A 132,178-nucleotide genomic window follows, 5' to 3' on the forward strand; every position below is an offset into this window, starting at 1 on the left:
CCTTCCCACTCTTCAGACCTCCTGGTGATCTTTTCAGTGATGAAGAAAAAGAAGAAGAAAGAGATTAAGAATGAGGAGAGAAACATAATTATCTTTTCTGCAAAGCAAAGGGGGTAGAGTTGGGGAACTGATGAACTGACTTCAGCTCCAGTTGACATTTTCAGGGACCGGCAAGAACAGTCAACAACAAAAGACAATACAAAATCTCAACACACTAGAAATGGTGCCAGGAGTGGGTGATACACTTTTAGGGCTTAGAAAATCATACTATGATACTTTTTGAACATGATTATTTAATTTATTTTTACTTTTCATTCTTCTGTTTGTTTTTTTTGTTTTTTTTTTTTTTTGAGACGGAGTCTTGCTCTTTCGCCCGGGCTGGAGTGCAGTGGCTGGATCTCAGCTCACTGCAAGCTCCGCCTCCCGGGTTTTACGCCATTCTCCTGCCTCAGCCTCCGGAGTAGCTGGGACTACAGGCGCCCGCCACCTCGCCCGGCTAGTTTTTTGTATTTTTAGTAGAGACGGGGTTTCACCCTGTTAGCCAGGATGGTCTCGATCTCCTGACCTCGTGATCCGCCCGTCTCGGCCTCCCAAAGTGCTGGGATTACAGGCTTGAGCCACCGCGCCCGGCCTCTTCTGTTTTTTTAGAGACAAGGTCTCTCTGTGTCACCCAGGCTGGAGTACAACGGGCAATCATAGCTCACTGCAGCCTCCAATTCCTGGGCTCAAGTGATCCTCCAACCTCAGCCTCCTAAGTAGCTAGCACTACAGGCATGCGCCACCATGTCCGGCTAATATATATATATATATATATATATATATATATTTTTTTTTTTTTTGTAGAGGCAGAGTCTGCCTAAGTTATCCAAGCTAGTCTTAAACTTCTGGCCTCAAGCAAATACAAATACCATAAACTGGGCAGTTTAAACAACAGAAACAAATTATCTTGTAATTTTGGAGGCTAGAAGTTTGAGGTGAAGGTGTCGGCAGGGTTGGTCCCCTCTGAGTCCTCTCTCCTTGGTGCGTAACTGGTCTTTTTCTCCCTGTGTCCTGGTATGGCCATCTTCTGGGTTTGCCTGTGTCCTAATCTCTTCTTAAAAGGACAACAGTCATGTTGAATCTGGGCCCACCCATATAACCTCAGTTTTAACTTAAGTATCTCTGTAAAGACCCTATCTCCAAATACAGCCATATTGTAAACTGCTATCTGTTTAAACCATATTGACTCAGATGAGCTATTCTTGCCTTGAAAGCATTGCTAATGTTCACAGAAGAATATGCCAAAAGATTTCATGTCTCTAGAAATATATTAGGCAACAATATAAATTTGAAAAGGCGGCTCTGAGTCGAAAGGTACAGAATTGCAGGTATCTGCCTCAAATTCACACATTAAGACCAGACCTAAACCTGAGCAGCATACCCTTGCCAGAAACGGGAGAGCCGATGAACAAACACTGGGCGGGATCTGCAGAAGTCTCTCGGGCCACTGGGCCTCGTTTCTCACTTGTTTCTCTCTAATTGAATTCCTGAAACTTGGTTTGCTCCTCCTTCAAATTGAGATTTGATAATTAAATTTAGGCCTTCCCAATTTCATATCTTCAAAGTCAGGCCTCCCTAAAGACCTTTTAGTTAAAAATTGTACTCTTGGGCCGAGCACGGTGGCTCACGCCTGTAATCCCAGCACTTTGGGCGGCCGAGGCCGGCGGATTACAAGGTCAAGAGATTGAGACCATCCTGGCTAAAGTGGTGAAACCCCGTCTCTACTAAAAATACAAAAATCAGCCGGGCGTGGTGGTGGGCCCCTGTAGTCCCAGCTACTCAGGAGGCTGAGGCAGGAGAATCACTTGAACCCGGGAGGCAGAGGTTGCAGTGAGCCGAGATCATGCCACTGCACTCTAACCTGGCAACGGAGTGAGACTCCGTCAAAAAACAAAACCAAACAAAAAAAACCCTCCTTCCAGGCCGGGCGCGGTGGCTCAAGCCTGTAATCCCAGCATTTGGGAGGCCGAGACGGGCGGATCACGAGGTCAGGAGATCGAGACCATACTGGCTAACACGGTGAAACCCCGTCTCTACTAAAAAAAAATACAAAAAACTAGCCGGGTGAGGTGGCGGCGTCTGTAGTCCCAGCTACTCGGGAGGCTGAGGCAGGAGAATGGTGTAAACCCGGGAGGCGGAGCTTGCAGTGAGCTGAGATCCGGCCACCGCGCTCCAGCCCGGGCGACAGAGCGAGACTCCGTCTCAAAACAAAAACAAAAAAACCCTCCTTCCTCTTCCCACTTCAGATAGCCTGTGGCACATAATAAACCTGGGTTCTTTTTTTTTTTTTTTTTTTTTTTTTGAGGCAGAGTCTCGCTCTGTCGCCCGGACTGGAGTGCAGTGGCCAGATCTCAGCTCACTGCAAGCTCCGCCTCCCGGGTTCACGCCATTCTCCTGCCTCAGCCTCCCGAGTAGCTGGGACTACAGGCGCCGGCCACCTCGCCCGGCTAGTTTTTGTATTTTTAGTAGAGACGGGGTTTCACCGTGTTAGCCGGGATGGTCTCGATCTCCTGACCTCGTGATCCGCCCGTCTCGGCCTCCCAAAGTGCTGGGATTACAGGCTTGAGCCACCGCGCCCGGCCTAAACCTGGGTTCTTACCCACCTGGACCCATACTTTGGTACAAAGTTGTTTCTCTCATACCCAAAAGATCCTCACTGTTTCCCCAAGAAGGGCGTCTCATCATTATCAAGGAACAGTAATTTTCACGATGAGAATGTTGGAAGGTGTGTTACAATAAGCCAACTTTTGGTGATGATGTTGTCTGAATCAGAAAAGAATCAACTGAGGAGGGCAAAACCAGTGCTTCTCCCACTGAGCTTTCTATTTCACAAATGTGCCATTACCTCCAGCTTGTTTCCACTGAAAAGACATTTTACAAAGGAACATTTAGTTCACTGCCACAAACAATACTGCATAAAAGTGGTGCATAATGCTGTCATGGGCACTCTTTTCCTTCCTCCATCCCCCGATATGGACCCATTTATTCTTTCTATAACTGACAGGAATTTCTCTCAAAGCTCCAAAAAGTGATGCCTGGAAATTAAATTATAATATGCATTTTCTATCATTCTACTCCAGGCATATCAAAATTTGTCGTTCATACAAATAAGCTAGAATATTGTAGAATGTTTTGCTGAAAATATCAACAATTTACAATAAAGCCTTCACATTTAATCTGTACAATAATCATTTTGAGGCCGGGCGCGGTGGCTCAAGCCTATAATCCCAGCACTTTGGGAGGCCGAGACGGGCGGATCACGAGGTCAGGAGATCAAGACCACCCTGGCTAACACGGTGAAACCCCGTCTCTACTAAAAAAAATACAGAAAACTAGCCGGGCGAGGTGGCGGGCGCCTGTAGTCCCAGCTACTCGGGAGGCTGAGGCAGGAGAATGGCGTAAACCGGGAGGCGGAGCTTGCAGTGAGCTGAGATCCGGCCACTGCACTCCAGCCTGGGCGACAGAGCGAAAAACTCCGTCTCAACAAAAAAAAAAAAAAAAAAAAAAAAAAAAAAAAAAAAATCATTTTGACTATTAATGAAACTGAAAAAAGAAGCTGAAGAAAAAAATGTGGTTAAAAAAGGAGCTTATATCAATAGACTACCTCTTTTTAGGAATATAAATCTGACAATTTTACTTGAAAATGTTAACAACAGATGGGTAAAACGTTTTGTTTTATAAGCAACTAAATATTTTATTTTTAAAAGTTCTTCTATTTTACGATACAGAATGGAGATTTTATTTATTTTATTTTATTATTTATTTTTTTGGAGACAGTCAATTGAGTCTCCTGCCTCAGCCTCCTGAGTAGCTGGGACTACAGGCACGCACCACTATGCTTGGCTAATTTTTTTTTTTTTTGAGACGGAGTCTTGCTCTGTCGCCTAGGCTGGAGTGCAGTGGCGCGATTTCCACTCACTGAAGCTCCGCCTCCCAGGTTCACACCATTCTCCTGCCTCAGCCTCCCATGTAGCTGGGACTACAGGTGCCCGCCACCGCGCCTGGCTAATTTTTGTATTTTTAGTAGAGACAGGGTTTCACCGTGTTAGTCAGGATGGTCTCGATCTCCTGACCTCGTGATCCACCTGTCTCGGCCTCCCAAAGTGCTAGGATTACAGGCGTGAGCCACCTCGCCCGGCTTTTTTTTTTTTTTAATAAAGTCAGGGGGTTACGCCATGTTGGCCAGGCTGGTCAAAAAATTCCTGATCTCAAGTGATAAACCTGCCTCAGCCTTTCAAAGTGCTGGGATTACAGGTGTGAACCACTGTACTTGGCCAGGAGATTTTATTGAAACATTGTGGTATGCAGAATTATGGCCCCCAAATATGTACATATTCTAATCTCCAGAATTTGTGAATATGCTATGAGACTTGGAAGGAGGAATTAAAGTTGCAGGTGGCATTAAAGTTGCTAATCAGATTACCTTAAAATAAGGAGATTATCCTGGATTATCGGGGCAGGCCCGAGGTAACTATAGGGGGTCCTTAAATAGAGAGGAGAGCAGGGCAGAGGCACCAGAGCCAGAGGACTGGCATCAGGGGAGATTGGGCCAACCACTGCCAGTTTCAAAGACGGAGGGAGGGCCCCCAGCCAAGGAATGTGAGCATGCTCTAAAGGCAGGAAAAGGCAAGAAACAGATTCTCCAGCAGAGCTTCCAGAAGGGAATGTAGCCCAGCCCACACCTTAATTTTAGCACAGTGAGACCAGTGTGGAATGTCTGACCTCCACAACTGCAAGTTAATAAATCTGAGGCCAGGTACAGTGGCTCACTCCTGTAATCCCACTGCTTTAGGAGGCAAAGGCAGAAGGAGCACTTGAGACCAGGAGTTTCAGACCAGCCTGAACAACATAGCGATACTCTGTCTCTACTTAGTTAAATAGTTGATTTGTGTTGCTTTAAGCTACTAGGTTTGTAGCAATTTGTTACAGCCGCATTAAGGAACTCCTACACACAAATTAAACTGTTGCAAACTCATAATTTTTGGAAAACCTCATCTGACCTTCTCCAAGAAGTCTTCTCTGAACCGTAATTTTGTGATAAGATCTTCACGCCTGCCCTCCCACAGCATACTGTGCGTTTATCTGTTACAGAATGTGTTAGACTGCACAATGATTTTTCATTTATTTTTCTGTAATCTCTGCTACACCAACGGTATACCATAAAGGTAGGGACAATGTCTTTAATTTCCACCTGAAGTGCTCCTCCCAAAACATTTATCCACAGCTGGGTGTGGTGGCTCACACCTGTAATCCCAGCACTTTGGGAGGCCAAGGCAGGTGGATCATGAGGTCAGGAGTTTGAGACCAGCTTGACCAACATGGTGAAATTCTATCTCTACTAAAAATACAAAAATTAGTTGGGCGTGGTGGCACATACCTGTAATCCCAGCTACTCTGGAGGCTAAGGCAGGAAAATCGCTTGAACCCAGGAGGCGGAGGTTGCAGTGAACCGAAATCAAGCCACTGCACTCTGGCCTGGGCAACAGAGAAGGCTGTATCTTGGAAAAGAAAAAGAAAAAAAGAAACACACACGCACACACACACACACACACACACTTATCCAAAACTTAGCAGCAGCAAACTATGTAGCTTACCCTGGGAGCTTAATATTTTCTCAAACAAAGAGTAACTCAAATTATGAACCTACCTGCACTCTTACCCATGAAACCAATGATAAAAGTATTTTAAAGCATCACAACTATTATGGAATGGCTTGTCTTATAAATAAAGCAATCCATGACCATGAAACAGATAACAGGGCAAAACACAGAGCGTTAAATACAATTGTTCTGTGTTGTAACCGAGTGGACTGGCACGTCCTTCCCCAAGCTGTCAAGTCATTTACAGTGAAAACAGTGGCACCTGCAGTTACTGTTAAAAAGTCTAGGCCGGGAGCGGTGGCTCAAGCCTGTAATCCCAGCACTTTGGGAGGCCAAGACGGGCGGATCACGAGGTCAGGAGATTGAGACCATCCTGGCTAACACGGTGAAACCCCGTCTCTACTAAAAGTACAAAAAAAAAAAAAAAATAACTAGCTGGGCAAGGTGGCGGCGCCTGTAGTCCCAGCTACTCGGGAGGCTGAGGCAGGAGAATGGCGTGAACCCGGGAGGCGGAACTTGCAGTGAGCTGAGATCTGGCCGCTGCACTCCAGCCTGGGTGACAGAGCGAAACTCCGTCTCAAAAAAAAAAAAGTCTAAACCTACTAAACAATAGGAATTTGCCCAATGGCTAGCCTTAGAAAATAAACAGTTGGAGAAAATATATTTTGTCTTTGGAAGTTCCCAACATTTGTTTTTCTCTCTCCATTTAATCATTTCCACTGGTGATGATGCACTTTTCTGATGTCCTCAGATACTTGCCAGCTCTTTCCTTCCAATAATTTCCCTTAGAACATTATTCACTCTTAGTGTGAATTTAAGTAAGTGGGTCTTTGCATTTTGAGCACTTTGATCAATTTGGAACACAAGATATTACCTCCTGTTAAAGTATTTTCAGTGTTAGCAAACACATGTTGAGGATGCCATGTGATTAACACATGTTTAGAATGACACACGTTTAGAATGACACACATGTTTAGAATGACACACATGTTTAGAATGACACACATGTTAAGGATAAAACACACATTAAGGATAGCATGTGATTAATCAGTTTTAAGGATGACAAACATATTAAGGCAGGCAGAGGTTTTTTTCTCTGCTTAAACTCCTTCCTAAGCATTGCACTGTGAGTTAGGTTCCAATCTAACAACTTATTCTGAAGTCATTTTTGTTTTGCTTTGTTTTTTTGAGACGGAGTCTCCCTCTGTGGCTCAGGCTGGAGTGCAGTGGCATGATCTCGGCTCACTGCAACCTCTGGGGCTCAAGTGATTCTCCTGCCTCAGCCTCCTGAGTAGCTGGGAATACAGGTGCCCACCACCACGCCCTGCTAATTTTTGTATTTTTTTTTAGTAGAGATGAGATTTCACCATGTAGGCCAGGATGGTTGACTTCCTGACCTCAGGTGATCCGCCCTTCTTGGTCTCTCAAAGTGCTGGGATTATAGGCATGAGCCATTGCGCTTGGCCTATTCTGAGGTCATTTTAAACTTCATGACTTTTTCTATTACAGAAAGCAGAAATAAAGTTCACATCATGTATATTAAAATCATGGGTAAGAAAAGTAAAACTTGCAAACCCTTAGAAGAAATAGAAGATAGTGTCACTATGGCCCTAAGGTAGGTGGGGTGAATTGAAACAGCAGTTTTATTTCCTCCCATATGCGTTACAGCATTGATTGAATCTGTTCTCCAGTCATCTGCCTCAGTCATACCTCACACCTCTCCATACGAGTGTCTCCTCTACATGGGAGCGTGTTTGCCACTGGCTTTTCCTACTCTTCCTTTTGACCTCTTTGCCTCTCTCGGTGCCAATACCACACTGTTGTATATAAGATAGCTTTGTAAGACTTTCTTTTTTTTTTTTTTTTTTTTGAGACAGAGTCTCGCTCTGTCGCCCAGGCTGGAGTGCTGTGGCCGGATCTCAGCTCACTGCAAGCTCCGCCTCCCGGGTTTAGGCCATTCTCCTGCCTCAGCCTCCCGAGTAGCTGGGACTACAGGCGCCCGCCACCTCACCCGGCTAATTTTTTGTATTTTTAGTAGAGACGGGGTTTCACCATGTTAGCCAGGATGGTCTCGATCTCCTGACCTCGTGATCCACCCGTCTCGGCCTCCCAAAGTGCTGGGATTACAGGCTTGAGCCACCGCGCCTGGCTGTAAGACTTTCTAAGTCTTTAAAAACAGGTCCTTAGTAAGAAGGCTTGCCTTAATAGCTGGGAGAAGAAGTCCTCTACCTGGATCTTCTTCAAAATTGACTTGCCTGTTCCTGAAGCTTTTCTCCTTCATATGTATTTTAGACTCACTTCATGCTTCTGCTCTTCTGGGCTCTTTACTGGAATCATATTGCATTTTTAGTGAGGACTGACCACTTTATCATATTAAAGTTTCTCATTTATGAACAGAGTACGTTTTGCCATTTGTTTAGATTTTTGTAAATGTCCTTCATTAAAGTGCTTTTGCTAGATTCACAATTAGAAACTCCCGTGGATTCTTCCCATTCACAAGGGAGTTGACTTTTTCCCACTTAAGTGAGAGCTGCAGCTTGCATGTAGAATGGAATTGCTGCTGCCTCTTTTGCTTACCAATTTGTAGTATGTATATGATATACGAAGAATGATATATATGACTGTTTTAGTATCTGCAAAGCATTTAATTATATAAATATGTTACATTTTATTTAAGAAAACTCTTCTTGATAGTTTTTTATGTTCTATATTTGTTTGTAGTAAAAAAAAAATGCTGCAGGGAACATTTTTATTTTTATACCATTGGGCCCTTGTGAGAATATAACTGTGGGAGAAATTTCATGAAGTGAAATTTCTGGTAAAACAAAGTGCATGCATTTAAAATTTATAGAGATAATGCTGAAGTGCTTTAAAAAAAAAAGGCAAGAAAAATATAGTGCTACACCATACCCAGAGGATGAAAATACATAATTACCATCACTTCACAAACCTCACTCGTCTTTGTTTTATGGAACAGTTTTATCCAATAGATATTAATAATAAATATCCCATCATTACTGTGACTTTTCTTTTTTTTTTTTTTTTTTTTTTGAGACGGAGTCTGGCTCTGTCGCCTGGGCTGGAGTACAGTGGCCGGATCTCAGCTCACTGCAAGCTCCGCCTCCCAGGTTCACGCCATTCTCCTGCCTCCGCCTCCCAAGTAGCTGGGACTACAGGCGCCCGCCTCGTCGCCCGGCTAGTTTTTTGTCTTCTTTAGTAGAGACGGGGTTTCAGCGTATTAGCCAGGATGGTCTCGATCTCCTGACCTTGTGATCCGCCCGTCTCGGCCTCCCAAAGTGCTGGGATTACAGGCTTGAGCCACCGCGCCCGGCCCGACTTTTCTTTAGTTATAAGTAACCCTGGCTTTTTTCCTTACATGTGTATATACATTTGTAAAGTTTTAAAAAATTATTAATGGTCTGAGCCAAGAGAAATTTAACACTCTAGGCTTTCTATAACAACTTAAAACATGCAAAGTTAAACTTAGGGAAAGAGCTGATCTCCCTCAAAGGTGGAAATCAGGGAAGATACCTAGAAGCAAAGATTAAATCACGATCAGCCTAATTTGAATTTCTTAATGGGTCATTTTAAACAGAAAACACATTGAAAGTTGAAGTCAATGCTGTGGTCACTGTCACAAGTAAGACCTGAGACAACAAAATTATGGAATTTTAGGGTTGAAGGTAAACTTGAAGAAAATCTAGCCTTGTCTTTTTTTTTTTTTTTCCAGATGGAGTCTTGCTCTGTCTCCCAGGCTGGACTACAGTGGCATGATCTTGGCTCACTGCAAGCTCCGCCTCCTGGGTTCACGCCATTCTCCCGCCTCAGCCTCCCTAGTAGCTGGGATTACAGGCGCCCGCCACCACACCCAGCTAATTTTTTGTATTTTTAGTAGAGACGGAGTTTTACCTTTTTATCCAGGATGGTCTCGATCTCCTGACCTCGTGATCTGCCCGTCTTGGCCTCCCTAAGTGCCGGGATTACAGGCATGAGCCACCGCACCCAGCCTAGCCTCGGCTTTTTTGAAAGGTGAGTCTATCTTTGTAAGTTCAACAGAAAGATGAAACGTTTTATTCAAACTCATAAGTAGCAAAGTTCAGTGGCTAGCAAATAGGTAACACTATGGTCATTTGTTGAGTGAACAAGAATGAAGAAACGAATGAATGAATGAATGAATGGTACCAGGATTGGCGCCGGGGTTTTTCAGAAAGTAGGAGGCTCTTCCTCCTTACACTTTGCCGTTCAGAGTCAGTGTGCTGACATTCCATACCTTTCTATAATCATACATGTAGAGGCACTGAGCTAATCCCTTATTTTTAATTTCCAACAATCATCACTTTTAATTTATGATGAATTCAGAAATAAAGGTTTTCCAAAAGCATGTATTATGTTCATGACATGCAGCCTTGGAAAACACCATATTTGGTTAAACCACTGCATATTTTTCTTTCTGAGGTAAAAGTACTTTGACATCTCTGTATTTGTTTGCTAAGGCCATGGTAACAAAGTACTGCGAACTGGGTAGATTAGAAAAAAAGAAATTTATTATGTGGCCGTTGTGGAAGTTGGAAGTCCAGGATCAAGATATCGCAGGGTTGCTTTCTTCTGAGCTTGAAGGTGGAGTCTGTTTCATGCCTCATCCTGAGGTTATGGTTATTGGCAGGCGACCCTTAGCATTCCTCGGCTTGTAAAGGTTTCACCCCCAATATTTGCCTTTATCTTCACATGGCATTTTCCCTGTGTGTGTATATCTGTCTCTGCATCCAAATTTTCCCTTTTTATAAGGACATGAGCCATCCTGGAGTGAGGCCCACCCAGTGATGTCATTTTAGCTTAATTATATCTGTAAACACCATCTCCAAATAAAGTCACACTCAGCGGTATTGGGGGTTAGGACACCAACATATCTGTTTGGGTAGATACAATTAAACCTTTAACACTCAATATTCACTTGATTGCCCTTCTAAGTTTCAGTCACAATCTATTCTGATTTTTTTTTTCCTCTACTCTCCTCTCAAACATAAATTGTGTGTTCAGTGAAAGTCTAATCAGAGACTCAAAATAATTTCTAATTTCACTAAAAGAATGAATTTCACTATAACATAGGATATATTTTTGTAACATAGCAAATTGCATAGACAATTTTGGATATTTAATTTCTGTGCTGGAGTTATTTGTGTTAATATAAACTGAGACTACCTGTAGGTATTAAAATTAGGTTTCATGCTACTTAAAATAATTATTTGTGAATGTTTGGGCGTTTGTTTATCTAGGTTATCCATCAGTGACATTTGGATGCTATGGGAACCCACTCTCAAGTGGTAATTACTAGACTTATACAGCATCTATTTTCAAATAAATAAAAACACTATAACCTGCCAGTGTTTCCTTTTCCTGGCCACTCACAATAGGGTTAATGATACCAAACTATCTCCCCCAAGATCAGAGGTATAATGATGACTTATTAATAGGTATGACTCGTGAAACTAAAATAATATCTTGGGAACCCAAATCAGTGAGCCAAAGGGAAAAGTCAAGCTGGGAACTGTCAGACCTGCCTTGCATTTTATTCCTAAGTAAGACAGCTATAAGGATTTTTAAAAGCTACATACCTTTCTCACAATTTGTCCACAAGGAAATTCCTTGTGGACCAAGGACAGGCAGATCTCAAAGCCATCCCCCTGAGGCTCACGGGTGAGACAAACACATATCTGATCATTTCCTCTGCTCTACTGTTTCACTGAGCCAGACTAAGGCATCAGTGACTGTTCCTCTACTCTCCTCTCAAACATAAATTGTGTGTTCAGTGAAAGTCTAATCAGAGACTCAAAATAATGCAACCATTTGCTTCTTATCTACCTACGACCTGGAAGCCCTACTTGGAGTTGCCCTGCCATTTTGGACCCAACCAATCCATATTTTACATATATTGGTGGATGTCCCATATCTCCCTAAAATGTGTAAAAGCAAGTTGTGGCCGGGCGCGGTGGCACATGCCTGTAATCCTAACACTTTGGGAGGCGGAGGTGGGCGAATCACGAGGTCAGGAGTTCGAGACCAGCCTGACCAACATGGTGAAACCCCGTCTCTACTAAAAATAAAAAATACAAAAATACCAAAAAAAATTTTAAAAAAGATTAGTTGGGCGTAGTGGCGGGCGCCTGTAATCCCAGTTACCCGGGAGGCTGAGGCAGGAGACTCGCTTGAACCTAGGAGGCTGAGGTTGCACTGAGCCAAGATTGCACCACTGCAATCCAGCCAGGGCGACAGAGTGAGACGCCGTCCCCCCCCAAAAAAAAATTGTGCCACGACCATGTTGGCCTCATGTCATCGGGACCCCCTGGGTCATGGGCACGCTCTTAACCTTGGCAAAATTAACTTTCTGAATTGATTGAGACCTGACTTGGATATTTTGTGTGTGCACACCCAAATTCTCCCTAGAAGACAGGTGATGAGGCAGAGTGTGTTTGTGTCTGTTACTCCTATTGTTGCCTGTGTTCTGGTTCCTTTGGGCTCTTCAATAAGGAGGTACGTGTTTACCTGCAGCCCAGAACTGACTGCCCTGTGGAGAGTTTGGGGTAGACACGTTGTGACTTTTTCTCACAGTATTACCTTCCACATTGCTTCCAAAGCTTTAGCTTGTTCCAGCCAACTGCAGCCATCTACCTACCATTTATTTTTATTTTCATTTTTTTCAGAGCCCATTAGGAGACAGAGGGAGTTTTAAGTCTGTATTTGTGATACAAGGGAAAAAAGAGGGAGAAGGTGAAGGGAGGAAGAAGAGAGGCTCTGAGAAACCGGAAGGTCAGACTTGGTGCGGACTTCCTCCAAGGCCTACCCCACCCTCTCCAAGCATGGCTAATCCCAGGGCCCCTTCTGGCCCACAGTGCAGGGCCACCCACTCGTACGCGGGCCTCCTTCAGCCTCTCTGGGGTTCCCAGAAGGGCCCTTGGGCACTTGGGCCATGTCAGGGGGCTCAGGTGCATCTTCCTAGACACGACAAGCAGAGGAAGGCGGAGGGAGCAGCGGGGGCCACTGGCTCCCATACAGGAACTCGGAGCTGTGCTTTACTGGGGGCCATCCGTGATACGTGTGACACCGTGGGGCCCTAGCCGTGGGACCGGCCATGAGGCCTTGAGACCTCATCCAAGAAGCCCCCCAGCCCCCAAGGTTCACGCCTGGAGGGGCAGCAGGACGCCTTTGGAGCTCAGCTCAGCCCTACAAACGGGACCAAGGCCAGAGAGAACTACCAAGGTTCACCTGGGCTAGCTTCCAGCAGCCCCTGAGCAGGTCACTACCCTCACCTAAACAGCCGGGTCCATCACCAAGCCCCACCCTCTTCTACCAGCCCTGCCCCCAAGGCCCAGCTCTCCTGCAACCGCCTCTCCCACTAGGCTCCACTCCTCACCTGCAAAGAGCCACCCCTCACTAAGCTCCTCCCCTCACTTGCCCAGCCCCGCCCAACATAGCACGCCCTTCCAGGAGCCCCTCTTTTCACCCGCGCAGCCCCGCCCTTCACCAGGCTCCACTCTATCTGCATAGACACGCCTCTCGCCACGCCCCACTTCTCCCTTGCCGACTTTCCCCTCCTATCAACTGTACACAAGCCGCACCCCGCCCCTTTCGGCAAGCCGGCCGCGCCCCTTTTGCCCGTGACCACGCCCCTCGCCTTGCCCACCTCCTTCGGCATGTCGGCCCCCCCCCTCCCGCCCATCTCCCTCTGCACCGCCACCCCCCCGCCCGTCCTAGAGCAGTGGAGGCCCGCCCTTTTCATCTACAGCCTATAGCAGAGGACGTTGCCGTTCACGATGACCAATAGGAGTGGTGACCGTCACAGCAAGCCCCGCCCCACGCCCTACGTCGGGTTAAGTGGGGTCCCTCGCCAGCCCCGCGCTGGTTATACGCCATGTGGCACTGCGGCGGGCCGAAGGGGCTGTGTGCGCTGAGGCGGCTGACCGGCGGGTGAGACGCTGCAGTCGGCGGCTAGAAGTGCTCGGCGTGCTGGCACCCGGGAGAGGAAGGTCCAGGGCGGGCCGGAGACGTAGGGGTCCGCGTCCTTGAACCCAGGGCTGGCAGCTCCCCGCACTGTGGGCGCCCCGCACCCAGAGCCCCTTCCGGGTCCTGCGCACCGAGCCCTTCCTGGGGTTCCCGCATCCGAGGCCCGAGAACCCCGGAGCTCCTGCCCGCTCCCGGTGCGATGCTCCGGGCTGGGGGCCGGGCCTGCCCGTGGCGCTCCCGGCGGGGCCCTCCATTGGCGTGGGCTTTGATGGGGGTAGTAAATGGGGCCGGCAGTTGTGGTTCTCGCTGATGGCTTTGCTCCTAATTCATTGTTGTTGGAGGCCGAGTCCTTAAGAGACCCCAGGCGCCCACAGCCCGCTCTTAAAGTCCTGCTGTGTTCAGAGAACTGAAGCCTCTCGGAATTTAACTGTCTTGGTTTTTTAATGACTCAATTTATGGGGGAAAAAAATGACGAAGCGGTTTAGTGTTCATGGTAATCCAAGAGCCCGTATTTAATGTAACAGTTCAGCGCTGCCGGCCCAGGCCGGGGGGAGACACGGGGCGTCTGTGGCGTGAGTTTGGCAGCAGGTTACTGGAAAGTTCGGGGGAGACCCTGGCCTTACCGCTCAGGGGTTTCCTATCATGTCCTTGCTGATAAGTAACTTCTTAAAATGCTTCTCTGTCCCATAATTCTGAAATTTGCTAAATCAGTAAGCAAATGTTGACCATAGCATATCTTCATAATGTTGACAGTGACTGAATAGGTGTTTTTTTCCCCTGTACATATCTTTAAAATACTTCGGTGGGATACGTTAATGTAGAAAATCACATAAGACATATAATACAATTTGAGAGAATACTAGCTGTTTTTTTTTTTTTTTTTTTTAAAAGAGACAGGATCTTGCTCTGTTGCCCAGGCTGGTTTTGAACTCCTGGGCTCAAGTGATCCGCCGCCTCAGCCTCTCAAATTGCTGGCCTTACAGGTGTAAGCCATCTCATCCAGGTAAGAATAATTAGAAAATAAGTAGGTTGGGCGCGGTGGCTCACACCGGTAACTGCAGCATGTTGAGAGGCCAAGGTGGGCGGACCACTTGAGGTCAGGAGTTTAAGACCAGCCTGGCCAACATGGTGAAACCCAGTCCCTACTAAAAATGCAAAAATTAGCTGGGCGTGGTGGTGAGCACTTGTCGTCCCAGCCACTCAAGAGGCTGAGGCAGGAGAATTGCTTGAACCTAGGAAGTGGAGGTTGCACTGAGCCGAGATTGCACCACTGCACTCTAACCTGGGCAACTGAGAGACTCTTGTCTCAAAAAAAAAAAAAGTGTCCCTGTGACCAAGCTGAAGATTTCCCCTGACTGCTCATAACCTCTCTCTCCCTCTTAGATTAGCACTGTCATGACATACAAAAATGTCGTTGCTTTTTAAAAATATTTTACCATCTCTATGCATTCTGACAGTATCTTGTTACCTGTTTGAATAATACCTGTTTAGGATAATACTGTATCGTGTGTATCTTTTGTTTAACATTATGTGACCCGCATCTTTGTTACATGCATCTTTGTTACAGTTGTAGGCCCTTTTATTGGTAAGTTTTTTTTTTATTGAATGATTAGTCCGCAGTTTATCCAGTCGCTGTTACACCTCCAGGTGAGTTGAGTTTGGGACTGTCAGAGTTCGTGCTGACAATCTTGTCCGTGAGTGCTGGGGCAGCAGTGTCAGGTGTGGAGGATATAGACCAAGAGGTGAATGGATTTCCAGTATTCAGATTTTCTTTTTCTTTTCTTTTCTTTTTTTTTTTGACACCCAGGCTGGAGTGTAGTGGCGTGATCTCGGGCCACTGCAACCTTGGCTTCCCGGGTTCAACGATTCTCCTGCCTCAGCCTCCCAAGTATCTGGGACAACAGGCACCCGCCACCACGCCTGGCTAATTTTTGTGTTTTTAGTAGAGACTGGGTTTCACCATATTGGCCAGGCTGGTCTCGAACTCTTGACCTCAGGTGATCCACCTCGGCTTCCCAAAGTGCTGGGATTACAGGTGTGAGCCACCACGCCCTGCCTCTTCAGCTTTCTAAAGAATGCCAAGTATTTTTCTAAAGTTGTTCCACTTTGTACTCTCTGTAGAACAGGTAGCAGTGTATGTAGCAGTATGAGAGCAGTATGAGTAGCAGTGTGTGAGAGTACCTGGTAATATTAGGCTTTTTAAGTTTTCACCAATTCGGTAGGCATGTAATGGGATTTAACTATAGTGTGAATTTCTTGCTATATTGTGAAGGCTTGTGAGGATTCTGTGAGGGAAAGAGGCCCTTTTGTTTTAAGAGTTTCTTAAGGGGAATTTAAACCATAATTGTATTATAGTTATTTTTGAACATGTATAAAGGAAAGGTTTCCAACACTGAAGCTTTAGTTAAGATAAAAGGCCATTAAAATGGGAAGGACCTTACCAGAAATTAGTTTTCTGGAATGTGCAAGATTTTGGAAGATGCAGTATTTAATTTTTTTTCTAATTAATAATCTTTATCGGGCCGGGCGCAGTGGCTCAAGCCTGTAATCCCAGCACTTTGGGAGGCTGAGGCGGGCGGATCACAAGGTCAGGAGATCGAGACCATCCTGGCTAACACGGTGAAACCCTGTCTCTACTAACAATACAAAAAATTAGCTGGTCGCGGTGGCGGCACCTGTAGTCCCAGCTACTGTGGAGGCTGAGGCAGGAGAATGGCCGGAACCCAGGAGGTGGAGCTTGCAGTGAGCTGAGATAACGCCACTGCACTCCAGCCTGGGCGACAGAGCGAGACTCCGTCTCAAAAAAAAAATAATAATAATAATCTTTATCACGAGAGTATTTTCACTATGTGGCTGAATAATGTTAGCCAGATAATTTTCCTGCAGCTCATCTAACTTAGATGACTTTTAATCTAGACATGCACACCACAGAGCGTGGCGATGGAACAGTAACCGGGCTTGTGAGAGGGCTCTACAGTATCAACTAGGAGACAAGATCCACGGATTCACCGTAAACCAGGTATGGGTCCTCCTTGGCACCTCCTTATAAATCCACATACATTGCAGGTGTGGCTTCTGGCATATGTAAGGGGTGGGGCCCTTCAGGGTGGAGACTAGCCCTGTCCTCGTGTCCCAAGGCCCTGGCCCAGCTCCTGTTGCATGATGGCTACTCGGCTGAACAGAGCTTGTGAGAGAAATGACCCCCGGTCCCTTCCTGGAATGTCGCGAAGCCTGATTCTTGTCAGATTTGAGAGAGTAACACTTCCAGCTGGGTCTCTGTCATCAGACACGCTAGGGTTTCCGCAGCCAAACCTGACGATTCGCTGAGTGTGAGCACGAAGACTCAGTGCCCTGATCTGTTCAGTCAGGTTTTGCCATCAAATAGTTTGCTCTAAACTTCTGCAGAATCTTTCAGTTTTCTGAGCCTTTTGGGTTTCAAAATTATAAAGAAATTGTGGACTTATACTTACTTGGGTTTATATTAAAATGGATTCATTTATTTTTTGTTATTTGCTTAAACCTTTTCCTTTTTTTTTTTAGCATAGTAACTAAAAATGACAACACTTCACATATTTGGCCAGCTGTTGGCTCTGTGCTATGCTTGATGTAGCAAATGTAAAAGACAACTTACCATCTAGAAAGACAGATGCGGCTGTGACTGGAGGCACATGTTGGACGCCATGCGGAGGGCCAAGGACAAGGGTGGGAGGAGGAGTGGGAGCTACTGCTGCTGGGGGCAGAGGGAAGAGCTCCTGGAGAGGGTGGTGTGAGAAAGCAGCTGCCTCTGGGCAGGGCTCCAGCAAGGGATTCAGGGAAGTGACTAGGGGGTTCCAGGCAAGGTCCAGGCATGGGAGTCCTGACAACAGACTCAGAGCATTTGTGAAATCCTGCAAAGGGCGGGCGGACACCTGGGTTTATAGTACTGGTGACTGTTAATAAGGGCCTCACCCAGAGTGGTAGATTCTTCTCCTTTATTTTTCAAATTTCATAGAAATGTACTTATTTTTGAGACTGGGACTCACCCTGTCGCCCAGGCTGGAGTGCGGTGGCGTGATCTTGGCTCACTGCAGCCTTGAACTTCTGGGCGCAATCGATTCTCTCACCTCAGTCTCTCAAGTAACTGGGACAAGGTGCCACCACGCCTGTCTCATTGTGTGTGTGTGTGTGTGTGTGTGTGTGTGGAGGTGGAAACTTGCTTTGTTGTCTAGGCTGGTCTCAAACTCCTGGGTTCAAGCAATCCTCTTGTCTCATCTCACACTGCTATGAAGAAATACCCAAGACTGGGTAATTTATAAAGAATGAGCTAAAAAGTAAAGAGGTTTAATTGACTCCCAGTTCTGCATGGCTGGGGAGGCCTCAGGAAACTTAAAATCGTGGTGGAAGGCACCTCTTCATGGGGTGGCAGGGAAGAGAATGACAAGTGAAGGGGGAAGCCCCTTATAAAACCGTCAGATCTCTTGAGAACGTACTCACTGTCATGAGAATAACATGGGGGAAATCCCCCTTGTCATTCAATTACCTCCTACCAGGTCCCTCCCACAATGTGGGGATTATGGGAACTACAATTCAAGATGAGATTTGGGTGGGGACGCAGCCAAACCATATCACCTTGGCCTTCCAAAGTGCTGGGATTAAAGGTGTGAGCCACTGTGTCCAGCCATAGAAACTTAACAATAAGTCATGTTTCTTGTTTGAGAAATAGCTACCATAAGCGCTATTATTATTAAAGCTATGTATTATTAGCAAGCAGACATCTCTCTGTATCTGCTGGTTTTAAATGCATTGATCGTCAGTTACAAAGTACAGTAAACTTGGAAACAAGTAATTTAACAGCGGTAGATGATGCAGGTCGTAGTGGGCCGCTTATGCATGACTGTTGGATGGCAGGCTCCCTAGATTGGGCTGAGGAGACCCGAGGTCTCACCTCTGCCAGTGACTTGCTTTGTGCACTTGGCCAGGTGACTCATGGCATCTGGAAGGGTGGGGTGGCAAGTGGTGTGGTGATCACAGGGACGTGGTATGTGATTGCGGGAGAGGGCCGGCTGGCATGACTGGAAGACAAGACAGTTTCTTTCATACTGAGGAGTATGAACACTTACCAGGAGGCTTACCTAAAGTAGGAGAAGACCTTCCACGCCCCTCAGGAGTGGGGAGTCTTTCACCTTTTTGGGGGGCATTTCTATCCTCCCAGCCCCTCCAGCTGTTCTGGAAGCCCCAGCTTTGTGCTTCCAACTACCATCGAGGATCCATCCCACACTAGGAGAAGCAAAGACTGATCCTGGAGCCTCTCCCCGCTGTCGCCAGCTAGCCTACTCCAGCATTTCCCCTCCCTGCAGGCCCGTTCTGCGTACAACAGGAGATTATATGCACAGAAACAGGAGGCACACAGCTGATGTTGGAAGGGGTGCTGTGTTACAGAGGTGCAGTACCCAAAAGCAGGGGGCACTCAGCAGACGTTGGAAAGGGTGCTGTGTCACTTAGGTGCAGCACAGTACCGTGGGAAGGGCAGACACCAGGGTGAATCCTGGCTCTGATTTGGGCAGCTTATGTCATCATCCTGAGCCTCAGGTTTTTCATCTGTAAATGAGGATGAGAATACCTCCCTCACAGAGTATATGTGACATGATTAGCAAATGCCTAGCCAAAAAAAAATTAAAAATTTAAAAAATAAAAAAATAGAGAAAACAGCCAGTAATAAGCACTCAAAAAATATATATATACACACATTCTCATCTGCCTTTTTTAGGTCTTACTTTCCTTGTTTGTAGGATAAGGGACTTGGACAGGATGGTTCTGTTCTCTCCAGCTCTGAAATACTGGCTTCCCGGCACCATCTAATTTCAGGCAGAAAAGCCAGTTTTCTTTTTTTTTTTTTTGAGACGGAGTCTTGCTCTGCCACCCAGGCTGGAGTGCAGTGGCCGGCTCTCAGCTCACTGCAAGCTCCGCCTCCCGGGTTCACGCCATTCTCCTGTCTCAGCCTCCCGAGTAGCTGGGACTACAGGCGCCCGCCTCGTCGCCCGGCTAGTTTTTTGTATTTTGTAGTAGAGACGGGGTTTCACCGTGTTAGCCAGGATGGTCTCGATCTCCTGACCTCGTGATCCGCCCGTCTCGGCCTCCCAAAGTGCTGGGATTACAGGCTTGAGCCACCGCGCCCGGCCAGAAAAGCCAGTTTTCTTAGTGTGTCGAAGATCACCATTTCAAAGGCCATTTTGTCTAAGTTTGACTGGTCATGTTTTTCTGGTTAACTCAGGTGACATCTGTTCCTGAGCTGTTCCTGACGGCAGTGAAGCTCAGCCACGATGACACAGGAGCCAGGTATTTACACCTGGCCAGAGAAGACACGAATAATCTGTTCAGGTATGTGGTGCATTGTAAGAACACAGTCTTGAACGTTTTATTTAAATCAGGGATGTCCAATCTTTTGGCTTCCCTGTGCCACATTGGAAGAACAACTGTCTTAGGCCACACATAAAATACACTAACACTAAGGACAGTTAATAAGCTAAAAATAATACATAAATAAAGGACTGCAATGTTTTAAGAAAGTGTAGGAATTGTGTTGGGCTGCATTCCAAGCCATCCTGAGCATGTGGACTGCAGGCTGTGGGTTAGACAAGCTTGATTTAAAGCACTGACTGTACATTACGTGGTTTAAAATACCATCTCACTGGTATTTTTATTGACAGAGCATCTTTTTTTTTTTTTTTTGAAATGGAGTCTCGCTCTGTCGCCCAGGCTGGAGGAGTGCAGTGGCCGGATCTCAGCTCACTGCTGAGCTCCGCCTCCTGGGGTTAAGCCATTCTCCTGCCTCAGCCTCCCGAGTAGCTGGGACTACGGACACCCGCCGCCTCGCCTGGCTAGTTTTTTGTATTTTTTAGTAGAGACGGGGTTTCACCGTGTTAGCCAGGGTGGTCTCAATCTCCTGACCTCGTGATCCGCCCACCTCGGCCTCCCAAAGTGCTGGGATTACAGGCTTGAGCCACCGCGCCCGGCCACATGCCAGAGCATCTTGAAAAATAAAGAGAAGCTTACACGGACTTACAATCTCATCAAAATACAATTTTATAGTCTGAATCAGTGATTTACATTAGAGTTGGGAAACCCTGTGTTGGAGGATTGTGGTGTCAAAATGATGATTTCTAGTAGCCTGAGATGATGATGCATCTAGGAACTGTGTCTGCAGCACTAAGATGAACATTTTGCATTCTAGTCATTCTCCTTCCCTAGCGTTCCGTTCCATTCCCCTTCCCTGGCCTTCTGTTCCTGTTCCTCCCCTTCCCTAGCATGCCGTTCCTTCTTCCCTAGCGTGCAGTTCCGCACCACTCCCATGGACAGTACCGGTGTTCCTCACATTCTTGAGCATACCGTCCTTTGTGGGTCTCGGAAATATCCGTGCAGAGACCCTTTCTTCAAAATGTTGAACCGGTCCCTCTCCACGTTCATGAACGCCTTCACAGGTAGGACCAGCATCCTGAACGGAAACCGCGTTTGGGTTTGCCAGGCACCCACTGGAATTCAGTTAGTTTCTGAGAAGGGATGAGAGGAGTGGGCAATTAATGTTCTAGAATAATTTTTACCCCTCTCTAGTTGAAGGACGTTAGAAATTTCATCCTTTAGGAAAGCCACATGGTAGCGAGATTATAAAAACTAGTGTTTTAATAAAAGGTACGTGAACTTTTCCCAGAAAGGTTGAAAACAATTTTCTCTTGGGGATATCGCTACAATGCCAGGCCTCCAGAGTTACCACTGACGTTGATGTTTGACTTTTAGTAAGACTGACGCTAGTGGAGAGGGTGACGATGAACAGTGCACTCTGTGAAGGAGTGACATCGAAGAGCAGGTTAAATCCACGCTCTTACAGAATGAGGTTGTCTTTGTAGACGTGTGAAAGTCTCTGGAGACACTTGAGAGAGTTCAGATGTTCGCTGAAGAAAGCCCTGGTGCCCGTCGAGTGCAGATCCTGAGACCGGATGGGAAAGCCGGCACTCGGGGTGATGAGTTGGGACAGCTGCTGAGGTCGGGGGCCAGAGCATGGAGCCACTGCCCCATCTCAAGAATAACTGCAACTTACTGTCCTAGGACAAAGGGGAAATGAGGCTTGAGATTCAATAATTTTAGTAGAAATCTGTTATATTTTACAATTTCACTTTTCATTTGTACCCAGCTAGTGATTATACTCTGTATCCATTTTCCACACAAAATCCCAAGGACTTTCAGAATCTCCTCTCGGTGTATTTGGACGCCACCTTTTTCCCATGTTTACGCGAGCTGGATTTCTGGTATGTCATGAGTGATTAACTAGTTGATGCAGACTTTAGTATTTGAGTCACTGTCAGCTTATAATTATTTGTCCTCAGGCAGGAAGGATGGCGGCTGGAACACGAGAATCCTAGCGACCCCCAGACGCCCTTGGTCTTTAAAGGAGTCGTCTTTAATGAGATGAAGGGAGCGTTTGTAAGTTTTCTTCCTTTTTTATGTTGTGTTCAGCTTACCTTACCCATGTACAGTACCATGATATAGACACATCTGGAAGATGGTTGATTTTTATTTAACATTCTCATTATAGGTGACATGTTCTTGAATTAGCTGGGGTCAGTGCTGTGAGCAGAAGCCAGGGGGTGGTGGAGCCGGGCTGCTCAGACTGCTGTTCTTCCCAGCAGGTCTCAGACCATGTCTGACGACCCCCGTGTATGATCTGCAGCGAGAGAAAAGCTATTTTCATATCATTTCACTATCTATTTCATACACCATTTCACTATCAACACTTTGTCTTTTTTTTTTTTTTTTTTTTTTGAGACGGAGTCTCGCTCTGCCGCCCAGGCTGGAGTGCAGTGGCCGGGTCTCAGCTCACTGCAAGCTCCGCCTCCTGGGTTTACGCCATTCTCCTGCCTCAGCCTCCCAAGCAGCTGGGACTACAGGCGCCCGCCATGTCGCCCGGCTAGTTTTTTGTATTTTTTAGTAGAGACGGGGTTTCACCATGTTAGCCAGGATGGTCTCGATCTCCTGACCTCGTGATCCGCCCGTCTCGGCCTAACACTTTGTCTTTTTCACTCATTCCTGCCCAAGTCCATGGTGTACTTTCGAGAGGCTGCGTGGCAAGGTGTGTGACATGCAGCAAGCTGGATACAGAGCAGATGGGGGAGTCCAGCTTCACCTCTGAGCCAGACACTACAGAGATTTGCAAAAAAGGCAACATAGCATCACTCTAGTCAGTTTTTTACTTTGTTATGAGAAGTATTTTTCAAACATATTTATATTAACATGTAATGATGGCTTACCTTAATGCATAAGTATTTTTTAAATGTCTCAGCTTTAATTTAGAATATAGAAAAATTATATAAACACAGGCACCTACACAGGCAAAAAAGCCCACATAATCGAAAGCTGTTTGGGTCCTCGTTAAAACCCATTTGTGCCTAGTGTTCCATTATTGGAATCCTAAGCTTGTGGGAGTTATTTCTATCCTACAGCTCAAGGTCATTGCCAAGGTCTGAATTTTTACAAAAAAAATTGCAACCTCAGGCATAAATGGGTTAATTTTTCAGCATGTAAAGGAGTCTTGAGACCATTTTGGATTAAGAGCTGCTGTCCTGGGCCTGTGTCTTCATGTCCCCTTGTGACTTTGACAAGCTGCCTATGCTGGTGTCCCTGAGGCTTGTGGGTGGCCTGCTCTCTGATTCCCGTAGCCCCCCTCAGCTGGTGAACTATTTCTTACCTTTTCTTTTTTTTTTTTTGAGACGGAGTCTCGCTCTGTCACCCAGGCTGGAGTGCTGTGGCCGGATCTCAGCTCACTGCAAGCTCCGCCTCCCGGGTTTACGCCATTCTCCTGCCTCAGCCTCCCAGGCAGCTGGGACTACAGGCGCCGCCACCTCGCCCGGCTAGTTTTTTGTAGTTTTTAGTAGAGACGGGGTTTCACCGTGTTAGCCAGGATGGTCTCGATCTCCTGACCTCGCGATCCGCCCGTCTCGGCCTCCCAAAGTACTAGGATTACAGGCTTGAGCCACCGCGCCCGGCCTCTTACCTTTTCATTCTCAATTTGGTGGTCTTTCTTCCAAGGAGTCTTCTTGAAACTCAAGTTGGGGTGAGAGCTTCTCCCCACTTCCCTCGTGGCTGGTGGGCAGACCTGGTGATCCCTCCGATTTACAACCCTGGGCTATGTGTTTGTTGCAACACACATCAAAAAGTCCATTGTTCTCAGTCCTTGGGTCCTGTGCATGGGTGACGAGTGATTGAATACGGTGTTAAACAATGCCTGCAGGGGGGCCTTTTTTTTGTTTTTGTTTTTGTTTTTTTTTAACCATTAGAACAGTTTTATTTGCAAAGTATTACGGGCATGTGCACCAGAATGTGATCAATTGGGTACATTGTAAGTAATGTAGCGTGTGTGTATTATTTTACATGTATATATTCTTATGTATTTATTTCACGTTTCAAGACAGACAATGAGAGGATATTCTCCCAGCACCTTCAGAACAGACTTCTTCCCGACCACACATACTCAGTGGTCTCTGGGGGTGACCCACTGTGCATCCCGGAGCTTACGTGGGAGCAGCTTAAGCAATTCCATGCCACTCACTATCACCCAAGCAATGCTAGGTAATATTTTGTTGGGAAAGTTTGATGGTGGATTGTGAAAAGTTAACTTGTTTGTGTTCTTCTAATTTCATGACATGGCGTCTCTCACATTTAGCAATGCTTAAGACATATCTAAGTATAGGTAAGATTCTTGGCCTCAGTGTGCCTATCTTACTTGGACATTGATTTTGGACATTTACAATGATAGCCTTCAGTGGGCTCAGCATGGTGGTTACAAACACGGCGTTTAGAGCCCCCCAGGGGAGGGTCCTGGCCCCACAGCTTCTTGCCTCACATCCAGCTTTGTTGCATGGAGAGTGGGGGTGCATGGATGGTGCCCACCCCAACCCAGGGTGCGCGAAGCTTTGAGCCTCTCCTTGGCACGGAGAAGTGCTCTACCGATAGTGGATGCAGTCACAGAACCTTAATGACATCCTCACTTTCTGATAACATCATTTGTTTCTTATGTCACTAATATAAGATCATTATAATATATGTATTATATAAAACACTAATAATTTACATATAAATGCTAATGTAAAAACATATTTGCAAGGTTAGTTTATGTAAAAAGAATTGTGAAAACTTTCAATCATACAGAAAAGTAGACTAGGATAATGAGCCCCTAAATACTTATCATGTAATAGATATCCTTTTCCTTGTGAAGTTTTTGGAAGTAAATTATAAATGTCATCATTTACCCCTAAATATTTGAATTTGTGACCCTAAAACATGAGGATTTTTTCTTACATGAGCTAATGCCATTTTCAGTTTTAATAGAATAAAACATACTTTCATAAAACTGCCTATTTCTTACTCCGTATTCAGATTTTCTAGTTGACCCTGAAGTGTTTGTTGCACAGGATCCCACAGATACCACAGAGACCCTGGTCGGCCTGGGTCTCTCCTGGGCACCCTCTCGGACGGCAGAGGAGTGTGCAGGCCGGGTTTCCTCCGGGCGCTCTCACTTTCCAGGTGTCCTGGCTGCTCCTGTGTGGTGTTGGGTGCCATGTTCCTCTGTTTCCTGAGAACTGGAACTTAGATCCAAAGCCTTAGTTTGAGTCAGGCTGTGCCTTTTTAAGCAGAGTCCCTCGTGGGGAGCTCTGCATAAATGGCCACATCCTACCACTGTGTGAGGCCTGCTTGCCTCCACTGGGGGTCTCACGCCAGCGGGGTGCATGCTGAGAGTCGGCCACTGTCTTGTGAAGATCTGCTTTTTCCCTTCAGCCGCAGACTATCTGGTGCATTTGAGTTTCTGGTGTCCTGTGATAATGAGTTCCTCATCAACCTATTAATGGTTTTCATATTCATTGAGGATTATTGCCTGAATCATTTATTAGAGTTGGTGAAGTTTTCAAATTCTGTAATTCTTCATTCGTTTGTTGGACTTCTTCAAAGAATAGCTCCACATCCGCTGGGGCTGTCGGGTTATCTTGAAATACAGTTCTGTGGAAAGGCAGGGGCGGCTGCTCTCCCTGGGAATTCCAGTTTGAGGAGGAGGGTGGTGCAGGAACTACCTCTCATGATGACAGAAGAGGCTGTCTTTTTAAAGACAGGGTCTGGTTCTGTCCCCCAGGCTGGAGTACAATGGTATGGTCTTGGCTTACTGCAGCCTCAGCCTCCTGGGCCACCTCAGCCTCCTGAGTAGCTGGGACTACAGGTGCGCACCACCATGCCCAGCTAGTGCTTATATTTTTTTGTAGAGACAGAGTCTCGGCGTGGTGCCCAGGCTGGTCTCGATCTCCTGAGTTCAAACAGTCTGCCCACCTTGACCTCCCAAAGTGCTGGGATTACAGGCGTGAGCCACTGTGCCCAACATGGAGAAGAGAGTTCTTTCTTTTCTTCTTTTTTCCCCCCAGTCTTTGTTTTGTTTTTTAGTACCACTGTGACCTCATACATATTTCTGTATATGTATATATTTGAGACTATGTGATCAGATGGAATTTATTTTTATGCCCACATTTGCCCCAGTTGTTGGCCCATTTTGGTCTCACTTCTTTGGTTTCTACACCCCCACCTCCACCTCCCTAACGCATGCACAGCCAGGCCCTCCCTGCTCCAGAGGCTCAACTCTGTTTCCCAGGGAGCTCTGATTTCTGTGGCTAGTGGGGAAGGGCCTTTGGAGAGTAGCATCTGGACACTAGGGGTGGTGATTGCTCCTGGATTCTCTCAACCCCGAGAGAGTAAAATTTGTTTCTAAATTCTAGAACGAGACATTTCTGAAGGTTCTTTAAGATGCTAGTTCCCCAAACCTTAACTATAGCTTAGGCAACATAGTAAAGAAAAAGATAAATTCTGTCATTGTAACCTTTTTCCTCTGGTTGAATAAATGTGTTATCTTTTTTTTTTTTTTTTGAGACGGAGTCTTGCTCTGTCGCCCAGGCTGGAGTGCAGTGGCCGGATCCCATCTCACTGCAAGCTCCGCCTCCCGGGTTTACGCCATTCTCCGGCCTCAGCCTCCCGAGTAGCTGGGACTACAGGCGCCACCACCTCGCCCGGCTAGTTTTTTGTATTTTTAGTAGAGACGGGGTTTCACCGTGTAGCCAGGATGGTCTCGATCTCCTGACCTCGTGATCCGCCCGTCTCGGCCTCCCAAAGTGCTGGGATTACAGGCTTGAGCCACCGCGCCCGGCAAATGTGTTATCTTTATTAACATTTATAACCTTGAACTTGTTGCCAAAAGTTGAGTTTTGTGAAACTGTCAGTTGGATTACTCTATTACTGTACCTAGGGTTATAAAGTATTTTAACAAATACCTCATTTGGTTTTTGTCACATCTCTAGATGAAGTTTAAAATGAAAGATCAGTTTCTGGCTAGGTGTGGTGACTCATGCCTGCAAATCCAAGCACTTTGGGAGGCCAAGAAGGGAGGATTGCTTGAGGCCAGGAGTTTGAGACCAGCATGGGTAACAGTGAGAACCCATCTCTAAAACTTAAAAATTAGCTGGCTGGGCGTGGTAGCTCATGCCTATAATTCCAGCATTTTGAGAGGCCGAGGTGGGGAGATCACCTGAGGTTAGGAGTTTGAGACCAGCCTAACCAACATGGTGAAACCCTATCTCTACTAAAAATACAAAAATTAGCTGGACGTGGTAGTGGGCACCTGTAATCCCAGCTACTTGGGAGGCTGAGGCAGGAGAGTTGTTTAAACCCAGGAGGCGGAGGTTGCAGTGAGCTGAGATTGCATCATTGCACTCCAGCTACTCAGGAGGCAGAGGCAGGAGGATTGCTCGAGCCCAGGAGCTTGAGGCTTCAGTGAGCTGTGATGGTGCCACTGCGCTCCAGCAGTTGCCTGAAGCCAGGAATAGCACCAGGCCCTGTGATGAACGTTGAATTTATAAATTAGGCACAGGGAGAGGTTAACAACAACAATAATAAAATAGAACAGTTATAACAGTATACTGTAATAAGTTACGTGAATTTTGGTCTCTCGAAGTTCCGTGATATTTTTGGACCTTGGTTGAGTAAAGGTAACTGAAACCAAAAGGCGAGACCTTGGGTAAGGGGCACTCCTGTGTACTGTGTTTCAGTGAAAAAGACAGCACTTGATCTCACATTTTTTTTTTTTTTCTTTTCTTTTTTTTTTTTTTTTTTTGAGGCGGAGTCTCACTCTATCACCCGGGCTGGAGTGCAGTGGCTGGATCTCAGCTCACTGCAAGCTCCGCCTCCCAGGTTTACGCCATTCTCCTGCCTCAGCCTCCCCAGTAGCTGGGAGTACAAGCGCCCGCCACCTCACCCGGCTAGTTTTTTTTTTTTTTTTTTTTTTTTAGTAGAGATGGGGTTTCACCATGTTAGCCAGGATGGTCTCGATCTCCTGACCTCGTGATCCGCCCGTCTCGGCCTCCCAAAGTGCTGGGATTACAGGCTTGAGCCACCGCGCCCGGCCGATCTCACATCTTTTAAACTAAAACAGACTAATTATATTTCCTTAAAATTTTAGGTTCCTCACGTACGGTAATTTCCCATTAGAACAGCATCTGAAACAAATTCATGAGCAAGCACTGAGCAAATTCCAGAAAATCGAACCAAGCACCACGGTGCCAGCTCAGACACCCTGGGACAAGCCTGTGAGTGCCCCACCGTGTTTGTGTCCTGCCTGGTAAATATGTTGACATGAGGACTTGGACTGGGTGTTCATGATGGGATTTCAGAGGCTGTCATGGTCGGTACAGAGTATGGGAGATCTTTTCGAACCAAAAGAATAGTTGTTTGAAAAGAAAGAAAGTTAACTTAGCGGAAAGCATGTTTTGGTCTATTTTGTGTTTCCAGATAACGTAGAGTAGTTAACAACTGTCAAACACTATGCCTACTCACAAGGTCACGTCATTTTACAGAGGGAATTCCAGATAACATGTGGTCCGGATTCATTTGCTACAGATCCCTCTAAACAAACAACCGTCAGCGTTAGCTTTCTCTTACCAGAGTAAGTATATGCTGTCAAAGCTCATACAAGACAAAAACATGAGGAAAATATTCCTATTAGAAGGTTCAGAAGTGAGTTCTACAATTGAATGTAAATTAATACACAGTTAGGATTCAGGGGTTAAGTGGATTTTAGGAATAGAGAACAAAATGTCAAAGTTTTTAACAACATCCGAAATGGTTTTTGAGGAAAATCATTTTTGATAGCCCTCCAGAAGAAAAGTAATTTACTTACTGTATTTCAAAGCTTTCTTCCTACAGAGAAAAGACTGCCTCAGACCAGCCATTGCTCACATTTTGAGGTCACAGGTCCCTCTGAGTGTGAGAATGGTACTATGAACACGCACCTCGGCAAAATATACCACATACAAAACTTTGTAATTCCGGTGGTTTCACGAGAGTAGGTCAGAACCGTGCCGAGGGGGTGTTCAGGAAGGGAAGGCTCTGGGCCCTCCTGTGCTCAGCCTGCAACTCTGTGGCTGGCATCTCTCCTGGCTTGTTCCTTGTCTCCTTAATGGTGCTGCCACTGTGCCTGTCATTTAAATCACGTGTGGAAAGTGCCTGGCAGGCTGTCACATGGTGAGCATTTCATGTGCAGTGAAGTTAATTTTATGGTTTGTGCCCCCCTCAAAAACCCCAGTATTTAAGGGAAATTCTCTTTGGCTCATAAAATTGTTAAAATAAATGTTGAAATGCAAGAATTTCTGGAAAGATGTGTAGTGATTCTAAATAAAATGTGCATAAGGGCCAATAATTTTCCCTTTTCTCTTACGTTCGTTTCCTTTTTTTTTTTTTTTTTTCCAATGCAGCATCACCGACACATTTGAAGCCTTCACCTTAAGTCTTCTGTCTTCACTCTTGACTTCTGGGCCCAATTCTCCCTTTTACAAAGCCTTGATTGAATCTGGCCTTGGCACAGACTTTTCTCCTGATGTTGGGTGAGTTTATGATTAGATTAGATCAGTAGTTCTCATTGGTTGGGGGCAGTTTTGCTCCTTCACCTCCACACCCTGTCCCTGCCCCACACTTGACAATATCTGGACCATTTTTGGATTTTTGATTGCTAATAACTGGAAGATGGTGGACCAGGAAGTTGCTGAGTGTCTCATGGTGCACAGGATGGCCGCCCCCATCAGGGAGCTCTGGATGAGATCCTGGATCCAGTGCCAGCCATTTCTGTCCCTTCAAGGGGGCGTTCGTCCAAAATAAAACATCCAGCACAAAGGCAGCTTTTCCAGGGCCTCAGAATGTCATGCTGTTGTCTCTTACATGTCAGGTTATTAAGTATTAGGAATCTTTACAATGTTGTAAAACTCAGCAGTTCTGTTTTGATATTTATCCTGCTATAACTCAAAAGTTTAAATTTAATTAAAAACAAAAAAAGATGTAAAAATGACAAAGATGTACATGGAACCAATTACTTGAGAGCACTGCTTGAATGCACTTTTCAGTGGAGGGGCTGGAGTTTGAAGCGCTTCATTCTGATCTTTAAATCAAGAATATTACGAGGGCATGATGAATGTTCCTGGATTCCAGTGCATCATTTTTGGTTTTGTCTTCTAGGTATAATGGCTACACAAGGGAGGCCTACTTCAGTGTCGGCCTCCAAGGGATTGCGGAGAAAGACATTGAGACAGTCAGAAGCCTCGTAGACAGAACGATTGATGAAGTAGTTGAGTGAGTGTGGCTTATTTGTAACAATCTGCTTTCGTTCCTCATTTCTGCGTGCTTTTTGGGAGAAGCTGAGCCTGATCCATTGGGCCTTTCCCTCTCTGTCATATAATATGCATTTGTTCATATTTAGTTGTTTAAATGTTATCTCTGCTACCGTTTGTTTCTAAAACTCTTCTACATCTTAGGTTTTTGTTTTGTTTTGAGACAGGGTCTCGCTTTGTCACCGAGCCTGATGTGCAGTGGTGTGATCTCAGCTCACTGCATTTTCCTCCCCTACCAGGCTCAGGTGATCCTCCCACCTCAGCCTCCCAAGTAGCTGGAACTAGGGTGCACACCACCATGCCCAGCTAATTTTTGTATGTTAGAGATGGGCTTTCTCTATGTTGCCCAGGCTGGTCTTAAACTCCTGGCCTCAAGCAGTCCTCCTGCCTTGGCCTCCCAAAGTGCTGGGATTACAAGCATGAGCCATTGTGTCTGGCCCATCTTTGTTCTTCATTGTATTCTTTAGGAAAGGATTTGAAGATGATCGAATTGAGGCTTTACTTCATAAAATTGAAATACAGATGAAACATCAGTCTACCAGCTTTGGGCTGATGCTGACATCAGTAAGTGATTTCTCAACAACAAATTTACTTTTATAGTAGACGTTTTGTCTTGTTACTAGCTTAATTGGCTTTTTGATATTTCTATGTGAAATAGATTACTTTAAATGGGTAAGGATTTATAACTAGTAATCTGTTGGTTATTTCCTAAACATTATTTCAGCCTGTGGTTTTTACTGCATTAGAACAAAATAGAGCTAAAATAAGTTTTTTTGTTTCTCCATCCAAATAATTATATGACTTTTGTTATAAACAATCATCTGTGGTATATTTAAACATAGAAACTAGGATCTTAATATCAAGTCTGGGCTGTTTGTGGAGGTTGTACTGTGTGGTACCAGCTGCATTGTGGATGCGGAAATCTTCCTTCCAGTACATAGCATCTTGCTGGAACCACGACGGGGACCCTGTGGAGCTCCTGAAGTTGGGAAATCAGTTGGCTAAATTCAGACAGTGCCTGCAGGAAAATCCAAAATTTTTGCAAGAAAAAGTAAAACAGTATTTTAAGGTAAGAAAGTTGGATAATTCATTTCTCTAATTTTGAAGTTGAATTTTATACTAATGAAAGGAATATTAGGAACATAATCTATACATTTAAGTAATTTCTGTTAATGGGTGACTTAATTTCTAATTAAAAATTTAAATGCTTACATTAACTTTATTTTCCAGATTGTAATGCAAGTTGATAATTTTTTTAGATGAATGTGTGCATTTTCAGTATGTGAATATATGTATGTTTATGTGTGTGAACAAAATATTTGCATATATTGTTCTTTTATTAGTAGAAGAATATAAAATAGGAGAACAGTCACCCAAATGTAATGAATCTTCTGGTTTTTGTGAGTGAATACTTTTGATGCTTGTGCGTTTGTTTTCTCAGATTTTTGGGCAGTTGTGCTTGGTTGCCTGTTCCTTGCTTTGTACTCATTATTATGGTAGAACTTTAAAAAAGTGTTCCCATGGTGGGAAAGACTGTTGTCTACTTTGAAGGGGAACTCTCCAGTAGGTTCCGTTGCTTTAGGCATGAGATACGATTTAATAACATGACTTGCAGTTTCTCTCAGCTATTGTAAGTTATTTTCCATGAACTTTCTGGTGTCTTCTAGTTATCTTACCTCTGTAGTATTTTATATGGTAGCATTTTGTGCATGTGTAGTTTTTTTTTGTTTTTTTTTTGAGACGGAGTCTCGCTCTGTCGCCCAGGCTGGAGTGCAGTGGCCGGATCTCAGCTCACTGCAAGCTCCGCCTCCCGGGTTCACGCCATTCTCCTGCCTCAGCCTCCCGAGTAGCTGGGACTACAGGCGCCACCACCTCGCCCGGCTAGTTTTTTGTATTTTTTAGTAGAGACGGGGTTTCACTGTGTTAGCCAGGATGGTCTCGATCTCCTGACCTCGTGATCCGCCCATCTCGGCCTCCCAAAGTGCTGGGATTACAGGCTTGAGCCACCGCGCCCGGCCGCATGTGTAGTTTTTTTAATTGTTGAAACAAGGAAAGTACATGAAATAACCTAATGTTTATTTCTTTTTTTTTTTTTTTTTTGAGACGGAGTCTTGCTCTGTCGCCCGGGCTGGAGTGCAGTGGCCGGATCTCAGCTCACTGCAAGCTCCGCCTCCCGGTTTACGCCATTCTCCTGCCTCAGCCTCCCGAGTAGCTGGGACTACAGGCGCCAGCCACCTCGCCCGGCTAGCTTTTTGTATTTTTTAGTAGAGACAGGGTTTCACCGTGTTAGCCAGGGTGGTCTCAAACTCCTGACCTCGTGATCCGCCCGTCTCGGCCTCCCAAAGTGCTGGGATTACAGGCTTGAGCCACCGCGCCCGGCCTTGTTTATTTCTATATTACATCAACATGTGTTTTGTTCTAATTTATAAAGTATTGAATGGGAAATATAGTTCTAGCCTTTTAGAAGTTAATAGAATGAACACTAGACAAAAAATAGAATTCTGTATTAACTTCAATTTAGTACCAATATCCATAGTACTTAAAAGTGCAAACCTTTTTACAACTAAGATGTGGTGAAAATGTTTAGTATTGATACGTTTAAGACCTAATGACCATAATAATGATAATAGTAGAATAATAGCATTCATGAATTCTGTAACTACTACACAGGCAGGTATGGTGGTAAGCGTTTTATAAGACTTGTGTACTTTCATTGACAAAACAACTCTTGAGGTTCGTTCTATTATTACTATTTTTAAAGTGGGAAAGTGGAACCACAGGACCAAGAACACACCAGCAGAAGCTTGTTGAGTGTTAGGTTGTAATAAGATCTTGTTTTCACTTGGCTTTTGTTGTTGCTGTGGTTGCTGCAGAATAACCAGCATAAGCTGACTTTATCGATGAGGCCAGATGACAAGTATCATGAGAAGCAGGCACAAGTGGAAGCCACGAAGCTCAAGCAGAAAGTCAAGGCTCTGTCCGCCGGAGACAGGCAGCAGATCTACGAGAAAGGTCAGAGGCTTCCTTCCGAGCTGGCGAGGCCTGACCTGCACTCAGGCCAAGTGCACTTGTTAGTGAGTTGATAGTTGGAGACAGGTATTATTTCAACCAGCAGGTGTCCACTGGGCACCGACAGAGCTCACGTCGGTGCAGTGGGTTCAGATAATTTCAGAAGATTGCCCTCATAGCTCAGTAGGAAGGCAGGAATCACTGAAAAGAAGTAGCTTGGAAAGATGTATTTATTTTACAGATTTTGTAAATACTTTGTATTTATCAGGTGCCATAACATGCCAGTACCATTGTTATGTTGCAGTGCGTGTTGCATGGCCTGTGGGCAGAGTGGACAGTGAGAGCTGTCTGTTGGGAAGAGGCCTGTCTCAGGCATAGAGGGGGTGTGTCAGCCGCAGAGCAGCACCAGGATTCTGTGGGACAGGCGTGGGGCACACAGGGATGGTGGAGCGGTGAGCATGGAGGGAGGACAGCGTGTGGGGGAGACAGGTGTACCCGGTGGCCCTGGGGAGGGCCTGTGTGGAAGACGGGGAGCACACGGGTGCTTCATGGATTAAGGCAGGAGAACTGCCAGGTCAGTGAGCAGCGTAGCAGCAGCCTCATTTGGGATAGTTTTGCAGAAAAATAGAGAAATTGGATGGAGAAAACTGCTGAGAGGCAGGGGATTTTGGCAGCAGCTGCGGGAGCGGCTGCAGGAGTGAAGGAAGGGAGGAGGCCACAGGAGAGAAGGGGACCCAGACGGATTCTCACAGGTAGTTCGGCCTCTGGGAAGAATTTGCAAAAGTGGTGTCTGATCAAGGCCCGTATTCAGAATACACGAAAAAAGAACAATTCAGCCATGAGAGCACACAACCCAATTAACGCATGGGCAGAATATTCTGACAGGTGTCATCAAAGAGATCCTAATGGCAACTAGGCACATAAATCATTACGTGGAAATAATCTCATTACTTTCTTAGGGAAATGTATCATAATTATCAGGAAAATGCAGATGAAAACTACAGTGATATACCATTATACACCTACTAGAATGACTAGCAGTTTAAAAATTACTGCTGGCACCAAACGTCGTCAGTCCTGAGAGGCAGTGGGAATGCTCACACGCTGCCAAAGGACCCAAACTGGTGTGGCCACCTAGGAAACAGGGTCACAGTTCTCACAGTGCCAGCCAACATGCACAGACCAGGAAGGCCCCGCTCCTAACAGAGAAATGGAAACAGGTATCCACACAAAACTTGAAACAACCCAGACTTCCATCAACACATACATCCTTACAAAGAAATGCCACTAGCTGCGAAGGAGCATGACAGTGATGCACCCTTGGTATTGGTGCGTCTCAGAAACTTCCCACAAAGGGAAAGAAGCCAGGAGCCAGGTGACATACCGAGACCATTCATGGGAAGCCGTGGATGTGGCAAAGCTGCAGGGACAGAGAGCAGATGAGAAGTGCTGGAGGCCCGGGGTTGGGGGTTGGTTGACTGTAGGCGGGATGGGAGAGTTTTGGGGGTGCTAGAAAGGCCCAGTACTGTGATGTGGTGGCTTCATAACTTGCCACATTTTTCAGAACTCACTAAATTGTGTCTTTAAAATTGTGAATATTATTGCTTGTAAGTTATGTATTAATAAAGCCTTTTAAAAATATGTGCAACACACACACACACACACACACTTTTCCTGTTAAAACTAGTTGGGGCCGGGCGCAGTGGCTCACACCTGTAATCCCAGCACTTTGGGAGGCCGAGGAGGGCGGATCACAAGGTCAGGAGATCGAAACCTGGCTAATGCAGTGAAACCCCGTCTCTACTAAAAATACAAAAAATTAGCCGGGCGTGGTGGCAGGCACCTGTAGTTCCAGCTACTTGGGAGGCTGAGGCAGGAGAATGGCGTGAACCCGGGAGGCAGAGCTTGCAGCGAGACAAGATCATGCCACTGCACTCTAGCCCGGGCGACAGAGCGAGACTCTGCCTCAAAAAAAAAAAAAAAAAAAGCTCGTGGGCTGGGATTCTGTGAGAAATTGTCAGGCTTGTCAGGAGGTAAGAGTGGACGTTAGGTGCAATATAAGTGACTTCATTTTGATCATGCTAAGGTTGACGTTATATCATGTAGTAAAAGAAAAATTAATGTCAACTTGTAATCTGTTCTTATTCTTTCTATCTGAATTGTTTAGAGACAACTGTTTTAAGCTGTTTTTTCTTTGAACCTTAGTCTTTTTTTTTAAGCTCTGTTTTGTGATAATTGACAAGCTCCAATCTTCCCACTTTTAACTGTAGTTATTCGTGAGTACACAAGATAATTCCATGAGTAGGCAACAGGTTGTACGTTTCCTAAATTACTTCAGATTCGTTGGCCTGACCTCAGAGCTATGCTTTAAGAAAACCCAGTACACTGTAGTCCAAACCAGTAGGTTAATGAGCAGTGCTCACACTACAGAGTTCTCCTTTACACACTCACTGCAGAGCTCCTTTAGAGGAGGGCACAGTGCTAGTGCATTGAATGGTTATTTCAGGTCAGTAAGTCTTCAAGTGTGCACGGCAGTGTTAGGATTCTGAATTAAAAGCCAATCTGTAGAGAACAGCAATGCAGAAAAGGTGAATGGGAAACTAGTAAAAGCTTGAATCTTCCTATTTCTGGTCTTGTGTGTGTCTTAAGCACTGTGAAGGGGTAAAGCCTCCACCATCAGGGAGTGTGTGATGTGCTGAAAGGAAACAGAGAAGAGAAGGTGCCAGAGGCTTTTTCTACCCACTGTGAGTGAGTGTGTTCAGAGAAGGAGCTCTGGGATGTCAGGGTAGCTGTGGCGTGCTCTAGTGCAGGTGGGCCCAGGAACCACGGGGAAGGCCGGGGAAGGGAAGAGGCAGGAGGGAGCTTCCTGGCAAAGCCACACATGACAAAACCTCCGAAGGGCATGAGGTCGGGAAAGTCAAGATGTTAGGTAGGTGGCGAGCCGGCAGGGGAAGCCTGCAGAGCCCGGGTCTGAGCTCCTTGCCACTGGGAGCCTGGGCTCCAGATGCCTCTGGGAGCGGGGTGGTTGTTGATGGAAGTTGCAGCTCCAGAGGTGGGCGGAAGGGCTGGAGCCCACGGTGGGGCACCTGTGGAGGGGCGACACTGCCTGAGATACTCACTGTGCCCCAAGGTCCTGTGTCTGAGTGCGTGGCACGCCCTCGGGGTACTTCAGAAGGTGGAAATGGAACATGGGGGAGGTCAGCCCAGCAGACACCAGGAGTGCTGTGTGTGGGGACTGAGTTAAAGCGGGAACTCGGCACAGCCCTCCTGGGAGTCGTGGAATCACGCACTCGTGCACTTGCTTGGTCCGGTGTAGCACTGGGAAGCCGCTCCACTGATGGCCATCAGGGCGGGGGGCACGCCTGGGTCTTAGGATCTTCCGCATAGGCTGTGGCTCGGTGGAGGGGTCTGCTGTACAGGTGCTGCCTCCCTCGTGGATGAATGGACTGTCAGGCCCAGGAAGTGTCTTTCTAAGCACCACTGTAATTTGTGTGATTTATGTGATTGTGTAAGTCTTTTGTTGAAATTAGTGAAAATGAAACAACAGAAAATGAGTATAGGGCCAGGTGCGGTGACTCATGCCTGCCTGGAATCCCAGCACTTTGGGAGGCCAAGGTAGGAGGATCACTTGAGGTCAGGAGTTTGAGATAGCCTGGGCAACATGGCAAAACCCCGTCTCTACAAAAAAAAAAAAACAACAACAACAACAAAAAAAAACAAAAAAAATTAGTCACGAGGCTAGGGCGGGAGGATCATTTGAGCCCAGGAGGCAGAGGCTGCAGTGAGCTGAGATGGTGCCACTGTACTCCAGCCTGGGTGACAGAGCCAGGCTCTGTCTCAAAACAAAAAAGTATAAAGATCACTAAATGTCAGTCCAACAAGAAGTGGTTTGAAAACTCTGAAAACAAGTTGAATCTACTTAATGTAAACTTTGGAGGGGTGCAGGAGAAGCTTCTTGAGCAAACCACCACTCCCCAGCAGAACTGTTCAGTAATTGAAAATGAGAATTAGGAAAAGGGCAACCCTCTAAGGGAGGTTATTAGTGCATCTAAATCTGGTCAGCCTGGAAATAGGAGATATTTTGCAAACCATAGTGCTCCTGTACTCCTCACTCTTGGCATGGACGGCTAATTCTGGATGTAAGATAACATAGGAGATAAGTTGCATCAATCCTTTTAATTATGGCCCTGAATATTCCGTTTTCTTGTTTCTTTTTTAGGTTTAGAATTACGGACTCAACAAAGCAAACCTCAAGATGCCTCTTGTCTGCCAGCGTTGAAAGTTTCAGATATTGAGCCCACCATACCTGTCACAGAGTTGGACGTGGTCCTGACAGGTCACTGTGAACACTACGCTTTTCCCGGGTCTCGGGGTCCTTGGGGAAATTAAATATCACTCCTCACAGAAGCAGTAGAATCACATCTTGGAGGTTTTCCCTGAAACACTTGAGCAGCCCTGTGCATTCACAGTCTTGCCGTATACGTGTCTTCTACCTTGTTCCTAACTCTCGGTGGTGATAGACCCATTCACTCAGTAAGAGCCTGTGTGTGTGTTCCTGAGAGGGGTTTGATAGGGCGCTCTGATTTCCTGCTTCTAGAATCAAATGAGGATTTGGGTTATGCTGTGTCTGTATTAAGTGCAGTTTAAAAAATAGAGGCATCCTCAGAGCCCTTTGTCCCAACTGTTTACCCTGCCATCAGCATGGAGGAAGCAAGAGGGATGAGATCCCCCGGAAAGGTGGGTGTTGAGTTGAAAGGGAGTTGGAGGCCAAGTTTATCCCCCTGCTGTGTCCTGGCATTTCATTCTGTGACACGTTTTGTTCCATGACATGTTTCGTTCCGTGGCACCTTTCATTCCGTGGTACTTTTTGTTCCATGGTCTGTCACTGCTTTTGAGTTCTCAGGGTGCCTCCTTTCTCTCTCGCTCCTGGCTGGTAGCTGGAGAGGCGTCTTTGGGGTAACCTCACCTGGGACGATGTTGATGCTGAGCTTATCAGCAGGTGTGGCTGGACGTGACTGAGCTGAGGGCAGCAGCTCTCACTTGCACCTCGAGGACGGGGATGGGATTTCACCCTGGGCATCCCTGAGTCCTGTGAAGCGTCTCCAGCCCGCCTTTTGTCTTCTGACAGCGCTTGTCATGTTTATATCCTGTTTATTTTTGTGTGCACGCGCGCATGTGAGTAGAAATCGAGGCTGACATCCCTCTGATCTGTTAACCCTGGCAGTTTTTGTCTGTGAATCTCATTAAGTGTTCGCTAAGAGTGAGAATAAATCAGTCATCCTTCCGTGCCTTGGTCCCTCCGCTGGTCTAGGGCGCTCTGCTAGGTGGGGACCTACGTACGAAGCTGAATGCCCAGCCCACCCCTCAAGAGGTCAGGAAGAGTGGGTGGGGGACACCAGGAGCCTTGTTTGGGGCCCTGGGACAGCCTTTTGTTGTGGGGCCAGAAGGTGGCAGGGCCTGTTGGGAAAGATGAGCAGCGCTGAGGACAGGTGCGATGTGGGCCCGGGGTTCTTGGGGGCACCTGGTTGGAGTTCTCTCTGGTTAATGGGGAGAGGTTGGGTAACTGGAACTTCCAGTTATGAGACCAGAAGGTCGTGGTTCCGTCCTTCCTTTCCCTTTCCTTGGAGAGCGTGGGTTGCTTTACTATTGAAGACAGTTCCAGTTTTTTATCCTGAAAATATAATAGGGAAGTTTATATAAACTCTAGTATAAGTCTTAAACCTCTATGCTTGAAAAGTAATAAATAGTGTTTTTTAAATATTATAAGTGGTTAAAATTTTACTGGCAACAATAAAAATGAAATCCTTTTTGTTTTTCTAGCTGGAGATGTCCCTGTTCAGTACTGCGCCCAGCCCACCAATGGCGTGGTGTATTTCCGGGCCTTCTCCAGCCTGAACACACTCCCCGAGGAGCTGAGGCCCTATGTGCCCCTCTTCTGCAGCGTCCTCACCAAGTACGAGTCGCAACACACCCTTGTGTGTCTTACTAACATCTGCTTTGTGTGCATATCTGTTGTTCTAATGCATCAGTAGGAATTACCTTCAGTGAATCACAGCTTACAATGTTAGTGTGTTAGTATGGTGTACAACATATTGGTTTAGAATTTTTTATGAAAGTAACATTTTCTTACTATATTACATTGAAATATTTATGAATCTACGGTATAATGTAAGGATATACTTAGAGATGTCTATCTTAGCATGTGAATCTGTGAAGCTTTGGAAAGGACTGATGGTTTAATCCGGAAGTGTGAGTAATTGGATGTGCCTGCTGCCCGCATTGCTCCTCCTCCGAGCTGACCTGTAGTTGCTGGCGTCCTCCCTAGGTGGGGTGTGCACAGGTCTGGGAACACACACGCGAGTACCCACATCAACACTTGACCTTTTGCCCAGCTCTGCTGTGGCCGAGGTTGCAGGACAAGCAGTAGGCAGGGCTGTGGGCTCCCGTTCCTATCCAGGATAAGAGGGCGACATGGAACCCTGCAGCCAGCTGCAGAGACCACTGCCCAACCTAACATGCACCTGAGGTCTTCCCTTTGTGGAGATTGAAGTTGTCTGCGTGCTGCAGAAAGCTACATGGCTGTGACACCTTCTGCACCCTGGCTGAGGGTCCGCTCAGATGGAAAAATGTCTTCATGGTTTTGAAAGTTCCCTGCCTTTCTTTTTAAATATAGCTGCCACTGTTCATCCTTTTGTAGCCGTTTAGAAAACACCTCATGGTCATTCCCTTGACTCAGTTATTTCTGGCATTAGCAGTGTCACTGTGAATGTTTCTTTCACAAGCATGAGTGCTGAGAGGAAAATACTTTCCTTAAAAATTTAAAAAGTCTTTAGCCTTTGGACTCCCTCGCCCAGGCTGTCAGACATTTGAGCAAAGGAAGCATGTATCACAGTGATCTGGGCGAAGAGAGTAGGGAGTACTCATAAAACATTTATTGAAAAGCTTACAACTGGAAATGCATATTTTAGAATGTTATTTTGAGTGCAGACACTGACCACCCAAGTGTCTTGTGCCTCTTGACACTGACTTCCCAGGCGGGGGAAACGGGTGTCTCCCTGGGGGAGGGGACACGTGAACTCTAGAGGGCTTGATGACCTTCGAACTGTGAAGAGGTTGGCAAAGCTGCAGTTACTCAATTAATGGCAGCAACTTGTGATTCAAGATGCACGGTTTTAAAAATGATTCAGTAAGGACTGCCTTGTAATCGGGGCTGTGCTCTGCTGTGTCAGGCTGGGCTGCGGCCTTCTTGACTACCGGAAGCAGGCTCAGCAGATAGAACTGAAGACCGGTGGGATGAGCGCTTCTCCCCACGTGCTCCCCGACGACTCGCACATGGACACCTACGAGCAGGTAGCCTGTTACCGTCAGATGACAGCTGCGGTGGGAAGCTTTTCTCCAGTGTCTGTCACTGTTTGATTCGACCCTAATTCCTTTCTTCTGTGTTTTCTTTGGTTCAGGGTGTGCTTTTCTCCTCTCTCTGCCTGGATCGAAACCTGCCAGACATGATGCATCTATGGAGTGAAATATTTAACAAGTAACTTTATTTGCAAGAGTTGTCCATTCTTGGGGTGTGCTAGAGATCCTCATTTGAAGTACTTTAAAATAGTCTTACTTGTGTGTGTTGTTGATTTGCAAGTCTGACTTTTATTTGTAGTTCATATGGACTTATAAAATTTCTTTGGTCGTTAAAGTAGTCTGCAAACTTATACTTAATCAACTTTCCATGACATTGAAGAGACATGATGAATGGGTCTCTAGGAATTTCTTCTTCTCCTTTTTCCATAGCCCGTGTTTTGAAGAAGAGGAGCACTTCAAGGTGCTGGTAAAGATGACCGCCCAGGAGCTCGCCAATGGAATTCCCGACTCTGGACACCTGTACGCATCCATCAGGGCAGGCCGGACCCTCACACCTGCAGGGGACCTGCAGGAGACCTTCAGCGGGATGGATCAGGTAAGAAGCTTGGAAGGAACCTCTGTTATTCTGGTTTAGCCACATATTCCAGAGTTACTGATTTCTTTGGGAATACATTAACTTATGTCCCAGAAATGCTAACTTTCTTTTTTTTTTTTTTTTGAGGCGGAGTCTTGCTCTGCCACCCAGGCTGGAGTGCAGTGGCCGGATCTCAGCTCACTGCAAGCTCCGTCTCCCGGGTTTATGCCATTCTCCTGCCTCAGCCTCCCGAGTAGCTGGGACTACAGGCGCCCGCCTCGTCGCCCGGCTAGTTTTTTTGTATTTTTAAGTAGAGACAGGGTTTCACCGTATTAGCCAGGATGGTCTCGATCTCCTGACCTCGTGATCCGCCCGTCTCGGCCTCCCAAAGTGCTGGGATTACAGGCTTGAGCCACCGCAACCGGCCGGTGATTGGTTGGTTTTAACTCATCTTCCTCTTTGTCCCGCCCTGCACCCCAGTTCCAGCCCTCAAGCCACACACTCGCACACATAACCCCTGCCGAGGCAGGGTTCTGATGTCACAGGTGCTTGGTTCAGACTGAGTGGGTCTGTCGTGGCCTCTGCCTCCCTCTCTCTGAGCGAGCTTCCTCTGGGTCTGTCGTGGCCTCTGCCTCTCTGTGAGCGAGCTTTGTCTGGCCCAGGTGCGACTGATGAAGAGGATTGCAGAAATGACAGACATCAAACCTATCCTGAGGAAGCTGCCGCGTATCAAGAAACACCTGTTAAATGGTGATAATATGAGGTGCATTTGTGATTTGTTTCTAAATATTTTATGATTCATTCTATTAAGCATAGTTTTTACGTATTTTTTATTTGTAAAGGTAAAGGTTACAGAATTTATTGTAGTTGTCAAGTGTTCTAATAAGCTAAGAAAAAAATAGTTGAAACTTATTAAAAGTTGTAGGAGATGGGGAAGAAAGCAGGCTAATTTTGTTCTAGAAGTGCAAATAGGTTGAGAGCAGTAGTTACGTTGCTTCCAAAAGCAAATGGTCTGTAACTGAGATATCCGTAAGGGTGAGCTTGCCGAAGGTCAGAGTAAAAGTACAGTTTCTTACATAATTCTGTGATGCTTTGAGGAAATATCTGGCAGCTCAGTCCTATACCTTCAGTTGGCCTTATGTGCCCTCAGGTGTGTGAGCATGAGTGAAGTTTAAAAATGATTGACAGTTTTATTTTCAGCATCTTATTGTCAGTGACATTGATGTATTCGTCAGTACTTAACAAGAAAATATTTGCTGAAGTCACTTGTCCTTCTTCACAGAGTCCCGATGCCTTTTCCCAGTCATGTCTTGCGAATCCCTGGCAGATTCTACAGGGCGGTCTGTGGGTGGGCAGAGGTGAAGCCTGGCGATCGGGGCTCTTGGCATTGGGCTCAGACTGGCCTGGCTTCTGGTGCCAGGCCAGCACTCACGCTCGCACCTAGGAGGTCCTGGGCAGCTGACCCACTGGGGTCTTCTGCTTCCTCCTCCATAAAACCTTCCTTTGCAGGTTTATTTTAAGGAATAAAAGAATATCTGCAAGGCAGCATACATGCCTGGGATATAGTTAGTATTAATATAGTGGTACCTGCTGTTACTTTAACTAGAGTAAGTTTAGGATTTACAGCCAAAAGGAAAAAATATACACTCTGTCAATACACTAGAGTTCAAGTAGATTTCATATGATAGTAGTATTTGTAATTCTGTAGAATTTGGGAGAGTTCTGTTTTCATATAACTTTGAGAGCATGGTAATTGTTTGCACTTTATAATGTTCTGCTTTAACAACCAGTTCACGTTTTCAAATTGATGACTTCTGGACAGTAATTTTAAAAGTTGTCAGTGTTTTGATAGTGTAATTCCGAAGGCATGGTTAGCAGATCTTAGTAGTCTCTGTATTTTCTTTGCTCTTTGGAAGAACAAGAGTTTAGGGTCTCAGGCTCTGCCTCTGGACGGCTTCATTAGCTGCCACACTGAACTGTGCAGAAATCTCTTGATAACCTGAAGCGCACTGCAGAGCAGGGAGGCGGCTGTGGTATTTCCACATTTGGCTACTGTTTCTTTTAACACTTTGAACATGATTTTCTATAAAACCAACATTATTGAGTTATTATACAAAATGTGATGAATTACTAAAACTGTTTTTTCTAACAGTGGTTTTATGTATACGTAATTTTTAAAACAGGTGTTCAGTGAATGCGACTCCTCAGCAGATGTCTCAGACAGAAAAGGTGGTCGAAGACTTCCTTAGAAGCATCGGTCGGAGTAAGAAGGAACGGAGGCCTGTGCGCCCACACACAGTCGAGGTATGCACTGATGGTGGTGCTGGCGCCCGCTGAGCGCCTGGCAGGTGCCAGGAACAGCTGTCATGTTTTACACGTATTAACTCAATTCTCAGAACAGTCCAGCGTGTCGGGGTTCATATCCCCCATTACGCAGATGAAGAAACTGAGGTTCAAGAGGATTAAATATCTTGTCCAGTGTTGGCCCAGTTAAGTGAGTTCAGACTCTGCGGTGTGGCCTTAGATGCTGCACTCACTTCTGTGCCTTGCAGTGAGTAAGTAGTCTGGTAGGAAAACAGACTTCGACTGGGATATGCTGGCATAAGAATGGCCCAAAACCATGGCCTGAAGAAGGCTGCTTTACTGCTGTTTCTATGACTCATGAATCCATGGATTAGACATAGAACAGTGATGTTGGTGATAACTAATTTAGTAAATTTGATTAACTTACAAAGAGAATTGTAGTCTAGTTCATGGATGTCAGTAGAGAAGCCATGCTCCTCAGTGGAGGAGGTTGGCGCTCACGTCTTCTCCTTTGGTGTCTCCGTATCCCTGGTTCAGTTCTGGGTGTGGTGTCTGTTGGCCTCTGGGAGTGAAGCCCATGGGAGGTGGCCTCCTGCTGCTCCAGGCCTCTCTGCCTGCAGCGCTTTCACTTTATGTGTCCTCTTGATTTCACAGATTAATGACGAGAAAGTGCAGAAAGAAAGCTTAAAATATTTTCATTGTACTGTGTAACAAGGCTACCTTTTGAATGTCTGAAAATTTATTTTAAATTTTCTTAATTTCTTTTATTCACTTTCTTTTTTTAGTTTTTGTTATTTTGAGACAGGGTCTCACTCTGGCACCCAGGCTGGAGTGCAGTGGTGCCATTACAACTAGCTGCAGCCGTGACCTGGGCTCAAGTGATCCTCCAGTCTCAGCCTCCCAAGTGGCTGGGGCTATATAGGTGTGCACCACTGTGCCCAGCGAATTTTTAAAATTTTTTGTTGAGATGGGGGCTTACTACATTGCCCAGGCTGGTCTCAAACTCCTGGACTCAAGCAGTTCTCCCACCTCAGCCTCCAAAGTGCTGGCATTCTAGGCATGAGCCACTGTGCCCAGCCTATTTTTATTTCCTATCCTTTTTTTTTTTTTTTTTTTTTATTTTTTTTTTTTATTTTTATTTTTTTTTATTTTTTTTTTTTTTGTTTTTTTTTGAGACGGAGTCTCGCTCTGCCACCCAGGCTGGAGTGCAGTGGCCGGATCTCAGCTCACTGCAAGCTCCGCCTCCCGGGTTTACGCCATTCTCCTGCCTCAGCCTCCCGAGTAGCTGGGACTACAGGCGCCCGCTACCTCGCCCGGCTAGTTTTTTGTATTCTTTTTAGTAGAGACGGGGTTTCACCGTGTTAGCCAGGATGGTCTCGATCTCCTGACCTCGTGATCCGCCTGTCTCGGCCTCCCAAAGTGCTGGGATTACAGGCTTGAGCCACCGCGCCCGGCCTTCCTATCCTTTTTTTTTAAGCGTTTATTATTTAAAACACTTAAACAAGTCTGCCCTAACACTTGTTATTAGCTCTGTGAATTTTATAAACTCTGTTCCTTCTTATATATTTCAAGTGAGTTCTGAATTTTTGTCTTTTCTCTTGGAAACTTGATTTTCAGAAACCTGTGCCCAGCAGCTCTGGTGGAGATGCCCACGTTCTCCACGGCTCCCAGATCATTAGGAAGCTGGTCATGGTAAGAAGCACAGCCGATCTGGGTTCCCAGCAGGTGGGCGCTTCCCTCCACGGCTGTGTCTGCCGCTGATGGTGAACGTTCCTCCGTCCGCCTGTCCGTGGGGCTGGCGTGTCCCCAGACTTGCGAGTTCAGTGCATCCTTTGTCAGTGCCATCCTGAGCCTTTTCTGAGACAGTGCTGAGTGAAGGCCCTGGTGGGAGTGTGTCCTCCTGTGCCAAAGAGGTGCGGGCCCTGGTACGGGGTGCGTCTTCCCTGTGCCCAGGAAGAGGGCTACTGCTCCGGGCGGTCTCCTCCTGGGCAACTCACCCTCCTTTGAACATAGCTCCTGAGCCAAGTCGACTCCAGTGGGGCAGCCTGACAGATCCTTTCCCCCACTCAGCCTGGTGCTGATGCTGTTTGGTTTGGTTCCTTGTGGAGTAGAGTGATTTAACGTATTCCTGTGGTATAATATGATATGAAACATAAATATATAACTATAAGTGGTGTAGAATGAAATATTTTTAATTGAACAGTATACTTTAAAGCATCACGTTAAGATTGGAAGACTTCATGTCAGTTTTACAGTGAGAAATAGTGTGGAGCGACGTAACTGCAGTGCCTTGCTCTTGCGTCCCAGCACTTGGCTGCAGACTGTCATGGAGATGGGACCCCTGAGATGGGTCCAGTCCCAGCATCATGGGTGGTGCATGGCAGCACGGCCGCCTCTGACCACACGTTGTCCCTCAGGAACCCACCTTCAAGCCCTGGCAGATGAAGACTCACTTCCTGATGCCCTTCCCAGTGAATTATGTGGGCGAATGCATCCGAACTGTCCCCTACACGGACCCAGATCATGCCAGGTAGGAGGGTGGAGGTCGGACCTCTCAGGCCTGAGCCTTACGGAAGCAGCTTGTCAAGCCTGTTCGAGTTCACAGGGCATGTTTTAGCACAGGAAAAGTCTGCGCTGACTCTGAGTGTTAGACCTGGGGCTGTGTGAGTCTATGAGCGGCCCTCTTTAAACAGCAGAGTCTTTATGAACAAAGGCCCAGCCTTAGAGCCAGTCATTTTTGTAAACAATTTCTATTATTGAGTCCTATAAACAAAACAGATATCTATGACCCTAAACGCAGACTCCTTTCAAAATGCCCCATGTACTCATCTTATCTGTAGGTAAAAATTGAATGAATTTAGGCTGAGACCTCTGATAAACATGGTAGATTAAGCCTTCGTGAGGACAGATGCATGGAACGACAGCAAAGGCAGATCAAGACACGAAGCCACAAGGGAGAGTGGGAGGTGACCCAGGCAGCCATGGGGGCTGCAGGAGAACCTCATGAGCCAGACTGTGGGTGGGTGGGTGGGTGGGTAGGGCCTGACCCGGGGCCACAGAGGGACAGGGCGGTGGGGAGAAACCAAGTGGTCCTGCAGAGCCCTGCACATGGCAGGGCCGGAGGCCGCCTCACAGTCCCTCTGAGGAGTTTGCCTCCCCTGTCTCCTCACACAAGTCAGAAGCTCAGGGAAGGAGGCCCTGGGTTGAGCGGCCGAAGCCACAGCCGAGAGTGAGGTCAGGCTGAGAGTGAGGTCAGGCCGAGAGTGAGGGTCAAAGTGGCATGGAGTGAGGGAGTTTGCTGCCTACGGACTGGCCTTCCAGCCCCTTCTTCTGAAGTGTGGCTGCCCCTCAGCTGCGTTCATCCCATCAGCGGAAACTGGCCAGACCAGGCGGACAGACCCACAGACATGCACCTTTGGGGACCCATCAGTTGGGTGTGGATGACACAGATCTGTGCAAACATGTTATATCCTGGAAATTCACTTCCTGTATCCTTGTCCCAGGCAGCTACCCCCATGAGGGACTAAACCAAGGAGGAGACCCCCAGGGTCTGGCTCCAACCTCGCTGGTCCCAAATGATGGCGCCTCAGCCACCCGAGTGGTAGAGAGGGGAAGGCAGGCTTAGGCCTGGGCAATCTAGAAGGAGCCAGGCCTCTAGGGTGCACATGTGTCACAGCAGGGCCACAGATGGGGAGGTGTGTAGCCAGGCGGGAGGAAATGTGGGGCTGCAGTGGGGGCCCAGAAAGAGCTCCTCTGTAGAAAAGAGGTATGTGGTCAGCTCTTTTGTTCATTTATTTCCATATTTGTAGAAGATAAACAGATCTGTCTGCTGTGCCAGCAGAAGAGTGGTGTCTGTTTCCACCATCCAATAGGAAAATGTAGACAGAAAACACTAAAAATGTGGAGGTTCCCCCTGGGCCAGGGGGATTCTAGATCTTTTATTCCTTGTTTTTCGTATTTTATAATCTTTCAACAGTGAGCATGTGTTTTAAATATACAAGTAATAGAAATTTCTGAAGACGGAGGATGCATGGATGGATGGAACGCCATCCCTGCTGGTGCTTGTAGAGGCTCCGTCCCCCAGGGTCTGGCTCCAACCTCCCTGGTCCCAACTGACGGCGCCCCAGCCACCCGGGTGGCGCTGGGTTTCTCCTGGAGGCCCACACGAGATGGTCGTGACTTCTCCCAGCACAGCCCCTGGGAACACGCCCACTCCTTCCTTGATTTCCCACCTGGCCTATTTGACTCCCTTCATCTGCTTTAGAAAATGGCAGATCTGTGGAAGTGGTGACCTGGGGCTGATCTCGCCATGGGCGTCTTTAAGGAGCCTGTGTCTTTGCTGCAGACACTACCATCATTGTCTGCCCTGCCTTCTGTCGGAGGTGGATGTGTTCTAGAATCATCTAGAATGTGATGTCACCATTCGCAGTGGAAGGCAGAGGAGATCAGCCCCGTTCCTAGAAATGTGCTTTATCGGAGAGTGTGTTTTCTTAAGGGATTCCTATAAAACTCAAAGAGTTTGACTTCAGTTTCCTTTTTTTTTCCATATTCTGATGTGAGACATTTAAATAAATGTTCATTTGCACATTTGCCTTTACAATAGAAATAACCTCTTTCTACTTCACCAGATTTTAAAAATGCCACATATGCATTGGAACAAGTTAAGCAGTGCGGTGCTGGAAGTGTTAGATTCCTTCCCCACCACCACTCCCTTCAACCCTGTAATCCAAGCCAACTGCTTGAAAATTGTGCTTCCTTGTGCTTTTTAGTTTTTGTTAATTAAAAAGAAAATCTCATGCCTGTAAGCCCAGCACTTTGAAGGCAGGAGGATCCCTTGAAGCCAGGTGTTTAAGACCAGCCTGGGCAACAAAACTAGACCCTGCCTCTACAAAAACTGTAAAAATAGGCGTGGTGGCACACATCTGTAGGCTCAGCTACTCAGGAGTCTGTGGTGGGAGGATCCCTTGAGCCCAGGAGTTCAAGGCTGCAGTGAGCTGCGATTGCACTTATGCACTCCAGCCTGGCGACAGAGCAGTACCCCATCTCTTAAAAAACAAGACCAAAAAAATGGGACCATAATTTATGTGGCATTATTGTACAACTTGATTTTATTTTCATTTTCACGTAATCCAATAATTACTTCATTGTCTATGCTTTTTATCAGCCATGGTGTTTATAACTTGCATTTTTTCATCATTCATTTCAGTCTTAAAATCCTTGCACGTTTGATGACTGCTAAATTCCTGCATACAGAAATTCGAGAAAAAGGTGGCGCTTATGGTGGAGGCGCAAAACTCAGCCACAGTGGGGTTTTCACTCTTTACTCTTACAGGTGAGATTTGCTCTAGTTCACACATTGGGACGCACACGGTGTTTTAGTCCCCTACTCATGATTATCAGTGTCATTTTCTTCTACTGCAGTGAACTTTAGACAACTGTGTGCTACTTTTCACTTCTCGAGCACTTAGCCACACCCAGCAATGTCCTTTCTGGTGCAAGGATTGGGGCCAGCAGCCTAAACGGGAAGCATTCTACCTTCAGTAAACCCTGGCTTAGGCCAGCATATTTTGGCAGAACACGGTAGTGCCTCCATCCATGGTTTTGCTTTCCACGGTTTACTACCCACAGTCACCCTCGGTCTGAAAATATTAAATGGAAAGTTCCAGGCATAAACACTTCCTAAGTTTTAAATTGTACACCATTCTTCTAAGCAGTGGGATGAAAGCTGACGCTGTCTACGCTACCTGCCTGTTGGTCACTCAGTAGCCGTCTAGGTCATCACATACACTGTGGGTATCCAAGAGCTTCTGTTCACAGAACCCTTGTTTTACTTAGCATAACTTTTATTACAGTATAATTGTTGTATTTTGTTAATATCTTGCTGCACCTAATCTATAAACTTTTTCATAGGCATAGGAAAAAAACACAGTATCCATAGTGGCTGTCTGAGGTTGCAACCCTGTTCTGGGGGTCCTGGAACACAGGCCCCAGGTGAGGGGCTGAGATACAGCCTGAGAGCATTCTTAGCTCATTTCAGTTGGAGGTGCCTGATGTGGATGCAGTTCTGTTAGCTTTCATAAACATAACACTGTTACTCTAAAACAATGAATTCTTAATTGTCTATAGCTTTGCTGCCCAAGAGAACATGTATTATAACACTTTTTAAGAAGGAGCTGGCCAGGCGTGGTGGCAAGTGCCTGTGGTCCTAGCTACAGGAGGCTAAGGCGGGAGGATCCCTTGAGCCTAGGGAGGTTGAAGCTGCAGTGAGCAGATTGCGCCACCGCACGCCAACCTGGGCGACAGAGTGAGACCCTGTCTCGTGGATGCAGAGATAGATTAGGTAGGTAGGTAGGTAGGTAGGTAGGTAGGCAGGCAGGCAGGCAGGCAGGCAGGCAGGCAGGCAGGCATGTAGGTAGAGAAGTCGGTAGCCGTTGCCACCCTGCCTAGTTCTCCCCGCTTGCTGTGCTGGAAGCCACTCTTCTAGACAAGGATGGGGAAGCAGCTCACAGCCCCTCTGCAGCTCTGAGTCAGGGTGAAGGGAGGGCTGGGCTCTTTCCATTTACACAAAGGGAAGTCTGGATCGGCCCCTCAGGCAGATTCCTTTACTACCCTGGGTGTGTCCTTAAGGGAGATTAAAGGAAAACCTTTGTTTGCTTAATTTTTCCACATGAGTCTTCTGTAATTTCCTTGTCATCTTGACCTGTCCCCACCCTCCACATCTTTCCTCTCCTGATGAGGTCACAGACAGGTGTATTTAAATAATCTGGGGAGGACATTATGCAGACAGACCTTGTTTGAGAGGGAGAACGTGTTGAAAGTCTTATGTGGTGGGATTTAAATTTCCACTGAGAGTAATTGAGCAATTTGTCAGTGGGCTGTTTGGACTAGATCAGGTGTAAAATAGAGCTGTTTACCCATAGAAGATGTTGAACTGTTAAGTCACAGGTTTGTCATAAACTTGTCCATTGGTAAAATGCTTGCCTATTTATTTCTCTGGGTTTCCTAGGGACCCAAATACAATAGAGACGCTCCAATCTTTTGGGAAGGCTGTTGACTGGGCAAAGTCTGGAAAATTCACGCAGCAAGATATCGACGAAGCCAAACTTTCTGTCTTCTCAACCGTAGATGCTCCTGTCGCTCCTTCAGACAAAGGTATTGTGAGTATAACAGTGAGAATCTCAGTCCACAGCCTCACAGATGATGTTGCTGTTGTCTGAGTTCTCGTGCACAGGCAGGAGCACCAGCTTCTGGCGCCTCCATCCTTGCCTGTGATACGATTTCCACATCTGACACCCTAAACATTGGCCTTGGAAACACGCTTCCCGACATCCGGGCGAGAAGAGTGCATCCTGTCATTTCAGTTTTGCTGACCTGAGGCCCAGTGGGGCCAACCCACGGCAGTGTCTGGGCTCATTAGGGTGGAAGGACGACGTGGGCATGGACCTGGCCTGGCCACGTTACTCTGTAGAGCCACTTTTGCTCACAGCATTATCAGCCTCACGCGGCCCTGACTGCGTCCACGCTGCAGAAGCAGGCCTTGGGTAGGAGTCAGCGTGGCTCGTGGGAGCTGGAGGTCAGGGTGTGATCTCTGGGCTGTTAGACACGTCCCTGTGGTTGAAACACGTACGTGAAGTAACAGTGAGATGCACCTGTCCCCTCCGGGACACGAGTGCACAGCCCACTGCGAGCTCCTGGGCGGCGGCTCCACTGTGCCTATGGTTTGTCTTCTAGGAATGGACCACTTTTTGTATGGCCTCTCGGATGAGATGAAGCAGGCCCACAGGGAGCAGCTCTTCGCCGTCAGCCACGACAAGCTCCTGGCCGTGAGCGATAGGTAAGTGGGGAGCGGGGGAGACAGCGTCTGGGATTGGAGGCCTTAACGGCACTGACGCAGAAGCCAGTCCTCGCTGACCTCGCCTGCCTTCCTCTCAGGTACCTGGGCACTGGGAAGAGCACGCATGGCCTGGCCATACTCGGACCCGAGAACCCCAAAATCGCCAAGGACCCATCCTGGATCATCAGATGAGCGGCCCTGGTGCCCCCGACTGTGCAGGAGCCCCTGAGAAAATCGGCCTCTGAGCTGAATATGAAAAGTCAGAAATGCTACTGCTTTTTCCAAGAATATTGTGTCATTCTTAAGGTGTTGCCACTGACTGGCAAGTCAATCTTAAGAGTGACCAGGAAGATGTTCATTGAAATAGTCATGCATGAAATGCCAAAGATGCACCACGTAGAATTTTCACTTTCTACTGACAGAAAGGCTTGTTTTACCTCATTAGTTCTAGAATATTTATTTAAGAATCTAAAAATAAAGGGCAACTCTGACTTAACCTCTGCTGGAGTCATTATTTTAAGTAGCATTTAGGGCCTTTACTAAACAACAGAAGTAAAATGAAAAGATTCACAAAGGTGTCCCACGTCTGCCTGTGCTGACTCATGAAACTCGATCACACCGAGGCCCTGTGGGAACGTCCTCCTAACAGACGGCAGTTCAGCGGGGCGGCTGGATGGAAGCAGTCCTGAGAAGCAGGTGGGCTGGGGTGAGTAAGCGCTCGCTTTGTCTTTACAGAGCCAGAAAGGAAAGCCTCCACGCCAGCTCTTCTTGGCTGTTGGACTCTGATTTCCCAAACAGCTTGTTTCTGGCATCTCCTCTCCCCCAATACAGCTCTCCACCCCCGTTTCTGAGGCACAGTGTGGTCTCCTGCAGACTAGAACTAAGAGGCAGAAACGCTGTCCCTACAGGAGGGGGGGCCCGTGAGGGCGGCAGGGCTGTCACCCCAGCACCCCTGTCTACTCTGGCAAGAGTCATCTGGAGAGTTCCAACCTAGGTCCCAGCGAGGACCGTGGATCAGACTGGACGAGAAACTGGCTATCAGATTTTTCAAACCCCTACCTTGGTGGTTTTAACATGCAGCTAGGATTGCAATCAAGAGGCCGAGTAGGTAAGATGTGTTCTCTTTTACTTTCTAAGGAGAGCAGGAGCCTGGGGTTGAGGCCCAGGGTCCTGGCCTGCTGCTGTGGATGGAAACTGACACATGGCAAATATGTAATGGTAAGTAAACATGGCGTTCCCCTTGGCCTGTGTAAACTACTGGCTTTGTTCTCCTTTTATGACTTGTGCATAGTTCAGTGATCCCTATAAAAATATTTTTATAATCTTTGCCCACAAAACTGCTGAGAAAACCTTTAGTAGCCACCCATAGATTGAGGTTTATAATCTACTTAAAAAACTAAAACCGAGGACTGTTGGAGTTGTAGGCAAACGTTTAATACGCACATCTGAAAGCATGAGACACGGTCCACAGCACGCACTGGAGCTGGCGGGGCACACGGGCGGTGACAGGTGCTTGCTGATTAGGTATTAATGTCAATAATACTTGCATAAAGTGCTGATAAATAACTTAAATGTTACAAAAACAGATGGTCCACGGTGAGTCCAGGTTGCAGGCACATGCAGGCAGGACTGGGTCAGACGCTCCATGGTTGCACGTGCTCTAGCTGGCCTGAGTCCGACACATCGTAGCTGGCCTTGTACTTGGCCAGGATTTTCATGAGGGGCCGCAGCTTAAGCCACCACTGTTCTTTGGGAATCCTGTGCCTGCGGAGGGAAGGGGGACAGCAGTGAGGCTGGGAGATGCCACGGCCAGCACAGTGAGTGGTCTTGCCAGAAACACGGGGTTTGTAGGGTCGGCTGAATCAACTAGATGAGAAAGCCAATTTCAGGGTCAAATGAAACCATTGTTTTTATATTTCTAAAACTTCTTCCCAAACACCTAGTGGTGGCTTTTTGTTGTTGTTTTGAGATGGAGTCTTGCTCTGTCCCCAGGCTGGAGAGCAGTGGTGCAGTCTCAGCTCACTGCAACCTCTGCCTTCCGGGTTCAAGCGATTTCTCCTGCCTCAGCCTCCTGAGTAGCTGGGACTACAGGTGTGTGCCACCACACCCAGCTCATTTTTGTATTTTTAGTAGAGACAGGGTTTCACCATGTGGGCCAGGCTGGTCTCGATCTCTTGATCTTGTGATCCACCCACCTAGGCCTCCCAAAGTGCTGGGATTATAGGCATGAGCCACCAGCCTGGCCAAGACCTAGTATTTTTTAACTGAGCTTCAGAAAAGTTAGTTCCTCAAACCCCTGAATGAGTTGCTGAAAGCAACAGCAGTGGCCATTCCCCTGTCCTGTACTCACACTGGCTGGGTTTGCTAAGGTAATAAGACCCCGACTTACTCAAAATCCGTTTGCTTCTTCAGCTCTGCCACAGGTTGAAAAATAACGTTTCTTTTGCTTATTCCCAGCACACAAACGGAATCATCAGTGGTAAATTTTTTTCCTATAAAAGATTTAAAGAAAGATTAACACCCTGTCACATGGGCAGGTGGGGGAGCAGAATCACGGGGCGAGATGAGAAGTGAGATTCCTGGGAACCATGCTGAACATGGCCTGGAAGCCCGGGGGAGGCTGAGAACAGCCGCACAGTGTGGCCAGCGCCCGGCCTGGGCTTGTGCAGCTCTGCTCTTGTGGGATCGCCCTGATGGCTTCCTGGAAAGCAGCTTTTGTTTTTTCTCTCAGTGGAGAGAATTTTTCACTAAATAGTAGGATAGGGAAATTAGCTTAAATTACAACAAAACACTAATAAGAAATTGATGCTCACGAATACACAGAGAGGCAAGAAGCATCCATAGCTAAAATAGCAAAAGAAAATCGATGTAGAATCAGTCAGTTCTTCAAAAAGACAAACCGATTGGAACTATTCACATCACTGTTTTTTGTAGACTGTCATTCTTCTAAGTCAGACATTGGCAGTGATAATGGTTTGCCCTAATAAAAGCACACATCTGGTATGACTGAAGAACGCTGAGGGGGGTGGGGGTGAGAAAGATGCTGGCACAAATAGCCACTCAGGAATGAGTGGGGACCAGCCATGTTGGAACCATTAACAAGAGTATTTTAAAAAATACCATGTTTTTAAAAACTTTTCAGTTTATCTAAAGATTTGTTAGAATATGTAACTTACAAAACTGATTTAAGGAAAAACATGCATAGTTCTACAAACATGAACAATTCATTCAGCAGCCAACTGGAAGTTTTGCTGGATGGAGTTCCAAGGAGTTTGTCCTAGCAAACATCCAAAAAATAGAAGGCCCCACTTAAACTGTGAGGGAAACTGTGGGCCGACGCTCAGGATCTCCAGAGCAAAAAGCCTGCACAAAAGAACTGCAGATTGAATCTAGCAGTGATAAAAGAGAACATGTCACCCATGCCCAAGCTGACCTTATCCCAGGAATCCAAGGTTGGTTAAATAGCAACACTCAGAGACCAGCAGGAGTCAGAACATCACACGCAGCTCAGTTCTGGACTGAAGTAGGAACCGGCACCCTACTTCTCCCTGATAGGACAGTATTTTCACCAAGGCAGACGGCCTCCCTCCCTGGACCCCTTACCTCTGCCCCGGGCCTCCTTGAGTTTCGCAGTGATCCACTCCATAGCTCTGGCAGAGATTTTGGTTCCAAAGTTTCTATCAAATGGAGAGGGTGCCCCACCCTGTTGGTGGTTAGAGTCATATGAAATATCAGTTATACAGTAACACTTTGCTGTTCAATAGAAATGATGATTTCTATTTCACAGAATTCATGTTTTTATTTCCAGGTCTTTATGGATAGCTGGAACAGAACAAAAAAATCTATGATTCCTGTAGCCTGAACTCAGCCTGTTAAGCAAAAAGTGTCAAGTGCTCCCCCTGCCCAGTAAGAGGAGGATTTTAACAAATGGAACGAGTCAACTAACAGTCTCCAATATTTTAAAATCTTCAATCAGGATTTCATAAACTCATCTGGGGTGGGGATGGGTTGCAGCTTTAAGAATCTGATAACTGTTGTGGATTCTTTAACAAAATCACACATATGCCTACTATTTCATCATCATTTCAGGGGATTCATCAGCCCTCTGGAATAAACTCACGGGCTCTGGTTTAAAAGTATAAAGAATAGGAGGCGGTGAGGAAGCAGTGTGTGCGAGTTAGGAATGCTGGACTGCTGTGTCCCAGGCTCAGCTCATGACATGCATGTGCCTGCATGCAGCTCATTCTGATTTGGTATAAGTGTCAAGTATATTACATGTCTGATAATCCATTTTAAATCTTAGGAAGCTCCAGTTTTTAACTTGATGAAGTATTTAATTTGAATAAGCATTTCCAAGTAATGGGGGTGTCACTGTTTTCATGAAAGCTGACAGCTCCCTTAAAATCCCCATTACTCAAACCTCACCAACAAAAGAATCCTAAAGCTGGTGATGTTTGGCATGACTTAAAAGTTTAGATGTTTTGGCTGGGCACGGTGGATCACGCCTGTAATCCCACCACTTTGGGAGGCTGAGGTCAGGAGTTTGAGACCAGCCTGGACAACGTGGTGAAACCCCATCTCTACTGAAAATACAAAAATTAGTTGGGCATGGTGGTGGGTGCCTGTACTCCCATCTACTCGGAAGGCTGAGGCAGGAGAATCTCTTGAACCTTGGAAAGTGAAGGTTGCAGTGAGCCAAGATCGTGCCACTGCATTCCAGCCTGGGCAACAGAGCAAGACTCTGTCTCAAAAAAAAAAAGTTAAGATGTTTTTTATCATCTTGGAATTTACTTATACATTTTCCCCTAAAATGGCTGAAACAACAAGACATTAATCTTTAAAAATCACGCAACAGTGGCCTTGCGGGCCCCTCATGCAGTCTCGGGCCTACCTGCTGCATGTGGCCCAGCACATTCTTCCTGCAGTCAAACACGCCTTTGCCCTCTTCCGAATAGAGCTGGTAAATGAAGTCGGTGGTGTAGTTTTCACTGCAGCTCTCATTTCTGAAACAAGCGGGAAGGAGCCACTTTGTTTAGTGTGCAGTGGGCACGTGGCTCCCTGCTTGAGGAGACGTCCTGGGAGGCTGGCCTCCCGTGTCCCCTGACCTACGGTGATTCTACATCAACGCCAGTCCCTCCAGTTCATGGTTTGGCTTTCTACAGTTTCAGTTACCCATGGTCAAGTGGTCAACTGAGGGCCACAAATATTAAATGGAAAGTTCCAGAAATAAATATATGTTTTAAATTGCACACCATTCTGTGTGATGAAATCTCATGCTATCTTGCTCTGTCCCACCCAGAACGTGAATCATCCCTGTGCCCTGAGTCTCTATGCTCTGTGCCTCCTGCCCCTGAGTCACTCAGTAGCCGCCTTGGTTATCAGATGGTTATCAGTACCCATCCCCTCATGTATACAGGGGGCGGGTACTATCCCCAGGTTCAGGCACCCACTGCAGTCTTGGGACACATTCCCTGAGGCTAAGAGGGATGACTGTATTTCCTTCTTCCTTCATAAACATCAGGTGCTAATTAGAGAAATGATTGCGAGATATCTAAAAGAGTAAGACTATAAAGCAAAAATTTTAGTTGTCTAAATGCAGGCAAATCTTTAGAGCAACGCACCACGACTCTCTTCTGCATCGGCTCAGCGCGTAGTGACTCCAGCGGCAAAGAAATTACCACTCATCCAGCCCAGAGTCACAGACCAGAATCTAAGAACCGCAGTGTGACGGTGACCGTAACATCAGCCCTGGTCTCACTCACCTGAGCACAAGGCCCCTCTGGATGGTGGTCTTCATTTTCTCCGTCAGGTGCTCCACATTGGACTGGAAAAGAGTATTTTGTTAGACAATAAACTGCTAAGCACCTACTGTGTGCCAGGCCCTGCAGGGAGGGAAGTGCCAAGCACGCGTGGTGGTGAGCGTGGCCAAGGAGGCTGCAAGCTCTCACGGCTCGGGTCTCAGAGCCTCTCCCAGGTGGGGAGAGCACGTCTGCAGCGATGAATGCCGAGTGCAGGGCACGGTGAGCAGCCCTCACGGTGGCCACTAGAAACGCCTTCCGGAATCAACAGGGTCCCTCTGAAGATGATAATTCCGTGACTGGCCTAGTGCTCTATTCATGGCTCTATTGCTGCTTATTTATTTTCATGACGATGTTCGCTCGGCGCTCTCAGAGGAAAAAGCGACCTGTGGCCTCTCTATGGAATCTCCTATGACAGCCTGATGAACAGTGTCTGACCAAAGAATTTTGTAGACTCTGATTCACACACAGATTTCTTAAGGCAAAGATTGTCTTAGAAAAGAGTAACGACATCCTATTTCAGATCATCTCGGGAGGATTACAAGAGGGAGGTAATTCTCTAATGACTCATCCTAAGAAAATGGAGATTTTTACATGTAATCAAATCTGTCACTGGGCACGGCGGCAGAATTTCACAAAGTAGGAGGCTGGGCGCAGTGGCTCACGCCTGTAATACCAGCTCTTTAGGAGGCTAAGGCGGGTAGATTGCCTGAGGTCAAGAGTTTGACACCAGCCTGGCCAACATGGTGAAACCCCGCCTCTACTAAAAGTACAAAAATTAGCCGGACATGGTGGCGGGTGCTGTAGTCCCACCTACTTGGGAGGCTGAGGCAGGAGAATCACTTGAACCCAGGAGGCTGAAGTTGCAGTGAGCTGAGATTGTGCCACTGCACTCCAGCCTGGGTGGCAGAGCGAGACTCCATCTCAACAACAGTAACAAAAAATCATAATTTCTCTTCTTAAGTCGTTGCCATGTTGAGTGCTGGTGAGGCAGGATCTTTGGACAGATTTCTGAAATATGGTCATGAGTCACATAACAGAGGGATATGTTCTGGAGAAATGCATTGCTAGGTGACTTAAGCCTTGTGCAAACATCCTACAGTGAACTCTCACAAACCTAGGAGGCAGGGCCTGCTGCACACCTGTTGTTCCTGGCCACAAACCTGAATGGCGGGGACTGTTGAATACTGCAGGCAATGTGTATCTAAACATGTCTAGATGTAGAAAAGCACAGTAAAAAAAATATATATATATTTTAATATATATAATCTTTTTATAAACGATAAAAAACAGTACATCTGTTTGAGGGCAGCTCCATTATCATCTTATGGGACCCACCGCTGACAGAAACATCGCGATGCAGTGAATGACTCCACAAATATTTAACTTGACACAGTGAAGAAATTTGTGATTCACATGTCACATAATTAGCGACAACACCAAGGCCCTTTTTACTTGATCTATTTGGCTCAGAAACAAGTAACATCCTAACTTTTTAAAAGACAATGGTGCCGGGCACGGTGGCTCACGCCTGTAATCCCAACATTTTGGGAGGCCGAGGTGGGCAGATCACGAGGTCAGGAGTTCAAGACCAGCCTGACCAACATGGAAACCCCATCTCTACTAAAAATACAAAAATTAGTTGGGCATGGTGGCGGGCGCCTGTAATCCCAACTACTCGGGAGGCTGAGGCAGGAGAATGGCTTGAACCTGGGAGTCGGAGGCTGCAGTGAGCCGAGATCGCGCCACTGCACTCCAGCCTGGGTGACACAGCCATATATAACATATATTTATTTATATAACTAAATAAAGACAATTGTTCAAGTTGCATTTTATCTGCCAAGGCCTGTCATCCTGCATGGAGTTTAGCAACTTTGAACACTGCAGGGTCCAGGCCTGGATTCTGCTGTGCCATCGAAGCAGGGGCAGACCCCGGGGTCGGCGACACCCTTCCCTAAAAGAACCACAGATGCCAAGAAACCACGGCCGTGTCTGTGTCAGTTTAGAGGCAGATGCAGCATCAGAGGCCTCAAGATTTAAAAGAAGCTGCAGCAAGCTTCAGAGCCAGTCACAGACATGGGTGGTGACTGTCAGTGGAGGCACTCAAATCGTTTGTGACAGAAGTGACAAAACATTAACTACACAACAGACTACATCAAAAAAAACAAGCTTGTGTTTCACACACAAGACTAGAAGATGTCCTCAACCAGGCACGTCCGCCGTCACCTGACACTCGGGAGAGGCACCTGGGCGATGCGAAGGGCATCAAGCGTGGCGTGTTCGGTAGCACCTCTGTCTCCATGCCCCTTGAAAAGCAAACCACCCTAGACACGATGTTTCACTCCGCAGCACCGAGTGGATCCCAAGGGGACAGTCCCCCAAGGCCAGCCCCGTCACATACCTGCAGATCCCTGATGTCGAAGGGCTCTTCGAAAATGTATGCAGCATCGGCTCCGGCCGCGAGGCCCCCCATGTTGGCCAGGTAGCCACAGTAGCCGCCCATGGTCTCGATGATGAACACGCGCCGCTTGGTTCCGCTGGCGGACTGCTTGATGCGGTCACAGGTCTGGTCACAGAGAAGAGATAAATCACTCCAGCCCAGGGCCAGGGTGCACCCACCATCCCAGAGCTCCCTGACGAGTGAGTGCAGCAAGGCCCCCCACTGCGCCTGAGCATGCAGTCCCAGCATCGCAGAGGTGAAGGGTGTGCAGCAGCCGGGATGTGCCCTCGGAATGGGTGTGAACATGCCCCCACCCCGCCCCACCGTGGCAGCCACCTGGAGGTGAGCTCCATGACCTGTGGTGGGGGCCTGGCCATCTACCACTCCCTTCTCCCAGGCCCCATAGGAGGAGACTGAAAAGACGACCCCACAAAGCCAGCTCACTCCACGCTGCTCTCTGACTGTCCCTGCTGAAGCAGCTTTCACCGGACACAGACACCGTTAGGTGTGAGATGAGAAGTTAGGGGGCTGTCACCTGCCAGCTTAGTCCATGGGAACAGCTGTGCTATTCTATTTTCTTCTGCTAAAGCTCCCTGTGATTTTAGAGTTGTAGCCATCTTCCATCCATTGGTGAATGTTACTTATGTAGAAACTCTACTCAAAGGCAGACGGTGGTTCTTAGACCCAGGCACCTGATGCATAGGCATCAGGTCCCAGAGCGAAATGTCTGCCATCCGCCCTCCACGAGGAACCAAGCTCAGCGGGGAGAAAAACAGCAGAGAAATGCATCGGCCGCCTTCCCACCCACACACCACTCCGGGCTGCAGCGCCCTCTCCTGGGACTCTGCAAAGCCTCTGCTTGGGCCTCAGCTCCCACCCCAGCACCCTGCAATCTGTTCACACAGACTGGAGACCCATCTATAAAAAACATAAATCTGATCCAGTTCTTGGTTCATTCAAAACCCTTTGCTCACTTCAAGTATACGTCAAGATTTTCTTGGGAATCCCTGGCCCCACCTGCTTCTGACACCAGGTCCAGCTCTAGCTCCAGCCACCCCAGGTCCTCCTGGGGCCTCTGGATATGCCGGCCACTGTGTGCGTCACATTCAGGCACAGTGGTGTGAGGGAGAGCAGCTCCCAAAGGAATTCCGGTCCTAATACCTGGAACCTGGGAATGTTCCCTCATGCGGTGATAAAGGTGAATCCTGAGGACTACCCAGGTGGGCCCTAAGTGCCACCACCTGCATCGGCAGATGAGGGGTGCAGAGGCTGAAGGCCCTGGAGCAGGATGCTGCACACCCATATGGGAGGAGGCGGTGCCAGGGAACAAGGCGTGCAAGGCCTGCAGCTCTGGGCACCTGAATGGGCCACGAGGGACTCTCCTGGAGCAAACACTGTGGCCTCAGCCCATGGCTCCTGCCCTCCAGAGCTGTGCGAGAGTGAGTATTATTTTCCAGCCCCAGGTGTGTGGTCAGGGTCACAGCGGCCACGGGACACACACAGGCACCTTCCTCAGCTCTGACCCAGAGAGAAATGTCATTTCCTCACGAAAACGTCGCCTGGTTTCTAGGATGGCAAAGTTCCCTCTGTCAGGGACTCTCGGGGCACCCCATGTCCTCTCTTCATAGAAATCACCCTGGTGTCCCTCCCTGCAGTTACCTCCTGGCTATTTGACTTGCAGTCCTCACTAGGCTGCGAATTCCATGAGGGCAGGAACTGTGGGCTGGACTCACACCACTGCACCATCAGCAGGACCCGGCCGAGCCCCGACAGCAGGCGCTCAAGAAATGCTTGTCTCTGAATGACATAAGCAAAGTATTCTCCAGCCAGCCAGCCAGCCATCCGTCTGTCCGTCCTGGTCAAGGGCTGATCCTGCAGGATTCCCTAACCGGCCTCCATGGGACTCAGCCAAGAGTAAAAGCATGAAGTGGGGGTGTGGACTTGAGACTGGGAGCCACATGAGAGTCTGTGCACCAGAGTTTAACACCCACTGGGAAATTTTCACTGGAGTACTTCAGACGAAATTTAAAAGCGCATTTTGTTGAATAAACACAGGCTTGATTAAACCATTCCAAACTACACTTCGTTTCTTTGGCAGATTCTTTTCCTCCCAAAATAATTGGTTGATGTATTCAAAAGTGAACACGGGCTCTAGTTAAAGGGCCACTTTGCATTGTGTAGAAGCCGAGATGGGGAGAGAAACAGACAATGGGAAGAATTTCCGTCTTTGTGCTTAGGAAGGACAGAGAACAGAAACCCGTCAAGGGTCCAAAGAGCTCACAACTGCCTTCTTGAAGGGCCAGTGCAGAATTCTGAGGGTTTCACTGTTCCACCTGTACTGGGTCTCTCTCTAATTGCGATCTAAGACTTAAGATGCCGTAAGGATTTAAGACTTGCCCTTTGTCTTAGGGAATCCCGGGCATGGGAAGGAAAATGTGGGTGGGGCATCAGGACCCCCAGAGGCACGAAGCCTCATGGGTTATTTTTCCAACTGAATCTCCCCCGCAGCCCACCCTGAGGTGAGGAATTCCTGTCACTCATTCAAAGAATGACATCAACCGCTTAAAGGCAAAAGAATTCTGCAGGCAAGCAGCTCTCCCAAGAGGCTGATTTGTGCCTGAGCGTGTCTGAGTTCTGGTCCCGCCAGGCTGCCGCTGTGGGTGCATGGAATAGCGCAGCCCTGACACCTGAGCCACAACCCTGACTATGTGCTCCTCTGAGTGTAAACGCAGTGACAGCTGGGATGGAAGAGTCCGCCTCTGCTAGAGCTCAGATACAGCTTTCCTGAACTCTCTCATTACCTAGATGGTGTCTTAAGCCTGAATTAGCTTCTAAAAATAGCAAGTCCCTCCAGCGGTGCCTCAGGCAATTAGTCAAAGTAGCACTGACAAGAAGAAGATCCCAAGCGTGGCCCTGCCTGCCTGCAGTGTTTCACGGAGGCGCCTCCCTGGCTTCCGAGTGGACAGAAGGCTGGCAGAGGGCTGAGTCCCAGGCCCGGCACGTGGACGGCAGCTGTGAGTGGCACTCGTCAGGCAGAGCCTGTGACCTCAGCCGTTCTTGCCACACAATGGGATGTGCCCGGCAGACACAACTCCCTGCAAGGGCAAACACACGATCCTGCTAGGAAATTCCCCAAGGAGTCCCATGGGAGCAAGAGCCCCAGGCTACAGTTCCAACATCACCAGCACTTTGCTCCATGGGTGTGGTGTTAAGAAACATAAATTGGTGGTAAAAGATAAGACGGCATTTGCTACAGCGTTAAGGTAGAAAAAAGCCACTGACTTCTCTGAGAACCACCTTGCTCTGTGAATCTGCAGGGAGGCCAGTCTTCCCATGACTGGTATCCGTCACGGCAGCCGACCCGCTGCTGAAGTCGGTGGCCAGACGCGGCAGGGGGTGGGGTCCCGTCCCTGCTACAGCAAGGGACCTGCAGCAAAGCACAGCCGCTGGCCGGGGTAGTGCTGCGCCGCGTGCGGGGTGCGAGGGTGGAAGCACATGTGGACATCTACAAGGTGCTAAAGGAGAGCGAAGCCAGCGATGGCCGGACCCTAATGGCATTCACTGAACAGGAGTCAAGTGCGCGGCCCAAGGAAGTCCTGGGAACGAGCCGGGGCCAGCCTCTGCAAGGCCAGCACAGCGCCAGGGAACACGACAGGGAGAAGCCCAGGAAAGAGATGGCCCTCAGCTTGAGTGGGAGGCACAGGAGGCTGCAGCTGACCTCACGGCCCCTCCGCTCCCTTCCCTGCACTGGAACTCAGTTCTGAAGGAAGAACCTGGAACAGAACTGCTGTTTTCCGAGGTACTGTGCCAAGCTGAACTAAGGAGTCTCCAACAGGGCTGGGAGTTTTCACTGCAAACTCCGAAGCTGGTTTGGACGTGAACATCGAAGGTAAAGGCCAGCGCCTGCTCTCCAGGAGGCACCAGGCGGCCAAGCCACTGACGTGACCCCACGTGCCAAGGTGGCCACCGTCCCGTCTGCAGCTGAGTGAAGACCCTCTCTGCAGCAAAGGCCTGTGGAACTCCCACAGGTCCTCATGTCCAGCTCATGACCATAGAGGTGGGTCAGCTTATCAGGGGCCGGAGGGGCCACCATGCGGGTGTCAACACCACGCCTATGACCGGCAGAATCCACTCCTCCCAAAGCACACGTTGGTGAAACTGCCTGCCCAGGAGGGCATGATCTCGGCTCTCTAAAGAACCTCTCGTCTCACCAGGAAGGCTGTGGTTCCAGGCAGTGGCCCCCAGTGGGCACGGCTCTGTCCCAGAGCTCGTACGTACCAGGCACTCAAACCCCTTCCTGCAGGCTCCCACAGCTGACCCTGCAGCCTCGCTACTCAACGCAGGCAGGAGAGGCAGGCTCCAGAGAAATGGTGCTCACGGCTCCCCTAGTCTAGGTGGCATAGAAACACAACCCCAGGACTGGATATATCATCTCACTTTTCATCAATAAAGACAGGTTCTCCCTAAGGCAGAGAAGCTAAAAAATTTACCCTGTTCTGGCCAGTGTGACCGACATAAAGCCAAGCTAACAAAGGTTGGGGGGGAAAGAGTAGTAATAAATCTGGCTCATTCTTAGCACAGAAGAAACAAATTGCCAAAATAAATGAAAGAAAGCAATGGGAGGAAACGGGGTTCTCTTACCTGGACAACAGCATTCAGGCTAGTGTCGGCGCCCAGGCTTATTTCTGTGCCCGGGACATTGTTGCTAATCGTGGCCGGCACCACACACAGGGGGATGCAAAGCTCCTGGTGGCAGCCTCGCGCCTCGGCCATGTCGCACGCGCTCTTGTAAGCCTGAAGCAGCAGGGCCAAGCGGTTAGCGGGGGTGCCAGGTGCTCATCTGCCAGCCCCAGGGCCTGCGCTGAGGTCCAGGAAGGGACAGGAGGGGCCTGAGTCACCAGGGGAGGCCCGTTCATGCAGGTCAAGGGGCCGAGGGGAGCTCTGGAGGCCGTGTGGGAGTAGGACAGGCCTTGGTGACACAGTGGACTGCCTGGGCACAGCCCAGGTCCTCATGAAAGGGGAGGCCTGCAGGCAGCACAGCAGGGTGGGTATGAGGCAGACAGCAGAGCAGGTTGCAGGCAGAGGTGAGTTAGTCACGAGCGGGACAGCTCAGCTCTCAGGGTATCTCATCATGGGTAAGCGAGGCCAGGGCAGTCAGGACGTTTAAAGGCAAAGCTAGTCCTGCAGCTTTCTGCAGGCAGGCAAGGATCAGTGGGATGGGGCCCACAGCTGTAAGGACCACACCAAGTGACCGCCTTCATCGTGCAGAGGCGGCCTCCACACGCAGGCAGGGAAGGAGGCATGCAGCTGGGTTACCGACGGGCCACACTCAGCCCCACGCCACACCTCTGTTCTCCGGCGGGAGGCTGCCATTTCCACCCTAGGGAAGCCGCACACAAAGCCACACAGGCAAGCAGGAACCTGAGTTGCTGCTCTGGGGTTCCACTGGGAAATGGGCTCTGGTGTCAGAAAGGGGAGCGGTTCTGGAGCCCGTGTGCACTGGGGTTTTTCAGAGTCCACCTCAGGGTGTTAACCAAGGTAACAGCTGGACAGGTCCACATGCCCACTGTTCCCACCTCCAAGCGGCCCCACACAACTTGGTGGCAAAACCACCTATTTATGGTCTTTTCATCCACTTGGTGGCAAAACCATTTATGGTCTTGGACATGTCCCTCTTACTATGAATATACCCACATCTGCTGCAGAAATGCTATTGTTGGGATGCAGGGCGCGGCCCACATCTCCCTGGGAGAGTTGGACAGTGAGTGACCCAGGCTCTGCAGCCCTGGTGCAACCCAAAGCATCCCAAGGCCAGGAGCCCGTGTGGGCCGAGGGCTTCGGACAGTGGGTGGAGATCCGTGGCAGGTGGGTTCACAGCGTGGTGGGTAGGAGGGTAAGTTGGGTGGGTCAGTGCTGGGTGACCACGAGGTGAGCTGTGAGCAGGGCGACCACAAGGTGAGCTGTGAGAGGGGCCCCCGCACCCCATGGCATGGCCTCCATGTTCACCCAGGCCCAGCACATGCCCAGCTCTTGGGCTGCGCTGTACAGGCTCTGCCTTGCAGGCTCTGGCCATGGTAGTTTTTGCAGGACTTCAATCCAAATGCCAGCCTGCTTCCCAGCCAGAAACACTCATCTGGGGACACTCGCTGGCCTGGTGCCCAGGATGTGGCCCCGTCAGCAACACCATGTGGGGGGCTCCTTATGCTTTTCAGACAGGTGATGTCACTCCTTTACTGTGGAATACCCCAGCTCAGGACTGACCAAGACTGGCTGCAGGGAGCTGGCTGCTTCTCCAAGAAGCCCTCGCTGGAAGCCAGAGGGTGTGGGTGACCTGAGGCCAGGAGGGGCCTGAGGCACACAAGAGGGCAGGTGGGGGGGTCTCGGCTCCTTAACTCCACATTGAAATCTGTGAGAATGGCCACATTGCTGCAAATCCTCTCTCCCCTCTTACCTATCGCTCCTCTTTTCCTTCCTTCAGTCTCCAAAAAAGGAGAGGGAAGCTTCAAGACGGGGGAGACCCTGCCCAGAAAAGCATAAAATTCTCAAGACCAAACACAGCTGGGTCCGTGGTGGGGCCACTACGACAAGGAATTACAAGGCTGTGGTCACCGCCACCTTCGCGACACCTGACAGCAGCGTGGCACCCACCTACTGTGTTTCTGGTGTGACGTGATCAAGCTTACAGGACAGAGTAATGCACCAGCCAGCACTAAGGAATGAAAGGAGTCCAACCGAAACTCCCCGCAGCCACATCCTGAGAACATGTAACACCTGCTCTGAGATATTTCATTAATTCTCTTCTGCCCGGAAGACCCACTCGCCAGCACTGCACAGATTCTGAGGGGCTGTGGCGTCAGCTAAGCATCAATGCCGGCAAGAAGGAAATCATGAGTGAGGATGAGGACGCACGTGTCCAAAGAAGATGACAACTTCACCACATCAGATCCGCCCAGGGCTTCTGAAGAGCAACACGGCCACGTCCTGAGCCAGACTCCTACTATGGAGCCCGCCCTGTGCTTGGAGGAACTTTCCTCAGCGTCCCTTGTCTCCAGCCCCAGGTACTGGGAGCATCCCTTCTCCCAGTTCTAACCAGAAACCTCCCTGGACGATGCAAACATTCCCTGGGGCACAATCACCACGATGAGAATCACCGAATTTACTGAACAACTGGAGACATCCACAGACCCCAAACATAAATGCTGCCCAGGGTCACAGAGGGTGTGGCTGGACAGGGAAGAGACGCTCACTCCCACACGTGCTCAGCCTCCGACAGCTTCACGACGGTGGCTGGAGCAACCTGAAGCCATCCACATCAAGTCGCCTCACGCCCTCATTTCCTGAGTTCGCCACCAGCTCCTGTTCCACGGCCAGACGAGCCCGTTTCAGACCCAAATCCAAACCTTCTCAGGATTTACCCTGTTTGGCCGTCAGTCAACAGGGCTCTGGAGAAAACAGCTGCCATGTTCACATCTCGGTCCCTCTCCCTTCAGGGGTCCACAGAGGGACCCTCGGCGGCTTTCTTGTCCCTGCCCTGGCTCCCGAGCAGCTGCAGCATTCGCCAGGGTGACCTCGATCAGCCAGCATCACTCACCCATCACCAGACGAGAACCACAGCACTCCCAAGACAGCCTCATTCCTCGGAGCTCAGGATCAGAAGGGCAATGAGGACACACGCACACACTTACCAAGGTGGCTGTGCCTGGCTGACGGGAGGCTCGACTAACTGCACGCTCCAGTTCTTTCTCTATTATAATCAGTTAACTTAAGGCCCGGCACGGTGGCTCATCCCCGTAACCCCCGTGCTTTGAGGGGCCAAGACAGGGGGACTGCTTGAGCCCAGAAGTTTGAGACCAGCTTGGGCAACACAGGGAGACCTCGTCTCTGTAGAAATACAAAAAATTAGCCACACACGGTGGCATGCCCTTATAGTCCCAGATACTCAGGAGGCTGAGGTGGGAGGATCGCCAAAGCCTGCGAAGGTAGAGGCTGTAGTGAATCGTGATTGCACCACTGCATTCCAGCCTGGGAAACAGAGTGAGGTCCTGTCTCCAAAAAAAAAAAAAAAAAAAAGAAAACAAAATTGTTTAACCTAGCTTTGAGAAACTTGAATGAATGAAAAACTGAATTTAAAACAATCGCATAATAAATCACCAGTCCCTCCAAGGGAAGTCAAAGCGGGTGGAACGGATCATTTGTGGGGTGTTTGCCTCACGTATTTTGGTTTTCAAATTTTGACCCTACACATTTGTTACAGATTTACATTCTGAAAAAACAAAAAAAAAAACCAAGTTATTCATAGCAGAGGAATCTGGAATTAAAAAGATAGATTTTCTTCATGCCTGAAAGTGTACATCACATACCACAAGGATCTATACTTTGTGTGGAAACTTCAAAATAAAAAAAGTCACGGGGAGATCAATACCAGCTTTGTCCCACATCTTCAGATGCTCAGCTAACTGCAGTGACTGCTCTCAAATTCTCCACCCATTCCCTCTGGGCAAGTTCCAGTTAGGTAACAATTAGGGAAAAAAGAAGCTTCAATCCCTCCCATTGCACACCCATCTTTCACAGAACCAAAAATCCAGCTGAAGCTGGTGAAAGAGCAGTGAAAGCCATGCTGGAATCCCCTCTGTGGAACAGACACTCATGTTCACGTTCCCAGCGCGAAGGTCAGCCCAGAGCCGGGCCAGCCCCGCAGCAGCAAAGCCGTGACACCCGTCACCAGGAGAACAGAAGCAATGTCTAGGTCAGAGATTAGTGACTGCCAAAAATACGGTGAAAGTTGCCCCCAAAGCCAGTGAACACGGGAAAACCTGAGCAGGTTTCCTTCGCAAAGAAATTGAAGAAAGTTTAAGATGCTCAGAAAAGCAAGAAAGGAGTGCTAAGCGTTACTTACCGTATGAGCTGTATGTTAAAAGCTTGTTTTTTTTATTTACCAGTGCTAGAAAGAAGTTTCATGCCAAGGGTTTACAAAAAAAAAAAAAGAAAAAAAAAACTTTGAAAAATATTCATGAGAACTAAGTCGCAGAAGAAAAATTAAAACTTGAGAATTACTGAAAAATTTTAGACATCAAATTTTTAAAAAATGAAATGCTTCCGGCATTAGGTATGGATCTTCAGACTCCCACCTGAATCACCAAGTGTGACACACAAACATGGGGACAGGCGTGTATTTCTTTTAGCCAGGAATGGCAGCACGTGCCTGTGGTCCCAGGTACTCGGGAGGCTGAGGTGGGAGGATCACCTGAGCCCAGGAGGTCGAGGCTGCAGTGAGCCGTGATCACACCACTGCACTCAAGCCTAGGTGACAGAGTAAGACCTTGTCTCACAAAGAAAAAAAAAAAACAAAAAACAGAAGAATATATTTCTATGTTTTATTATTGTCTCTTGGCAAAAAAACTAAACTAGCCCCAATATTGCCTTAGATGTAATTTAACATCCCCAGTTTACAAAGGGGAAAATGAGGTCAACAGCCAAGACCAAAGAGATAACAAATGCAATGGTGTGTGTTCAGGACAGTGACTACAATTACAAAATATTCAGTTCAATTTCTACCCTCAGCAGCAAGGCAGGGGTTCGTCATAATGGGTATTGGAAGCTCAACGAAAATTTAGGCTCAGCATTAAAAAAAAAAAAAAAAGCGGATTTTAATGCTGGTGCAATCACAGGAGACTGCGGCCCAGCCCTCCTCAGCACTGCAGGTACTCACAGGCACGCCCGGGGTCTTGGCCACGCTACGTCCCCGCCGGTGGCCACACAGAAGAGGCAGTAAAACTTTTTGGCAGTGAGATCAAAAATGTTCAGAGTCTAAAAACATACTTTCTAGGGGGAGAAAAGAACAAGAAGCTCTCATTCAGGGTGTTTGTAAAAGGCTGTTTCTAGCGCACTGGTAGATAAAAAGGGCCGGAGCCCTCAGTTTTAGCGTCAGCCGGCACCCGCCTGGTGGGGCGCACACGGACTTACGTCGGTGATAGTGTTCAGGGCTGTGTCTGCCCCGATGCTGAAATCGGAACCCGGCACATTGTTGGACACAGTAGCGGGAACCATGACCATGGGCACACAGAACTCCTCGTGCTTCTCCCGGGCGGCTGACAGCTCCAGGAGTCCCAGGTAGGCCTGTCAGACAAGCGTGGGAGTTGTGGGGCGAGAGGGAAGCAGGGAGGAGGGGGTCTCGCTGGGAGAGCCTCAGGGAGAGCCACCTCCACCACAGCACACAGGGAGCACAGTAGGGCGTCACGAAACCACTACGAGACCAACACAAAGTCGCGTTAAGACCACAGATAAGAATACAAGGATCAGCAGGTTCTAAGCACAAAGGGTGCAGGACAAGATCAGTGAGAAGACTAAACCCCTCATGGGTAAGAGTCTCATTTCTGAGGTTCTTACTTTGTTTTTATTTTTTTCTTTTTGAGATAGAGTCTCGCTTTGTCACCCAGGCTGGAGTGCAGCGGCGCAATCTTGGCTCACTGCACCTCTGCCTCCCGGGTTCAAGCAATTCTCCTGCCTCAGCCTTCTGGGTAGCTGAGACTACAGGCACCTGCCACCATGCCCGACTAATTTTTGTATTTTTAGTAGAGACAGGGTTTCACCATATTGGTCAGGCTGGTCTTGAACTCCTGACCTCAGGTGGTCTGCCCGCTTCGGCCTCCCAAAGTGCTGGGATTACAGGCGTGAGCCACTACGCCCGGCTGGTTCTTACTTTTTCTAAAAGTAAATGAAAAGGTTACCATGGGACTAATCTTCACTGAATAGAAAAATATTAGGGTCTATAGTCCAATATGTGATTTTAAACAAAATTCTAGGTATAACTACCTTACTCTCTAAGTAGCCACTGGACTCTGGACCCAAGAGAGAGAATGACTTCCACAAACCTGAAATACATCAAGAGCTCGCTGAATAGATGAGTCCCAGTTAAGGAGTCAAGCTTTTGCTTCTTGGGTGTTACTTTATTGGGAACTGGGTCACTCGTAGGCCACGTTTTACCACCCACTATTCTGCTGTTCAACAATTCTCCAGCGGCAGCTGGGTCTGGGAACCTATCATCTTGGATCGTGGCCAGTAGCCAACAAGTAGCTTAATGTTTAGCCAACACAGAGCGCGGCTCACACCTGTAAGACTGGCAAGCAGGTGAAGAGAGAAATGGAAATGTACCTCAAACCCGCCGATGATCAGTAGCGCGTTGATGCTGTGCGCGCGCATCTGCATGGCGATCTCCTCCAGGTACTTTCCCGGGAGAACGCTGAAAACAGCCAAATGGAGAATGACGTCAGACACCCCGAGCTCCATGCAGACTGCGGGATATCACGCCGGGAACCCGAGAAACTATGCTGGTCCCCACCCGGCCTCCCTCCCTCGTCTGTGGTTTTAAGGAGCGGTAAACGTTTGCCATTTCACGCACACCACTGTGGCTGGCAGACGGCAGAACGATCAGGAATCTCATCTCGAAACAGTGTTTTCATGAGAAAACGGAATAAAGCATTTCAGCTGATACCTTGACCTAAGAAGAACTCTGCTGCCCCATTAGAAAAAATAAAAATAAAAACTTATAATGATTAACAATAATTTTTTCTTTTTTTTTTTTTTGAGACAGAGTCTCACTCTGTCACCAGGCTGGAGTGCAGTGGTGCAATCTCGGCTCACTGTAACCTCTGCCTCCCGGGTTCAAGTGATTCTCCTGCCTCAGCCTCCCGAGTAGCTGGGACGACAGGTGCCCACCACCACGACTGGCCAATTTTTTGTATTTTCAGTAGAGACAGAGTTTCACCATGTTGGCCAGGATGGTCTCGATCTCTTGATCTGATGATCCACCCGCCTAGACCTCCAGAAATGCTGGGATGACAGGCATGAGCCACCGCACCGGGCTCGATAATTGTTTAAATGGAAATTTCCAGTTTCCAAATAACTTACGTATGCATTATCCACTATTGATCTCATTTAAAATCCCATCTGCTCATACTTGCTCTCCCTCCCCCGTGCTATCACCAATGGCACGTGACAGGGCTAACAAGTGCAACATCAGACTGTGCCCCCCTGGATCCCATCCCAAACCCACCCAAAGGTTTCAAGTTGATGGGAAGAAGTGAAGTACTTGTACTCTTGGTAGATTTGTAAGGCAAAAATGTTCAGGCCTGGCCATCAGAGCAGACAAATGGATGCAGCTAATTGCAAAATGACCCTGGCCCCTAAGGTGAGGTTTCTTAAGCCTCTTCAGGACAAGCCCAGAACAGCAGCGAGGCCTCTCTACATCCTCGAGCGCAACGCCCTGGCCAGCTTATCAAGCACCTGTGCCCGGGGAGTCGGCAGCCAGTCCTCAGCCCCAGGACGCACACCGAGGGATGCATCTGCCTCTACCTAGAGCTTTACAGTCTGGGGTACCGACATGCACAGCTCATGAGAACAGCTAGGAGGCAGCTGCTGAGCTAACCCAGCTCTGAGGCTTCCCAGCAGTGGCTGGGAGTACCAGGGTCCTGGCTGTAGAGCAAAGCAAAGGGTGCAGCTAACTCCCTTGGAACTATAAGCCGGAATTACATGGAATCCATCATTTATTACATTTGCCAAAAACCACCTTCCTTCCATATGAAATCATGATCTGCAGTGATGACAGATATTAACATTCACACCCCTGACATGATCAAAGGTGAGAAGAACTCAGGCTTCACCTACATTTGAAAATCCCATCGTCCCCAGCGATGCAGGGACGCAAGACTTACTACAGGTCCGAAAATGAGATTTTTAGACCAGAATTCCTTGGGTCCTTTCTTCAGCTGTGGAAACCTGAGCCTCAAGTCACAGCTGCTCAGGGCTACTGTTCCCACCAATGCTACCCGCTATCTAGGCTGCTTTAGGGTTTGCTTAGAGTGCTGTCTCCATGGCTCCGTGACACCACTCATCTTTATGACCTCCAAGTGGAGGCTTTAGGCTTGCCAGTTGACTCTTCAAATGAATGGAAATATGAATTAGAGGAAGGCATTCACAAGTTACCTCCTCATCTCTTTTGCGCCCTGGGATGCCTCCCCAGCTCCCTGGAACACAGGCAGTTCCACTGGAGGGAGGACCGATAACTACCTGCACCCCTCCCTCAGGGACGCCTTTACAGGAATCGCAAGTGGCATCGGCACCTAGCAATTCTCTTCCAGAACACGGCTCTTCCTTCTTCCTTAAAAGCAGGTCATAGAGTCAAGATTTGGAAGTTACCGTTTTGTCCCAAGGATGGAGCCTCCTTGGCCGGTCCAGCCCCCGACATCTGTCCAGCCGATTTCTTTGATCTAATGTGCAAACACAGAATGAAACAGCTAAAGTGAACAATGAAAGGCAAGTTAGAAAGTACTAAAAACAGCTTTCTGTGCTTTTTCAACAGGCTGCATTCAGGTAAAGATTTGAGAGGCAAGGCCAGGCGCGGTGGCTCATGTTTGTAATCCCAGCAATTTGGGAGGCCGAGGCGGGCGGATCACGAGGTCAGGAGATCGAGACCATCCTGGCCAACACGGAGAAACCCCGTCTCTACTAAAAATACAAAAAATTAGCCAGGTGTGGTGGCGGGCGCCTGTAGTCCCAGCTACTCAGAAGGCTGAGGCAGGAGAATGGCATGAACTGGGGAGGCAGAGCTTGCAGTGAGCTGAGATCACGCCGCTGCACTCCAGCCTGGACGACAGAGCAAGCCTCCATCTCAGAAAAAAAAAAAAAAAAAAAGATTTGAGAGGCGTGTGAGACAGCATTTATCGCGATGCCTGGATGAATCAAGGCGAGAAACAGAAGAACTGCAGAGAGGCTGCATTCTCCCTGCCTGTCAGGGCATCTGCATCTTACCCCCAGCCATGTGTGAGATACGTCAGCTCCCCATATCCTGCCACCGGCGATTAAAAGAAAAGTAATATGATGGTTTCTAAATTGGTAAAAGATTAAGGGAAAATTTCTTTTCTTACAAACTAGGGAGAAAAAAAGGAAAACAGATTACTAAGCAAACTAATGTAATCACAGAAAGAGAAAGAGGATGCCACTGCAAGGATGGCACGGCCGCAGGGAGAGAACCTGTGGGGCTTGAACCCCAGCTCCGAAGCTTCCGGTCGCGAGATTCCAGGTAAGTTCACGGATTTGGTGGACACACTGCTATGCTGCAGTGAGATCTCCAGGTAAATTACATTAGAAAAAAGATCATTCTATATCAAAAGGTAAATATTGTACAAGGTGTGTGTGTGTGTGTGTATATATATATTTGACAGAACCATATAAATCAGGCTTGTTTTTTTCACATAAATCAGTTTTGAAGGCAATATTTCTTTAAATAAAGCAAATACCAGTTTTAGGCCAATTAATCTTTACAAGTCTGAACCAGAAAGACGGGGAAACAAGACCCACCCAGGACAGAACGGTTCCTCATCCGGTTCCTGCAGCTGAGATGCAGGTGGATGGGCCAACATGGAAAGGGGCCAGCGGTGGTGGAAGGTGGATCATCTGTGTTCCCGGGGATGCCACTGGGCATCTCCCCCCCAACTCTCTGCCACTCCTCAGTCTCCTGGGCTGGGGTCTCCTCTTCCCACCCCACTCTTAACAATGGCGCCCTGAGGACTCGGTCCCAGACCTCCTCTCTCTCCTACCTGCACTCAGGTCCTCAGGGAAGCTCTGTGAGGTCTGTGCCTTTAACTATCATGGAGACGCTGAATCCTCCCAAACCCACATGCTGAGCTCACCGCTCCTGAAGACGCCGGGACACAGCGGCCTACTGCACATTTTTGGCCGCAGGACACACACCTTCACCCTGGCATCCCTAGTCCTGTCCTCGGCCACGGGACACACCTTCACCCGGCATCCCCAGTCCTGTCCTCGGCCGTGGGACACGCGCCTTCACCGTGGCCTCATGAGTCTCCACTCCTCATCCTTCCTGAAAGCAGTGTGTCTCAGGGCTTCCCGTCCTCTTAAGTTGCAACTCTACCCTTCCATGTGCTCAGGTCAGGAACAGGAGTGATTCTTGCCTCCTCTGTTTATGCCTGGGTGTACTTAGCAAGCAAATCCCACGTGCCCTCCGTGCCCTCAATATCTCCAGACCCTTGGAGGTTTCCTGCCACCTGCACAGTAGCCAGTCTGGACCCACCATCTCTTGCTAGGTGACTGCAAAGCCCCAGCTGGAAGCCCTGCCTCCTGCCTCTGCCTCGATGAACACCAGAGAGTCCCTTTAGAAAGCTCTTGGTATGGGCCAGTCCCCGCTCAGGACCCCAAATCTCACATAACATAAAAGCCAACCTCCTCAGGCTGCCCACAAACAAGCCAGCCCCGCCCCTGCAGTTCCCATCCTCACTCGCAGGCTGGGAGCCCACAAATAAGCCGGCCCTGGCCCTGCAGTTCCCATCCTCACTGCCCTGCGCAGGCTCGGAGCCCACAAACAAGCCGGCCCCGCCCCTGCAGTTCCCATCCTCAGGGCCCTGTGCGGCCTCAGAGCCGCTGCCCCTGTGAGCATCAGCTCCAGAGCATCCTTTCCCTCTGCCTGGGATGAGTGTCCCTTGAGGGTCCCAAGAGCCTCCTGCTCATCTTCTGACCTGCAGCCTGGGAGCACCTTCCCCAGCGTGGCTGTGTGGGGGAACTCCAGCAGGCCCTCCTCTGCGTGCCTCTGAGCACTGCTCACTGTCCAGAGAGCAGGGGGGTCCTCAGTCACTGTCCTCTCTCCCCGTCTAAAATGCAGTCTCCACAGAACCAGAGAGTTGTGCCTGCTGTGCTCACTCATTTAATTCCTCATCATAAGAACTCCACAAAGTAGGAGGCCGGGCACGGCGGGTCATGCCTGTAATCCAGCACTTTGGGAGGCCAAGGTGGGTGGGTCACCTGAGGTCAGGAGGTCGAGACCAGCCTGGCCAACATGATGAAACCCCATCTCTACTAAAAATACAAAAATGAGCTGGGCGTGGTGGCGCGTGTCTGTAATTTTGGCTACTCAGGAGGCTGAGGCAGGAGAATCGCTCAAACCCGGGAGGTGGAGGTTGCAGTGAGCTGAGATCACACCACTGCATTCCAGTTTGGGCAACAGAGTGAGACTTCATCTCAAAAATAATAAAAAAAAAGAATTTCACAAAGTAGGTATTTGTTGGCTAATCAGATAAACAAATAGCCACCAGTTCAACCCCCAGTCAGGAGCTCAGAATCCTGTTTCCAGTCCTCCCTGGTGCACCCAGCCCAGTTGGCATCCCTGTGCCTCAGTTTTCTTATAAGGAAAATGGGGATAACATCTTAGATTTAGTGTGAGGCTTAAATGGGTGAACACATGTAAATCCCGCAGAACAACTAGGTACAGCACACATCAAGAGGTGTTACCCGTGTTCACTAAGGTTTGTATTTCAGAGGGTGCTTGTGCACACCAGACACTGCCTACTTTCCCTCCAGTGCCCGGTTTAAACCAACCACAGCCTCCAAGACGACGCCACCTTCCTTCTCTCCTAATGTCAGGGCCATCAGACCCCAGAGGCACTGCCATTCCCCAGCACCTTTTTAGAAAATTCAAAAGCACATCACACCTTGGGCTCCATTTGAAGGCCTGAAAGCTATCTTAGGGTGAGATTTCACTCCAGAAGCAATGCCTTAAATAAGTAGTCATTCAGTCACAATGTCACAGGATCCTGGACTGAGGCGTGAAAAGGTGTGAGGGCCGTGGAGGGGCCCCCCATTCCACTGTGCTCGGAGCCAGGGTGTCTGCCCGCCGATGGCATCCTGCGTGACTCACCTGGCCCTTGGCGAAGCCATCAAAGCCATCGTAGATAGCGAGCATCCTGTGGCCGTCAGCAATGCCCACGCGCACAGCTGAGCGCACGGCCGCGTTCATCCCGGCCGCGGGCGCCCCCACGTTGATGACAGCCACGTTGCAATTGGTCTGCAAAACAGAAGGCGGGCGAGCACTGGGTCACGGGCACATGCGAGCTCCATTTGCTGCACACTGTGGCAGTGGCCCATGCCGTGGCAGTGGCCCATGCCGTGCCAGGCCTGAAAACCTGTGGCCTCATTCAGCGAGGCAGAGGCCATGAGGGGAGGCCCGCAGGAGAGGTTGGGGGCATCGTGGGAGGCTGGCCACCGACCTTTGGGATCTGATCGTCCGGCAGCTTGATGGCGAGTCGCTTGTAGGTGTTCAGGTTGCCCGCAAAGCTCCTAAAGGAAGAGGGTGTTGTTGGATCAGAGTTGGGAACACCACACACAACTTGGGGCTCATGCAGAGAAAAGCGGCTTATCTGCCAGCACTCAAATGTGTCTACCAACTATCTGGGCAGGAGGAGGAGGCCCCAGGATTCCACGCGCGCTGCAGAGCCCTTAACCACGACCCGCAGTGCTGTCCGTGTCTGGAGGAAATGGACTGAGAAAAGGGTATGCTTCTATACTTCACAACTTTCTCTTGCAAAACGAGGGCCACAGCCGGGTGCGGTGGCTCAAGCCTGTAATCCCAGCACTTTGGGAGGCTGAGGCGGGTGAATCATTTGAGGTCAGGAGTTCGAGACCAGCCTGGCCAACATGGTGAAACCCCGTCTATACTAAAAATACAAAAATTAGCTGGATGTGGTGGCACGCGCCGGTAGTCCCAGCTACTCGGAAGGCCGAAGCATGAGAATTTCTTGAACATGGGAGGCAGAGGTTGCAGGGGCTGAGATGGTACCACTGTACTCTAGCCTGGGTGACGGAAGGAGACTCCGTTTTTTGTTTTGTTTTTAAAAGGCCATAAGTCACCTTGTGCCTTAATCTCATTAGCTCCTAAACCACCACCACCTTGCCAAAAAGGACCAATGGCAACTTTAGAAAATGATTTCTCTCTAACCAGTCACCAGGGCCTGCTACTGCAAACGTGGTGCTGTGAGTCCTGCCTGACTTTCTGAGTTTTCATACTGACATGGAATAAGCACAACCCCTAGGCACATTTGCAGTGGCCAGGCCCGAGGGGTGTGTGTTCCTGACAGAGCGGAGCTTTCTCCAAAGCACTTCACCTCCCTCGGAGCCGAACCGCATCTTGAAATCTCCTCTCGTCCATCGCCTTCTGCACATCCTGAGTCTTTTAAAACAATGATGAAAAGAAGAAAGAATGTGTCAGAACTTGGTGCACCATGGATGGGGTGGGTGGAGGCTGGCTCGGTCCTTCCCACCAGCCCTCTCCAGTCTGACCCAGGCCACTGGCAGCCCCAGGGTTAATGGTCTAGACGACCGGCCACCAAGTATAACCTAATGCTGGTTGGCAGCCAGCCCCTCACTGCCCGGCTGTGAGGTCAGAGCCCTGGGGTCTGCTTAGCTCAGGAGGCTTCTGAGGAAAAAGAGGAGGTGTCACCTGCTGTTTATGGACACAACATTGTGAAGATTTAACCCAAGAGAACAAAGCCAGAGGAAATGAAATCTCTCAGGCATGGTTCTAAGGAATTCTCAATTTGATTATGGTGGGGAAAAACAAAACAAAACACACCAGCTCACTGGGGGATGCGGGACGGGAGTGAGGTCACAGCGGGTGGGGGAGCAGAGGGGCCCAGATGGATGCCCTGGGACACGGGGCTAGGAGTGATGCATGCCAGGCAGCCCCGGGCAACGTCAGGATCTCGGGGAAGTTCTTTCTCGTTCTAAACTTCAATTTCCTCCTCTGTAAGTTGAGAAAAATACTCCTACTTTCAGCAATCTCTAAGGTTATTCAAACATGTCAGACCCTCAGGAAGACGCCTGACAAACAGCAGGTGCACAGGTGCACAGTAGTGGCTCCCTACGCTTTAACAACAAAGCCACACAAGGTGGTTTCAATGTCAGGGCAAGTGACACCTACCATGATCATCTCTAGACAAGCAGAGACACGAGACACAGGCTAAAAATACATGTACTGCGTGTGGTTCAGTGCTCTGAGCCTTTTAAGCCTACTGCCTCTCACATGCACACAGGCACACACTAATATGCAGACACACACTACCTCGTACTCATACCAACATGCACACATATGCAGAAACATACCTGCACACACAGACATGCAGACACACGCTACCTCTCACATACACACACATGCATATAAACATACACGCACAGAGACATGCAGACACAACACCTCACATACTGACATACGCATATAAACACACTTGCACACAGGGTAACATGCAGACACACTCGCTCACACTCAAACATGCATACCCATGCATATAAACATATAAACACATGCAGACACAAACTACCTCACACACTCACAAACACACAGATGCATAAACCCGCATGTACGTGCATATACAGAGACACACATGCACACACTATACATACACACACAGACACAAGCCTTCACACACATACACACAAATACTATTTTCTCCCTTGGGCTTTTGGAAATTATGTTTCCAAGGTGACTTTCAACAAGTCCCTGACTCGATTGCTTCATGACTTCTTTGTGTGTGTTAAGAGGCCTTTACCTCAGGGTCACTGGAAAGACCCAACAAAACAGGAGCCACGAATGAACTCTGAAAAATAACAGCCGGCCGCGGGGGCTCACGCCTGTAATCCCAGCACTTTGGGAGGCCGAGACGGGTGGATCACGAGGTCAGGAGATCGAGACCATCCTGGCTAACATGGTGAAACCCCGTCTCTACTAAACATACCAAAAAAAAAAAAAAAAATTAGCCGGGCTTGGTGGCGGGCACCTTTAGTCCCAGCTACTCGGGAGGCTGAGGCAGGAGAATAGCGTGAACCCGGGACACAGAGCTTGCAGTGAGCCGAGATAGCGCACTCCAGCCTGGGCCACAGAGCGAGACTCCATGTCTAAATAAATAAATAAAAAATAAAATAAAATAAAACAAACTTCGAATGCAGCTAACTCCACAGTCACCTCCACTACTGAACAATGCCTGGAAAGCGGGAACTGCTTTTCCCTTTGTTCATTTGCAGGCGGCAGCTCCCTGGCCCGAGAAGGGTGGGTGCATCTTCGGGGGACCAGAGTCATCCCTGTGTCCCATCACAGACCTGAATGTCCTCGGGGATAGGAGGACAGGAAGTGGCTGAAACTGGAGAAGTTTGGGAAGGTCCCACCTTCCCCTACAAAATACCGCCCCGCAGATCTCTCTCACTCCCGCCTCCCTGCCACTCTGTCCACAGAGCTCTCACGCCCGCCTCCCTGCCTCCCTGCCACTCTGTCCACAGATCTCTCTTGCGACCGCCTCCCTGCCACTCTGTCCACAGATCTCTCTTGTGACCGCCTCCCTGCCACTCTGTCCCAGATCTCTCTTGTGACCGCCTCCCTGCCACTCTGTCCACATCTCTCACGCCCGCCTCCCTGCCACTCTGTCCACAGATCTCTCTTGTGACCGCCTCCCTGCCACTCTGTCCACAGATCTCTCTTGCGACCGCCTCCCTGCCACTCTTCCACAGATCTCTCTTGCGACCGCCTCCCTGCCACTCTGTCCACAGATCTCTCTTGCGACCGCCTCCCTGCCACTCTGTCCACAGATCTCTCTGCGACCGCCTCCCTGCCACTCTGTCCACAGATTCTCTCTTGCGACCGCCTCCCTGCCACTCTGTCCACAGATCTCTCTTGCGACCGCCTCCCTGCCACTCTGTCCACAGATCTCTCTTGCGACCGCCTCCCTGCCACTCTGTCCACAGATCTCTCTTGTGACCGCCTCCCTGCCACTCTGTCCACAGATCTCTCTTGCGACCGCCTCCCTGCCACTCTGTCCACAGATCTCTCTTGTGACCGCCTCCCTGCCACTCTGTCCACAGATCTCTCTTGTGACCGCCTCCCTGCCACTCTGTCCACAGATCTCTCACGCCCGCCTCCCTGCCACTCTGTCCACAGATCTCTCTTGTGACCGCCTCCCTGCCACTCTGTCCACAGATCTCTCTTGTGACCGCCTCCCTGCCACTCTGTCCACAGATCTCTCACGCCCGCCTCCCTGCCTCCCTGTCCACAGATCTCTCTCACGCCCACCTCCCTGCCACTCTGTCCACAGATCTCTCTCACGCCCGCCTCCCTGCCACTCTGTCCACAGATCTCTCTCACGCCCGCCTCCCTGCCACTCTGTCCACAGATCTCTCTTGCGACCGCCTCCCTGTACTTTGTCCTTCTGCAGCGCCTGGTGCACTGGGGCCACCTGGAACCTCTTCGACTGTTGGGATCCCAACACTCTAGACCCACCTCAGGGGAGGTTACAACTACGTGCCACAAGGACGGATGGTAACTTAGAAAACCAAAGAGTGAAGACAGCGCAGGTTCTGCAGGTGTGGGTGAGAACACAAGCCTGCTCCCTCCCCATGGGCAGCTCACCCCCTTCTCAGAAAGGCTGTGTAACCCAGCGTGCACCGACAAGACACCCAAGGTGCCCAGGCTGGCCCGACAAGCAGCGTCTGTCCCCAGCTGCCCCTGCCCCGCCTTTGGCCGTGGGCTGCCCACTCACCATCTGCACGCACTCCATCAGTGGCAGGCGCACGGCGTGGTTCCCGTTCAGCGACACGACGCAAGCTGGGGTGTCCGGGGTGGCCTCTAGCAAGGCGATGACCGCCTCCACTCCCATGCGGCTGGCCTGGAAACCAGGTCCACGTGGGTCGGGGCAGCCCCCCGCCCTGCCCCGTCCCTGTCACCTCCTGCTATCTTTCCATGACCTCCAGTGATCTCAGTCAGGTGCTCACAGCCCTCCCCACTTGCAGCCCAACTCTTCAGAGCAAAGCGATTTCCACTCCTTTAGAACTGGCAAGATGGGAACAGAGGGGAGGTCAGGGCCAGACGGAGAGCAGGAGTGTTAAGAGCTGAGTTTGTACTTGGGATTCCTGCTGCCCTGAGTCAGTTTCCAGAAACCCACACAAGGAACACAGCCTTTCTGCCCTGGGGTGTGTCCTCTGGGGTCCACGTCATCCTAACAGCAGGCACTGCCTTCCCACACTAGAGAGCTCTCCCCACATCTGAACGGCTGTACGCCTAGAGACTGGTCTGCACCAAAGGTCTCAAGGATCGTCAAGGCGAGGGCCGGGCCGCTGGCATCTCTGGGGGAGCATCCTGCCAGCCTCTGTGGCCAGCTGGTGCCTGCGCCTCTCCAGAAACACTTCCTCCTAGAGACCCTGTGAAGATGCCCAACCCTCCCATCCTCACCAAGATCCTGTCGAATGCCGAAGGGGTCCCTCCTCTCTGCACGTGCCCGAGGATGGTCACACGTGTGTCGTAGCCCAGCTGCGTGACGACGAGCTGCAAGGAAACGTCTCGTTAGGACGCGGAACCGTGATGCGGACACAGCAGCCCAGATCTGGAAGCAGGTACTGGGCACTAAAAAAGGGTTTTCGCTCTTTCTTCAGATCTAAATGGGAAAAGTTATTTCTAAATTTTGTTTCCTAGCAGAACATTTAGTATATATAACAGGCAGCTGAAACTCGGTTTTAAAAATAATACTTTTGTTACCAAAGAAAACCTTGGCTCGCACCTAGAAAACGAATGCAAGTCACATGTTTGGTGCTTTAACAACAACAACAAAAAGTTTCAGTAGCTTGCATTTAAACTATTACTTATATTTTACAAAAATGTAAACATTTTCCTTTAACCAGCTTAAATTTGTTTAGCTGTGATTTGACAGCACAACCCAGTCTAATCAAGGCACTGCCCTCGCCCCACCCCACGGGCACGCTGGCCCGGTGACCTGGAGAGGCCACTGACTGTCTCTGGAACTCAGCTTACTCCTCTGTAAGAAGAGTGGGGCTGGGCTACATGAATTTCATGGTTCCTTCTTGGTCCACTGTCCTGTAATTTAATTATAATTAAGTGGGAAATAAAACCTTTGCCTCAACTTTATGGATTACCACTTATAAATATTGGCAGATGTCTTTCCCAGGTGTCTGTCACCGTTTCATATCCAGAGACATGTTTTGCTCCTTAACTGACCATAACAAAGCACAATAAAGAACACGACTTACAAAGGCAGGTGGGGATGTCTTCTGCCCTGTGGCTGCTAGAGCCAGAGCCCGTCCCCAGCCGTCTACAGCAGGAGCCCAGCCCATGGCATCAGAGTCCTCTCCAGATGGGCGGGCACTGAGCAAGCCCCAGGGCATGAAGCCTGCCAGAGCCCGTCCCCCGGCAGGGCCACGAGGACACAGCAGCTTTCTTTGTAAGAATGCGCTCAGCTGATGCTCTGGGTTACGGGAGGGCACAGGGAAGAGCAAGGCGCCGCCTTTTCCCACTGTGGCAAACAGAAGCCCAGGTCAGCTGCCAAGTGTTCAGTCCTCATTCTCAGAGCAGCTCACGTTTAAGAGCCAGAACACTCTATTCCAAAGAACACGTGTGACCACTCGAGCTGACCTCCTCTATGTCTGCTGGGGAGTCCCGGAACCTCTAGGGGCTCGGCAAGAGGGGACGCAAGCGGAACGGGCTCCCAGGAGCGGGCACTGCGTGTTTCCCATGCTGTCCAACTTCTGAGTTGTTATGAAAATGTTTTAAATATCAAGGATAAAAAGTTAATAATTCAGTGTTCTAAACCAAGCCTGCGCATGATGCTAACCTCCCCTGCTTCCAGTCAGAAACCAAGGGAAAGTGAACAGCTGCACGCACTCACCTCTTTGATTTTCTCAGAGGTAATGGGTTTATTTTGGGTATCAATTGCTCCTTCAGCCACAATAATAATATTCAGCCTTTTTTTCCGGGCACGGTTCTGCAGGCACAGAAAATTAAAGCTCTCAAATTCCTAATCCCATTCTTAGCAACAACTGCAACAAAACCACAGAAATCTGTCTCAGACTGAACTAGCCTCTTTCTGGGCAGGAATCTTTGCCCAGCTTCCTAAGAGCTGCTTCCCAATGACATCAGAAGGTGGTGAAAGGTGCTCTGGATGACAGCAGGGAGGGATGGGATGACAGGACGGGCAGGGGTGAGAGGAGGGGCAGGGGTGAGGTGAGGGGCAGGGGCGGGGTGAGGGGCGGGGGGAGGAGGGGGCAGGGGTGAAGGGGCAGGGCAGCTGTGGCTCACTGGAAGAGAGCTTTTTGGGACTGGGAGCTCATATCACCACCACAGACAGAAATGTGGCCCCCAGCCAGCCCTCGGTGGAGGGCGCTGGTGTGACTGACAGGGGTTCCCAAGGGGAAGGACACAGACATGGACCCCAAACAGGCGCCTCGTACACTCATGCTTTCTGCCCCCCCTCAGAGTTTCCTGCCACCTCCCTATAAACCACTCCTCCCTGGCCCCTCCCAGGGGAGGCCCCGAAGCCTGGCCACTGGGATGAAGTTGTATTGCACACAGGCTCCAGCAGCAGAGAGGCGGGACAGAAAACACAGTGTGAGCGAACACAGGGCCCACACAGTGGGTTCTGGTGGCCACAGTTGCACCCGAAAGGCCTTGCACTGCTGGGCCGCCGTGCTGCTGTCCCCATTGTCCTTCCTATGCTCACAGCAGTCACGTGAGCCTAAAGAGGTCATGAAAGGAACACAGCGACCACTCCACGATGTGGATTAACTCATCCTCAATGGATTCGCTTTCTATAAAGCCCCGCATTAAAGACCTGCCCATAGAAAATGGTAGTGGTGGCTGTGTGGAGCCTGGAGCCAACAGTGCCTGAAGTCCACCTGCCAGAGTCAGGCACACATGGGGCATTCTAACCAGGCTCACTCTGTCTCAGACTCAGGTCTTAAATGAGACCTCTTCTGCCTTGAGTCTCAGCCTTCATAGAGGAAAACATGCCCCACGCTCACAGTCCATAGAGTGAAATACAAAGTGTGACAAACTGGAGACAGAGAAATACTTTCACGTGCTTAAAATGCCGTCCCACTTGGGATCCTGATTAAAGCAATGCAGCCAGCATCGCCCGCTATCGATGGCCACGGGACCCACATTACCTCCGAGAGTTTGACACACATCTGCTCCTCCCAGCCATCCTCTGGCGGAGATTCCGGAAGGAACACCCAGTCTGCACCGCAGGCCAAGGCGCTCACCAGGGCCAGGTACCTACGTGGACAAGACAACAGCATCATCAACACCCCAGAAGGATCCTTCCCATGAGGGTACCCCAGGCACCCTACTCAGTGACAAATGGACAGATCTAATGCCAGGTATGAAGCAGGACGCCGGTCCCTCCAGGACTCTCCACGGGAGCATTCAGGATGTAGGGTACAGCCTCGGGGAGATGACGCTAAGGGTCCCCAACCCGAACCGCGGGCACTGGACCCAGCGCAGGTACATACCCACAGTGTCGTCCCATCACCTCCAGAACGAAGGTCCTCTGGTGGCTGAAAGAAAAACAGAGGGAGCCCCGGACACAGCTCAGAAAGCAGAGAAACACAGGGAGCACCCACTCAGCCCCGGACACAGCTCAGAAAGCAGAGAAACACAGGGAGCACCCACTCAGCCCTGGACACAGCTCAGAAAGCAGAGAGAAGGGGCTTGACAGCCGAGTTAGCCAGGAGGCCTGCAAGGACCTAGGCTTCAAAAATGGTTCATTTTCTACTAAGGCAAACGCTATGCAGTAGCCTTCCAGACTCCTGTGAGGAAAGTGACTTGAGCCACCTCTGCGCTCTCCAGTTGCACATTTGACACCTCACCTGCCTGTGCCCAGGACACACTCACACTCCCAGGTCCTGTGCTGGGCTCTTTCCCAGATACCTTCTCTATTGGGCACAGTTGGTGGCTGCTGTCAAGAGCCACGGCTGGATCTCTCCCAGGGAAACAAGTGCATGCCAGTGTCACTAAGTGGTTAATGCCCAGAGACTGGGTATTCCCAGGGAATGGAAAAATCCAACTGCTCCGAGCAGCCTTCCAACTTAGTGATTTTCCACCAACTGTGGGGTTCACGCCCACACACTGAGAACGTCCAGTGAGGCATCACTGGGAACAGGACACACAGAAGACTGGGAGGCACCACACTGGGGACTGGATACAGCACTCTCTCAGTCTCAAGCACCTCGTCCTTAAAGGGGAGACACTTATTCTATTTACCATTTCACATGGTTTTCATGCAAATTGCTTCAGAAATTGTAGGGTGTCCCACAGAGTCATTAGTGATGATCTGCCGAGTCTAGAGCACCTCGGATCAAATGCTGTGGCCCCACCACACTTTGTGAATCCATAGGTTACACAGGGCAGGACATCGCTGGCCGCATCTCTAATGAGTGGTGTGGAAAATCCATACCACAGTTTACTTCTTGCCACTCCTTCCGGAGATGTTTGGATAGGACATTCAGATAATTATTATTTTGTTTCTTCCTTTCAAATTCTAATCAACAGCTTTCTTTTATCATCAGGTTAAAAACAAGGAATGTTTTAAAATTAAAAATGGAAAGCAGACCAGAGAACAATTTTCTGGCAATAGTTCCTAAAAGTCAAGTTACGAGCCAGCACCAGGACACCCAATCTGCAGAATGTTCTAGAGCCTGTGGTAACATCTGAGCTGGGCACACATCCGGCCCCACGTGGCCTCCTGCCGGTTCCTCTGAGCTCTTTACCTCTGGGCCGTGGTCATGATGGCGTCAATGACCTCGATGATCCTATGCAGGGCGGAGTCAGTGCCGATCGTCATGTCGGTGCCGCAGAAATCATTGTCAATGGAGCCCACCATGCCCACCACGTTGAGGTAGGCGTACTTCTGCACGGCCTCCTTATCGATCTGGCCTGTGTGGGGAGCAAACAGCAACACAACCACTCTAAACAAACACTCGAAACTCTTTGATTTGTTACTGGTATCATTTATTTATTATCATTTTTTTGAGACAGGGTCTCACTCTGTTGACCAGGCTGGAGTGCAGGGGCACTATCATAGCTCGCTGCAGCCTTGAACTCCTGGGCTCAGGCGATCCTCCTGCCTCAGTCTCCTGAGAAGTTAGAACTATGCCTGGCTGATTTCTTAATTTTTTGGTAGAGCCACACTCTATGTTGCCCAGGCTGGTCTTAAATTCCTGGGCTCAAGAGACCGTCCTGCCTTGGCCTCCCAAAGGGCTGGGATTATAGGTGTGAGCCACTGCCCGGGTCAATTCTTTATTTCCTCAGAACTCAGTGCAACCGGATTCTGCATAGTTAAGGAAAGAGAAGCCAGACAAAGCTGGCAGCAGTTACACACAATGGGCGCTGTCACCTGGCACTTAGACAAGAGCAGTGGATTCGAAAAATAAAAGAAAGGATCCATATTTGCAATTGGTAAACAAAAATCTCAGTATTTCCTGGCAACAGCTTCAGAGAATGACACGGCTTTGAACACGGATATGTTACAATTACGGAATTGAGAATCTAAGACACTAGACCATCTTCACTGATTTCTCATGCATCTGTGGGAAGCTGGATCGTGGGCGGGCATCTACCTCGCACTCAGGACAGACCTAGGCTGCACAGCTCTGTATAAAGGGAGTCGGAACCATCGAAGGGCCAGGGGCAAGCTTAGGCCTGGACTCGGGGCCACTGTCCTGCTCTGTACACTCAGTAGGCTGTGCCAGACCAGGACAACGTGGACAAGCAAGAACTGTGAGGCCTGGCTGCTTCCAGCGGGCAGTGTTCTCCGTCCCCTACAAGGATGTTCACAAGCCTGGAGACAGCTGCTTTGCCTCAAAGCCGCCTCTCATCAAGTTGCTATTAAACAATATGCTTCCCTGGACATATTTAATATTGCATTGAAATTACATAACAACTGCTTCAGGGGAGAAAAACTACACTTTGGGAGGCCGAGGTGGGTGGATAACCTGTGGTCAGGAGTTCGAGACCAGCCTGGCCAACACGATGGAACCCTGTCTCTACCAAAAATACAAAAAAAAGTTAGCCGGGTGTGGTGGTGCATGTCTGTGATCCTGGCTACTCAGGAGGAAGAGAAAGAGGCAGGAGAATCGCTTGAACCCAGAAGGCAGAGGCTGCAGTGAGCCAAAATCGCATCACTGCACTCCAGCCTGGGCAAGGGAGACAGACTCCGTCTCAAAACAAGCAAACCAAAAAACCTACATACACACAGGACTCTCAGAAACGCTTTCCTAAGTAGTGTCAAAGGTGGTACCAGATGATGTATTGGCAGAAATTTATCTAAATAAATAAAGTCTTGTGAAAACTTCAGTTCTAAGGGACCCCAGCGAGCTGGAGAGATACAGTGTGAGGGCTGAAAGGCGGACGCTGGTGTCCCAGGCTGCTGGGGACCTGGCCCACCACAGCTGAGTGGCTGTTTGATTCCTCATCTGTAAATGGGATGATCTAAAAACTGGCTTGGATGGCTGTCGTGAGGATTCCATAAAACTATCTGTGTCAAAGGTCAAAGGGTGCCTGGCATATGGTAAGGTTAAATTACTAGCATTCTTATGATTGCTGCTATTGTTTTTTGAGATCATAAAAAGTCCTGAGATGGTGACCTGGAAGATCTGCGAGAACAGGTGCTTCTGCTGCAGTGAAGAGGGAAACATGTCCGTTCCAAAGCTCTGAAACAGGGCAAAAGCCCGCAGGACACAGGAGCAGGCTTCCACTCACCATTCCTGGCCAGCTCCTCCAGCAGCCCGCTCCACTCCTTCCGGAAGAGGTTGGCCCCGGTGAGGCTCCCGTCCCCGCCAATCACACACAGGTTGGTGATGCCACGCTGCAGCAGGTTGCAGGCGGCCTTCAGGCGGCCTTCCCGCATGCGGAAGGCCTGGCACCGCGCACTGCCAATGATCGTCCCGCCCTGGGAAAGACGACACCAGCTTACTCATCTCCTCACAGCATGACAGAAAGCCAGGTGGATGGCACACACAGGCTGACTATAAACAGGAGGTGCTGGAATTTACGTTTTTCTCATTTTCACCTTGTCAGTAACTAGCTATGAAAGACTATGATTTTCCTGTTTTTAGTCCCAGACCAGCATTCCACAAAGACAAGCGCATCACACCAGGAGGAGCCAGGGAGGGGAGGAGCCAGACACACAGCAGCCATCAGTTAAATACATGGAGCAGGAACCAGCCTGTGGGGTCACAGCAGCCGCCCCAGCACCGGCCAATGAGCTCAACCAGATGCACGTGGAACCAAAGAGGAGCCCACTGCCATCAAGCATGCTGGCCAGGACAAGGGAAGTGGCATGACCAGTGGCCAGGCTCTCCCTCCAGTCTCCCCTTACAGCACCTGCAGGTAAAACCAGCAGGAACCTGGGGCCAAGGGGATTTTTTTTTGCACCACATACCCGCTGCCCCTTTTAAAGAGCTACGTGTTCAGGAACTTAAAAGTATTTCATCCAGACTTCCAGGGGACATAGACCATGATGCATCACACTTGGTTTTCCAAAAACTAAGAATCGGTGGGATCGACAAATGCAGGATTCATTTAAATAAAATCATGAATGCACCAACAAACTCCAATCCAGACTGGATCCCTAAACGCATGCTGACTTCATCAAGCAAGGTGCTCATAAGCGCAGCAGGGGTTGTCTCCGCGCTAGAGGCAAGGGCTCTCCCTGGCTTCGGTCTGCACGCAGCTCCCAGGAAACCCCTGCATTGATGTGACTGCCTGTTTCTTCTTTTTTTTTTTCTTGAGACGGAGTCTCACTCTGTCACCCAGGCTGGAGTGCACTGGCGCAATCTTGGCTCACTGCAAGCTCCGCTCCTGGGTTCACACCATTCTCCTGCCTCGGCTTCCCTAGTAGTTGGGATTACAGGCACCCGCCACCACGCCTGGCTTTTTTTTTTTGTATTTTTAGTAGAGACGGGGTTTCACCGTGTTAGCCAGGATGGTCTCCATCTCCTGACCTCGTGATCCGCCCACCTCGGCCTCCCGAAGTGCTGGGATTACAGGCGTGAGCCACCGCGCCCGGTCCATGAGTGTGTGTTTTGATACACCAATGGTGCATGCACACAGCTCATTTTCACATATGGAGACTTATTAGTATTCCAAATTCCAGAAAAGTTCATATTTTTACATGAAACCTACCACCATTTAATTTGTCAAAGCATTATGAAAAGGTTACAAAATCTGAAATTCACTCCACACGATCCTGTGTCACCGGCACCGAGTGTGACCTGAGACCACTTACAACCCGGCCCCCAAGGCAGATGAGGGTAGGGGCGCAGAACAGGGCAGGGGTGCTCTCCAGACTCTGCCTGGACAAAAAGCCAGGGGCCAGCATGAAAGCCAGCACGATGGGAGGTAGAGTCAGCAACCCAGAAACTCCCACCAAAAAGACAAAAGAGGTGGCTGCAACTTAGGAATGAAACCAGGATAACTGGGCTGCAGAGGAGTGGGTGCCATTCCCACTCCCTCGCTCGCTCGCTGACACACACAGACACACCCCACACACCTACACATACACACACACCCCACACACACACCTACACATACACCCCACACACGCACACCCCACACAGACACACCACACACACACAGACACCACACACACCTGCACATACAAGGAAACCACATATACACACATCCCACACACAGATACACACTCACTAGCCACAAACTCACACAGTTAACACATACACACGGGCAAACCACACATACTCAGACTCACACCTACATACAGACACACACCAAACTCACACAGTTACATACACACTGAGATTCACACACCACATATACCACACGCAAAAACACAAACTCACTGATACACATACACACTTCAGCCCTCTGTTCACGTCATCTTCCTATGTCAATCACGACCACAGAATGGAAATGCTCCCCTGTGTGAATTCAGCCCACAACGTCCTGATGTTTTGCAAATGTTGCTCCACCTAACTTCCGTGGTTGTCAAAATTCCCTCCACCTCTCTTCCGATGTGGCAGAAATCAGGAGGCGCCCAGTGCAGAGACAGCCTGAGACTAGCAGGAAGGTGTGGGCCCCACGAGTGTCTTCAGCGGGGAGGCACCGATTTGGATTATTTCTATTAGCAAATGCTCAAAGTGAGTCACAGATTAACACATGCATTTCTAAAGATCAAACCACAAGTAAAGAGCTTCTCACAGTCTGTTCTGTCCACATAATCTCTATTTCTCAACTGATCTGCGCTCAAGTGTTCTGGGAATTTACTACACATGAAAGAGACTCTAACTCAGAGAACCCCGTGGACAGCAGCCCAGTACGCACCACTTGCAGGATACTGGAGACGCTCTCCCAGTCGGCCTCCGCGATGTTCGCACCTCCGTCCACCATGCCCTGGTAGCCCTAGGGGAGAAAGGGAGAATCTTTTAAAACTGAGATAAACTTCACTAAATGGGAAGTGATCCTTAAATTATATAAAATGGGAAAAATAACAGTGAATGTCAGATCCTGAGCATCCGCTGGTCAGAGGACAGGGCAGTTCCAGCGCTGGATGAAAGCAGGGAATTGTGGGGAAGCCCTCACACCGAGTCCCTAGTAATGGGAACTTCTGCCCCAGCGCTGGATGAAAGCAGGGAATTGTGGGGAAGCCCTCACACCGAGTCCCTAGTAATGGGAACTTCTGCCCTAGCGCTGGATGAAAGCAGGGAATTGTGGGAAAGCCCTCACACCGAGTCCCTAGTAATGGGAACTTCTGCCCCAGCGCTGGATGAAAGCAGGGAATTGTGGGGAAGCCCTCACACCGAGTCCCTAGTAATGGGAACTTCTGCTCCAGCGCTGGATGAAAGCAGGGAATTGTGGGAAAGCCCTCACACCGAGTCTCTAGTAATGGGAACTTCCCCAGCGCTGGATGAAAGCAGGGAATTGTGGGAAAGCCCTCACATTGAGTCCCTAGTAATGAGAACTTCTGCCTAGACTCAGCCTGAGAGTGCAACGAGGAATCAAGCCATTCTCCTATGGCCCACCGTTTCCCGAGAGGTTGAAAGGGGTCACGTTCACCCAACGTGTTTATCATACTTCAGCACAAACTCACAGGCACACAGTGTTGTTGACCACAGGACATACAAGGGAGCATTTTATCAGGGGCTCCGTCTGCCAAGGCAACCTGGGCCACTTGAGATATATATTAAATATTATTAAACAGCACAGCCAAATAATTGTCTGCCTTACCCTCCATTAATGACGCCGCACTGCATTAGGGAATCAGATATCAATATGTGAGGACATATTGATAGAAGAAGCCCAAGGACAATTACCTTTCAATGCTAAATGCATCCCCATCTTTTTCTCCACAGAATGTACAAGATTAAGAAATGCAGCAATGCCCATTGGTACCTTCATCTATGTAACTCGCTTTCCACAGGATTTAACCTTAAGAAGGAATAACTATTAGGGATTTAGAAAAGTTTACAATAGATTATTGTTGGATTCGTAAGCCCTCCTTAGTGAGGGTCAGGAGGACAGAAAAAAGGAAGAAAGGTTTTTAAAAAGGAAATGATTCATAGATTACGGAGTTCTGTATATAAATTAATCAATAGTGCAGGCACCTTGATAGCTGGCCAATTTGTATACTTATATTTATAAATGTAAATTTCCATCAGAAACATTATATATACATATATGTTTATTTTATTTTGAGACAGAGTCTTGCTCTGTCGCCCAGGCTGGAGTGCAGTGGTGCAATCTTGGCTCACTACAGCCTACATCTCCGGGGTTCAAGTGATCCTTCTACCTCAGCCTCCGGAGTAGCTGGGATTATAGGCACACACTCCCACATCTGGCTTATTTATTTATTTATTTATTTATTTATTTTTAAGTACAGACAGGGTTTCACCACATTGGCCAGGCTGGTTTCCAACTCCTGATCTCAAGTGATCTGCCTGCCTGGGCCTCCTGAAGTGCTGGGATTACAGGTGTGAGCCACCACGCTCGGCCATGTGTGTGTTTATAATTTAGTGTCATACATGTAATAAACAAGAAAGGAGAAAACAGTCTGGAATGGAACAGAACCCAAAGCAGAGCTGGTTCATTTCAGCGATGGCAGCCCCGTCTGCACCTCCTGAGACCCCCCTCCAGGCACCCAGCCACTGGCTCACAGGCTGGTATAGGCACTGCTCATCACCAGGCCCCTACCTCCATGGCAAAGCAGTGAAACATCTTCTAAACATAGCCCCACTAAACACAGTCTCACTCGAGGGATTATTATTATTATTGTCTCCCCTTGCTCTGAAAATAGATTTCCCTTGCAGTGCAGATGAGCCCAGTGTAGCTGTCCCCCTGGAGGGCGAGGGTGAGCAAGTGTGAGGTCAGACGCAGGTCTCCCCTCTGCACAGGGCACCCTGGGAGGCACCGTTTCTGTTCTGTCCCGCTGCGGGTGCTCTAGTCCACACAAAGACGCACCAGGCACAGACGGCCACATGCAAAGCCGCGAGTGACTCCTGGAGGCCATATTCCTTAGAATATTAGAAGTACAATAGGTAGGAGGGTAGGCGAGTGGATATATAAATAAAGAGATAACCTAGCCTTAGGGTTGCATTTTTAGTGATCTCTACCACCCCAAACTCCCAGGTCTCTGCTAAGAATTATGCTTCATGCTGCACGTACAACAGAGCACCCCGTTCTTCAGGTCTGGGAGCAACGCTGAACAAACTGCCATCTGTGGTGATCCTGACTTTCCAGATTCACTTCCATGAAGCTCGAGGGGCAAGAAAACAAGGAAGCAGGCGAGTGACCTGGGCCGAAGAGTCAGAGCCTGCACCACCATGCTGAAACGGACCCTTCTTAGAGGGACGACGTCCCATCCTCCAAGCCCACATCTCAGGAGGAGAGAAAAGATGGCCCATGATGAGGCCTGAACCACAGCAGAAACCAGGACCTCCCTGGGTGGACCGGGATGTAGAGTGGCCATAACCCTGGGGCTCTGGCAAAACTGAAAACGGACAGCTCTAAATTCCCACACCCAGAGCTGCTGCGGTCATTTCTGTGCATGCAGTTTTCTGGTAAATAAAGAGACTGAGGGGAAGGCGCCAGTCCCGGCCGCTGCCCTGCTAAAAGGATGCCACCAACGCTGCTGCAACATCCTGAGGCCATCTCAGGCCCAGGAGTCAACCATGCACCCCTCACGGCATCAGCTTTCAGAGTATTCCTGGAGCACGCGCTATCCCAGACGCTGCTTCCAAGTCGACCACCACCCGGCACTTTACTACTTAATATGCCATAGTGGGAACCAAACAATTGCCTTTCCCTGCATGAGTTTGCAGAATTTAAATATGGATTTAATCAAACATGTTAACGAATCCCCTAGCTTCTAGAGTAATAAGAAAACTGCTCTGCAAACCACACCATTTTGAAAAGTAAAACGTTCTCTAAAAATAATTTCATTATTTTGTGTTGCACAGATGCATATGGCAAAGAAAGCAATTAAAAAATTAAAAGGGAGGACTTTCTGAGAGCCGCCTCCAAAGCTGCCTGTCTAGTGCATGCGTGAGCTAAGTTGCTAGGAAATGACTCATTCTTTAATTTGCAAAGTCACGATGCCCATGGAACATGTGAAAAGTAACCACCAACCGCAGTTCTAAGCTGTCTTTCACCAACAAGGAAGATATTACTAAATTAGGAAGACTCATTTTGCCCAAACGTACTACAACGTAGAAATTCAGATGAGTTTTCTCTTTTGAAGCCTTCTTAGAAGGCTGAATATTTATCTTACTACAGCCAAAGCCCAAATGTTTCCTAAAACACCCTTTTGGAATTTGCCTTCCTAGCCAGTTTTATGACTCACATAGGAAAAACAGAGCATAAAACCTTTAACCTTATCTCAGTTTTTTGGCCAAAGTAACACTCTCTGTCTTGTGGACTCTGACTCACAAGATGAACCTTAGAGCTCCTTGTTGGCTGCATCGGATCCATCGTCCGACAGAATTTTTACACTGAGCCATTTGATCACATCTAAGAACACGCCACAGGCTCTGAAGTCATTTTAACTTATTCGAAATTGTTTTGAGCCATGCCAAAATAACCACAGCCTTCTAACCAGGTAGGACATTGTTCCATATGTAGAGGTGGTTTTGGCCAGAATTTGTAGCTATTCACTGAATCCATCATAAATGGAGTAAGCTAGTTCACCTAGGGGTGGCTTTCGCGGACATCTCATATGTATTTTTTTTTTAAGTTACAGACAAAGGGACATTATACTGCTGTGTGGCAGCAGTACGCTTTTTCTTTCAGAATGCTTGTTGGATGGGTCCATGTGTCTTCTCAACTAGACAATGCTTTTTTCCAATCTGATTTCCTGAATTCTTCACTCGACTAACTCCAAATGGTGAACATTCCCACTACCAGAAGAAAATAAGCTACTGGAGATAACAGACTTTAAAAGTGTCTTCCAGATAATGTTATCACCAGCTTTCTGTAGACATAGTTACTACATTTAGAGATTTATGGGCTTTGCTACTTCTGAGTAAATACTAATTTTTTTTTTGAGGGGGGGATGGAGTCTTGCTCTGTCACCCAGGCTGGAGTGCAGTAGCGCGACCTCGGCTCACTACAAGCTCCGCCTCCTGGGTTCACGCCATTCTCCTGCCTCAGCCTCCCGAGTAGCTGGGACTACAGGCGCCCGCCACCATGCCTGGCTTTTTTTGTGTGTGTATTTTTAGTAGAGACAGGTTTTCACTGTGTTAGCCAGGATGGTCTCGATCTGACCTCGTGATCTGCCCGCCTCGGCCTCCCAAAGTGCTGGAATTACAGGTGTGAGCCACCGTGCCAGGCCTACTATTTTTTTTGTTTCCTACAGAATCAAGTTTTCCCTAGTTTAATCCTTTTCCCTCCCCCACAGAACCTAAAGCTACAACATTCCTTAATAAAGTGTTTCACCTCTAGAATTCAGAGCAAGCATGCAGAGAGGTCAGCTCTGAACGGCTATCTAGGCTTAGACTCAGGAAACACCAGTGTTCAAAACTAGGTGTGCATGAAAGAGAGGCGGCAGGAAGTTCACTATGTCAATGGTTTTCAAAGGCCAGGAATCGTGGTTTTATCCTGTCTCTAGGAAATTCAGAGGCAGAGCCTGAGATTAAACAGCCCCGCACCAGTACACACCCCAAGCCCTGCTCACTTCTCCACCAAGACTCTGAAGGAACGCTCTTGTCCAGAGACCCTACCAATCACCCCAGCAAAGCACACTCACTGATTTCATTACTTGATAGAAAATTTCCATAGAGCAGCCTCAGGATTTCTTCTTGGAAGACTCAGTCAACTGTAAAATTCTGAAATAGGTTAGAACACGACACACCATCGTATGGTCCTGCACTTGCTTCTTTGGAAGACCAATAATGCAACAGCATGATGTATTTAGCCCTCTGGCATCACAGATTTCTTTAAGCCAAAGCTAAGAGTGCACAACTGCAGGTAAGTTGTACAACCAACAGCCCCAGCAGTAGCGAAGCCAGTCACCCTTCCTCCCCAGTAGAGAGAGAGAGTTCCAAGTACTGGCCTGGCAGTGACCTTATAGCAAAGACCCCCCCCCCCCGAGGCTCATTCAGCTGACCACAGTGGTGGGGAGGTGGCGGTGAAGGGAGATGGTGCTCCTCTGCAGTTTGAAATGTTCACTGGAACCAGACTGTCTGAAGCCACGGGCAATGGCGTACATGGTGGTGGGATGAAGGCAGATCATACGTGAAGAATTCAGCATGGGACCTGGCTGGCATATAAACATATAATAAAAGATAATGCTTGTTCCTGTGGTTACCATCAGCCTGGATGCGTCGATTTTGTTGGACAATGTTCCAGCGATAGGCGGGGAGTGCAGAGCAGACCCAGGCTGCCTGAACTGGTCTTCTGGGAGTCAGCCAGCTCGGTGAGCACACACGCGTGTTAGTGGAAGGCATGGGCTCTGGTAAAGACCCTGCAGAGTCAGGTAGGGAACAGCTACACATAAGAAACTGCACAGTGCTGTGCTCAAGCATCACTTATTTTTAGACAGAAATGGAGTGGCTGAATAGTTTTCACTTCAAGGAAGTTAACAGGCAGAAATAGTTATGTTTAAAACATCAAAGAGATGTGACTGAATGCGATGTGGACAAACTTGCTTGGTCTTTCAACACCGTTGGGGGAAGGTAGGGGCCACACTCAGGGATGGGAGGGGTGAGACAGAAATTAAAAACAAAAAAAAATCAGACATAGCCCCAAAAGTCAGGGCCAGTGCTGTCACCTGCTCTTTGTCTTGCCAACTGCTTTCCATGGCCACCCCATCCACACACCCCAGGAGCAGGAGCTCAGGCATCCTCTGGATTAGGAGAGGCCCCTTCACCCTCTTCCTCAGACAGGGGAGCAGCAGCACTTCTGGGGAAAAGGTGTTTATTTGGGGTCCCAAGTGTGAGATTTCTCACTTTAAAAAATTGTAAAAGCAGGAGGTTCCTTTTATCCAAAAAGAAATATTTCCTATGGCAAACAAAGGGTTTCTATCAGGAAGGGAAAGGTTTTTCCCCATATGTTTTAAATTTTATTGACACATATTATTTTACGTATTTGTGGGGTGCATGTATTTGTTGAATGCACAGAACCTGTAATGACCAGATTAGGGTACTGGGGTGTCTGTCACCCTGGGTATTTTTAAATTCTACGCATTCAGAACATTTCCAGTCCTCTCCCCCAATTACTCTGAAATATATTAATACGCTGTTGCTAACACAGCCAGCCTACTCTGCTATCAACCCTGGAACCTACTCCTTCTATCTAAGCATATGTTTGCACCCGTCCACCTCTCTGTATCTCCTGCTGTCCACACCCCCTTCCCAGCCTCTGCTATCTCTCATCCTACTCTCTACCTCCATGAGACCAACTAAGGAAGGGAAGCATGATGTCAATCAATTCATTGATAAGTTAATGGTTTGTTTATTGGTATAGTAAGTCAAGCTGTAATGCTCAGGGCTGAAACAAGGGTAGCTAAGATCACATGCTGATATTTCAAGCTCAGAAGAGTTGGCCAGTCTAGGTGCAGGCACGGAGCTGCTGACCGGGGGTTTGGGGACATGGAGACTCTCGGGCACCTGAGCTGAGCTTGGGGGACGGCGGGTGTCACAGGCTCCGTGGCAGCACATCTGGGAAGACCAGAGGCTGGATGCTGATGCTGTTCCAACACCTGTTATCCCTTCAACATAAAAAGGCATCACTTATCTGACACCTTTTGAATGTGTTGTTTTTAATCATGGAAAGAACTAGCTGATAAAATGATCAGAATTATTCCTAGCCTTTCTTTAGGGTGTGGACGATGACAAAGGTGGCTCTGATAATGTTTACAAACAGCTGTCCAGAGCAGAACCAAACTTTAAAAAACAAACAAAAAATTAAGATAAAAGACTTTTTTCTTTTTTGACACAGTCTCACTCTGTCACCCAGGCTGGAATGCAGTGGTGCAATCTAGGCTCACTGCAACCTCCACCTCCTGAGTTCAAGCTTCAGCCTTCCAAGGATTATACCACACCCAGCTACCTGTTGTGTTTTCAGTAGAGATGGAGTTCTGTCATGTTGGCCAGGCTGGTCTTTAACTCCTGACCTCAAATGATCCGTCCGCCTCAGCCTCCCAAAGTGCTGGGACTACAAGTATGAGCCACGGTGCTCGGCAAGAATCTTAAGTGAGTCATATTTGAAGAACTATAATAAGATGAACAATTTTTTAACTCTGCAGGAAAATCTTCAACAACAGGATATTAAATCCATGAATGAAACCAAATGCAAGGAGTCGACTCTTTTCTGCAGCCACAGTGGCAGCCCTGGGTTAACCAACTGACTTGCCCCAGCCTGGTTTTGACCCACCGGAGCCAGGCTAGTTTATCCTGGGCATGGCCTTTGGGTCAAAGCATCTGATATACTTGGTATCATCACCTCCAAGAAACTAAAGCCATTTGTAGGCTTCTAAGGAAAAACCTTAGCTTCAGAGAAAAAAGAAAGAACCAACAATTGGTTCACCAGGTAGAAAAGAATGGGTTAACTGGCAAACCTCCCCGAGTCTCCCTGGAAAGGAGCCCAAGGCTTGGCATGCCTCACACGTAGGCTTGGCCCAGGTTTATAGGAGGGCAAGCAGCGGCCAGACAGCAGAGCTCAGTCGATCAAGGCCAGGCTTTCAGCAGAAATGCCACTGTTTCCAGATTAATACTTTCTTCACACATGCACTACTAAAGGAAAAAACAAGCCCCTTTAATTAATAGTAACCTGTTTAATTGTTTTGGTCTGTTGGTAACCTGGAGAGCTGTAGGTTAGAAACTAGAGCATAGGTGAAAAAATCTGTTGGATACATTACTGAGTCATGCTCAAAAAAAATAAAACATAACATCCTCTCAATTCGAGCCCAAATAGGTCTAGAACAACGGTACCCAAAGAGTGATTTTTTTTCCCCCAGAGGACATTCGCCGATGTTGGAGATGTAAGGACCTCTTTGACTGCCGTGGTTATGGGGTGGGTGGACGCAGAGGTGCTGCTCAGCATCTTGTGGTTCAAAGGACCACCCCCCACCAAGAATTGCCCAGCCCCAGATGCCATAGCCTGAGACTCAGAGAGAAGCCCAGCCTGTGGGTATGACCTGGAGAGCGGGCCGGGGAGGGGCCTGGGCCTCTTCAATGCAGAGCCACCTATGAACAGATGTGTGCACGTGCAGACTCCGTTTCCCCACCTGGTCACACACCCACGGAGTCAAAGGCGTGACATCTCATCCCTGACAAGTCAAACAGCGCCTCTGCCCCATTAGTCTCAAGACTTCTCCAAGTCCTTTCTACCAGGGAGACAGGAGGGCACACATGATTTCTACTGCACAGATAAGCACACAGAAACGAAACGCTGATTCATGGGTCCACAGTCACCAGAGTACTTCCTGCAGGCCCACGACTGCTCACCCAAAACCCAGGACTGAGAGGCATACCAGGACGCAGAAGGCTTGGGATTTTAAAAAGCAGGCTTTTTTAGGGCTGAAAAAATATTCCATTGCGTGTATATACCACATTTTATCCATGCACCCACTGATGGTCACTTAGATTGATTCCACATCATGATATACAACAGAATATTATTCAGCCAATAAAAGAGAATGAAATCCTGTCATTTAGTGCAACATGGATGGAACAGGCAGAAATTAGGTGAAATAAGCCAGTCACAGAAAGACAAATAATGCACGTTCTTACTCATACGTTAAAGCTTAAATAAAAAATTGATCTCATGAAGACAGAGTTAGAACTGATCTCGCAGAGACACAGAACAGAATGATGGTTACCAGAGGCTGAGAAAAGTAGTGGGGAGCAGGGGGGCATAAAGAAGACAGTTTGAGATAGAAGGGATACAATCCAGGGGTGAGTGACACTATGGGGGAACTACAGTTAATAATGTATAATAATGTTTAATAATACATAATAGGCCGTGCGCAGTGGCTCACGCCTGTAATCCCAGCACTTTGGGAGGCCGAGGCAGGTGGATCACGAGGTCAGGAGATCCAGACCATCCTGGCTAATAGTGAAACCCTGTCTCTACTAAAAATATAAAAAATTAGCCAGGCGTGGTGACGGGCATCTGTAGTCCCAGCTACTCATGAGGCTGAGGCAGGAGAATGGTGTGAACCCAGGAGGCAGAGTTTGCAGTGAGCCGAGATCGTGCCACTGAACTACAGCCTGGATAACAAAGCAAGACTCCATCTCAAAAAATAATAATAATATACAACAAAGTTATACATAATAATGTACACATAATGTATAACACTGTATACAATATGTATAATACATACATAATTCATATTACGTATAATGTATACATAATAATGTATAATGTTTCAAAATAACTAAGAGTAAAATTGGAATGTTCCTAACATAGAAATGATCTTGGTGATGGATATACTAATTACCCCGATTTTATCATAATGCATCACATGCTTGTATGAGAATATGACACGCCTGGAACTCCCCCATGAGCCAGCAGCCCCACCACTGGGTATATACGCCGAGAAAGGGAATCGGCACAGAGAGACCTTGCACTCCCATGTTCACTCCTGACCACCACAGCCCAGTATGGAATCAGCCTCAGCGCCTGTCAGTGGATGAACGGACACAGAAAACGTGGTGCGTGCCCATGACACAACACTGTGCATCCATAAAGGGGAAAACCCCATCATTTGTGGCAATGGGGATGAAAGTGCTTTACCGTTAAGTGAAATAAGCCAGGCATATGGGCATGGTGGTTCATGCTTGTAATCCTGGCACTTTGGGAGGCACAGGCGGGCAGGATCACCTGAGGTCAGGAGTTTGGGACCAGCCTGGCCAACATGGTAAAACCCCATCTCTACTAAAAATACAAAAAATTAGCCAGGCATGGGGGCGGGTGCCTGGAATCCCAGCTACTCAGGAGGCTGAGGCAGGAGGATCGCCTGAACCCAGGAGGAAGAGGTTGCAGTGAGCTGAGATCGTGCCACTGCACTGCAGCCTGGGCAACAGAGCAAAACTCTGTATCAAAAAAAAGAAAAAGAAATAAGAAATAAGCCAGGCATAAAAAGAAAAACATTGCCTGTTCTCACTCACACGTGGGAGCTAACGGAGTTGATCTCATAGAGAGGAGAACTGCAATTATCAGAGGTATGGAAGGGGAGGGGTGGGGAAAAGAAAGGATAAAAGGGAAGAAAAGACTGTAAACGTATTTACTATTACTGAACTCTATGCCCACAAACAGTAAAGATGTTAAACGATATATGCATATTTTACTTCAATAAAAAAATTTTGAAAATCACATGTACCCCATAAATAGGTACAACTATTATATATTCATAATAATTAAAAATAAAAAATGTTTTAAAAAGCAGTGTGTATTACCGCACCTGTACTCTGGGCCCTTGGGAGTCTGTGCGGCATCAAACCCACTCCTGCAGAGAGAGGTGAGAGCCGTCACCTCGGCTGGGGGATGGGATCACCCCCATGTAACACGCTCCAGGTCAGCTGGGGCTTTGCTGCCCAGTTAGGAAAACACTCGCAGATTTTAGCCTGTTTTCTATCTTAGAATTAAAGATACAGGGTGTTTACATCTGTAACAGCAAAATGATGATACCCTAAATGGATTCAACACTTACTGCTACAACTGGGTAAAGAACCCACCGCTCATACAAGGTCCTGGCGGTCTGAGGGTTCACGAGAATTTATGTTCCCAAGGTGCCCAGAGGCAGGCTGATGCCTGGGCTACCTAGGAACAGGACCCGTTCACAAGGATTTCCCACCTTCTGGGGCGGGTGAGGAGGGTGTCAGAGAGGCAATTTGGACTCAAATGAGCCGATCCCCAGGCTGCTCCTATCTCCCTCAGTAAGATAATTCCAAAAGCCTGATCATTCTTTGTGCCAAAATTAATAGTCCATTCAGCTCTGCTCCCCAGACAGCTTCAAAAGTGCCACTTACTAGAAAAGTTATCATAAAAATGAGAATTTCCAGGCCGGGCACGGTGGCTCAAGCCTGTAATCCCAGCACTTTGGGAGGCCGAGACGGGCGGATCACGAGGTCAGGAGATCGAGACCATCCTGACTAACACGGTGAAACCCCGTCTCTACTAAAAAATACAAAAAACTAGCCGGGCGAGGTGGTGGGCGCCTGTAGTCCCAACTACTCGGGAGGCTGAGGCAGGAGAATGGCATAAACCCGGAGGCGGAGCTTGCAGTGAGCTGAGATCCGGCCACTGCACTCCAGCCTGGGCGACAGAGCGAGACTCCGTCTCAAAAAAAAAAAAAAAAAAAAAAAAAACTAGTCGGCGAGGTGGCAGGCGCCTGTAGTCCCAGCTACTTGGGAGTTGAGGCAGGAGAATGGCATGAACCTGGGAGGCGGAGCTTGCAGTGAGCTGAGATCCAGCCACTGCACTCCAGCCCCGGGCGACAGAGCGAGACTCTGTCTCAAAAAAAAAAAAAAAAAAAAAAAAAAAAAAATTTCCCCAGAACACCATTTGCACACAAGGATTCATTTCGGCCACATCTCAGCAAAGGAATTGCAGAAATTCCTTGAATTTCTCTAAAGAAATGAGATCTCAGAGTCAGAACCCCACCTTCCCCACGGAGGGCAGGGGCAGGAAGAGGCATGATCCCCACCGGACGAGGTTGTCCAGACCTCGTCCAGACAGCACCTGTGGCCATGGAGTCACATGGATGGGCCTTAGAGCCCCAGCCCTCCCAGCTGAGACAGAGAGAACAGATGGGGTTTACCTCCAAAGAAAGCCCAGGGCCTACGAGCCGGGTGAGGTGGCCCACACCTGTAATCCCAGCACTTTAGGAGGCCGAGGCGGGTGGATCACTCGCGGTCAGCTGTTCAAGACTAGCCTGGCCGACAGAGTGAAACCCTGTCTCTACCAAAAATATAAAAATGAGCCAGGCGTGGTGGCGGATGCCTGTAGTCCCAGCTACTCAGGAGGCTGAGGCAGGAGAATCACTTGAACCTGGGAGGTGGAGGTTGCAGCGAGCTGAGATCGCACCACTGCACTCCAGCCTGGTGACACAGGGCAAGACTGTCTCAAAAAGAATGAAAGAAAAAGCAGAGAAAGCCCAGGGTCTCCAGCGTAGGCCTCCCAGTGTGCTCCATACCAACTCCTAATTCTGGCGCATGCCACGCAGACAGGCACGGGTCTGAGGACATCTCAACCCCACTAGGAAACAGATGGGCGACTGCAGCACACAGGGACCAATAAAAATCAGACACCCAATAACTGCCGCAAAAAACACAACCCTTACATCAACAAAGACTAAAGTGGGCCAGTGACTGCATCCAAGATTAGGCGCTCACAGTCCCCTCGGCCTCACTCTCCCCACCCATCCTCAACTAACAACATTGAAACCAAACCCAGCGTGCCCTTGGTTTAGTGCAGAGTCCCTCGGCCTTGCTTCTGCCAACATTTGGGTCCGGACCATTCTTTGTGGGGTGTGATCCCGTCCATCCTAGACGGTGCGGCGGCATCACTGGCCTCTCCCCAGTACACTCCAGGGACAATCCTTTCAATAATGGGACAATCAAAAAACGCTCCAAACACTGGAGAGTGTCCTGAGGGGTAAATCACTCCCCACACCTGGCTGGGGGCCAGGGGTCGGGGGCCTAACGCTGTTCCTGGCCCTGAAAATGCTGAGTGGTGACGTGGAGAAAGTGAACTAGGATGAGTCGGTTTATCTGTGAAATAACAGAAGTCACTTCTTTCCTTTCCTCTGCACCCAGAGTCCCTGGGAGTGTTCGGGCCGCCACTTCTGTGAGGGAACTTCCTTCCACTCAACACACAACAACGTCAGGGCCGCAGGAACAGGAGCAGCCGCGAAAATCACAAGGTGTCCTGGGAAACATTCTGTGAACTACAAGTCTCATGAATTTAAAAACATTTTGCAAATTATAATAGAAAAAACTCAACTCGGGATACTCCTTCCCCAAACAGTTTTGAAAACCACATTTCTGTACTAAGAGCGGCTCTCAGGACGGGTGTGGTAATGTCTCCCAAAGTCCAAGGCAGATCACACCCACCCTCTCTGCCCCCCAAAAACAACAAAAAGGCAGAGGAAACAAATTCAGGGTACTCAGTGTGTGCACACGTATACGCTGCAGCAGCAGCAGCCAAGCCGGCTGCGTCAGGGGCAGGTGACGCGTCTTCTGGAAGTCTGTGTGCAAATTCGAGCGCTGGGGACCGGGTGGAGGACTGTGCTGGGGACCGGGTGGAGGACTGTGCCGGGGAGGGGGTGGAGGACTGTGCTGGAGACCGGGTGGAGGACTGTGCTGGAGACCGGGTGGAGGACTGTGCTGCAGACCGGGTGGAGGACTGTGCTGGGGACCGGGTGGAGGACTGTGCTGGGGACCGGGTGGAGGACTGTGCTGGAGACCGGGTGGAGGACTGTGCTGCAGACTGGGTGGAGGACTGTGCTGGGGAGGGGGTGGAGGACTGTGCTGGAGACTGGGTGGAGGACTGTGCTGGAGACTGGGTGGAGGACTGTGCTGGGGAGGGGGTGGAGGACTGTGCTGGGGAGGGGGTGGAGGACTGGCTGGAGACCGGGTGGAGGACTGTGCTGGGGACCGGGTGGAGGACTGTGCTGGGGAGGGGGTGGAGGACTGTGCTGGAGACCGGGTGGAGGACTGTGCTGGAGACCGGGTGGAGGACTGTGCTGGGGAGGGGGTGGAGGACTGTGCTGGAGACCGGGTGGAGGACTGTGCTGGAGACTGGGTGGAAGACTGTGCTGTGGAGGGGGTGGAGGACTATGCCGGGGAGGGGGTGGAGGACTGTGCTGGAGACTGGGTGGAAGACTGTGCTGGGGAGGGGTTGGGGGACTGTGCCGGGGAGGGGATGGAGGACTGTGCTGGAGACTGAGTCCACCGTGCTCATTACACGTCCCTGAGCAAATGACTGGTGCCACTGGGGCCAGGGCCCAGGCAGGGAAACTCATGAGGGCAATCTGACCTTAAAAAGGTCCAAATATAAAATGATAAAAACAACAGCCTGGGAATGCTACGGTTAGACCCACCATTAAAATTGCCCAAATCGGATAAATACAAACAATAACCACATAACCAGTTTAATAAAAGCAAACAAAAATAAATTTAAAAAAAAAAACTGTTTCCAGCAAATGATAAACAAATGGATACACACAAAAATGAGCAAAGAATAACAGCAGCAGCCATTTCACCAAAGGGAAACAGGGCTTAGAAAGCAGACAGGGGAATCGTGCCAGTGCCCAGAAGGCAGCCACACCCAGCCGCACACAGCATCGTCATGGGGAGCTAGTGTGCCGCACTCCCTGCGCAGGGCTGGGACGAGGCTGGACAGGTTTCAGGAATCACTTAGGCAAGAAGCACCCCATGCCATCATGATGACTGCCCCTTTCAGCTCAGTCAGTGCCCGATATTAGGACCAAAGTGTTAAATAATACAAAACATCAAATCACTCTGAATATTAACATAGATCTTGCATTGTTATGATAGCTTAAAAAACGGGGAGAAAGCTAAATAATGCGATACCAAGGAAATGGTAGAATGAAGGGTCCATCACAAATGATGAAACATCAATTCAATGGGACAGTATGTTGACATTTAAAGCAATAGTCGCCAGGCGCAGTGGCTCACACCTGTAACCCCAGCACTTTGGGAGGCCAAGGCAGGCAGATCACCTGAGGTCAGGAGTTTGAGACCAGCCTGGCCAACATGGTGAAACCCTGTCTCTACTAAAAAATACAAAAATTAGCTGGGCATGGTGGCAGGCACCTTAATCCCAGCTACTTAGAGGCTGAGGCAGGAGAATCATTTGAACCTGGGAGGCAGAGGTTGCAGTGAGCCAAGACCAAGCCATTGAACTCAAGCCTGGGGGACAAGAATGAGATTTCTCTCAAAAAAATAAAAAAAAAAAGTTAAAGCAACAGTCATGGAATCTACATAGCGAAAAGCCATGATATAGTCATAAACAAAAAACACAGTATACAGAACGTGTTTGCTATACTTTTCCTAACATGTGTTTATTTCCTTCCGGTCTTTTGCATACATCATACTGAGGGAAATCAGACTAAAACACTAATAGCCATTTTGGAGGCATTAAGTGATTTAAAAAAATATCTTCTTCTCATTTTTAAAGCTAGGTTTTATAAATTTAAACATTAAATATTTTTCCTAATAATTTCTGAAATCAATACTGTGATCCAAAGTATATTCGTGCCTTCCCTTCAAATACTTGTTAGTCTTAAGTTGCCAGGACTTCAAAAGTGGCAGCCAGGGAGTCCCTCCTGTTACTTAAGACATCAGCAGACACCAGGCGTCGTTTCCATTTTACACAAATGATGAAAGGCTCAAAGTCGCTGTTTTTCCCCATTTCCCTAAATCCGTGTTCAAATTCAGGCTACATTGGAAATTAATAAATCAACTCTACAGCAATCAGAGCCTCAGATACAATCGATCAACCAGTACAGCCAAGCAGAGATCACTGGCTGACCTCTAATCCTACCAATCAACACCAGGAAGTTGATATCAAAATGGCCTTTTGGGGCCGGGCACAATGGCTCATGCCTGTAATACCAAAACTTCGGGAGGCCAAGGCGGGTGGACAGCTGGAGGACAGGAGTCTGAGACCAGCCTGGCCAACACAGTGAGACCCCTTCTCTATTAAAAATACAAAAAAATTAGCTGGGCGTGGTGGCAGGCACCTGTAATTCCAGCTACTCATGAGGCTGAGGCAGAAAACTGCTTGCACCCAGGAGGTTGCAGTGAGCCAAGATCATGCCTCTGTGCTCCAGCCTGGGCAACAGAGCAAGACTCTGTCTAAATAAATAAATGGCTTTTTGGGCTCCCTCTCATCTCCTTTCTCCCCTTGCTCCCTAACAAAAAACTTGCAGACCAGGCATCTGTCCCTGGAGACCAGGGGGTATGGCCTCCTATGTAAACGGCCCCCACCAGGGGCTCCTATGGGCTGAGGAAGGGCCCTGGCTGGCAGGACCTGGTTCCCCTGCCCGCCTCTTGGGCTGTGCTCAGCCGAGGGAGGCAGGGGTGGGTGAGCGCTGGTGCCTGCAGGGCTCCGGGCAGGTGGAAGGAAGAGTGACAGGGGGCGTGGGGTAGACACTGACCTCATAGATGAAGTACACCTTGGCCCCCACGTAGATGCCCATACGCACCACAGCACGGACGGCAGCGTTCATACCTGCAGTGGAAACAGGAGCAATAGTCACTGAAGAGCCTGGGGCAATTCTGGCTCTGCCGCTAATTACCCATAACCATGCGCACGTTTCGTAACCTCTCAATGCCTCATCTCCTAATATGAGAAATGGGTATACACACTCCTCTGGGATGAGGGTAAGGACTAAAAGAAACAGCCAACGTAATGCAAGGTGCCCCCGTGCCCAGGCTGAATCTAAGAGCCCAGGGTACTTTCAGTTCAAAACATCACTCTCTGAACTTGATACGAATTTGTAGGCCACTCCATCCAACTGCAAAACAAACTACAAAATAGGTGTTTATTTGCAGCTAGCCAAATTCTGTGTGTGTGTGATTTGAGAAGGAGATGAAAATGGATTAACGCATCACCAACTACCAATGTAAAAAAAAAACAGGCAATGGGCGTCAACAGAAAACAAGTCATGCAATGTTATGATCAGTAAAGTTAAAATAAACCGGTGTATTACAAATAACCATACCTCATGAAGATAAAGGGAGGCCCCCTTTAGAAGAAGTGTTATACAATGTATCATAAGTCTCTTTACAATGTATCACAATATGTGTCTGTTTACAATATATCATCATGTAAGTCTGTTAGCCTCCATCTCGCTCTCCACTGCAGACGGATTTGGGGGAGCTGAAGTCACTAGTGTCTTGGAACCACCTCTGGACCTGGAGGGTCTGTCTTGCTGTCAGTGGCTAATGAGCTCAGGCCCATCGGGAGAGGAGTGAAAAGGCACTAAGGCTGCCCCCACAGCCATGCAGCGCTGCTGCTTAAGGATGAAGAGCACCTGAGCCTTCAGTGCCTTTGCTCCCAAACACAGCTGAGAGCACCAAGCTTCCTCCTCCGCAAAGTTAAATTTCAGAAACAGCTGTCAGAACTAACGATGCTGTAGTTCATGGGCCATGAAGCAAGGGATGCTTCCAGTCAATAAACCACAAATGACAGGACTCTGGTCCTGCAGGGGCATCTGGGACACAGAGGCAGGTTACGTGCACTTGGACGGTGACCGGCTCAGAACACGCTTAAAAAAACCTTCAATTACGCTGGGCCAGGTTAGCGATGCTGGAGTCACCATTGCCTCTGAAAGTTCACAATTCTGAATGAGAATATCTATTTAGCTGAAAAAGCTTGGGGATACATATTTTAGAGGTAAATGCATGTTTACTATGTATCTAATATGTACATATGTGTATGCATATACACATGACATAGTCTTATTTACTTTATATTCAAACCTAGTTTATAACACAAAGAATTCTAATGACCTGCTGATTAACTAGTGGCCATCTCTCAAGAACATCAAACTCAGTATTTCAAAATGCAGGTCATCTCACCCTGAACATTTCCTCCCCTCACTGTACCCTCTCTCTCTTGCCGAACAGCACGACTTTCTTCTCTGTCGCTGGTGCTGAATGCTGCTGACACCCTTGCTGGCTCCTGCCTATACAACTGACAGCTGCTCCCAACACTGCCCCTGAATCCCTGACTCCCTCTGACATGAGCCACACTGTGACCAGAAGGATTCCAAGTTTTTTCTTTTGTTTGCTTTTATGCAAATAATTTATGAATATATTCTTCTTGTTTAGAGAAAACACAAATGAAGTCACGGCCACATGAGCCCCAGCCCCTTGGAGAGTTGGGTGTGGGGCCGGTGCCTTGCTGCCGGGCTGTGTGGAGCTTCACACTGATTATTTCTTTCTACACTTTGACACTATGCCTGAGATGTTTTCCATATCAGTTTCAATGTTCTCTTCTAAAGCACAAATATGACCGCGTTCCTCCGGGTTCCCAGGGCTACAGGAAGCAAACCCAAGTTCCCCCGAGCTCCCGGCCATGCCCCAGGGACCTCCCACCTGCCTGGCAGCACTTGCAAGCTCCTGTCCCTGAACCTGGGTGGCAGTCCCACCAGTGCTCGGACGCTCTTCCTCTCCTCCTTGGCTCTGGCACCTCCCAGGAAGAGGGCCTGGCTTGCCTCCCACCTGATTCCATTTATTCCTGGCAGGACAAAGCCTCCCGCCCCCTTGGCCTCACACCTGTGGGACGTCCTCACCCATCTCTCCCACGGCGGGGCTCAGCAGTGCCTGGACTCCTCAACTCGAAGGGTAGAGGCACAGCTCTGGTTCCAGGACCTTATGCTCTGCTCACTCTACAGGATGAATTAACCATCAAACACTTAGCCCGTGCCAACACTGGGAAGCAGATGATGCCGAAACACAACCAAGACCCGATGGTGGCCCCTCACCCCTGCTCCTGCTCCTCCCCTGCTCACCCCTTCCTCCCCTGCTCTCTGAAGACCTCGTTCCCACCGGTCTTTCATAAAGGAATGATGAAGAACTCAGGGATTTTAGAAAATGTTAAGTGGAAAGAAATAGCAGAAGGAAAGCTGGACGTGAGGCCAGGTGTGGTGACTCACGCCTGTAATCCCAGCACTTCGGGAGGCCAAGGCAAGTGGATCACGAGGTCAGGAGATCGAGACCATCCTTGCTAACACAGTGAAACCCCGTCTCTACTAAAAATACAAAAAATTAATTGGGCATGGTGGTGGGCGCCTGTAGTCCCAGCTACTCGGGAGGCTGAGGCAGGAGAATGGTGTGAATCCAGGAGGCGGAGCTTGCAGTGAAGTGAGCCGAGATTGCGCCACTGCACTCCAGCCTGGGCGACACAGCCAGATTCCATCTCAAAAAATAATAATAATAACGTAAAAAATGCAAAAAAAAAAAAAATTAGCCAGGTGTGGTGGCAGGTGCCTGTAGTCCCAGCGACTCAGGAGGCTGAGGCAGGAGAATGGTGTGAACTCGGGAGGAGGAGCTTGCAGTGAGCGGAGATTGCGCCACCGCACTCCAGCCTGGGTGACAGAGCGAGACACTGTCTGAAAAAAAAAAAAAAAGCTGTACATGATACACAAGGTGACCCCAGGAGACTCCTGTGCAGAGTAAAAACGCACCCCAGCACTAAACTTGGTCCCTGAAGTCCCTGCGGGATTCTCTCCACCCCACCCCCCACCCCTGGGTCCACCTGCACCCTCCTGGAAAGAACGGTGACACCACCCCACAGCAGGAGCTCACCACTGGCGGCCGCGGCACCCCGGGTAGCTGGGCCACCCCCAGGGTTTCACAGGTGGAGAGGGAGCCTGGGAACGTGCATTTTTAGCAATTTCCAGGTGACGGGGCACCACACTTTTAAAAATACACAATACTAGGTCCTGAAAGGACTTCTATTCACTTGCACATTGGTGGGGTGAAGCCCTACATTGCAAAAGGCTTTTCTTCACGTGTCCTTGAGCTCAGGGGCTGGCAGCACTTGGTGGGACCTAGTAGGGAGTCCCTTGCTGACTGCACACCCACAGCCAGAGGCCTCTCCCAGATGATTCTCACAGGAAGCCCGCAGAGCTCCTGACACCTCCCTGGAGGGATGAGAACGCTGAGGCTCTGAGGGGGGATAACTGATTACTGGAAGGTAATGACCTTAGTGAAGTGGTGAAGCTGCAGGGTAAACCTTAGTTTTATTTCATTTTAACTTTCAAGACTTCCTGATTTCCTCTGTTACAATACCTGTGCCTTAGAGCCACCAATGGGAACTTGAAGGAAAATAATGCCTGCTGAGGCCAGATGCTCATTTAATTGTCTGGGGGTAGAGCCTGTTTGGTTCTAAGCCCTCCCTCTGAACTTCTGAATGGTGAGGACTGCAAATCAGCTGCCTCCTGCTGGGCCCTGCAGGGTGAAACCTGAGGAAGCCCCAGCAATATTCAGTGAGGGGTTAGGAGGGAGGAGTGGATGAAAAGCAAGAAGGAAATGCACCAGCATTCACTGGCGGGCTCTGTCACCCACAGGACAGGGATGAAGACATGCACACTTGCAGTGCGGGCTTTCACAGCCTGGCAATGAGGGCTTTCAGCCTCACAGGTAAACGTCACCTGTTTCACCACCTCCTTAGGGCTGTCCTAGGGCCCCAGCACACAGCTATTTGGGACAAAGGGCAGTTTCAGTGTCTTTCACTCCACACTCAAGCTACAGATTGTCCTTACAGCTCAGGTATCCTGGGGATAATCCATCTCGTTTTCTTTTGGTTTTCGGAGCCCAACCCAAGAATCAAATAACTTTCCTAAGGATTTCCAGGAGAAAACATCTTCCCACCAAAGAAGAACCTTACCACTTGGAAAAACACCTCCTCATAATTTGCAAAAACCCCAGTTTTCTGGGAAGTGATAATCTTGTCATGAGAACCAAAGATAAAGTTGGAGATAATGAGGGAGTGGTTACATAGGAAATCTGTGGTCATTACTCTGACCAATTAGTAAATCACTTTCTTCATATGACATACTTGTTAACAGCTTCTTACTAAACCACAGTGCAGGTAAGAGAGTCACAAGATGGCTTCTTCCTTGAGTCACAGTCATCCCCGGCCCACACCAGGGCCTAGCAAGAATGACTTAGGTCACCCTGATTTCCTGGCTACTTGGAGGAGCTGGATTTCCCAGTTTACAAATCTCAGCTTCCTGGGATTCTGCTCTGATAAAATCTAAATTGTATTTTTTTTTTTTAAAGAAAAAAGTAAGGAATAGGCTGCCCGCGATGGCTCATGCCTGTAATCCCAGCGCTTTAGGAGGCCAAGGCAGGCAGATCATGAGGTCAGGAGATTGAGACCATCCTGGCTAACAGGGTGAAACTCGTCTCTGCTGAAAATACAAAGAAAATTGAGCCAGCCGTGGTGGCATGCGCCTGTAGTCCTAGCTACTTGGGAGGCTGAGGCAAGAGAATCGCTTGAACCCGGGAGGCGGAGGTTGCAGTGAGCTGAGATTGCACCACTGCACTCCAGCCTGGGTAACAGAGCGAGATTCCGTCTCAAAAAAAAAAAAAAGTAAGAATAGATGAACTCTAATGAAATAATCTAGGTCTATCCTTTTACCTCCTCCGTTGTCTGCAGTAATAAAGCTCCCTGCCTCGCCCTCTCTCACAGCACTGAACTGCTTTTCCTGAATTTTCCCACACTGCTGATCACTCACTTGTTAATTTCGATGCATACATTCTTTTTGAGAAATAAAGTCAGTTTGCCGACTCCTCCCACTGGTTTGTCAGAAAATGAGCTTACACTGCGCTGATCTCACTCCTGCTGCCAAAGCTCCTTCTAGGGGTCTCTCCTTTGATAATGTAGGGATTATGTAGGCATGGGGAGGTGGGATACCAAGGGGGGATTCTGTCAACGGTGCTGTTCCCCCCTCCCCACCCCCGCCGGTTCAAAGTCATAGAGCCCGGGGCCTCTCTGACTATCTGGACTGTGCAGACCACCATGTCTTCCGGTAGGGTCAGGGGAGGGCTTGAGATAAATCTGTAGGGCTCAACCACTGGCCCACTGTCCACCTCAGGTGCCCCAAGCGCCATCTCTACCGGGCGCTATGTGGATGCATCGGTGACAAAATGGAAAGCCTCTGGTCCTGGCGGAGCTTGTTCCGATCAGGAGAGACCCGAAAGCAAGAAACACAGTGAACAAATGCATGATGCCCAGGGGTGGATGGCCGTAAGCACGGAGGAGAAAAATAACAAGTGGGGTGGGGGGTGTTAAGAGGGTGGAGGATGGAGATGGGCTGCCATTGACAATCGGAGAGCCTGCAGACCTGCCTGAGAGTGATGTTTGGGGAAAGAAGGCAAGGGAAGAAGGTGAGGGAGGTTAGCTAAGCGGACATCTGGGAAAGAGCTCAGGCAGCAGAGGGGTGGGGCGGGGGCAGGGGCGCGGTGGCAGCGTGCTGCATTCCAGGGTCCTCTGCGTGGCTCCCCTGCACATCCCTCAGGGCCTTCGCAGAAACACCCACACGGGGACCTTCTACATACAGGCAGCACACGCCACCCATCGCCGTGACCACACTGTCCCTCAGAGGAGCCGCTGGCCATGTGTGTCCCGTCCACATGGAGATGTACTTGAAGATTCTTTACACACTGGGTTTCAAAGACTTAGTATGGAAAACAGTGTAAAATATTAAAATCACACAACTGATTGTTATCAACATAGTGGGCAGAATATAAAATATAGGTTTTTTTACTTTTTTAGATAGGGTCTCACTCTGTTGCCCAGGCTGGAGTGAACCGGTGCAGTCACAGCTCACTGCAGCCTCCAACTCCTGGGCTCAGGCAATCCTCCCACCTTAATCTCCCACGGGACTGGGACTGTAGGTGTGCACCGCCACATCCAACTAATTGTTTTGTATTTTTTGTAGAGACTGGGTCTCGCCATGTTGCCCAGGCTGGCCTCAAACTCCTGGGCTCAAGTGATCCACCTACTTTGGGCTCCCGAAGTGCTGGGATTACAGGCGTGAGTCATGGCACCCAGTGTCACCCCCTCCCGGCACGCCTTTCTTTAATGTGGTAACTAGATCATTTAAAATTGCATATATAACACAGGCCACCCATGCAAGCCTCAATCCTGGGAGATGCTCCCATTGGAGAAACCTCCAAGAAGCGGATCTGCTTGGATTTGCAAACTGCCCCTCTGGCCCCAGGGGGATCTGCTGTGCGGAGCTGCTCTGGATTCGGCTCTTCAATACTGCCCTTGAGTGTACTGTGCACCTCTTGACTTTCGACCAGCACAAAGCTCCTTATTAAACGCTGACAAAAATTCCTTCCATTCCAGGTGCCATAATGGATTCATTAATCTCCTATTGATAGGTTTTTGCTGGTTTTCCCACTTTCTGCTATTCTAAGCACTGCTGTGAAGACTCTCCTTTTACCCCCATCTGCCCGTGTCTGCCGCAGCTCACATGCTCTGTCTTCCAGCTGTAATAGCTGAGTGCCCATTTACCCCACGCCTGACACACTCAAGTCCCTGGGTCTCCTCGGCGGGGTGTGTCTGTGGGCACAGGGCTGCCCTGCCACATGCCCCACCCCATAACCTTCCATCTGTGGCCGCTCCTTGTGAGACCCTAAACTCACGACCTCCCCTCCTGTCCTCTCCTCTCCACAAAGCCACCCTTATCGGAGACAGTCAGTCTGCTTCCCTCCACCTGCTTCCCAGTTCCCCCAAGGCAAATCCAAAGTCCTCCACTGGCCCACCCTCCTCTACTGACTCCTCCCTCACCCTCCGGTCAGGTCAAAGGGCCCCAACCAGAGGCTTCCCTGGGCCCTTTCATAAGACAGGAGCTTTTCTTCTCAGGTCCGGCTATAGGTACATTGTACCCGTGCCTCACCGCAGGAGTGAGAGCCCCAGGGGTGGAGAGGGCTTGGTTCTTTTGCCTAAAGCCTGCCCTGACTCACCGAAGGCGGTCCGTTAATGTGCGCAATGATTACAGAAACACAGAAATAAGGCTGGGGGTGGTGGCTCAAGCCTGTTATCCCAGCACTTTGGGAGGCCGAGGCAGGTGGATCACTTGAGGTCAGGAGTTCGAGACCAGCCTGACCAACATGGTGAAACCCCATCTCTACTAAAGATACACACACACACACACCACACACACACACCCAGGTGGGCATGGTGGTGCATGTCTGTAATCCCAACTACTTGGGAGGCTGGGACAGGAAAATCGCTTGAAGCCAGAAGGCGGAGGTTGCAGTGAGCCCAGATCAAGCCACTGCACTTCAGGCTGGGCAACAGAGTGATGCCCCCCTGCCCTGCCACACACAGAAACAAAATCTTAATCATAGTAAGACACAGCTGAAAAGATATGAAGGAATGACTCCCCGAGGCTACTGCATGCCACCCCTTCAATCATTTTCCATTCAGAAAACTTCAGATCACATCATTTACATATGTACGTTAAGACAAGGAGTCCTATATTAATCAATCTTCTCCGTCAAAATCCTGGTCAAAGTCAGAAAACAATCCCACCGGACTCCTGGGAGCATCTCACGTTGGAGAAACCTGGAGAAGTGGAGAAGCTGATCTGCACGATTTGCAAACTGCCCCACTGGCCCCAGGGGGACCCGCAGCACCGTCGCCCTCCCCGTGAGCGTTGGAGCCTCACTCAGACCCACACAGTCAGGATTTGCACCTCCGAAGGCTCCCCCAGGCGGCTCTGGGCACACGGAAGCTGGGAAGACAGCAAATAGGCCCTGGGGCTGGGGGGGTCTAGCACACTTCAGCCTTTTCTCTTTTGCCTCCTGAAGACTTTCACTGTGGATGTGTGTTAGGGAAGAGGGGAGTGAAGAAAGAGACAGGGAGAGAAGACAGAGACTGAGTGATGCCTCCATTCCGCAGAGGAAAACACCGAGACCCTATCTCAGCACTCGAGACAGCAGGGTCAGGGCGGGATTTATAGAAAATAAGTCTCTGCCTCTCAGTGCTCTGGTCTGCCATGTGTCTGGCTGCCTCTTCCATCCTGACAAGCACAATGACTGTAATTCCAAAGGACTGGGAGTTGGGGGTGAAGATGGAGAGAACGAAGGAGTGGGGAGGGAAACGGCAGCCTCTGGGCAGCTACTCTCTAATAAACACAAACACAACATCAGAAAGGGCTTGTAGAAAAGAAACACAAAGCCGGGGCGGTGGCTCACGCCTGTAATCCCAGCACTTTGGGAGGCTAGGAGGGAGGATCACGAGGTCAGGAGATTGAGACTATCCTGGCTAACAAGGTGAAACCCCATCTCTACCAAAATACAAAAAAAAAAATTGGCCGGGACGGTGGCGGGCGCCTGTGGTCCCAGCTACTCAGGAGGCTGAGGCAGGAGAATGGCGTGAACCTGGGAGGGGGAGCTTGCAGTGAGCAGAGATTGCACCACTGCACTCCAGCCTGGGTGACAGAGCAAGACTCTGTCTCAAAAGAAAAAAAGAAACACAAAACGCAACCCAACTACTGACACATGGCCCTTTGTTCCATATTCACCCACACATTCTTAGCAGAAACGCAACTGTGAACATGCAATCTGGTATCCTGACATTTGCCCTGACCACCTTGTTACTGCATCTTCATCTTTCTAATTTTAATTGCTTCTGACGGCCCATCCGATTGGTAGAGCTTATTTAAAGAGCCCTGATTCTCCCTGATAAAAGGTTGGAGTCCTGTATCAAAAGCTTTTAGTTTTCTGTAACCAAGGGGGAAAACATGCTTCTTTTGAAAGATGACAAAATGTCTAGCTTCGAAGGGTCATCCGAGTATGGCACACAAAGCGGTCTGCATTCATAGAAAATGATGCCATCACACAAATCTCCCACTGTGCCACGGGGTGACACCATCACTCATCATCTGCCTCCCAGACCCAGTAAGTTTTGCAACATTAATTACTGCACTTTACACTGAAAAGATCCCATCAAAGAATGTGTGTGCACAGGATGGTGAGGGGCGCCGGAGCTGTGTGAGGCGAAATGGCACTGTTCTCAGTTTCCCCTTCCATCCTACTGGGCTCCGAAGCATTGCTTCGGAGATTTTCAATTTTATCTTATAATTAAATAATATGAACTCTACTGGGGGAAGAAAAGCAGCCCATCACATTGGTATTAAGCCTTAATATCATTTTTGCCATCTTGACTCCTATCGCTATAAAAAGTCATTTTCCGTTCCCCTCACAAAACCACCCAAGGAATATTGCTTCAGACGCCAAAGGTGCCCATGTGGGGCTCAAGCCTGGTGTCCAATAAATATGTGTGTCATTGACCTAATGCATGTCCAGTCAATTGAACCCTCACACTTCTGACTTCAGTTTTAAGGTACTAATCTTGAAGTCTTAACAGTTTATACATATTGACCTGAGGATATTGGGTACTTTTGATTAGCGAGGGTTGAATTCCTCCAAAGGACTTCATGAATGAAGAAGACAGCTAGAACCCCTGGTTTCCTGCTCCTCAGTGGAGATTCCAGGCGGGAGGCAGGCAGCAAACACTTGCGTTCCTGTCAAGCGCCAGGCGTGGTGCTGGGCGCGGGAAGGACACCAGTGAAGACACAGCTACACGCAGCCCTGAACATCCCTGCTGCAGTCACAGGGCCTGGCCACATCACGGAGCTCTGTGAACTCAGGGAAGCCGGTACACCTCGGGCATCCCTTGCTCATGTGTAAAGTGGGGATAAGTCAGTGCCCAGGATCACTGAGGGCCTGCCACATAACAGACAGTCACTAAACACTAGCTATTCTCACTAGGATTGGAAAGGTTGAAACTTACTCAATTTCTGTGAACTTTCTATAAATACTGTATTGATGTTCACGTCACCACAGGCAAAAAGGATGCCGCTTTCGCATCCAGCCCACCCGAAGGATGCACCTGGACTTCCCAGTACACTCAGCTCCACCAGGCACCAGGCCCTGCAGAAGCCACAACCTGTGACTAAGACAATGAGTCACTCTTGGTGTGTGGCACAGTGTGATGTGGCGGTGGGCACTTAGTCATGCTCAGTCCGCGATCCAGAGCTGCGGAGCTGATTTTAGGTTGAGTGAAAATCAATTTAAGTTTCCAGACATGTCTTGGGACAACAGAAGATACCCAAAGAAGCAGGGGAAAAAAAAATAAAAAACAAAAATCCCACAGCCTGAGACAGAAGATACCCAAAGAAGCAGGGAAAAAAAATTATAAAAAACAAAAACAAAAAAACCCCCACAGCCTGAGACAGAAGATACCCAAAGAAGCAGGGAAAAAAAAAAATTAAAAACAAAACAAAACAAAAACCCCCACAGCCTGAGACAGAAGATACCCAAAGAAGTAGAAAAAAAAAAAAAAACCCAGCCTGAGAAATACTTTCTTCATTCAAGGCCTGGGGAGTCAGGAATATAGGAAAGAGATTTTCAATTTTATCTTATAATTAAATAATATGAACTCTACTGGGGGAAGAAAAGCAGCGCATCGCGTTGGTATTAAGCCTTAATATCATTTTTGCCACCTTGACTCCTATCGCTATAAAAAGTTATTTTCCGTTCCCCTCACAAAACCACCCAAAGAATATCTGTGTAATTTTGAGCAAGTTGGGTTTTGCTCACTTTTGAGCATTAACTAGAGTAAGGAGCTTCACCAAGAAAGGCCCCTGAAAAGCATGGTGGAGGGCTGACATGATGGCTCATGTCTGTAATCCCAGCTCTTTGGGAGGCCAAGGCAGGAGGCTCACTACAGGAGGCCAGGAGTTCAAGGCCAGTCTCAGCAGCATAGTGAGATCCTGTCTCTACAAATAATAATAATAATAATAACAACAATTAGCTGGTCATGATGGTGCATTCCTGTCTTCCCCGCTACTCAGAAGGCTGAGGCAGGAGGATCACTTGAGCCCAGGAGTTTGAGGCTGCAGTGAGCTGTGACGGCACCACCACACTCCAGCCTGGGTGACAGAGCCAGACATAAGTACTCTTCGTGGTCTAAGGGAGAGTACAATATTTGAAATTAGGATCTGTTTTTCTCCTACCACAATCACATATGCACCTCACTCCCTTACCTAAGCTATTTTTCTTTGTGAGTCTTTCTCCCCACTTCCAAAATGAGGGCATGCCTCTCTTGGGACCATGTATCTAGGCTTGGAGATAAGAATTGTAAAGCTCCTAGTACACAAAATATTTTCAACAAATGGTAGCTATGGTCATTTTAATATACGGAATTTTACCATAATTTCACATCTGACAGATAATTCCCCTAAAATTGATACTTGAATGTGAATGTGTTCTCTGATCTCCAGCTACAGGCAATAGTCTTCTATGTCAGGGAAAATCAAGTACTAATATAGAAGCAGAATAAAATGGCAAAAAGAATGGGGCACAACAGATAAATTCTCGAGGAATAACCTACTTACTGTAAGGATTTGTAAATCTGTGGCAGCTAAGACCAGGCCCTCTGAGCACATCTGGAGGTGAACTTCCTTAAAAGAAATGCGTCCAAATGCTCCAACAGGTTCGAGATCATATCTCGGAAGGGTAAAGCTCTTTACAGAGTCTGCAAAAAAATTGTGACTTCGGCTCTGCCAGGGAAAGAATGCCCAGGCGACCCGCCGTGGCGGGCTTCCCCAGGGACAGCCCAGGTGTGACCCATGTGGGCTCGAGGCCACCGTATTTGATGCTACCTGCAGAGCTGAGGGCAGCTGTCTCCCATTAACCCGAGGCTGTACCAACCAAGACGCGTTCCCACATAATACTGGTTTCCAAAGTACCTTTTTCCCCAGAAGAAAAGAGGCGTGGACTTACTAACCTTCAATACGTGTAACTCCTCCCAGGTGGCAAAACCAGGGCAACAGAGAACACGGCTATTCTGCCAATGTATCCTAATCTCACATGCCTGCACACAAACTCCCAAGCATTTTAGCAAGCTTTTGGACATGGAGCTCAAAAGAATGACCCATAAATACTTTCCAATACACACAGCATCTTAATGTTTTTTTCTTTCTTTTTTATTTTTTGCAGACACAGAGTCTCACTATGTTGTCCAGGCTGCTCTGGAACTCCTGGGCTCAAGCGATCCTCCTGCCTCGGCCTCCCAATACACTGGGATGACAAGCATGAGCCACTGTGCAGGACCCACAGCAACTAAATTCCAAAATAACCTTGAAACCCTGACCTTCCACCCGCCCTGGTGGCTTCCAGAGGTCAGTGCCTCTTCCCGTGCCAAAGGTTTCTTGTCTTTCGCGGCCCGGGTAAGGTCACTCAAGATGCTCCCTCTGCCTCTGAAGGCCTTTGACTGAGAAGCCACTCTGGGTCCTATCCCGACCCCAAGGCGGCTCCATTCGTACTCGCACATCTCCCGGCCGGTTTAAGTCACGCTGGCCAGGCTATTTCCACTTCACTCTCATAATTTCTCCAATCCCAGCCTCTGCTGCATCACGTTTTCTTTCTCTGAGAACCCAACCCTGCAGGAGGAACGCTGATGCTGGGGTCCTTTAACTAGAACGCTAACGCCAGAGCACTTCCCAGGGGCGCTGGGGGCGGGCTGCGGGGCGGGGCCTGGCGCTGCCACCGGGGTCTCCCGCCGGGGGCGCTGGGCCTGGGGAGGCTGCGCTGCGGCTCGGGGAGCGCGCTGCGTACGGATTTCGGGGCCTGGGCGCACGGAGACGACGGGCCGGGCATCACGTAGGCGCTCGCGACGGGCGGGGCGGCGCCCACAGCGCCCCAACCTGCAGCGCCCGCGCCCGCCCCGCGCGCTCAAGGGCGAAGGGAAGGTCACCGGGGCCGTGGGCTGTGGGCCCATCCCCGCTCCATCCTTGTGCAGTGCGCGGTCCCGAAACGGGAAGAAATCCGCCATCCGGGCCTTTCCACGCATCTGCAGCAGGAGGAACCGGGAAAATAAAAATCAAAACCCAGCTCGGGGCGCGTCGGGTCTCCAGCCTGCGCTATCGCTAAGGCTCCCAGGTAGCGTTCGCCTGGGAAGCGCCGGTCTACCCGCCAGGGGCTGCACGGATCGGGGCGCTCCACCCCTGCGTGCACCCGGGCCTGGGGCGCGCAGTCTCCACCACCTCCCGCTCTTCAATGTTAAATGTCCTCCCGGCTTGCCCGCGTCCTGGGCCCAGGCTCGGGCCCCTCCTGGAGAGCCGCTTCCACATTGCAGGGCAGGGGAAGCCCAGAGCCGGCGCTGCGGCGCCGCTGACGTCCCGGAGTCCCCGCTTCCTGGTCCTTCCCGTCCGCGGAGGCTGGCGGGGAGGGCCTGGGACCCATTTTAGTTTTCGGTTTTGTCACGAGCCGGAAGGCGACAGCACATGCAAGCGCAGGAAACCCTTTTTAAAAAATCTCCCAGCGGAAACGCGAGGGGCTGCCGGACCGCCTGGGAGACGCCAGGCGGGAACCCAGAGCAACCCCGCCGCCTCCCGCATTGCAGCAGCCGGGACCCCGCCCACGCCGCGCGGGGCACGAGGCGACAGGAGGCGCGCGGGGACCCGCCGTTTCTTCCTCGACATGCTAGGGGGTGGCGTGGGGCGGAGTTGGGGGGCGGGGGGCCACTTAGGAAGTCATCGCGCTGTACCCACGCTTCGGAGGGGAAGCCCGGCGCCGTCCTACAGCTAAGAGGCAGAACGACTCCCGAGGGTCATCCAGGCGACCCCCTCTGCCAGGCTCAATTTAAAACATAAACCGGAGGGGGTAGAAACCTCACTATCTTCCGGATGGAGATTCCTACCGCCATGTCCCTTCCTCCTCCGCCCCACCCGGCAAGGACCCCGGGGCTGCCTTGCCGGCTCATGCAGCCCCGCAGGTACCCCTGCCGCTCCCGGGCACGGGCTTCCCCCCAGTTCTCCCCATTGCTTCCCCGCTCTTCTCCCCGGTTCTTCCCATCGCTTCCTCACCTTTCCCCGGGTCCTCCCATCGCTTTCCCCCTCTTCTGCCCCGTCCCCCCATCCCCTTCGCCCTGTTCTCCCCCTCTCCGTCCGTCCCTCCCTCGCCGCTGGGAGGGGGGCGCGCACCTTGAGCATCCCCGCCGCTGGTCAGCACGCCGATGGCCTTGCCGGCCCCGGAGAGGTGCTCCAGGAACTTCCGCAAGGAGCCCTTGGGGGCCCGGGAGTCGTCCGCGTCCATGGCGAGGAGGCCGAGGGCAGCCGCTAGTCCGGGTGCGCAGCAGGCAATGGGGACCCTGCCAGCGCGCGCCCGACTCGGAACCGCCGCCCCGCCCGCGCCCCCGCCCGGCCCCAGCGCCAATGGGCGGTGACGGGCGGGGCCCAAGCGCACGGGAGGGGCTGCGGGGGCGGGGGCGCGGCTAGGGGCAGGGGCAGGGAAAGGGGCAGGGGCTGGCGGGGGCGTGGGTGTGGGCAGGAGCACCTACGCGGGGGTCGTCGTAGGTGGGGGCCGCTCTAACGGTGGGGGAGGCCGCAGAGGCGGGGGTGGCGCCACAGGTGGGCGGGGTCCCTGCAGGTGGGGCGGCGTTGCTGGTGCGCGAGCCTCGCGGGTGGGTTGGAGGACTCTGGTTGAGGGCTTTAGAGATGCCCCGAGCTCCCCAAGTTGGGGCAGGGGCAGCGTCCGGGGGAGGGGAGACCGCAGGGGGGCGGGGTCACATCTTTTGCGGGGCGCGCCAGGGCTGGGCGGGATAGAACGTGGGGAGCGTCTCCCGAGAGAGACCGTGAGTGGGCGCGAACGCGGGGGGAGGGGGTGGAAACCCCGCACTTGCGGGGAGCGCCGATGGCAGGGCGGGGTGGAATTGGGGCGCGGAGACCCCACCTGGACGCGGAGGCTCGCGGCAGGCCCCGCCGCTCCGGCTGTTGTCGGCGCCGAGCCCGGCAGCGCACAGCTTCTAGTTCCCGGCAGGATTCCTCCTGGGGCTGCGCTGGGAGCCTCCGGGCGCGGCTTCCTCCACCCCCGCCCCCAAGTTTTCTCCGCAGCCTGAGGTGGGGAAGGACGGATGGACAGTGGATCCTCCAGGTGGTGGGAAAAGCTGAGTGCGGCGGGCTTAGCTCTGACGAAGCTGCGATTTCCAGGGCCCATGGGGGCTGTGGCGCTCCTGGGCCCCCAGCCCGGCCCTTGGGGAGAAGAAGCCTTGGGGTGGAGGAGGGTATCGGGGCGTGACCCTCAGAGACACCTGGGCGCGCGAAAGTCAGAGTGGGGCAGGAGGAGGCGCAACAGGACTGGCCTGGGGGCGGGAGGCGGGACGACCCTTCCTCCCCACGGACACGCGCGCTGCTGTAGGCTGTGTCGACCTCCGCCGGCTTCACTGGCCAACTCCACGTGCTGAAATACGCACATCCAATGCGATGTGCGGTTGCCCATCCACAGCTTAACAGCCTGGTGCCTGTTACCCTGCCATGGGAGAGGGGGCAGCCCCCACAAAAGCACGGGCTTATGGCGCCCGGGTTCCTTCAGTGCCCACCCCAAGAAGAAGGGCTCCCAAACGGCCCCACTCGACGGCTTACCGGAGAATGGTCCTGCACAGTGGGTGTTTGTTGAACAGACAAGAGACAACAAAAGAGACTAAGAAGAGGTTTGTTCTATGAACCGGGGAAGGTGAAGCAATCGCAAAGGAGAGTCTCGCCAAAGGGCAATCCTGGTGAAAAGATGGAGAGACATGGATTTTTCTTGGATGTGTGCTTCATCCTGGGGCTCATCCTGCTGAGCATCAAATATTCATTGCAAAAGAGGGAAAAAAATATGCTGCGGACAATGCTGGATGGTCTGGTCTCTCCCTTGGCCAGAATTAACGGGGCAATTCCTAACCCCTCGTGGTCCTCAGAATCACCTGTCCTATGCACACCCCCACTAAACCACTGAAGTCCAGTTTCTGGGAGCGCAGCCAGGGAATGTGTAATTCTTTCTTTTTTTTGAGACGGAGTCTCGCTCTGTCGCTGCCCAGGCTGAAGTGCAGTGGCCAGATCTCAGCTCACTGCAAGCTCCGCCTCCTGGGTTTACGCCATTCTCCGGCCTCAGTCTCCCGAGTAGCTGGGACTACAGGCGCCCGCCACCTCGCCTGGCTAGTTTTTTGTATTTTTTAGTAGAAACGGAGTTTCACCGTGTTAGCCAGGATGGTCTCCATCTCCTGACCTCGTGATCCGCCCGTCTCTGCCTCCCAAAGTGCTGTGATTACAGGCTTGAGCCACCGCGCCTGGCCAGGAATGTGTATTTTTAAACAAGCCCCCTAGGTTACTCTGATGAATGCAAAGTCAGAGAGCGCTGCTCTCATGCACTGAGCCTGAGCATTACTCTATTAATAAAAAAGGAGAGGAGAATCCTGGGTGTCTTAAGGTGGCAGTTGAGTGGCCTTTGCCTTCTGGCGGGCAGAAGAGCAGACCGAGGCTCTAAGCACCTGCACCCACCGCTGGGCTCAGGATCTGTGCTGGAGAATAGAAGGGCTAATTTAATTATTCATGCCTTTTTAGAGCATATTACATGTGGAGAAGGTGGAGCACACTGAATTTTATTTTAGCCAAATACCCCTTATCTCCTTATACAATTGATATTTTTATATTGAACATTAGGGGATTGGTCATTTGTCATCAAATTGTCTGTAATACAGAAAAAGATAGATACAACCTAACAGTTCAAACATGATGAGTTAAATAAATGATGGTAAAAATATACGCTGCAGTAATATTTAGTTGCTGTTATCGCTACGAATATAAGTGTCTACCGACATGGAAATATGTTCAGGACATACAAATAAGTGAAAAGGCAGGCCTAGATGCAGTGTGAGCCCGTGTGTGCGTGTGTGTGTGTATGTGTGTGAGTCTGCATACATATGTAAATGTTTCTGAGCATTTTATTTCCTTTCTTTTGTTTAGTATAGGTAATGCCATTTTTCTCTCCGATGAACAGGTATTGTTTAGGGAATAGAAATAGTTAATTAAAAACAATAAAATTTAGAGTGTCAAGACCCCCAAGGTTACGGATTATGTTCAAAAGTTTGTCTGTATGTAAGGGCTGGGGTCAGGGTGGTCACTGACCGTCCTCACACATCTGTTCTCATGAGTGTGGCCCATTGCTCAGTCAGTCAAGGCATTAACATATATTAATATATACCTGTAGCTAAGATGCAAAAGAATAGCTATGGCTCTTTTTTTTTTTTTTTTTTTGCAAGTCATGTGTTTTAATGGTGCTACAACTAGAGGTTTTTTTTTTTTTTTAATCTTGGGTCTTAGCAATGAATCTTCTCATTCAAGAGGAAGATATTACATGCCATGCTGACCGTACAGCTTCCACCCAGTAGGACCTGAGGTGTGTGTTTGTTCTTTATTGTCCCCTTACAGATGACTCCAAAGTGTGGCCCACACCAGCACACACTTATACCCCAGGAATGATTACTCCTTGGGCCAGGAGTGCAGGCTTCACTGGGCCCTCTGCCCCAGGGGCTCTCCGCGGCTGCAGCAGGTGTCTGCCCAGGGCTGCCGTGTCTTCTGAAGGCTCAGGCTCATCAGGGGAGGAGCTGCTTCCACGCTCGCTTCTGTGTTGCTGGCAGGATTCTGTTGCTTGCAGGCTGTTGGACTGAAGGCCCCAGTCTCTCCGTAGCATCAGCTTCAGGCTACCCTCTGCCCTGGGCAGGTGACTGGCTTTGCCAGAACTAGCACCCATCAAGAGGCAGGGGGAGAGTTCCAGTGGACGGAACCTGCAGCCCCTCCCAAACCAATCTCGAGAGACCGCCATCTCTTTTGCCTGGTTCTATTCATTAGAAGTGAGCCGCTGAGTCCAGCCCTCTTCGAGGGTCTGGCTGTGAACACTAGGGGCAGGGACCAAGGGGAGCCACTTGGGAGGGGAGGTGCTGCCTGGGACCTGCCTAGGACAAGGTGAAGGAGAACATGCATAGGGACAGATGACCTTCCCATTTCCCCTCTGTGGTGAGCACAGGAGCTGTGGATGTGCCCTAAAGGAGTTGTGGCATCCCAGGAGGGAAGCAGCTCCCAGCCATGAGGGCACCATGACCCAGTGCCCCAGCACGTCGGGCTGCACATTCCAGGGCTACCTGAGCTGCAGCCTCTTCCCCTCCTCTGCTGTCTCTGCCTGTGCATGGAGTGGGCATCTCAAATCTGCAGGGACCAAACTGAGCTCAGGCCTCTGCAACCCGCACAACCCCCCACCACTCAGTCTTCCTCAGCTCAGCTCCTGGTGACTCCATCTTCCCAGGGGCTCAGGCTGAAGCCTTGCAGTTCTCCTCCACCCCGGCATCTAAGTCCCTCAGGAAAGTCCCTCTTGACTCTTCGTTGCATCTGGAGCCACTGGGGCCAAACCACCACCTCTGACCTGGACCGGAACAGGCTCCCTCCCCATCCCCTGCTCTGCCCCCACCTCCACCCCACCTCCATGCCTCGGGTGTTCTCAGCTTCAAAGTCAGGGTGCACCTATCAGGATGTAATTCAGGCATCTTCTCTGCTGACTCGGAGTCACAGGCCCCACACATGGCACACTGGCCTGTCCTCTGCTCCCTTCAGATCCTGGTGCTGCCCAGAGGCCCATGCAGGCACCCGACAACCTCAGGCCCAGGCTGCTCTTTCCTCAGCCCAGACCCTCTCTCCCTACCCACTCTGTCAACCTTCCTCAGGTCTCTCCTGCAACGTCTCCTGCATGGTGAGGCGTCCGCAGATCACCCTCTTAGAAATTTTGGGCTCCACGCACACTCCTGTTCCCTCCCTGCTTCTCTTCAAAATCTTCATCCGTGTCACACATGGGGCATTTCACCTATCTGCTGGGCTTCTCCAGAGGTCCCCCTGCTGAGCTCTGAATGCCATGGATTCAGAGATCTTTGACTATTCCCTGCTGCAGGCCCAGGGCAACAGCAGAGCCCAGGACAGAGTGAACCTGTCATGGGTGCTGCTGAATGAATGAATGAAGGAGTGAGTGAATGAAGGAGTAAATGAGTGAGTAAATGAGTGAATGGGTGAGTGAGTGAGTGAGTCAGTGAATGAGTGAGTGGATGAGTGAAGGAGTAAATGAGCGAGTGAGTGGGTAAATGAGTGAATGAGTGAACGTGAGTGAGTGAGTGAATTGCTGAGAGAGTGAATGAGTGAATGAGTGAATGAGTGAGTGAGTGAATCGATGGATGAGTGAATAAGTGAGTAAGTGAATGAATGAGCGATTTAGTGAATGAGTGAGTGAATAAGTAAGTGAATAAGTGAGTGAATGAGTGAGTGAATGAGTGAGTGACCGAGGGAATAAGTGAGTGATGGGTGAGTGAGTGAGTGAATGAATGGCTTAGTGAATGGGTGAGTGGGTGAATGAGTGAGTGAGCAAATGAGTGGATGAGTGAATGAATGGGTGAGGGAAAGAGTGAGTGAATGAGTCAGTGAGTGAAGAAGTAAATGAGTGAGTGAAGAAGTGAGTGAGTGAATGAACCAATTAGTGAGTGAATGAGTCAATAAATGAGTGAGTGTGTGAATAAAGGGTGAGTGAATGAGTGAGTGAGTGAATGAGTGAGTGAAGAGGTGAATGAGTGAGTGAATGATTGACTGATTGAGTGAGTGAATGATTGAGTGAATGAATGAGGAAATGAGTGAGTGAGTGAATGAGTGAATGAGTGAATGGGAGAGTGAGTGAAAGAGTGAGTTAGTGAATGGCTGAGTGAGTAAATGAGGGAGTGAATGAGTGAGTGAATGGGTGAGTGAATGAGTGAATGAGTGAGTGATTGAGTGAATGGGCGAGTGAATGAGTGAGTGACTGGGTGAGTAAGTGAATGGGTGAGTGAATGAGTGAGTGAGTGAGTGAATGGGTTAGTGAATGAGTGAATGAGTGAGTGAATGAGTAAATGAACGAGTGAGTGAATAAAAGGGTGAGTGAATGAGTAAACGACTAAGTGAATGAGTGAGTGAGCGAGTGAAGGACTGAATTAGTGAATGAGTGAGTGATTGAGTGAGTGAATGGGTTAGTGAATGAGTAAGTGAATGGGTGAGTGAGTGAATGGGTGAGTGAATGAGTGAGTGAGTGAATGGGTTAGTGAATGAGTAAATGAATGAGTGAGTGAGTAAAAGGGGTGAGTGAATGAGTAAACGACTGAGTGAGTGAATGAGTGAGTGAGCGAGTGAAGGAGTGAATAAGTGAGTGAGTGAATGAGTTAGCGAGTGAATGAATGAGTGAGTGGATGAGTTAGTGAGTTAATGAATGAGTGAGTGAATGAGTGAGTGGGTTGCTCAGAGGAGATGAGGACCGGAGCTGCCCTCTGGCTGCTACAGTAGACAGGAGCTGAAGGAGGAGTCTGAAGGATGGGATGTGCCCACTCGGTACATTCACCCTGCTCGACACATCCCCAAAGAAACCCAACCTCACCAGAGTGGTCTCTTGAGATTTATTAGTAACAACCTTTTTCCCCAATATTTCATATATACAGGATGATTTCTCACTTTCCTTTAAAATGCCAATCGTTTTTTGGACTTGGAATTCTCCACTGCTGGTCCACGCCACTGTATTCTGCCATAGGGGCATCCCCCGAGTTGGAGAAAGAGTCATTCCCAGGAATGGATAAAAGCCAGAAGGGCATCATCAGGTGGGGCAGCTTCTATCATCCTCCCCTTCCTGCTTGGGTTACCCTGAGTGACTTGGTTTGGAGGTCTACAAAATGTGGACACATCAAATTTGGATAAAAGCCTAAGCAGTTGAAGAGGTTGCAGTGCTAGCAGGAAGGTCTTTGGCTCCTGGCACCCTCCTCCCCTCCAGTCTCTGCTGGACCCAGGACTCTGACTCCACCTTCAGCCTTGGGGGTTTCCTCCCTTCCTTCCCAGCCACTGAGCTGCCTTGGGCTAATCTGCAACCTCAGAGGCGCAGCCCTCCTCCTTTCCTCCTGCCTCTTCCTCCGTTCTCATTTGCCTTCTGCTTCTTTCGGGACTTTGGAAAGTCCAAGAATAAGCAAAACCGTAGACCAGAAAACGCTGCCTTCAGCCCATTCCCCACCCATCAGCTTCCCTTCAGATTCCTTGACCTTTAAAAATTATTTTGCTTTGTATCTAGATGCTAAACTTTATGTAGAAAACAGGTGGAGTTGGTTTCTTGACCCGGTGCAGTGGCTCACACCTATAATCCCAGTGCTTTGGAGGCCAAGGCAGAAGGATTGCTTGAGGTCACATGTTTGAGACTAGCCTGAGCAACACAGGGAGATCTCGTCTACAAAATCAAAAAAAAAAAAAAAAATTAGCCTGGAGCGGTGGCACATCTGTAGTCCCAGCTACTTGGGAGGCTGAGGCAGGAGGGATCACTTGAACTCAGGAGTTTGAGATTACAGTGAGCTACGATTATATCACTGCACTCCAGCTTGAGCAAGAGAGTGAGACACTATCTCCTAAAAAAATAAAAATAAAAACTGCTGAAGTCCACATCCAAGTCCACAGCCAATTGTGACATGTGGATCTTTTATTTTTACAATCCGCCTCTCTTGTCTAAGTGCCAAATGACACTCACATTGTGTGTAACTACTTCTACTTTTGTCTGGCTTCTCTTTCCTTAAGTATTAAGAATCAGGTTGCATAGAGTTCTGAGAAAATAAAATAATAAATCAGCTGTGTGTCGTGGCTCACGTCTATAATCTCAGCGCTTTAGGAGGCTGACACAAGGATTGCTTGAGACCAGGAGTTTGAGACTGGCTTTGGCCACATAACGAGATCCTGTCTCTACAAAAAATAAAAAATTAAAATAAAACATTCACAGGACATGGTGGCACACCTGTAGTCCCAGCTACTCAGGTGGTGGAGGCCTGAGGATTGGCTTGAGCCTGGGAGGTTGAGACTGCAGTGAGCCGTGATCATACCACTACACTTTGGCCTGGGTGACACAGTGAGACTGTTTCTAAATAAATAAATAAATAAATAAAATAAAACCAGGTAGAAGCTTCCCAAGACTTTGATGCAGAAACAGGTTGCCCTGAACCAATTAAAATTAATATCTAAAAACTGGAAAGAAAGAAGTTGCATTATTTCTGTAAAGTTTGAGGCCATTACAAGTTTTACTTTCTCTAGGACATTTTCTCAATGGTGTTAACTGAAGTCCACTTCACAGAATGACTTCATCTCCTGAGCACGTTGGAGAACGATGATTAAAGAGACTTCCTGACACTCCCGATACTTTTAGGGTCACATGGAAGCACCAAGAGTCATCTGTGTGAAACAGGTGGTATTACAGCGGAAGACATTGGTTTGTTCTTTCATGAACATCATCAGAACAGTTCCCTAATGACTAGCGTTATGTCAGAAAATGGCGGGAGAGAGCTGGTTCTTTATTGGCAAATAAGTTACCTAAATTTCCCAGTTAGAAAAACAATCATGATTTTAGCCATGTCAGATGAGGTCAGATATGCCCTATGCCTCAGTTATGGAATGTTACCTCTGAATATTGATTGACAGGTATCTTCCACAGCCTGTGACCTGTCGCTGTGTACAAGCTTGAATTCATAACTACCATTCCTAGAAGCTCCCTTGCTGCCCGCGCTGAACTGAAGTGGCTCCCGACTGAGGTATTCAAGGGAAAACTCACTGAAATGTTTGAAACCACCGCCATGAACAAGAATGCTCTTCCTGTGTGACCGGATGTACACCCAGAGCGTTATCTCGTTCGTTGTATATTCCAGCATCCGGCAGGAGCTTTCACCTTTTTTGGGTGTCAACTTCGAGATTCTGATGTAAGCCACAGACCTCTTCCTCTGCCTGCAAGCACACCCACCCACAACCACGTGTTGACTGGTTTAGAGAACTCCTGAACCTACAGCCGTGTCCACCTACAGGAGGAGGAGTGAAGCCCAGACCAGGGACAGGGTCAGAGCTGCGGTCACTCATCCATGGGTGGACAGCTCTGCATTCTTGGGAGGGCCCAGATACCCTCTTCTCTTGGAAGGCCAAGCCCAGAGCCTAGGTGGTCTTGAACCCAAATAGACTTTGTGGTCTAGGGAATGAGAGCCCCACTCACCAGGGGAAGAAATTGGGGATCTTGGTCCTGAGTTTGTGGGGCAGACTCTTGCCATTTTCCTCCCCCTTTCCTTGCCATGTCCTATTTGAAAAGAGGTCACTTCCATTTCAATGAGCCAAGATGGAGCCACTGCACTCCAACCTGGGCAACAGAGTGAGACTCTGTCTCAAGAAAAAAAAAAAAAAAAGAGGTCACTTCAGAACTTCCCTATTCAAACAGTTGACCCTTGAACAACAGGGTTTAAACCGCGTGGGTCACTTACTTACACATGGATTTTCTTTCACTTCTGCCACCCCTTAGACAGCAAGACCAACCCCTCCTCCTCTCCTCCCACCTCCTCCTCCTCAGCCTACTCAATGCAAAAATGAGAAGAACCTCTATGATGAGCCACTTAATGAATAGTAAACACATTTTCCTTATGATTGCTTTATTTCCTCTAGCTTACTTTACTGTAAGAATACACTATACAAAACATATAACACACAAAATGTACATTAACCAACTATCTGCGTGATCACTGAGGCTGCCACCCAAGAATAGACTATTAGTAAATTCCTTTTGGCATAGTCAAAAGTTATTGTCTGAATTTCAACTGTGTGACAGGTTGGTGCCCCTAATCTCTGCATTGTTCACGGGTCAATTGTGTTGCTTAAGAGGTAGTCATTGGAACACTCCTTAGGGGCTACTTTTTTGTTTAAAAAAGTTTTTGCCACAATGGGCCACTCACATAAGGCCCTAGGATTCCTCACTTCTGATCTCCTGCTGCCACAGACCAAGTGCTGATCATTTTTGTTGCTCAACATACTTGTCGTTTCCATCTGTCACAGGACTCACTCTGACCTTCCAGGAGCTGCTCCTTCCACTGCCTGTGATCCTGAGGGTCAGCACATCCAGCCGGGCCAGGTAGCGAGATCAGTCCTCTTCTCTGCCCCAGTTCATGGATGGGCACAGGATGCGGGTGGTGGCCATAGTCCACTCGGTTCCTGCTAATCCCACTGGATCATCAGGTGGGGAGAGTCAGCTTGTGTAGTGAAACCAAAGAGAGCTGTGAGATGGAGAGTGAGACTGAGAAAGCAAGAGAGTGAGACACACACACACAGAGAGAGAGAGAGAGAGAAAGAGGGAGAGTGAGAGAGACAGAGAGAGAGAGACAGAAAAAGTCAGAGAAGCAGAGACACAGAGAGACATAGAAAGATGGAGAAAGAGATGAGGGGGAAAGAGAAACAGAGACACACACAGAGTCTTAAAAAGGACAGAGAGAGACAGAGCAGCCAGGAGAGAGACACAGAGAGGGAGAAACAGAGACAGACAAAGTGAGAGTCAGAGAGAGATGGAAAGAGAGATGGAGAGAGGGACGGAAAGAGAGAAGCAAAAGCACAACATTCCTTGAATTGCTTTTCCCTGAAGTCATCATTCTATTTCTGCACTTCCAGTCGCCACCAGGAATCTTTCTAAGTCACCTGTCCTCCTTCCTTCCCCATCTTCCTCACGCACTCTTACTAAAGCCTCCTGAAATCTACCTTCCCAATGACAACTCCTCCTTGAAATGTCACCATTGACTTCCAAACAACCAGCAAATAAAAAAGGTTTTTAAAACAATTACTTCCACCAGTTTCTCAGTTTTACTAAAGGTTATGGTGCTGTTTCTTAATACTTCTCGAAAATCTATTTGTTTTTTATTTCTTTGCATGAATTAACATGAAAATAGAGCACAATATCTTATAGTGAATATAGACTATAAATGATGTTTTATGCATACCTTATTATTAGTGATAAACACCGTATAAGTAATTTATTTTTGCCATTTCTTTCTTACTATGGTTTGAAAGTGTCCCCCAGATTTCAAGTGTTGGAAACTGAATCCCCCATGCAGTAGTGCTGAGGGGAGGGATCTTTAAGGGGTAATCATGTCATGAGGGTTTCACCCTCGTGAGTGGACTAATGTTGTTATTGGGGGAGTGGGTTCCTTATCACAAGAGTTGGTCTGTTACAAAAGTGAGTTTGACCCCTCTTA

The 132,178-nt window shown here is 49.1% G+C and overlaps 2 protein-coding genes and 1 long non-coding RNA gene across 12 annotated transcripts; 1 reads left to right on the forward strand and 2 right to left on the reverse strand.

The window, feature by feature from the left end:
* Positions 1–13,468: 13,468 nt before the first annotated feature.
* PITRM1 (pitrilysin metallopeptidase 1) lies at positions 13,469–51,922 on the forward strand. Of its 9 annotated transcripts, none has more exons than XM_033209442.1 (27): positions 13,469–13,601; positions 16,554–16,656; positions 19,888–19,994; positions 20,943–21,094; positions 21,802–21,916; positions 21,995–22,091; positions 24,073–24,233; positions 28,153–28,279; positions 28,547–28,635; positions 29,444–29,572; positions 30,198–30,311; positions 30,817–30,913; positions 31,284–31,418; positions 33,223–33,361; positions 37,578–37,694; positions 39,179–39,311; positions 40,588–40,708; positions 40,816–40,892; positions 41,144–41,309; positions 41,951–42,051; positions 43,472–43,592; positions 45,210–45,284; positions 46,010–46,122; positions 48,799–48,924; positions 50,599–50,744; positions 51,324–51,426; positions 51,525–51,922. In XM_033209442.1, the coding sequence occupies exons 1-27, from the start codon at positions 13,546–13,548 to the stop codon at positions 51,616–51,618; spliced, it is 3,114 nt and encodes a 1,037-aa protein (XP_033065333.1). In that variant the 5' UTR covers positions 13,469–13,545; the 3' UTR covers positions 51,619–51,922. The 9 variants fall into 9 exon arrangements, with proteins under 9 accessions (XP_033065333.1, XP_033065336.1, XP_033065338.1 ...); XM_033209447.1 differs by having other exon boundaries at positions 13,552–13,660; XM_033209440.1 differs by lacking the exon at positions 13,469–13,601 and adding an exon at positions 13,728–13,895.
* Positions 21,167–23,681, reverse strand: LOC117082619. The gene is made up of 3 exons (XR_004436709.1): positions 23,659–23,681; positions 22,130–22,332; positions 21,167–21,712 (listed from the first exon to the last, which is right to left on the reverse strand). It is a non-coding gene; the product is annotated as an uncharacterized LOC117082619 (long non-coding RNA).
* Positions 51,923–52,838: 916 nt separating the features above from the next.
* Positions 52,839–121,542, reverse strand: PFKP (phosphofructokinase, platelet). 2 transcript variants are annotated; one of them, XM_033209451.1, is made up of 22 exons: positions 121,275–121,542; positions 106,911–106,984; positions 90,614–90,691; positions 88,034–88,223; positions 86,044–86,209; positions 84,787–84,831; positions 84,442–84,550; positions 83,166–83,261; positions 81,719–81,811; positions 81,030–81,155; positions 77,613–77,677; positions 76,719–76,788; positions 76,370–76,516; positions 72,859–72,929; positions 70,816–70,903; positions 64,306–64,458; positions 59,626–59,790; positions 57,189–57,250; positions 56,318–56,429; positions 55,030–55,129; positions 53,816–53,918; positions 52,839–53,190 (listed from the first exon to the last, which is right to left on the reverse strand). In XM_033209451.1, exons 1-22 carry the CDS (start codon positions 121,384–121,386, stop codon positions 53,061–53,063), a joined length of 2,355 nt encoding a protein of 784 aa, XP_033065342.1. In that variant the 5' UTR covers positions 121,387–121,542; the 3' UTR covers positions 52,839–53,060. The 2 variants fall into 2 exon arrangements, with proteins under 2 accessions (XP_033065342.1, XP_033065341.1); XM_033209450.1 differs by lacking the exon at positions 64,306–64,458 and adding an exon at positions 69,628–69,780.
* Between the last annotated feature and the right edge of the window lie 10,636 nt (positions 121,543–132,178).

The sequence above is a fragment of the Trachypithecus francoisi genome, unplaced genomic scaffold (assembly GCF_009764315.1).
Source record: "Trachypithecus francoisi isolate TF-2019V2 unplaced genomic scaffold, Tfra_2.0 Lachesis_group9, whole genome shotgun sequence".
Lineage (NCBI taxonomy): Eukaryota > Metazoa > Chordata > Mammalia > Primates > Cercopithecidae > Trachypithecus > Trachypithecus francoisi.

What these genes read in the sequence shown, in the direction of transcription:
- PFKP (XM_033209451.1), bottom strand. Translation starts at nt 121,386, where the DNA reads ATGGACGCGGACGACTCCCGGGCCCCCAAGGGCTCCTTGCGGAAGTTC. An exon ending in GGAGGAGCTGGCCAGGAATG is followed by an intron (nt 86,210 to 88,033) that starts GTGAGTGGAAGC and finishes CTCCCCACACAG; the next exon opens with GCCAGATCGATAAGGAGGCC. An exon ending in GCGGTTCGGCTCCGAGGGAG is followed by an intron (nt 76,789 to 77,612) that starts GTGAAGTGCTTT and finishes CTCTTCCTTTAG; the next exon opens with GAGCTTTGCGGGCAACCTGA.
- PITRM1 (XM_033209440.1), top strand. Translation starts at nt 13,837, where the DNA reads ATGCTCCGGGCTGGGGGCCGGGCCTGCCCGTGGCGCTCCCGGCGGGGC. An exon ending in ATGAGATGAAGGGAGCGTTT is followed by an intron (nt 22,092 to 24,072) that starts GTAAGTTTTCTT and finishes TCACGTTTCAAG; the next exon opens with ACAGACAATGAGAGGATATT. An exon ending in TGTCGCTCCTTCAGACAAAG is followed by an intron (nt 50,745 to 51,323) that starts GTATTGTGAGTA and finishes TTTGTCTTCTAG; the next exon opens with GAATGGACCACTTTTTGTAT.